The following is a 142,980-nucleotide window of genomic DNA, read 5'->3' on the forward strand; positions in this document are numbered from 1 at the left end:
ACCTGTCCAATCGTCTAACACTGAGCTCGCTGCACAGTCAGTAAGCACAATGCTGAAGGACCCTGTGCAACAGCGATGTGTGACAACCTGTCAAAGCTGTTGTTTAAAGCACAGCAATACTTAGTTAATGTTGTATCTCATAGTGACGTTAGCAGGTTTCAGCACTGTGCCGTGATCGAGGACAACCTTCCAACACATAATCAGTACACAGGACAAACACTGTGTTTTGCTATTGACCTGCATATGAAGAATTATGTAATTCTACAGGTTTCTGCACCAGCTGATACACGTCTTGTATCTGGACATACTCGTATGACCGTGTGCAGGTCTCAGCTTTGGTTAGCCTGAAGGTTGAACCACTAGCTTTGCAGGAACACTTTTAGATGCAGCATCTTACAGACTTCGCCTGAAGCACATTGAGGCCTTATCAGGCAGAAAGTTGACAGTTTAGCTCTCGAGCTCATTTTCTTCACTCCAAGAGGCTGAAATGAGGTTTGACTTCATCATGTTTTCTATTAAAAAAGTAAATGGGCTGCTTTCTAGGAGAACACGTTCTCTACACAGATTACCCCGATGATTGGATAGAAACTCCCTCTCTCAGATATCTTTCAATTATAATAGCCAGAGTGATAAAAACAGATGCTTCCATTCAATCTGCAGCTCAGCAGATGAGCAGAAAGATGGATAGACTGATGGGAGGGTGGGTGGTCTGGGCTTTCTTCAGGGGCTGTCCTTCATTATCCAATCAGCACGTTTCAAATCAGGACCCCAAAATGTTTCTTGAATTACAACTTGTATGATTAGATCTGAGAGAGCAGCTGAGGCCTGTCGCTGGCTGTAATGAGACTGTTTCTGAGAGGAGAGAGGAAGGCAAAGCAGAGCAGATCTGTTAGGATCGATAACAGACTGCAACACGGTGCAAACCAGCTTATATTCAGAGATCACTGCAACATTCACATCACAGTTAAAATAGTCTGAGTGGCTTTTAAAGAAATCAGATCTATTAAAGACCAAGAGACACTAGAAACAAGAAACTTTTCTTTCTCTGATCAGATAAGAAATTCATTCTCGTCTGAGTGGGAGCTTTTTTTCTTTCATTGCCTACAGTGTCTGTGGAAGTGCAGCGATGCGTCACACTTTTCACACTGATGATTGGAGGTTTCCTTTTCTTAATGCTGTGAGGAGTCATGCAGCTAAGGACGGCTGTGCATGAGGTGTTGAATCAGGAGAAAGACTCAGAGGTTAGCCTTTAGCTATCAGGATTAAATGTGATGGGGATACTGATCTTTATCATCACTGCAGTCGGGTCCATTCAAGTATCCACATGACGTCTGTAGCTGATACTGCAATCCCACTGTTCAGCAGAAGAGCGACTGAGATGTGTCAGGAGGCTGCAAACAGCATCATGGAGTCTGTTTGCTGCGTACAAACACTGAGATGCGTCTTTGCTTAAAAATGGAACAAATTTGCTCTTTAAAAACCAGCCGAGCCTGTTGTGCTGATAACGCCTGAGATTTTGTCCAAAGAGCAACAGTCCTTTGAATTCAGTCTGTTAGCTCAGCTGGTTAGAATCTGGTGCTAATAATGTGAAGGTCATGGGATCAGCTGTTATACTGGCCAGAGATGAACAAAGCTTTAAGTTTAACATAGTGAAAAATGTACAAATGGATCAACAAGAATGAGACTATTTAAACGGTCCATCACGCATCAGTTGTCAGTACCTGATCTAGTTTAGTTTATTACTTATTGGGAAAATGGTTGTAAAGATCAAACTAATTTGCTCAGATGGTTAAAGGTGCTAATAAACCAAAGTCATGTGATCAGCTGTCGGCCATCGTTGGGCAGAAATATCAAAGCCAGTCACGGCTGTGATGCTTCCAAGATTGTAAAATAAGTATTATAACTTATTTTAACATAAACGTTGTCACTTTAAACTCGTTGCAGGAAGTAGGTTTTAGACTTAACACTAATGTGGAGGGTCGACACCGCTGACATCAAGGCTTTCAGTCCAACCACTGTGTCCATTTTCACAGCTTGGTTAATTAAGGAAAAATGGGGTTTATAAGCAGTCAGACCAAAGGCCATTTAATTCACACGAGGAGCTACGAATACCAAGGGCACTGATTCAGACCTAGCTAGCTTTGAACAGACGTCGAAACCTGAAACACGTTAAATATACAGTAAATCATTTGCAGTTGTATGTGAAAAGTAACCTTTAAAAAATCCAGTGTTGTGTTGAAACATGAGTCAAAGCTGTCAGTGAACACAGGCTGTAACATAGATCGATGATAGTGGGCAGTTTACAACAGAGAACAGCGGTTTAAAAGTCTTTGGGGCTCAAATTTGCCTCCATCATTGAACACCAGCTGATTTGACCCTGAAATAGCAGGAAAATGATCAAAGTTTGTACGAAGGGTTGGATACACGCCAGTTAGCTGCAGAGATGGGCAGTAACGCGTAATCCGATTACTTTTTTCAAGTAACGAGTAAAGTAAGGGATTACTATTGCAAAAACGGTAATTAGATTACTGTTACTTTCCCGTAGGAACGCTGCGTTACTGCGTTACTAAAACCATGATTTTTTAGCGAGAATGTCTCATGACAGTGACGTAAGCGAGTGCGACGTTCGTGACAACAGCTGTGTGCAGATCAACAATGGATCATATATGGAGTGCAGAGAGAGTATGAGCGTGCAGCGTTTAAAGCGTGGAAGTACTGACCTTACTTTGAGTTTGATTCCATAAAAAGTGACAAAAACATTAGTGTCCGTTGTGCGTGGGAAGAAAACTTCTTTTTACAGCGAAAAAACCCCTAAACTTCCAAACAAGCACCGAGTAGCTACGACGTAATGGGAAACTCACAGAGAAACTCGCGGATTCTTCCACTGACCGCTGCACACCTGCACCAGGGTAACCCTCCGCCTACCCCACTCCTGCTTTACAGGTGAAAATAGAGCAACAGGACCGCTAGTCTTTGACTTTATTTATTTTCTGCTGTGTTTTACTTGCATCTATTTGAAAGACTGAGTGTAAACACACAAAATATTTTATTTTATGTGCTGGAATGTGCAGAAAATAGGTTTAAATGTTAAACTAATTTCTTCCAGTCAGAGAATGTTGCATATAATTAAATTTTTGCTTGATGCATAAAGTTAAAGATTAAAACTAATAAAACAAGTTTTAAAAAGAGACTTTTCCATTTGATTACATTTTGTATGATGATTATGTAGAAAAAGTAGAATTGGGCTGAAAGATCTATCACTTTATCACCTATTCAGGGTGTAAAGCGTGTTTTAAAAAAGTAACTAAGTAACTAAGTAATTAATTACTTATGAAAATAAGTAATCAGTAAAGTAACAGGATTACTTTTTGGAGGAAGTAATCAGTAATTAGTTACTGATTACTTTTTTCAAGTAACTTGACCAACACTGGTTAGCTGTAACACCAGTTCAGCGCCCATGCAGGCTAGTCTGGAGTAAGATTTAAATGACAGTGCAGCAGTGACGCCTCAAAGATACGCCGACTGAAGTCCATTCAGGGGCGTCTGCACTACAACACAGGTTTTAGGGTTAAGCGAGATATTCCTTCAGCATCACAAATAAAAACAGGAATAACTTTGCTGATCCTGGAGAGAAATCCGTATGTCTGACATCTCTCATTTGTATTTGAAAAGTGAGACGCCTGATGGCTTCTTAATCCTATTGATGATCTTTAGTGGGACATGCTGCAGGCCTACCTGAAGAACGTGATGTTCACAAGCTCAGTAAATACAAAATCAACTCAAGGTGAAGGATTATTAGCTTGATTGTAAAGGTAAATGAGTCTAAAGTATTATAAATCTTAATTTTCCCCAGCGAGCATCAGTGAGGGATAAACGTCCTTAAGAGCAACTTCATTTCTTCTTTATTGTTTTGGGGTTTTTCCTGTTGGCTGGTAACAATTTCAAAACAATTTTGCAGTAATATGAACTGATATTACTGGAAACCACTCAGGTTATTGTACTTAAAGTCCTAGAAACATGGTGTCTAACCAGATGCTTACTCTCGATGGCGTTACCTCCAGTAACACTGTGAGGAGCCATTTTGACCAGGATGCCCTTCAATGCACATAATAAACACATATGTAGGACTGCTTTCTTCCATTTGTGCAAACATGAGAAACACGTTTTATTACTCTGCATTATTGTCTTTACCTCACAATATTAAGTGACTTGATGCAGCTGTTATTGTGATTTGGCACATGTAAATAAAATGTAATTGAATGAATGATCCGATATGATCAAACTGAATATGAAGCTAAAGCCTCGTACTTTAGTTTAAAGCTATTTCCTGCTTTGCATTCAGTTTGTTTCAGTCGTGGATGGAGCTCTATTTGTTCTTTTTTTCTCGCATGTTTTCAAGGGGAAATGGGCGAGTTAGCTCCGACGGCCGTGGTGCAACACTAACAGCAAGGCCTCGAATCCTGTACTAACACTGAGAAGAACCTCAAGGCTTTGCTGGAACATTTAACAGACAGTAAAGAACGTTTAGTATTACACTGAAAGCTGTGCTTTAAAAACATTTTTAAAAGATGAGTCACAGCCGTCACTGAGCAGAAACTATAAACTGTTGTTCATGTGACAGACACTGAGACAGACGCTCGTTTCAAATCAGGATTAATGGTTTTAAAGTCTTTGAGTTTAAATCTTCTGTTCTCTTGTACTTTGATTTAACAGAAACAAGTTTTAGTGCCTGTTTGATTGAAGTTTGTCTACAGAAGCTGAAAACACAGGCTGGCCTGCGCGTGGTGCTAAGAATGCCAAGGTCAAAGGTCAGTCCACATACCGGCCAGCTGTAAATACACACATGAATGATAAACAGTTGTAGAACACGTCACACCTGTTAGTGCACTACAATACTACATCAGTCGTGTTTCAGAAGATGTCACACGACTCCTGTAAAAATGAGTCGTTGCTGTCACAAGAAGATTCAATTCTAATTTATCTTAAAGCACTTTTTCTACAAACATCTGGAACTTTTCAGACTTCAAACTTTGCTGTTAAAACAGAAAGTAGGAATGAAGGAGAAAAAGGTAAGAAGGTATTTTATCTAACAATGAATCAAAATACTGCAAAGCAGTAATTAAAGTGTGTATTTAAATGAGTAATGAAGTCAGAATCAGGCGTGGGGAGAACCAGGACCCTTCTGACTCCTTGGGCACACAGAAAAAGTAATATTGCAACTGTCACATTTAAATCACAGTTTGTAAGACCAACCGTGTCCACTGCCAATGAGGGAAAACTGTGAACATGGTTCAACCTCCTCCAACACGTATCCAAGCTCCGTGAGGCTCCGTCTGTCTCTCTGGAGTCGGCCCAGAGGTCGTATGGCTGCGTAGCGCCTGTGTTGACCTGCGTTGGCTCACGAACCTGAGGTAAAAAGAAAGTTTTGCACTGTGAGCTGCTTTGTTCATCTTTTTTTTTGGACACAAGTGTAACTGCAGACCAGACTGTCAGGAAAAGTGGCCTGACAGCATCAACACGTGGCACCATTACTTCAGCAGCACCCATGTGTTCTCACTTTGTGGCTGCAGGTGTCAGCCTGTGGCTGCCAGCTCATGAATTATTCAGTGAAAATATTAAAACGGCCAAGAGGAGTGATCGTGCGAGGAAATAGTGAGGTGAGCCTGGTTTCACTGACTTTGTTTGATGTCATTACTCCAGACGGGAACCAACATAAAGTAAAAACAGAAACATGTGTGCCAATGTCAGCTGATATTACCAAAACAATTTAGGTGTTACTTTTTCAAGAAAATGGAAAAACACTTGTCTGATACTGTGTTGCCCAAAGTCTTCACACGTGAACCTGAGTGAACTCTCAGTCACAGGGTCTCACCCTTTGCAGCTATAACAGCTTCAACTTCAGGAATGTGTTTATGTGACCATTCTTCCATCGCATTGTGAGGTCAGACACTGGTGTTGGATGAGAAGGCCTCGCTGGCGGTCTAATTCACCCCACAGGTGCTCCATCAGGTTGAGGTCAGGACTCTGTGCAGGCCAGTCAGGTTCTCACACACCAAACTCGCTCATCCACGTCTTTGTGGACATTACTTTGTGCACTGGTGTGCAGTCAAGTTTTAACAGGAAGGTCTATCCCCAAACTGTTCCCACAAAGTTGGCAGGATGAAATGACCCAAAATGTCTTGGTGTGCTGAACCATGAAGAGTTCTTCTCACTGGAAACTGAGCGGCCGAGGCTAACTCCTGAAAAACAAGCCTGTCCCCTCCACCAAGCTTTACACTTGCACAGTGCAGCCAGACGAGTACTGATCCAAACTTGTCCATCGAAGCACCAGACGGAGAAGCGTGACTTGTTACCAGAGATGGGCAGTAATGCGTTACTTGTAACGTGTTACTGTAATCTGATTACTTTTTTAAAGTAACGAGTAAAGTAAGGGATTACTATTGCAAAAACGGTAATTAGATTACCGTTACTTTCCCGTAGGAACGCTGCGTTACTGCGTTACTAAAACCGTGATTTTTTGCGAGAATGTCTCATGACAGTGACGTAAGCGAGTGCGACGTTCGTGACAACAGCTGTGTGCAGATCAACAATGGATCATATATCGAGTGCAGAGAGAGTATGAGCGTGCAGCGTTTAAAGCGTGGAAGTACTGACCTTACTTTGAGTTTGACTCCATAAAAAGTGACAAAAACATTAGTGTCCGTTGTGCGTGGGAAGAAAACTTCTTTTTACAGCGAAAAAACCCCTAAACTTCCAAACAAGCACCGAGTAGCTACGACGTAATGGGAAACTCACAGAGAAACTCGCGGATTCTTCCACTGACCGCTGCACACCTGCACCAGGGTAACCCTCCGCCTACCCCACTCCTGCTTTACAGGTGAAAATAGAGCAACAGGACCGCTAGTCTTTGACTTTATTTATTTTCTGCTGTGTTTTACTTGCATCTATTTGAAAGACTGAGTGTAAACACAAAAAATATTTTATTTTATGTGCTGGAATGTGCAGAAAATAGGTTTAAATGTTAAACTAATTTCTTCCAGTCAGAGAATGTTGCAGATAATTAAATGTTTGCTTGATGCATAAAGTTAAAAGATTAAAACTAATAAAACAAGTTTTAAAAAGAGACTTTTCCATTTGATTACATTTTGTATGATGATTATGCAGAAAAAGTAGAATTGGGCTGAAAGATCTATCACTTTATCACCTATTCAGGTTGTAAATCGTGTTTTTAAAAAGTAACCAAGTAACTAAGTAACTAAGTAATTAATTACTTATGAAAATAAGTAATCAGTAAAGTAACAGGATTACTTTTTGGGGGAAGTAATCAGTAATTAGTTACTGATTACTTTTTTCAAGTAACTTGACCAACACTGATCGTTACTTCCAGAGATTAATGCGACTAACGATACCTGGTCAGTGTTTTAGTTCAGAGTTGTTAAGAACACCAGCATTCCTGTGACTGTGCTGTGTTTGAGACACAAAAACATCCATTTTTTATACAAGTACTCTGACCTGTCTTTTCAAAAATTCTCAGCCAATCAGATTTTACAAAATTTGCTAAACTAGACTCAATAAAGTACATCTAAGCTGTCGTACTCAGTTATACTGAGTGGACATTAGAAACCTGCCAAGCTACAAATGAAACCTGACGGCTGAAATGCTTTAGGAAACATTTGTACATGTAGAACCTTCACTGTAGTGAGTGATGCACAGATTTCCTGTAACAGGCTTTGGGGGATTTGTAGGTGTGCAGAATATTTCGTGTGCTGACTGACAACAGATAACAGGTAATAATATTTGAACACTATCAAGAAAAAGACTTTTAAAAGATACGACAAAACTACGATTTGTAACTTTGTAACTATTTGTAACAGTATGAGGCAGCAGCTGCTGACCATGATGACATGAACCATAAAACAGAGCAACAAAATCAACAAACACATTCTAACACAGAAACAAAGTAAGTTGAAGGAAACAGTCCCAGCTACAGAGAGAGAAGATGGGCTTCATCTTATTTCTTTAAGCAGTGTTTCTGGATGTTTCTCTGCTGCTCTCACACACAACAGTATTTTTATTCTTGTCACCAGCTTGTGAGAAACAAACTGCAAACCAAACGTTCTTCTATGAATCAAACATATTTTCAGCTAACGAGGCACGCTAACAGGAGGCCACTGCTCCTCCACCTTTTTCCTCGCCATGACATCACCGTCTGTAACAAAGTCTTGATGAGCGAATCCAGCCGAGGCCGCGCTGTTAAACTCACCATTTCTCCTGACTCGCCGACTCCACACAGCTCTGTGGTGAAACAATAACAAATATAGTGCCAGTCAATTACACAGAGGTGGTGGGGGGGAGGGGGGGGGGTCTGGTTACAAATACAGCTGTGGAGTTTGTTTTGACTGCATTGCAACAGCGAGGCCCAGCTGGTTACCAGCTAACAACTGGCTGTACTGGGAGCTAACTCTCCCACCCCCAGCTGTTGTTGCTCTTCTCTCAGAAACAGGGAGACGCTGCAGAGCGTTTCTGTCTGTACAGATAGAGTCTGCACGGCCGTACCGCACAGATGGATCGATTCAGGGGTCTGCAGTTATGTTTCCTGTAGATTTTGCCATCACGAATGAAAACAAGCTGTTTGTGTCAGAATCTGAAACAAGACTTAGTTTTACTGCAAGAAGACAAACAAAGCATGTCCACCCTGCAGACGAGCTGCTGCATGAACACAGTGAGATGCAACTGTAAAATCAAATTAGTTCCCAGAACTTTAGACAAACCCGTTGCTTTAAAAATCTACGTAAAGCGTATATTAGATGATTACGTTTGGGCAACTCCCTGCTGTATCTTATTAAAGTATTATCCTTGTACTAATCAATATACTGTAGTATATAAACAGCTGTATCACAGGAGGAGGGAAACGAAGCACTAGATCTGAGCCTCGTAAGTCCAAGCTGTCAAGCGTTGTGCATTTTATTTTAGCCACATGATAAATACTCCAATACTTTATTACATTTTCATAAATTACATTTTAAATGAATTATGAATAATTTCATGGAATTCCAGTTCAAGACTTTCCATTTTGGTTTTCCAAACAGGAGAAATTTCTATAAAAAGAGCTTCACATTCACACAGTGTGTGTCTGTGCACTTCAGACAGACTTACCAATGGATTCGGGGAGGTGGGGTCGATCTACCCACCTTCCAACTGGTAGAAAACCTGCTCTACCACCTTTACGTCCCAGATGGACATTAATCCAACACTAACACAGGTGGGCGTTCAATAACCTGGTGGAGGCATCTCAAGCATTCAGACACCAACTGTAACCTGGTTGTGGGCACAGATATAAGATTTTAAGAGAAGTTCAGTCCCAGTTTATTTACTATTCGTTGCTCAAAGCTGAAAGTTGCAATAAATAGTTGGTATCAAAAACCATCTTTTATCTGATTGTCAGACTTTTTTGAAAGTTAATTTCGTGTCGTTACACAAGCTGCTCTCTGTCAGGTTAAAACCACAAACGAGTCCAAACGAGTTTAAAGGCTGAAACAGCAGGACTGAGGACAGCTCCCTCACTTCGTTTCACTCACACACTTGTGTTACTCGTGCCATAATAGCTCATGTCAGCTGTGCAAAAGAATAAATTGATCATAATATTTACAATGTGATCACCAGTACAAATACCCAGCTTTAACCAGCTGTTACCCTCTAACTAAAGTGTGGATGTCTCAGCTGACTGTAGGCTTCAACAGGTGAATTACTCTCATTTTATCATACAGCGCCACCCTGTGGTCACCTCCATGAATGCAGCTTACAGCATCAGTTTGCTTATGTCGCCATCTAGAGGTACTACACGTGTCTTACACATTTGTCCAACCAGCATCCAGCAGGTTTGCTGTGAAGACACGATGTGACATAGTGATAGGAGTCAGCCAGGAAGTGTGTGCAGGTGAATATGACTCCAAATATTTTTATATTAATTTCATTTTATCATATTTTATGCTCAGTTTTAAAGCATTTTACTGGACATGAAGATGTTGACTTCCAGTTAAATCCTGTCATAAATAAGTAAGCAGCCAACTTCCTTCCTGCTTCAGGCTGCATACTTCCTCTACCTCCTTCTCTAGCCTGATGTACAACCATGATTTCTGGAAACTGATGCTGTCAAATGAAGTTTGTTCCAAAGTGCTTCAAAAACTGTACGACAGCAAAACAACAAGCAGTCGTACGTTATGATCCACTGGTGTGATCGTTCCACACGTGCAGTTTTATGTGGCATTAAACTAAAAATGCTTCATCTGAGCAAATGATTTAGGGATAACAACAATAACTGTCTGCACATTACACGAGTCCTGATTCGTCACAGCAGCAAAACTCGAGTGCAAAAACACACAAAAACGTGTCTGTGTGTGCGTCTGTTGGGATTCTGTGTGCACGAGCTGGCCCTTTGTCGAACGTGCATGAAACGCTTTCATTTTTAAAAAGAAAAGGACTGAAGTGGGCTTTGGAGGCAGTTCCAGACATGATTTTTGCTTCAGTCGTTTCACGACGCAAAAACAGGAAGAACTCAAACACCTCACAGAGCTTTTAAACACGGCTCCCTGTGTCACATCTTAAATAACAGCGAATGAAGCTTTGAAAATAGAGAATTCAGCCTTCAGTTTTGTCCTTTAAAGGGCAATCAGCTGAACCACACATGCATGTGTGTGTGTGTGTGTGTGTGTGTGTGTGTGCGCACATGTGTGTTCTATTATGTAATACAGAAAGGGAAACAAGAGTTAGGCAGAAGGTGGAGGGCCTCCCCCAACAAGAGCCCACTGTGTCAGACAGTACTTAAGAATGTGTGTGTGTGTGTGTGTGTGTGTGTGTGTGTGTGTGTGTGGAAGGTTTGATGAGAGCAGATTGCGTAACCTGCTGAAGATGAAGAACATGTGGTTTTCATGTAAATCAGCAGAGAAGCAAGACTTTAAAACAACAGCAGCTGGACGCATGCTGCCAGGTGGGTGTGTGTGTGTGGGTGGGGGTGTGTGTGTTTGGGTGGGGGTGGGTGTGTGTGTTTGGGTGGGGGTGGGTGTGTGTGTGTGGGTGGGGGTGTGTGTGTGTGGGTGGGGGGCAATAATGACACGGCAGATTTAACTTTGGGTTTTGGACAAGATGGACACCAACAAATGTCTTTTAATGTTGCTCTTCAAACATTCGTCTGTTCCATCCTGTACACGAGACACATGTTTATCACAGCTGATGTCTCAATATTCTTCCAGAGCGCTTTGAGTGTGACGTCACATCTGGCAGTGGAAACAGCTCAGCTTTTTATTGGAGCAGCCAAAAATGGTCCACGATCTTCATATAATGATGCCTTCGTCTTCTTAGACACGATGGGCTGTTGTTGTTTTGTCATTATGTTGTTGTGCACACGGCTGCACGAGTGTTTACAGGAAGCGTCAGGAAGTAAAATCTAACAAACAGTTTGAATGTTTTTTTGTTTTAGTGAGGCTCCAAAGGGCAGAGCCCGCAAACCTTCGATATACAGTCGACGAAACTAGTTTGCATCCCTCATGTATGTTAGACATGCGGGATTCACAACAAATGCATGTTTGTAAGATTCTGCAAAGGGAAACTTTGAATAGTCGCAGCCATTGATGTTAATAAGCAGCCTGATGAAGGCTCCGAGTTCACACACACACACACACACACACACACACACACACACACACACACATACACACACACACACACACACACACACACACAGCTCTTCATTGTGTGCTTGAAGAAGGATGCTGCAGGGACAGGAATCTTCCCACGCAGCCTGCTTCACCTCCTCAGCTACAGTACAAAAGGTCAAAGTGCAAACAGGTTCATTGTTGACATCATGTTGTGTTTACATGCTGAGCTTTCATTAATAAAATGGTTTCACCAAACCTGACACAGCAGAGCTCCATCAGAGAGCTGCTGTCCGTCTCCGTGCTGGATGGAAACTTGGACGGAGCCCAGCTGATGTTTCTTTTCCGTAGAAAAGCTACGGACAGTAGCTGTCGTCTGTTTGTAGACGCTTCACTTTAATCCTTTCCTTTTTTTACATTTACCGCCACATATCAGCAGATAACACTCACAAGTGAAGGTTATTAATTTGCAGTAAAGCTGGGATGGGCTGTAGTCATGGAAACCTGCGACCTGCTCCAAACCTGCTCCCGGGCTGCAGTTGCTACAGAGACTCTACGAGGTGGTCTGGTCATGTGGGCGCGACGGCCTCTACCCAAACGCTGTGCAGGGTCACAGAGCGTCTTTACGTTTACTCCTAAAACGGCGCTAATCTGCCCACCCATCCCCCACCGCACCGGGCCGATTTAATTAAGAGCGTTTGGAAGAAGGCAGTTCGGCGGCTCACAGCAACAAGAGGTCAAACCTGCTGATTCCTCTCTGGTTGGGAATTCCAGACATGGATCTGGATGTAAGTGTGTCTCTGTCTCTGCCACAGAAGTTCTGCAGTGATTTTAGTGTTTTTGTTAACGTTGCATCAAATATGACGAGACTTGCATTACAGTCTTTAGTTTTCCATAAACATCAGAGGCGCTTTGGAGCTGGACGCAGGGATGTTTTGGAAGCATTGTGAGACGATGACATGTCAAATTGAAAAGAAAAATCATGAAATCTCCTGTTTATGTTCATTAATCCGTCTCCACGGTGTGGAGGGAATTTTCAGTCGTGTCGGATTAGTCTTGGACTGCTTGTGTTGGATGACCAGTTGGGAAAATTCACGGAATTTGGGGGGAATTACTTAATTTAAAGGCTGCTTTGCTGTTCTGCCAAACTCACCGTAGTAGATTTCAGTTAATGTTTTAGTGCAGATTAACTGTTCTGCCATAAAATCGTCTGAAACTATTTTAAGAAATCAAACCTAATAGATGTCAGTCTTCCTGTGCGGGTCCCCCGCCCCCACAGACCTCCGAGAAGCTCCCTGAATAGACTTCCAGGAACGGAGGCTGTTGCTGGCACTGCTGCGCTCTTTGGGACTCTGTTATCGAAACTGTGAGCGTTTAATGTTTGATCGTGTGGTACGATCAGAGGAGGCGATAACATCGATCAGTGCAACAGAGCGATTTCTGTCTGGGACATTTTATATCTGTGGTGCATTTACAATATCCTGCTCTTTGTTTTGTCAGCTTGAGCCGGTAAAAACTGCTCGGTTAGATGCAAACATCAGTAAATGTCAGTAATAAATAAAAAGCTCCAAATATCCTGTTGGTCAAAGTTCAGTGGGAGGATTTTCTGTCTTACAACCAAAAATAAGTAAAAATAACTAATATATAAATATAAATAAGAATCACTTTGGACTCATCTTGATAATCGTTTCGTTGTCATTTTAGATTCGTCCTGCATGACAGAAATGATGGTTTTCTCTGGTCGCCTTGAGAGGACAGCGTGTTAAAGCTTCATGTGTCCTGGTTCCCCCGTGTGTTCACATGGTACAGTCGTATGTTACTAACGTCCTGCTCCTCTGATGTTTAGAGAAGCTTCTTCCACCACGGTCGTGCAGCACCACACTGATACAGACGACTGCACCCGAACATTTGGCATCAGCCCACAGATTCCAGCCCAAGGCCCCTTCACCTTTATGTGGCTGATGTCACGTGTTTTCAAAGCAGCTCGTTCCAGTCTGAAACTGTATCATTGGTTTCCATGGAAGCATGATGATGAAACATTTTATTATTCCCAGTGTTTTATGGGATGTTTGCTTAGTTCCACAGAACATCTGCCAAGGACGTGCTCTCAGGTTAAACCTTTAATCAAACGTAGATCAGAATTCCTAGAAATGCTGGGAATAATGGAAAGTTTTCACTTCTCCAAGTGGATGTTGATGTCTGTGTGACAGCGACTGTATCTCATCAGAATCATCTATGATCTTTATTGTGGGCTATTAGAAATCACCGGGGTGCTTACAGGACAGAGAAAGTCAACACAACACAACACAACACAACACAACAGGGGGAATAAAGACACTATGGAAAACATTTAACTGCAAGCAGAATTCTGGGGAGACAGTTAACGTCTGTTTTAATAATCTCATAAAAGACGACGCTCACAGGTCTGTTGTAAAAAGTGTCACCTCCACCTGGGTCCAAGAAAATAATGAGTGAAGAAGAGTCGCAGATTTAACAGCTCAGGATTGGTCAGTTTATTGTTTTTAATGTGAAGGTTTACAAAGATAGCACAAGCACACGGTCACACGTTATGGTGCAGACGGGCAGCAAACACCGAGGGGAACCGAGCAGTCACGCAGGTTAACATGATGCATTAGTGTCTGCCGTTTACAAACATGTGGCTCTTTGCTGTATATTTTGGCATTAACACAATACAAAGATAATCTCACATCTGCTACTGAGTAAAGCAGACCTATGTTGTATTTCTCAGACTCCATTAGAGTAGCTTTGCATGATTCATAGTATAAAATAAGCCATATTTAGCTCACACTGGGCCTTGGTACAGCACAGATCATCTGTGTGAAACAAACCTTTCAAACCAACCTTCCCTCAGGAACTGAAGCGCTAACAGCAGTGGCTGCTGCGCTCACACATGACCATATTAGGGCCTTCCTGTTTCCCTAGCGTCACTGATTTGTCGTGAAAGTATTTACAGCATTGACTGACTGGTAATTCATGTTTTCACATGACACTCTTATATTAAAACCTTTTCATTATTGGGAGAAATGTCTCATTTACCATCATGTCTGTAAAGCCCACAGCGTGTCGTCGTTTATTTGAGAAAAGCTTTGAGAGAATGCTTCCTGTGAAAGGCTGAGAGCTTACACTGTAGCCTGGCAGACATCAGGACTCCTGAACATCTACTCAGTTTAATGTGTGAGATATTCTTCTATCACCGCCACGTAGAACAGCTCGTCTTCGTTCTTAGAGAAACACTTTTCTTGTGCTGGACCAGCTGCTGTAAACGTTACACCTCTAATAGCTGCTAACTACCTAAAAATGGCTAACATGCTAACATCTAATGTTATTTGAGCTTGTTTTGATGGGACATATTGATTTAGTAAAATCATAATAAAACATTATGATAAAGCATATACAATGATGATTGGGTTTGTCACGGTTGCAGCAACAGCAGGAAGATGCTGTTCCATCCTTCACAGCAGTCAGCAGAGTCGCACACAGTTAGAAACACAAAGCTTGTGAAGTGTTTCAGCACAGAGGGCTGAGCTGAGGGTCCACTGCAGAGTCACACTGTAAGGCAGAGCAGAGGCCTGTCGTCGCTGGCACATCTGTCTCGATTTTATGGGCACAGATAAATAATTTCATAATACACGTAGTGACACATTAATATCATAGAAAGGAAAGACAGGAAGTTAAGACAAGACTGATACAAGCACATGAGTGAAAACAACATCTCAGTTTGTAACAAGGCGAATGTGCAGATTCAGTCACATTTGATGTGCTCAACATAAGACGGGAGGGTCACAACAATGAAGCTGTAACATTGTTCATAAGAACGCTGAGAAACTGTAACATGTGATCGTGAGACGCTAAGGCTGCCGTCAAAGGTGCCAGAACTACAACAATACGTTCAAAGTGACTGCAGACTGTGTGCTCTCATGGGAGGGTCACCAGCATCACTTCATGGTCATCAGGCAACAAGGTCATATATACGAGCTCAAGAAGCGTCTTTATGAACATTTTCAGAGTGCACAATAGAAAATCCCTGAAAATTAAAAATGTATAAACTGATGATGTCTGTACAGTGCGCTGTTCTGTAGGGAAACCGTGGCTCCCAGCATCCGTGTGGGTATTATGTAGAGAAGCTAATCTATAATGGCAGAAGCAGGACACTAAACACGGAGCCTTTCACAGATCTGAATATCTGCACCCACAGGACCAAACACCTGCACACAGGCACCACAGGAAACCCCCACAGGTCCAGTTCCCACATCCCTGACGAGCCACAGCTGTCCGGTGGTGGGGAGGGGAGCTGCTCAACATTAGTTGGGTTTCCTGTTGATCAGTTTGGTTTTTAGTCGCTGTAACTGATTCAGCCCCATTTCCACAAAAAACACAGCAAAGTGCAAAGAATCATTTTTGTTCCACGACAGACAAAACGAGCTGCATCAGTGTGGACGATGACAGAGCTGTAACTCTCTGAGAGGTGCTATCAGCTGTGTCATCACTTCCTTCTCACAGCCTGGAGAACTTGGACCTGCAGTCCAACAGCACAGGAAACCTCCACAGGTCCATCATCTGTGTGACAGGTGATGACGGTAAAGAGCATTTATTCACTGATCTTCTCAAAGTGTCTCTATGGATGGAAACCAGCTGATGTGAGAGGCACGATGAGCTGCTGCAGGTTATTTGATGAACATTGCTAAACACGGTTACACCTCCAGGAAGTATAATGAAGTGTATCGACACTTTAAATCTGCTCAGACTGCAGTTCTGGTGGATATAGACTTCACGTTTTGAAACCAGACACAACTTACTACAGAAACAGGGGACACTGCACACTTATTACGTTTTAAGTTGTGATTAGGATGAACGAAGCAAAACACCGTTTACGTCTTTAAAGCCAACCTGAGGAGCGTACACCTGCTCAGGTTTAAGGTGCTGCTTTCTTTTTCAAGGTTCACTTCAATCAAGACCATCTTCCACATGTAGTCTGTGGTTGACAACCTAAACTGATAATCCCTAAAAAAAAAATCACAGCTGAAAAGTTTGTCGTTACAAAGAAAGAAAGCTACGTGTGCACAGTTTGTGAAATAGCTCAGTGTGACAGTACATAAAGGAGTCACAGCGAGGACGCTCACCAGACGCCGAGGTTAAACTTTGGACAGATCTCAATCCTGTGAACGAGCGCAGAACTGTTGCCTCAATGCAGCGGTGACTCATCAGTCATCAGCGTACACAGATCAAAGGAAAAGTTGAGTAATATTGTATCAACTCTTTAGGAAAACTGGTTAATTAGTAATTCAAGCAAAGACTGAAGCAAGACATTAAAATGGATCAAGGCCAGGACACTTCCTACATCCTTCCTTTCTTCCTTCCATCCTTCCGTCTTCTTATATTATGTCGGCGTCGACTGTTAAAGGACTGTGACGTAAAACATCATCTGTCCCACCCTTCACCTCACTTAGAGGTTAGATTGTATCCAGATGTGTAACGTAACAATCACATGTGTGTACAGATCCGGAGCGATACTGAAGGATGAGTCAGCAACGAGCTGATACGGCGACTCTGGGAGAGCGCTGTGAGACTCAAGTGGAAAAGGAAAAGCAATCCTGCTTCTTAAGCTTTTCCACCAAAAGGCCGGGCAGGGTGTGAAGACCATCTGAAGGGAGTTTAATGAAATCTGGGGTGTTTAGCAGACAGGAAGAGGCTGGAAGTGGATATCGCAGGAGGCTTTACCACATGTTTAGATCTGAACAGCGCACCGTGACATCAAACACACACCAGGTGCTCTCATGTAATCACATCTGGTTCAAATGTAGTGTGTGTCCAGGTCACCATGTTCAAGAACATCGTATCGTATGTCACTACATCAACACATAATCAGACGCAGATCTTAGTGGACCTGAGTCGGGGTGACAAAATCCCCCACTCACACTCTCAGTGCAGAACATGATATCAGCCTTGCTTCACACTGCTGGGAGTTGTAGACGAGCTAAGATGATGGAAGGTGGGTTCACATGCGTCTCCTCATGCCAGTAGCTTCTCTGGGTTCTTGCAGAGCGTCTGCAGCAGACTTCTTTGGAAGTTTTCTTCGGGTATTTCAGGAACCAGGAACTCCAGCAGCAGATCAAATATGCAGAACACCAGGTGTCTGAGGGAACACAGCACCAACAACAGAGACATGAAACAGCTGGCGTCACCAACCTGTTAGAGTATTGTGCGATTAGACACTGCTCTTTACTAACACGCATTTAGAAAGCTGTTTGGTGTGTTGGGATACAGCATCTGAGCTTATTATAGCGTTTAGCATACGTCACTCAGCTGATCCATTCTCCAGTTCGAAACACAACAACATCCTGATCCATCACATCTCTTTTAGGGAAGCATCAACAGCACATCGGTCTAAAGGCAGGAATACGTACCAGGGTCAGTGTTTGCAACAGTTTCATACCCAACTGCACACCGTGGTTAAAATGAGCTTAATAATGATGCTTCTGTAACTTTGTGTTGCACTTTTGGTAACAGTGTTGTCATCAGCTCAGGTAACTTCACTTCAGCTCCACACCTGTGTGCATCACCGCCCAAATGCACTGGAGCGTCAGTGTTGGTTTAATTATTCAGATTCAGCATTTGTCTCGTTGGTCCACAGAAGATTCTTGTCACGTTCAAAGTCACCGAGGTGCTTTCTTTTTGCCCAGTCTGAGGCTGAGATATGCGAGGCTTGCAGTCCTTTAGATTTAGTTTTGGATTCTTTTGTGAGCTCCTGGATGAGTCATGTAAATGGTAAATGGACTGGTTCTTATATAGCTACACTGAGCACTCTTCAAGCTTCACTTTTTTCTAACTGTGCTTATTTCACACACATTCATCCGATGGACGCATCGGAGAGCAACATGGGGTTAGTATCGTGCCCAAGGATATTTGGGATCAAACCGCCAACCTTCCGGTCAGTAGGTGACCTGCTCTACCACCTGAGCTACAGCCACACCAACATGTGCTCTTGGGAGTCATTGTGGTAGTCCAGCCACTCCAAGTTTTCTGTATTTGTGGATAACGGCCCCGTAGTTGGATGGAGTCCCAAAGCCTTAGGAATGACTTTGTAACCCTTTGCAGACAGACGGATATTAATTACTTGGTTTGTTAGCAGTTTCTTTAGATGGTGGCATGATGTGCTGCCTCCGTCTGAGCCCTACCATTGAACAGACCTGTCTGTTTCCCAGTGACAGCCATGATAGTTAAGATAATGGATGGAGAACGATGGCTATGACCAGAATAGGTTACATTAGTATATTTTTGAAAGGAGCTCAACACAGTAGTGATGGGTTTTCGGTATAGTTTGTGCAATCTTAACATACCTTAAAAAAAAGCCACATTTTCATTGTTTTCCTCACACTGACTCCTTGCAGTGGTCTAAGATCTCATGTTAACACACTGTGGTGGACACTTCTTCACTTCACGAGCAGCCTGACTCAAACTTTTCTTTAACACAACGACCCAAAACACTGCAGGTGCGGTGTCAGGTCCAATCAACCTGTGGCACAATGTTTGGAAATGATGGTAAACAGCTGGATGCAGATAATTAAAGAATTATGTGAATGCACCACAGAAATAAACAACAATAAACAAATGAGGAAGCAAAGCAGTGCTGCTGGGCACAGCGGGACAAGTTCAAAGTCCACATTAAGATTCAGACTGAAACAATTTATCCAGAGAAGCTTGGACTGATTATATTTCACTGTTCCCCCTTCAGCCTGTTAGAGCTGCTGCCAAATGTCATCTTTGAAAGAGTTAAAGTGCTCCTGCAAACATTATACGTTCAAGTGACCGCTCTATTAAGACAGCGACACTGCCTGTGAGACAGATTTCTCACACACACACACACACACACACACACACACACACACACACACACACACACACAAAGAATAGCTATAAAAGTTTTTACCTCCTTTAAAGAGGTAAAAACATCCCATGATGTGGACGCGACTGCTTCTTTGCACGTTTGTTTTTTAAACCCTTTTCGACCTGCAGTAAACTGTACAGCATCGTTCCAGGTGAGTCTGCCTCTGTGTGCAGCTGAGCACGTACACTCACTCCCACTTGATCAGATACACCTGTTTGTCTCTGGCGTGTCCATCAGAGAGCACCGAGTACTCAGGCAGAAGCCAGAGCTTTCTGTTGTTTATAAAAACGTATGGACCAGATTACATCATGGCTGTCTTAGTCTGCTGTTCCTCTGCTCTGCCAACACCAGGCAGGCTGAAGCCTGCTCTTACAGGCTCGACGCCTCCTTCCCACCAGGTTGTGTGGAGGTGGGGGTGAGCTTATTAGGGTTTATAGACTCTTACTGCTGGAAAAATATAAATAAACAATAATACACTTTTAAAAAGAAAAGAAAATGTTTTGATTTTGTCAGATTAGTTTCTGGTATTACTGGAATTTTCTTCTTGTCTCCGATTCAAAATCTCTCTGGACTTTATCAGCAGCAAAAACGATTAAATGTAATTATGAATTTACTTTTCTTTACCAAACAAACAAAACAAAGAATTGCAACCAGGTTGTGAAAACACATTTTTGGTGACTGGTCTCTGTGTGACTGACGCTCGCTTTTCAAAATGAATATCTATCACCCGCTCTGACTTTGACACAGCGGTGCTTTGAGATAAATGTTATCATAAGCATCCTATCATAACAATGCTAGCATAGCCACATTAGCACACAACATATTTACAAAGTACATCATCTCAGCTTGAAGTGTCAGATTGCCAGAGCTACAAGAGAAACTGGATGAAATGTCAGTTTATTTTGGTCAGAACTAGAGAAACGTCTGCTCGAGCACTGAGACACGTCCAGCTGTCAAACCTGCAGGGAGCTGAACAAAGTGAAGGTTTTAACGTTTCCTGGTAATCCATCTGAAAATATCACACCTCAATCTCATGCTGCTAGTTTGCTAAAGACTAAATAAGTGTTAACTAGTATGTCACACTTACTGTTTGTCCATTTCTATTTTTACTTAGCTAAATGGCAACACTAACAGGCACGAGTGTAAGTGAATCAAATTACAGCAAAGCCTCAAATGTCTGCGAGCAGCAGAGGTTAATAATATGAGACATGTGGATTAAAGTCCCAGGGGTCTTCCCATAACAATAAAATCTACCTGATTTAAATTTGGATGATTTCCCGACATGTCCAGATACCTTCCAGTATGAATGCTGTTTATGAGGCCGCTCCCTGCAGGCTCATAAACAGCATAAAAATATCAGCTTTCAATTTAAAGGTCCACTGATTCCACACCAAAACTGAAAGGTCGCTGTTCTGACTGGAACAATAAACGAGTTACCACCTGCTGTGAGTAAAGCTAACCCAGTCACGGTTATATAATCTTCATTTACAGATATGCCAGCTGGTTTGGTGACATATAAAAGAAGAGTCAGTGTGAGATATGGATTTGTTAGGAACAGTACACACTATGGCTGCCACAAATTATTATTCTGATAGTCGACTAATCAGATCATCATCCATCGGACGTAAAACAGCTGACTGCACCAGCAGCATCTGCTCTAACCATCATTAGCTTACAGCTGGAAGAGTTTAAGGTGCTCACTAACAATAAAAACAGATGATCGTTTATTAACTTTTAATGAAATTTGCAGATTGTTTCGGTGAAGTTTAATAAACTCCTTACTATGTAAAATATAACAGGACAGCGGAGTAAATTCTCGACCGTCTCACACTTCTGTTTAATCAGTTTTCTGCTTGATGTTTATTCAGCTGTGTGAAAACTTTAATCTCAGCCAAACCGATTTACTCAGGAACAAATAAAATACTGAAAAAGCCAAAAAATAACATGTTAAGTTATCTGAGTGACTTATATATCATGTTTAACCTGAGTAGCCAAAGAACACGAGGGGTTAGAAAATGATGTGCAGAGAGTTCGCTGTTCTCATCAGCTCTAGTGACCTTTGACCTCCCGGTCGGCTATAGAGCTGGTGGGTAACAGACGTCTATGAAAACGTCCGAGCACTTTGCAAACGTGATGTGTCGATAAACCGAGCAGATATTCAAAGTTTACACATTCTCAGCTGAAAATATCTTAAAGTTTATTTTGTGGCCCAGAAAGAGAAATAAGAGTGATATTAAGACTAAGTAGCTGCCGCCATTGCTGGAACTGGAATTGGCCCTGAAGGGCGGGGCTATACTAAAACTCATGAAGTCTTTATCACAACATGCTGACGATTAACCAGAACGAAAGAAAACTAAAGTCTTTGGCGTCTACACGCAGTACAAACTTGTGATTTTAAGATATGCAGAGTGTGATTTGACAAAACTTTATGGCAACATTGAGACGTCGTACGGCACTGCATTAAAAAAAAAAAGGTATTGTAGTTTTGTACTGATCTCTCCACAACCTCTCATGATATTTTATACTGGATATGTTTACTTGAAATTATTTTTCTATATCAACTTTAACCTTGTGGATAAGAGTGAAGGTCAAACACTTGACCATGCTCTCCAAGGCCGAGTATAATGCTGTGAAGCTGTGAAGTGATTCCCTGGTCAGGTCACTCAACAACTGCAACCACGCAACTGTGATAACTGGAGGGCACATTTCACAGCGCTGTGGAAATCTAAAATCAGGAATGGGGGCAAACTCTTTTTTACTCCACTCTAAAGTCTAAATCACCTCGAGCTGTTACTGGATCTACCTTCAGACAGAAGTTATATCTTGAAAACCGTGGACACTCGAATGCAAACAAATAGACCAAAAACTAAACGGAGCTGTTACAGGTTGTGCGGATTCTACCATTAGTTCATATGGCGTCCCACAGAAAATACTAGGGGTGGGGGAAAAAATGGATACTGTGTAGTATGGTGATATTTTGTTTCTAATAATGTATGGATACAGGGACAGCAGAAATCGATACTTTGTTACGAAAAGGTTTTTGTGCTCTGACTTCAGAGCATGTTGATCCTTTTTCTGAGCAAGAATCCTGACATTCCTTCACTGTCCAAATGTGTTTAATAAACATGACAGTTTACTTATTTTAATTTAAGACATGTTTTATTTTAATTAAGTTTAAAACTTTTTTATTTAATGTAAAATTATATTTTGTTTTAATTTACTTTCAAATTCTTCAGTTGCTGAAGGGGCTGCATAGTTTTCATAAACTGCATAGTTCAGAATAACTATAATTGTACCAGATGGTTGATTCAGTTAAGTTGGACTAGACTGTAATACAAACCGTTCAGTTTGTCAACAATAAAACTGAAATGAGAGAAAGACTGAGTGTGAGACTTTGATATTAGAGAAAATGAATATTGATAAAGTTTACCTTTATGTACAGAATCTGAATATCGCAAAATATTTTTAAAATTGCAATAATATCGTATCGTGCGTTAAGTATTGTGATAATATCGTATCGTGGGATGTATGGTGATTCCCACCTCTAGAAAATAGATACTAGATCATTTTGTTTATTAATTAAGGAAATCAAATAAAAACTGAGCATGACGACAGGAAGCAAAATCTGATGTAAGAACCATATTTTGTATAATTTTATGATGACTCATTTCTGAGAAGCAGAGGTGCGTCTGACAGCAGACAGGCCACCTAAAGGGCACAAAGTGGGTATACTGACCTGTTGATGTGGGGGTCCTGAAAAGAGTCCAGAGCAGTCTGCCAGCTGAGTCGGTACTTCTCTGAGCCCAACACATCTGAGACCAGATCTAGACAAAAAGATTGAGATGTAAAAACAACTCAAACTGACTGAATAAGAGCAAACACTGTAACAGGAATGGCGCCGATTCACGGATCATAACGAGCCTGAGACGTACCTGGTAAGAGTCTCATCAGACAGCGTAAAGCTTGTTGTTTGGTGTCATCCTTTTGCTGCTGGCTGCGTTCAAACACCGGGGCAGTTGGCAAAACTCCACCGGGCCACACCGCCTCCTGGATGACCTGCAGGTACACCACCCAGTACCTGGTGCATGTGAGGTTGGACACACTCACATCGAGCCATCTGAGATGAATAAAACACAAAGAGCTTTCAGTTAATAGAAACAGCGTGACAGTGTTCACTGTCCCCATGTTAGTGTGTTGGTTCTGAACTGGTGCAACATACAGGTTTGCAAACGCACGTCCACCACCTGCTGCCTCTCAGTGATTCAAGTAAAACACCTCATCTAATGGTTTTATTGTTACTACTTTCTACAGTGTAGATACAAACTGAAGACATCAAATATATGAGGATATATGGAGTTATGTGTTAATGGGGTTGGGACCATCAGGTTGGTGCACAGCTGACAGCCTCGGATACGTTCACCCGAGTCACCAGCCTCAGAAATCGTTAACAGCAGCTCAGATCAGAGCCCAGATAGATGCTGCACAGAGCTCCAGTATCATCTCTACATGTTCAGAGGAGACTGTGTGAATCAGGCCTTTATGGTCAAACAGCTGCTGAGAAACACGACTGAGGAAAAGCAACAAGAAGAGATTTGTTTGGACTAAGAAACACGAGGAGTGGACGTTAGACCATCTGTGCTTTGGTCTGATGGGTCCAAATCTGAGATCTTTGGCTCCACCTGTCGTGTCTTTGTGCAGAAAAGGTGAACGATGGTCTCTACATGCATGGTTCCCACTGTGAAGCCTGGAGGAGGTGTGATGGTGTGGGGGGGCTTTGCTGGTTTCACAGTTGGTGATTTATTCCAAACTGAAGGCACACTGAACCAGCATGGCCACCACAGCATCCTGCAGCCACATGCCGTCATTTATTTTCCAACAGCACAATGACCCCAAACACACCTCCAGGCTGTGTGAGGCCTCTGTGACCAAGAAGGAGAGTGATGGAGGCCTCCACAGCCACCTGACCTACACCCAGTGGAGATGGTTTGGGATGAGATGGAGCGCAGAGTGACGGCAAAAGGACCAACAAACGCTCAGCATCTCTGAACTCCTTCAAGACTGTTGGAAACCGTTTCAGGAGACGACCTCATGAAGCTCATGCAGAGAAGGCCAAGAGTGAGCGAAGCAGGAATCAAAGCAGAGGGCGGATATTACGAAGAATGTCAAATATCAAACATGTTTTCAGTTGTTTCACACTTTTGTGTTACTACATACTTCCATGTGTGTTCATTCATAGTTTTGATGCCTTCAGTGAGAATCTACAAAGAGTCATGAAATCAAGAAAAACCATTAAATGAGAAGCTGTGTCCAAACCTCTGACTGGTGCACGTGGAACCAGAGCAGCTGGAAATGTAGGCTTGGCTTTTTGTTTAAAGGTGTTTTAATTACTTTTACATTTCCCACATTGTCCCACAGGTGATAACGAACAACGACATGACTCTGGACAGGTTGCCAATCAGAGCCAGCCGTTTACATTCACACCTTTGGAGCCACTTAGACTCAGAAATAACCCTCAGATGGTAAAAGTCCTGAACTTTGCTGTGACTGTCCCACTGTGGTATCCCAAATCCCAGATTGATATATCAATGATGATTTTTAACATTTACTACATCAACATGCATCTAATTTCAAGGCCAAATACCAACAGTTGGTTAACCTCCTGACTTCATCAGTTCAATGTTTTGTGACCTCGTCTTCATGCCTGACCTCCCTAATGCTGAAGATCATATCCTCCAACCAGCCAATCCTTTTAAATATAACCAACGCCTAATTGCATTCCCACGCAGATTTGAAGCTCTTGAGGTCATCAGAACAGCCTGGCAGAGTCTTGCACTGACAGGTCTCAAACTGATCCCATTTCCCTAAAGCCTTTCACATCACGGCTGCATTTAAGGTCTTGTGATGATTAGATTCAACAGGCTGCGTTTAGCTGGAAGATTCTGACCTCTTTAAGACCAAGATTTACCATCAGAGGAGTGGAAACACCATCAGTCACCACCCAGACTGATGGAGAGGTTATTTAAAGCCAAAGTAAAAGCTAAACACAACATCACAGCGTAGGGCATATGCCACTATGTCCATGTGATGGCTGAAGTTTAATGAGGTTTAAGTCCTTCTTAAATTGCATTTCAGTTACTACTTCCAGGGAACTAAATGTTTGTCCATACAGACGCTGTTATGCAACATTTATTCTGAACCTCAGAGCTGTGGAAGAAAAGTTACCCAAGTTACCACATCGCAGCACAGAGACACAACGGACGCTGTGCCAGGCATCACTTTTGGTTTACAATGATTTACTCTAATGTCTCGCTGTTTTAAGCCACCAAAACACATCTCACCAATAACTGTAAAGGAAAAAAACAAGACTCAAGTTACGTCTGTAAGAACTTTAGTTAACTTTGACAGGCCATCAAGTTTCAAACAAAAATGCTAAAACTGCAAATAAATAAGTAAACTATATTTTGGTATTTTAGGAAATATGTTGTTTCAGTGTTTCTAAGAGTGAAGAACTTTAATTCACAGAAGCAACCCAAAGCACTTAATCTAAAGCACCACTGAGTCATATACGCTACCAGTGGGCAGGAAAGGCTGGTTAGAGGGACAGCACAGAGCCGAAGCACCAGATCTGCAGAGGCTGGAGTCCATCACAGCTGACAGCACCCAGGCTGCAGACTGTATAAAGCCTCGTGAGTTTAAACAGCACATAGTAGCAAGATAAACTGATGAAAGCTGTTACAGTACACACTGAGAGGCACAAGAGACTAGGAGAGTGCACAAGAGAGTGTACAACATGGATTAGAGGTCTCCAAGTTCTGATGGGGGACGCCACCAAAGTGGATGAGAACAACAGGGCTGAGGTCCTGTGGGACTCGTCCTGCTGGCCAACCAGCCAGACACAGTGGTGGACGATAGTTCGAATGGATGTGTCATTCCCAGAAGACAGTAACACCAGCAAGAAGGAGCACACATAAGAAGCACCAGGGGGTGAAGGAACAACTGGAGCAGATGTGGGAGGCAAAGTGGTAACAGAGCACTGTGAGCCGGACAGCTGGCTCCAGCAGATTCCAGGCTTTGTCCAGAAGACTATAATCCCAGGAGATGATGCTCCGAACCTTCAAACTCCCAGAGACCTGAGGCTCGAGGAACACCCCTCCCACCACCAGGGGGTGACATATTTTATATTCTTTATACACATCCCCCCCTTAATTGTATTAAGTCGAACATAATCAACATCTATCAGTGTCAAATTGTCTGTTTTAATACATTTTGAGAATAGCTGGCTGAAATCTGGAAGTCATGGACATCCCCACAGAGAGGCCTTTCTCCTCTGTGAAGCAAAACTGTGGCTGCAGATGCTTCCAGTTACCACTAGGGCTGCCACAAACGATTATTTTTGCGATTAGTCGACTAATCAGATCATCATCCATTGGACATAAAACGTACAGCTTATTGCACCAGCAGCATCTGCTCTTATATAACTATCATTAGCTTACAGCTTTAAGTGTTTAAGGTATGTGCTAACTAAAAATAAAGACAAGATGATAGTTTATTAAATTTTAATGAAATTTGCAGTTTGTTTCGGTGACGTTTAATAAACTCCTTGCTATCTAAAATATAACAGGACACCGGAGTAAATTCTGAGCATCTCACACTTCTGATAATCAGCTGTCTGCTTGACGTTTATTCAGCTGTGTGAAAACTATAACTTTAATCTCAGCCAAGCCGATTTACTCAGGAACAAATAAAATACTGAAAAAAGCCAAACAATAACATTTGTAAGTTATCTAAGTGACTTATATATCATGTTTAACCTGAGTAGCGAAAGACGGCGGTGGGTTTGAAAACGATTTGCGGGAGTCCGGTGTTCTCACGGCTCTAGTTAGCCTAGCCCCCGGCTAGCTATCGAGCTAGTGGGTAACAGACGTCTCCGAAAACGTCGGAGCGCTTTTGAAAATATGTGGTGTCTTGATAAACTGAGCAGATATTTGAGGTTTACACAGCTACATTCTCGCCTGAAAACATGTTAAACGTTTATTTTGTGACCCAGAAAGAATAATAAGAGTAATATTAAAACTAACTAGCTGCCGCCATTGTTGGAAACTGAGCTGGGCTGCGCTATGAATTCTGGGACACAGCTTCTTCTTCTTCTTCGGGGTTTAACGGCAGCTGGCATCCTTGTACATGCAGTGCTGCCATCTTCTGTTTCAGTCCGTTATTACGCTCTTAAATCCTACTACTTATTCCTGCGTCTTTTGTGATCTTACAAAGCTTCAAACGACGCGTCGACTATTAAATCAGTCGTCGATGATTTTGATAGTCGACGTAATCGTGACTAGTCGACTGATTGTGGCAGCCCCAGTTACCAGCAGCAGAATGAATCAGTGAATGGTGTTTTCCAAGGAACCACGAGGCTGAAAAGGTTTGGTTGTTGAAAAATGTGAATTTATTTCAAACACTTGGAATCCAGTGAACACTTTCAACTTACAGTGCAAAATTCAACACAGGTAATGTAAGCTTAGCCTGGTCCCCAATAACAGCAATGAATTCTTCTTGAGGCTGGTTAAAGCTCAGCTGATATTCACATAATTAAGACACAACTAGAATAAATCACACTTATGAATGCAAAGTGCTACAGTTCCTGACAAATAAATACAGGAACACCCTGAAGCGTGTAATTCATGCCATGATTTCCTGCTTTAGTGGTTACTGGACACTTGTAGGAGAAATGCATTTATCACTCCTTTAAGGGCCCGCCATGCTGAAGTGGACGAGCTACAGTAATTTACACATTTACAGTAACAGAGCTTTGCACTGACAGACTCCACATAAATGGAAGTTTTATAGCTCGTGCTGTCTGAGGTTTAAGAATAAACTGTATCCTCATATAAAAGTTTGAATTGCTGGTCGAGGAAAACTGACTTTGTGTTCTTTTTACAAACCAGCATTGAGCTGGAAACATGCTGGTTCTTATGTTTCTGTGACCTCACTCCACCAAAGAAAGTTCATCTGTTTAAATTGTGCTCAAATTCTTCCAGACTTTGAAGCAGCAAATAAAATGTGTCTTTTTCCAGTTTCAGATTTATCTAAAATCTCACCTTCTGATCTGCTACGGTTTATAACTTTTGTCCATTTTCTAGAACAAAAGAAACTAAATTCTGACTGAAGGTGGATTGCAGTGTTTACTGCAGCATACACATCACTGCATCCTGTAAGTTTACAGCTTCTTTGTGTACTTCAAACTGAACGGAGCGAACCACGCTGGAGCTCATACAGCTGACACATTACAGTGATTTTAACTGAGATGACAGAAGCATAAACACAGAGAAGACATTTACTGGCAGAGCTATGAGACTGAAGAAAGTGAGGATGTTAAACTCTCTGAGTACAAACAGCTCAGGTGTGAGACCTCTGACCTCTTTGTGTATGAAGTACACCTTCATCAATGGGGTAATGCATGTACAGGTGCATGGTAATAATACAGCACATGTAGCAGCTGTTGTTGTTTTTAGGGAAATGACTCCAAAGAAAAAAATCGTTGATTTTTTTCAGTGCTTTTGAAAACTGAGCATCAGATAGTAAAGGCAGTAAAATGACTCTGTGTTCAAACATCAGGTCATGCTAAAAGCATCCAGCTGCAGCAGCACTAAGGTCAGTACAACACGCTCACGGCCTGCTGCTTGTATTTGTATGAACTCAGCAGAAGTTGGGCCTCGCAGATACATGAAGCTACAGAGATGGACAGTGACGAGGGTTTGTTTAGCTTTGATGCCTTTGGTAAGCTTCCTCCAGCCAGAGTGAGAGGGGAGTTCACTTTCTACAGACACTGCAACACAAACACAATCGCTTACACCACATCCTTACTGGAACACAGCCCAGTCTAACCCACAGCTAGACTGGAAAAGCAAACAGAGCTGAGCCGTGAGGACAAGACGATGTTAATTTTGACAAGTGAAAGAGACGATGAACGACTCGTGTGCAGCTTCTTCTCAGACCTCAGCACACTGTTCTTCAGACCTAATCTTAAACACCTATTGGTATTTAATGAGTGTGTGTTGGCTGTGTTTAGGTTAGCATGTCTGATTTGTCCCAAACACAGTTAACAGCTACAACTGATATTTGATGAAGCTGAAACTCATTTTCAGTTCTCTGACACAGTTTCAGTTTTGTAGTCGAGCGTTACAAGGATCCACATTTACATCTTTCCAACTTTGAGCTCACCTAATTAAGAATTGTTATTTCTATAAACCAGGAAGTAGAATTGTATTCATATAGCACCAGATCACAACAGCAGCTGTCTCAACCCCAACAATCCAACGATACTCTGTGAGCAAGCACTTAGGCTACGTTCACTCTGCAGGTCTTGATGCTCAATTCAGATTTTTTGATCAAATCTGATTTTTTTTTTGTCTGCTCGTTCACACTACAAATAAAATGCGACAGCAAACGCGCTCTAGTGTGAACGCTCAAAGCGGCCGCATGCGCAAAAGAAGACGTCACACACAACGCGCTCTGTTTAGACCCAGACCAACAGTATTGTTTGACTGATGGACCTTAATATAAAGACTTCGGACTTTACGTTTCCCAATTTTTGCTTTAAGTTATTTTGTTATTGACATAATAATGTAAATAACCTAATAATGATCCTTATTGCTGTTTTAGAGGAGCGCTGCTTCAAAGGATAGTTGCAGATTTCTGTCAGAATCTGCAGATTATACAAATAAAATGTTCACGTTTCTCCAACGTTGTCTTCCCAACAGTTTCACTGGATGTCCAGGAAGCGTTCACGATGTCTTCTCCGGCGCTGATAATTGGCGTCTGTCTTGTGTCAGTGACGTAAAAGACGGATTTAATGCGACATGACCATCAAACAGCAGCTTTCTGAAACATCGGATATGTATCGGATTCAGCACCACATACGAAAGTGACCCAGATCGGATTTGTGCCGTTCACACTGTCACACCATGATCGGATAGATGAGTCGCAGAGGGTCAAAGAAGTCAGATTTGATGCGCTTTCGCCTGCAGTGTGAACGTAGCCTTAGTGACAGGAAGAAGGAAGAACTCCCTTTTAACAGGAAGAAACCAAATGAGAAGCAGACATCAGACTCAGGGAGGGCCAACCATGTTCTGGGTCTGAGGGAGGAGACGGGCTTTGGAGGAGCCGGAGTTGGAAACATAACTGTCACATTATTAAGTTACATTTGTCATTTTTGGACATTTTTATTTTACTCTTTCAAGCTTTAATTTACATTGAGAGTCAGTCACTACAGTTACTACTACATTATTACTGTGGTAAAAGGCTGATTCTGTTCATCTTCCAGCGTCATCATCAGGTGACCTCTTCAGTCTCAGCTGACTGCAGGTTTCCAACAAACAGGACATTTACACAATGACTGAAACTTCATTAATATGCAAACTGTCATGACCCCTGATCAATAACCATGGCTGTATCCCAATTCAGGGTCTGCAGCCTCAACGATCCTCAAGGGCCGTGTACTTAAAGACCGCTAAGGCCGGAAGTGCGAGGCTTGTGAAATGGGACGGTCTAGCCTCCGTCGCGCTGCCCAGGTTGCCTAGCAACCATGATACTACCAGCTGGAAACGTTTCATACAGCTTTGTTTGACAGAAATGAAGGAGAACATCTTTTGTTCATTTGTTTGTTTCTACCTGAGCTTTGATCATTCTCTGATTAAGCTCAGCTATTGAACGGCGTATATTTTAAAGTAAAGGCTTTAAAACCAAGTTAGTACAAACGTCACTAATGTCACATAACTTTGCCGACATGTGGCCAACAGGAATGTTTTAATGTTCTTCGTTATTAAACATTTGCACATAAATAAGTGACATAATATTCAGTTCTTAAAGTTTACTCTTCGGCGCCCCTCATCCGCAGTTTTTTTATTATCCACACCCACCGCCGCGCTATGCATTCTGGGATATGTTGGGCCACGAAGTCTACACCGCCACGTCCTTAAAATTCAGGGAAATGAAGGACGCATTTGAGGGACGCATTTCGAGCAGCCTTCGAATTGGGACAGCCTTCGTCGCGTCGCTGTGACGTAATCGGCCTTAAAATGCGGCCTTTAAGGCTGCGGACCCTGAATTGGGATACAGCCCATGAGTCCCATTCACAGAGAGGGGGGGGGAATGGCTGCAATCACAGCATTGTAAGGTGGTGACAGATGGAGCCTCGGGCCGCCTCCTCCATCGCTACGTGAACAGAATCGACCTTTTAGGATGTGGTGATGCATGTTTTCCAAAACTTTACACAGGATGTGACGACTTAATAATTAGACAACAAGCAAACAGGCTGGTAATATTAAAACTCCAGTAACTCCACCAGACAGCACGGTGCTGCAGAGATCAGCACTGTCGCCTCACAGTGAGACATTATTACCCATGAAGTTTTGAACCAAAACTGGAACCCACAGTGTCTACATAACACAGCGATTCATGAACATGTGTTCCTGCTCAGGCAAAGAGCATTAAACAAACATTAACCAGCATAAAAACAATAACAGGGCTGCCCTCACTTCTTAACAAGTCGTTTTCTATACGCAGCCTGTAGGACAGGTCTCAGAGGACCTTTGCCCAAACGAGGGCAAATAAAAATGGTGCAGTGTGTGAAACTTCAAAAACAGAGTGTCCTAGTTGGCATCACACTGTAGTTTGAATGAAGCTGCTGGCAGCGTTAGGTCCAGAAGCCAGTGTTAACTGCAGACACGTTGCGGATGACCTGCATAAAATACTCCAAGTTTCCAGCCTGCTAATCAAATACGATCAATACAATGACGAGACGATGTTTGAAGTGCTAGGAAAGAATAACTGGCAGCAGACTGTCGAGGCCAAGCCGAGAGTTTTATTACAATCGTGGTCGTCCTGCAAACGTGCAATAAAAGCACGAACAACAAGATCCCTGCTGTAACACTCGTACCTACAAAATGATAGCGCTCAGTCCAGCACACAGCTCAGAGTCTGCGGCTCGAGGGTTGAACAATCGCTGTGGCAGCAAGTCAGCCAGCTGCAGTGTAGGAGGCAGAGCAGGTCATCTATTCATCACCTGGCTGCTCCAGTCTGATGCATCCACTGGTGTGAATGTGTTTGAAGAAAGTGTTTGTAAGAACGAGGCGCACTGTGAGTGATCAGAGTAGGAAGTAAGAACAAATCTCTCCCTGTGAATGGACCGGGGCTTTTCTAGCTCACTCAATAGACCATTAAGAGCACAGAGAGGTGGTAAACATGTTTTTCAGTTTCCTGTTTTGTGCTGGAAATTGGTGGGAGCACAGAAATGACTCCAAAGGATCTCGTGACCCTAAAATTAACGGCACTAACATCACATGAGGTTTGACTTATAGTCTTAATGTTTTATTTTGCTTTGTCAGGCACTGACAGTGAATGTGAACAAAGACTGTACAAAGGCGTGAAAGCTGCTCTACATACAGACCGTCTGATCTCGCAGTCAGACGAAGCGTCAGTCATCGTTTGAGCCGGCATCCCTCTAAACTCTGAGCATTAAAGACAAACTTGTCAGGATTTACACAGGACAGACTCGTGGATTACCACAGACAGGATGTGGAGTCAGTAATACCAAATAGACACAATTTAAATGTCTGTGGTCGCAGTGAGTGCATCAGCACTCAGAGACAAAGCTGTTAGCTTAAATTAGCTCCACATGTCTTAGCTGCAGGCTAAAGTACAGTTCTCATAAAAGCCTAAACTTCTTTTCAGAGCTAAACTCATGGAAACATGAGATACTGAACAAGACAAACACAAACTACTTTGCTGCTCATACCAGCACTGAGTTGCACAACGCTATCGACATGCCAGGGGGCCGGGCTGTTTTGCAACGACATCAGATGTGATACATCTTGAACCAAAAGTGTTCTTTTAATTTTATATGAAATATGATTTACATAAACTCATTCCCAATTCATGTTTTCACTTTCCACTAACAGTCTGATAACCTGCTTATTTCTACTCAGAACTACTCTGAACTGAGAGATGGGGACACTGAGGTTGCCAGTCTGTCTCTGAGCTGACACTGCGGTTGGACCAACTTCAGAATTAGGGAGGATGGCACAGAGAAAGCCGACTATCCCTGTCATCTTCTGACGATCTTCTGTCCCCAGTGTCACTGAACCCAAGCTGAAACACAACTATTGTTGGGTAATAAACTCAAATTCTGCAACTTGTGTAGCTGGTGTTGGAGTTTGAAACACACAACCAGATCACAGGACTTGACAACAGTGGCAGGTATGCGTGACACTACACTGCCCCACCCGTTCCACAAGGTTTGAGTGTGTTTATGGGATTTTGGGCCATGCTTTTGGAAGATCAGACACTGATGTGTGATGAGAACACTGGCGCGCAGTCTTCGCTCTAATTCGTCCCAAAAGCGTTCGATCAGGTTGAGGTCAGGACTCTGTGCAAGCCACACCAAACTCACTGTTTTTATATAATAACATTTGTGAGCAGCTCAAATTCTCTTGCTACCGTACGTATGCAGATGATACAGTTCTATACTCCAGCGCCTTCGCTGGGTGAAGTATGCACAGACTGATTGTGTCAGATTGCTCTTCATCAGTCCTGAATGCTGGCAAAACCAACGTTATGTTGTCTGAAGCTCCGAACAGCGAAACGCTGGAAGGTGATACCATACAGGCTCCTGACTCATACAAATATCCTGGTATTTGATCTCGACTTTAAACATCATACTTGTCACGTTTCTCTGTTGCTTCTTGTAAGCGACTTGTATTAAGCTCGTTTTCGGTGATGCCATCCATCCATCGATATTTACCTTGCTGCCCTAAGTTATATAACACGCTTCATGACTCATCACTGCACATGAAACTGTCTAAAATATCTTGGTATGCTGAAGCACTAAGAGTTCCTTTGAACCAAGTTGCTGAGCCCAACTCCTGAAAACAAACGGCACCATGATCCTCCTCCACCAAACTTCACATTTGGCACAGTGCAGTCTTGTCTGACTGCACTGTGCCAAATGCCCTGTTCTCCTGGCAAACACCAAACCCAGACTCGTCCATCACACCATTGGACAGAGAAGTGTGATTCGTTGGTGCAAAGAACATGTCTCCACACTGCGTGCTCGACTCCACTGCTTTTTGTTTTGCATGGCACTTGGTGACATAAGACTTGGATGCAACTGTTCGCCCATGGAAACCCATTCGATGAAGCTCTCTAGGCTCTTGAGCTAATCTGAAGGCCACATGACGTTTGGAGGTCTGTAGCGATCGAGTCTGCAGAAAGACTGTGGAAAAAAGTTTCTAATCACTTCCACTTTATTCTAACACCACTAACAGCTGGATCTGGAATAATGAGGACATTTCCTGACTTGTTGCACAGCTGCTATCCCAGTACAACATCAGACTTTACCTTGGATGGCATTTTGTGTTTGGTGTTGTTGGCTACAAATCAAAGCTGGCCGGGCATGCTTCACATCTGTTCAGATACACGACCAAACTTACAGAACACGCAGCAAACCTGCTGATTTCGCAGTAGCCAGTATGACTTTGTAAACACCTTTATGCTACTATAGCCATAAACGCTGTGTATAAATAAAGATGTAGTATCACTTTTAGTCTCCACTTCTATCTATACCCATGACAGTTGTGAGCTGGCTGCGAACAGATAATTAACAGGTCATCGTCGTGAGTAACCTCTAATTTTACCTCAGCTTCTCAGTTTGCAGAGCGCCGGTTTAGGCGAGCACCTGGCTCTGACCTCGGAGCTCTGACTGTATTTTTACTACAAAGGAGTTCAGAGTAAAAGAAACAATGAAAACTTGTAAAGTTTTAAAGGCTCTATCATTGCTGTTGGAGATGCATATCAGGGCAGTTAAGTAAAAGGACATTATGTTGAATGTGATGGTAGAGCTCAGTCACCACATGATTTTCCTGCTTCGATGGGCCTCGAGGGAGCTTCCTGAGGAATATTAAACCCATTTGGACAGGATTCACTTGTGATTGTTTTTGAAAATGCACGAGTGTAACAGCAATTTTAATCCTGCTCTGAATGCACTGTGTGATAGACTTTCTTTATATTAATCCCAATGCCAAACATCTGAGCTTATTCAAATATTGTCAGGATACATGAGTTACACTTTTGTCTTGTGATATTCTGTAAAACGAGGTTACAGACATGCTGAGAGCCGCCCAGGTGTATTTTGTGATTTTGTTTGATTTGTGTGAAACAAAAGGGTGATAGATTTGCTTCATGTGTTAAATTTCAGTTGTGAACATCTGTTCCCTCTCATCGTGCTCACAAGCCAGTCAGTTTGTTATCAGTGCACACCGTCATGTCATTCAACTGCCTTGCGACTAGGGATGGGTACCGGTTCTGACATAAACGGTAGTAACCAGACCGAAAAGCAGCGCACATTTCGGTGCTTTTTTTTTCCTGAGCTGTGATACACTTTAGATTCTAGCCAATCATTTTACGTTTCCGAGCGTAGTAGGCGGGTCCAGGTACGTACGTTCTTTTAGAGCAGAGCTACAGATTAAAAGTGCCCAAGGCAAAGCGGTCACGTTATTACATTAATGCATGTAAGGTGAACTAGCAAACACCGTCATAGCTACATGCGGCTGTCTTCTTGTTTGATGGCAGATACTCCCTTCACCCTGGACAAAAAGGCTAAAATGACCAAAGAAAAAGTGGAAAACAGTTAAACATGAGAGGTTTTTGGACAAAGTTTGTGTTTTTTCCATTGTTTAAGCTGCTTCCAGCCAAGAGTGATACCATATATGCCCCATAGCTGCAGAAAAGGCTAACATTGTTATCTTTTTACAAAAAAACAGCTGAACATGAGAGGTTTTTGGACCAATTTTGTGTTCTCCATTCTTTAAGCACCGGTTTGAGCACCGGCACCGTTTCAAAAGTACCGGTTTGGTACTGGTATTGGATAAAACTTAAACAATACCCATCCCTAGTTGCGTCTCTTATCCTGCTGTCTCAAACTGCTTGTTCTCCTGTGGACGTCTTTAACCACATCACAGCTGTGCTGCTACAAATACAGTCGACCTGTCCTGGAAGCACTGATGGCTCCTCGTGTCACAGTTTACTGTCATGACTTTCCATAGCTATACTATACTGCACGTTTTATTACCATGTAGATATTTAACATGTAAACAAAGTGAATCATATTTCATTGAGCCTGAAAAGTGCACGTCTGTCCATTAAAGTATTCCTGCTTTTCTCAGTGCACTAATACCTCCAACAGTCAGTGAAACACTTTGTATTATGTCAGCAGCGTGCTGATGGACCCACTAGTAAAAAACATTATAAGTTCACTGTTAAAGGTGAAAACCCTGAGCTGGACTGCTTCAAGCAGAAGTAGAAGACACAACCCAGAAACCTGATCGCACACTTTTAGTCCTGCTCTCACTCTTCTACCACAGCTTCTGCTCTCACGAGACTGCTGCAGTGAAACTCTGTTTACCCTCTGCTCTTGGGTCATGCTCTTCTCTGCGTGACTGCTTTTCTGACCGGTCCACATCACGACCCTCCTTCTTTACTTAAATGATCTCATCTTTGGGGAAAGGGTTCACACGATGACCTCGTTCCATTTCTGCTCTTGAGGATGTTAACCTGTTTCTATCCACCGTGCTGATAGGTTTATGCTACAAACCTATTGGCTGGAACGTTAAGGACAATTCAACTACACAGCAAAAAGCATTAAACACCAAGTAGGCAAAGTTCTTCGTGTCACTCATGCATGAGGGAGAGAACCACGACAAACGCCGTTCCTTCGCTTGACCCCAGTCGCTCTCGTCCGCTCCCCCGTAACACTGCTCTTTATTGAGGTTACATGAATATACATAGGTTCATTAACATACGACGTCTACATACAAACAAAGAGTACCTTGCCTGTGCGTTGTGTAATTATGTGTGTGTGGCCCCATAAAGACGTCCCTAAACCTGCTGGTCTGGAAGTCCAGCAGTTCATCTAAACAAAAGGCACTTAGACTAAAACAGATATAGCCACGTTTATCCTGCCATAAAACAATAAGAGCAGGTACGACCTCTCCCACGCTCCCAGAGTTCTCTCTAATGCACACAAAGTTTGCAGACTATTAAGGATCAAACCTCTACCAATCTACAACTAATTATAAAACTCTAAGCATATATAAGTAGATATTTCTAAGCATAAATGACAATCAACAATACAAAACCTGACACATGCCATTCATGGTTATTGACAGGTTTTAGCTTCGGTTGTTATGGCGAATCCACTAAGCCAAAAAAGTGGATCGGACATCAGTTGTAGAAACGAGTCTTTATATGAGGCTTCAAAAGGGGGAATGTACAACAAATAAACTGCTCGACATCAAAGCAACATATAATGGCTTCCCGAAACTTTCTTTGCCAGCTAAAAAAAACCCAGAGTAACTTTCGTCTACCGCAAAGGATTCTGGGAAACGCAGTTTTCTAATGAAAATACCTGTTAAATGCTCCCCTTTAGCAGAAAATTAAATCTATAATTAACAGCTCTCACTAAACATGTGACTAACACTTAAATCACTTACAAAATAACCAAAATGCTGTTATCAAACAACAAACTGCAATAAAGTTACAACATCGGTTACCAAACGAAGAGTTTATTTGAAAGGTGACATTTAGTTTCAGAGCACTGTTATATTTAGCATGAGACAAAAACAAATCCTAGCTTTAGACTGACTCACACTGACGACCTTGTGACGTCCAGAGGTTACGCTGCACTAATCACCGTGGCCTCGCTCATTTCTGCTCGCCGACCTGGTGACACCTCTGGCCCAGAGCAGCCAGCTGTTTCACAGTAACTTTGTTGATAAGAAAACTCGAGAAGCAGCTTTCAGTGTCGTCTTTTATTTCACTGAATGGATTCAGAATTTCTGTGTGATGAACAGAATGTGAACTATGATTGAAGAACATTGGGCCATGACTATAAGACAAAACAATCAACAGGATCTGTATCCGTCGAGTACCACACAGCCACAGTGCACGCAGCCCGTCACACACTACTGCACCGTGTTCCCTGACGTGATGCGTCTGCACACATCCACTCGAGGCTCGTCACATCAACGCCTTCATTCGGGCCGCGGTGCTGACTTCCAGCCTTCGGCCCGGCAGTCTGCCTCAGCTTTTCTCTGAATGCCTGAGTGCGAGCGCACACATGCCAGGCTGCTTTTATTGGGACTGTTGTGGCGCCTCGGTCCCCACGTCTGGTCAAAACAAAGCCATGTAATATTACAGCCTGAGCCAGACTGTCATCACAGAGGCTCACACTTTCACACGTGTGTCACAGCAGCGCACACACCGGCGTGCGTGACACCAAGGACGAAACTGCAGGAGGCCAGTTAAAGGGTGCACACACACGTCAGGGTCCGTGTCCACGTTACAGCGAGCAAACTCCGCGTGTACTGTCATCACTGCTGCAGCTGCACGGCACCAGAGATGATACTTTTCCCTTTGGCACAGCGCGTTCGACCAGCGACGGCTAACAAACGCCAAGTAACTCTACACGAGCGACTGTGGTCGGGTAGAAACTTAGACACTACAGTGTTACTGCCACCATGAAAACCACCAGAGTTGTTTTCCAGCTCTGCTGTCAGACACATGTTTTCAGGAACATTAAGAGGAAAGTGCCCGAGCAAAGCTCTCTGCCACGAGGATTAATGTGGCTTCAATTACACAAAACATACTGCACAACCACATCAAATCACTGTGACACACGGCAGGATCTGCTCAGGAGGAATGTGCAATTATGTGCATGTAATCAGCCTCTTCCACCATCCTTCAAAGTTCATGCAGATATATACGTAGGTACAGGTTTGTTCAGGAGTGCAGATGATGTAGTAGCCTGTTGTGATGAAGAGAAAGCTGAGCATGAAGGTTTCAGCTGTCAGTTTAGTGGTTGATCTACACTCCCACCTGGAGCTGTGGGTACCCACTGAAAGAAGAAGAAGAGTCTGTGCTCAGCTCAGCTTCTCTGTTCGGTCATTATTGAGGAGCCTTGAGATGAAAGAGCGCCTTCACATTTGTTTAAATGTAGGGATGCAACGATACCAATTTTTTCAAACCGATACGATACCGATACTTGGATCTGAGTACTTGCCGATACAGAGTACAAAAAAACGATACTTCTACCACACACACACACACACACACACACACACAAATGCAATTAATTGGAAGACAGGTTTTATTATATTCTCTGCCGATAAAAAATAAAATCTTAATAAAAATGACCACAAAAAAATTTCAAGTGAAAAATAAGCACTTCTGTTAAATTATTGCAGAGTCTCCACATTGTAATTTTACAAAATATCACTGAACTATTGGCACTGTCTCGAGCTTTCAGAATAATAAATAAACACTTCTGTTTGGAATAAAATAAACTTTTAAATTATTGCAGAGTGTCCATATTGTAAACAAAGAAACAAAATAATTATTATAAAATAAATAATAAATAAAATAATAATTGGCCCCCTAGTGGCCAATCTAAAAAACTACAACAGAAATGACAAGCCACCCTCTGATTAATGAAATAAGTTGGTATCGGTTAACTTTTACGAGTATGAGTACACACACTCATACTTGGGGTGGCTGTAGCTCAGGTGGTAGAGCAGGTCATCTACTGATCGGAAGGTTGGTGGTTCGATTCCTGGCTTCCCCTAGTCTGCATGCCAAATATCCTTGGGCAAGATACTAACCCCAAATTGCTCTCCGATGCATCCATCGGAGTTTGAATGTGTGTGAATGTTATCTAGAAAGCACCTAGAGAAATGTGCTTGTGTGAATGGGTGAATGCACAAGTTGTGTAAAGCGCTTTGAGTGCTCAGAAGAGTAGAAAAGCGCTATATAAGAACCAGTCCATTTACCATTTACACACATTTTACAGTATCGGCCCCGATACCAGTATCGGTATCGGTGCATCCCTATTTAAATGTGATTGGGTGTAAAAACAGCTGTAATTCTTAAACTGCACCTTGAATTACAGCTGAAAGTGTGCACGTCAATCCCATATTGATAGTTTTATTTACAAGGCACTGTGGTGGCGTATAGAGGCAAACCTACAGACATGAGAGCACTGTACTAAACCAGCAATCGGCGACAATCAGGAGGAAAGCGAGATGCTCTGAAACCCCTGAGGGACAGGACCAAAACACCAGCTGAGCAGGCCGAGCAGCGCTGCACGGTAGGATTTGCTTTAGTAACCATTTAAGGTAAAGACAGAAACAACCAGGTCCTGTTTGAACTAAAAGAAGCTCGCAGACGTGTCCTTTCTCAAGTATGTCTCTGGACACAGAAGATCAACTGTGACTTTGGAGCCACATCTCAGGTGAGCGGTGAAAACATGACACCAGGGAAGTGAAGAGGCCAATGGGTCAGGACATGACTTCATCCTGCTCCTGTCCTTATTTAAGACATCTTTATTCTGCAAACATCCTGACAGCACTTAAACATGCACCTCTCGTCCTCCATCTAACTTTATCAAGAATGTGAACAACAAAGACTTATATTGACTTTTATTTCCTGCCAAACAAGGACTCGATGTCTCTACATGTTTCTAAACCCAGATAAGGACAAACAGACGAGGAGGACGGCGAGCTCTGACCGACGGCACGCTGGGGCTGTGATGTAGATATCTGATCTGTAGTGTCCCAGGGAGACGACTGCATAGCTCAGCAGGAATAGGAGCGTAACACAACACAATATTTGTCGAGAGGGAATAATGTCATGTTGGTGACATGATACAGAGAAAACTTCCAACTTAAACAGTTTCAGATAAAAACAACAGCTGATCTGATTTATCCTGTAACGGCCTGTTCATGGATGCCACACCAGAAGCTGACACAGCCTGAAACCCCGCCCCCTCACCTATACCAATATTCTGTCATGCATAGGGATGGGTACCGGTATGCACCGGTTCTGACATAAACGGTAGTAACCAGACTGAAAAGCTTAATATTATTATATCTTAATATTCCTGAGCTGTGATACACTTTCTTCTTCCTTACATTTGTATTGGCGGTTGGCAAACAACTGAAAGGTGCATTACCGCCACCAACTGGTATGGAATGATACACTTTAGATTCTAGCCAATCATTTTACGTTTCCGAGGATAGTAGGCGGGTCCAGGTACGTACGTTCTTTTAGAGCAGAGCTACAGATTAAAAATGCCCAAGACGAAGCGGTCAAAGTCTGTCTGTACTTCACAGCAAAAGATGCAAACTCAGCAGCTGCAACAAGTGCTTTAAGCTGATACTGTGATACTGTCAAAGGAGGTAACACCTCGAATCTGATGAAACACCTGGCGACGCATAGCGTTTTTTTTTAAAAGCCGAGAAATGCGCCGTATTTGATAGCTTGCTGCGAGACCTCACACCGAGCACATCTACTGCGGGTGTGGTGCCTGTTATCGACCCGGAGTTAGCAACATCCCCCAAAAACCCGAAGAGGAGAGTCCTGGCCCCTAGCCCTGCCAGTGTAGCAGAAATGATGAGGATGATGATGCAGCAGCAGCCGTTCTTCTCTGTGTGAGTAGCTTCATGTTGTTCGTGTGTAATTTACGTTGAGTAGGCTAACCACGTTATTACATTAATGCATGTAAGGTGAACTAGCAAACATCATCATAGCTACATGCGGCTGTCTTCTTGTTTGATGGCAGATACTCCCTTCACCCTGGCCAAAAAGGCTAAAATGACCAAAGAAAAAGTGGGAAACAGTTAAACATGAGAGGTTTTTGGATAAAGTTTGTGTTTTTTCCATTGTTTAAGCTGCTTCCAGCCAAGAGTGATACCATATATGCCCCATAGCTGCAGAAAAGGCTAACATTGTTATCTTTTTACAAAAAAACAGCTGAACATGAGAGGTTTTTGGACAAAGTTTGTGTTCTCCATTCTTTAAGCACCGTTTAAGCACCGGCACCGTTTCAAAAGTACCGGTTTGGCACCGGTATCGGATAAAACCTAAACGATACCCATCCCTACTCATGCTTGGCCCACCCCTCTGCCCACCTGCACTTTTTAGCCTGAGAGTGACCTCATCTTCTGTTCACGTCACACCTGCCCCGGGAACAGCGGACGACTCTGTGGAAACAACCAGCTGCGTCAAAGAGGCCAATCAGTGATTTAAACCCGCAGCCCTGTCAGACACAAGCATCTGGTCTTCATGCAGTAATAAAGCATGATGTCGTCTGTTATGATAAAATATGAACTCTGACACAGGCGCGGCGGCCAAAGTCCGAATGAATAAATGCTATCAATAACAACGTAGAGTCACAAGTGGAAGAGTGAAAATATCCTCGTCTCCAACACCTGACTCACGACTATTCTCTTACACTCATAATAACCTGGTCTAAATCTGTGCTAATGCATATTTTCACATGTAATAAGTTTAGATTAGAGCATCTGAACTGTTCAGCTTGCACAGTCTTTTTTTGCTCAGTGGCGACACTGCAGCAGATTAATGATGATGCGGGTAAACTACATTTGGATGTGCTCAACACGAGCAGCACGGAGCTCCAACGATAAGTGTTGTGTTTATGTGGAGCCACACACACGTCTGCTTTTCCAGCTGCAGCAAAAATAAAAAAGTTGTATTTTAAAATTAATAACTTTATAAAGCGCTTTCAAACAAACAAAGTGCTGTACAACTATTTGAAACTAAAAAGATAAAAATAATAATAATAAAAGCGATACATAGCAATACAGGTAAACGACACAATACAAGTTAAAAACAGTAAAAATTTAAAAACTAAAAGCCACAGAATTAAGACCTGTAAGATAAGGTGAACAAATGTGTCTTCAGCTTAGTTTTAAAAACCTCCACAGAGCAGCCTGCCGAACATCTTGAGGGAGGTTGTTCCACAGAAACGGGCACGAAAAGAAAAAGCTCTGCAACTGTCTGTTTTCTCTGAACCCAAATGATTTGTTTTATGTGCCTCTGGAAGCCAAACATTCAAAGATGCATCCATGATGCTAAACAAGTGAAAAATAAGGTGTTATGTAAATCAGTGGTCCCCAACCCCCACCGGTCCGCGAGTCGTTTGGTACCGGGCCGCGAGAGTTGAGGCTCAGGTGTGAAATGTATAGTTTTCAGGGTTTTTATTGGTTTTCAGCGTTATTTTGTTATCGTTTTTATCGTTTACTCGGTTTTCCTGGGTCTTTTCACGTGTGTTATGAATAAATCTTCTTTTTTTCTGTACCGGTACTAGTTTTATTTTGTTGTATTTATCCGCGACACCTTAAAGGCCGGTCCGTGAAAATATTGTCGGGCATAAACCGGTCCGTGGCGCAAAAAAGGTTGGAGACCGCTGATTTAGAACCACCGTCCTTTGTCTCCACAAGTCGGGTTAGGGACAAAGTCTTGGCTGGATGTAGAGAAGGGTTGGTAATTAAAATGGCCGGAAATGAGAAGGATCATGTTTCCCTATGTGGACTCTTTCCCTTTAAAATAAGGATCCATAACTTTAACTTTTAAAAGAAACTCTTCCCTCCTATAACCACCACCAAGGCAGCAAAGTAGTGGCATGCACTTTCCAGTCATTGGGTGGCCTAGCCGGTCTGCAGACCTCAGTCCTATAGAAAATACATGGAGGAAGCTGAAAGTTTGAGGTACAAAGCAGCAACAATGAAAATGAAAATATTGTCGGGCATAAACCGGTCTGTGGCGCAAAAAAGGTTGGAGACCACTGATGTAAATCATTCATTAATCAAATCAGTCGTGCATTTTTAACCTTTGAAACATCTGCAAGACAAGAACGACACATCTGCCTTTATTCCGCTGATGCTTTCTGCTCATCTTCCTACTTAAGCTGCTACATCAAACACACAGATTCATCCACACAAGCACCTTTCCTCACACACAGCTCAATATATCAAAACTTAGACTGGCACTAATCAAACACGAGGGTATGGACGCCCTCGAGTGTGGGCCCACACCAGGCTCTCTTCCTGTGCCACAAACAGAGGTCCTTCAACATCTGAGGGTGTTCCTCGTGAATGCTCTGAAGCACTCGGCCTGCTCAGAGCAGCCACACAGAGGATTACATCAAACAGACAGAAAAGCAGGATTTTCTTAGCATCAGAGTTCTGACAGCAGATTTACACTTCTGTCCCAATGCCACAGTGTGATCACGGGCTAAATACTGCAGCAGTCAGCGAGGCCAAACAACTCGTTCACTACGAGTGAAACCCAAGCAGAGCGCTGGATGTCAGAGTGGGATCTCTGGGTATTAATTAACAGCAGAATAACCAGAGCGAGCAAACGAAAAAGAGCGTTCGCCGTGACAGCCGCTGACGGGGCTTGAATCCTCCATCCTCACCTCCATCATCCAGCTGTCAGCGAGGTCTGGTGGTAATGTTTGAATTGTTTATGGAAGCATTAATGATGTTTTAGGGAGTAAAAATAAAGAATCGTTTGTATGACAGGTGCAACAGGAGGCCGAGGTGCCACGTGCAGTTTGGTGAAGCCAAACGTGTGGTGAGCATATAAGGACGTCCTTCAGACCAATGACAAAGGTCCTGAGAATCCTGGGCGTGTCCAGGAACAAGTACGAGGCTGCAGTGTGCAGACTAGAGTCACCTATACAAGAGCTAAAACTTAGTCCAACGGCTTTCTGAGAAAATCTCAGGCCCTTGTTGCATCAGTTTTCCTGTCACACAAACCCAACAGAACATGGACTACAGACGCCTGCAGACATCTGCACTCGCTGCTATATCACCAGCACATGTAGACACTAACAACAACCTGGCTGCAGCTGAGTTTTCCACCCAGACTGCCGTCTAACAGAAGGAGACGATACTCATTTTAAACCGTCCCACTTTCCAGTCCATAAAATCAGACATCTCCCAAACCAGAGTCTCGCCTTGGACCCCATTTATAGGAGAGACGGCTTTTCCAGCCAGACATGTCACACACAGACCCAGATTTGGCCCACTGGATCCTGGCTTCATCTCACTCACACTATCAACTCGTCTTTTCAAGCCTGGCTGACCTGTGACGAGGTGTCTGCTGCCTCCCACTAAAGCTATAAACATATATAAAAGCTCAGCAAGCTCCAGGTGCTTCTGCACCTGCACAGACGTTCATGGCAGCTCAGAGCCCTGCATGGTCTTACTGCACATTCATATGAACAGAGTGCAGTAGATGTAACAGCTGAATATTTCTGTCCCAGTCTCTCTCATTTTTAAACGTTGGCCAACAGTGAATAACTGAAAGACTGAGACAGAATCCCAAGCATGAGCTGCACAGGCGATGTAGTGATTGCAACTATAATTATGTGTACAATGAACCCAACGGTCTCCTGTTCTCTCTCTGCTCTTTGTTACTCTCTAACCTGTTCACTCTCCCAGTGAGCGCAGCAGAGCGGCGATGCTGTTCACGGCAGAGTAACACACGGTCACTGCAATGAGCAGACGTGCAACACGATCACATGCTGTAAGTTTCACACCCCTGCTCCTTCAGCCTGCATGCTAATGTGCACTTGAGCAAAGGACTCAAACAAGCCCCCGTGCAGCACTGAGTGTGATCTCAAAGCCACATTAAGGACAGAACAGGTGTGCGCATGCATGTTGAAGGTGGCCTGTAGTGAAAAGCATTAAGTGCTCATAGTAGACAAGCGTAATGTAGTTATACATCATTTAACCCTGATTATTTTAGCACTGCAGACTGATGCAGAAAAATGTGTCCCGCTGTTAATAACAGAAAAACACTTTTTACAAGTTTTACTTTGAAAATCCTTCTGGACTGTTGGAACTCTTCCTGCTGGTGAAGACATGAAAAATAAGCTGTTTCAGTTTTTGGTTTCACTCTAATTTATTATTCAGATTATAGTTAATCCTACACTAGTATCGCACTGGCTGAATATGATACTGACAGATTGGTCCATCTCTAAGTTTTAAAATGCAATATTAACGTAGAGTTCAACACAAACCAACGAGTGTGATGGTGGAGGAGGGCAGCAGAATATAAATATCATCCTCTCACAGATGCCTGTGTGAAGGTTTTTCAGCCCCGAGTGAAGCAGCAGAAAAACGAGCCTCTCACGGACAACGAGCTGCTTTAAACAAACGTACGAACGACCGAGGTGCTGAGGCTTCTGCTAACTATCACCAAATCCCCGTTTTAAAACACTTCTAACCATCATTCGCATCATTTTCCCTTTCAGCAGCAGGACTTTCACAGAAAGCTTTTATATAATTGTGCGCAGCTCTTCCAGGAATCATTATTTAATCTTGTGTTATGGTTTATAAGCCTGTTCATTTGTTTCAACGGCTGAAACTGCACAAGACGAGCGTTTCACATGTAGCGGTTCTACCGACAGCATCTCACCTGATCTGCACAGACAAACCTCTGTGAGAGGACAGAGCTGTCAGGGCGATGCTGACAGGCTGCTGCCTAATATAGACGAGGCCAAACAAAAGCACAAGGCCTTACATACTTGAAGGGCAGACCATCTTAAAATAGAGGACTCGGTATCAATATGAAGCTAGATATTCTGGTGCTAACACCCCGGGGAACGTGAGGTCACAGGACTGATGGCACAGACGCTACAACCCAAGAACACCGCCTCCCGTTTACTGGCAGTGGAGCTATACCCATCTGTGACAAATGTTTGGGGGGTTGGCGTCTGCATTCTCTTCATAGGCCGGGCAGTGCAGACATGCATGTCCACACAGACTCACATGAAAACACTGGGATTCAAAAAAGTGGGGCACTTTTCTTGAATTAGACTTTTATTTACTCATTTTTCACATGGATCGTCCTGAACCCTCGTCTGTAACGACTGCACAAACCCAGACTGCCTTCCAGCTCATAAACAGCCCTTTCCACGAGGAAACATGTGTCTTCGTGTCCTGACCTGGCTCCGTGCGGAGACTTTACGGCACGCAGACACTTTGCAGCTGAAAGCCTTGTAAAAAGCACCTCAGGTTGCAGCAGCATCGGCCAGATTCACTTGGAAAGTCACTCTGGGCTGTTTCTAAACGTTACTGTGAGTGAGAAATGAGCTCAGTGATGCTGCGGCACCAATGAAGTGTTGTAGCTGCACTAAGTAGCTCCCAGGTGCCAAAAGCACAACATGTGCAGCATCTGAGTGAGGTTTCGTCTCTGGAATGTTACACGAATAAACATCATTGTAATTAAGAAGATGAAGACATTCTGGTGCGCTGCCCAGGTCTGGTTTGGAGCGAGCTGGTTCGCTGAGAGGGGCTTTGGGGCTTGATCACATGCAGGGTGAGATGGACGAGGGGGCCAGAGACAGATCGGTGCAGTGATGACAACCATACTCAACGTGTACCAGACTGTAGGGTGAAGTCGTTCCAGAGCTCGCGTACGGTCATCAGCAAACCAAAGGGAAACTAAAGCAGACCTGGAAGGATGTGGATCCACGAGAAAGTGCTAGAACATCTGAGCTACGACATTTAACCCACCAATGCAAAGAAGAAAGACGGATTTAAAATGTAAAATAAATGCATATTATTGTGACATGTTCACAGCACAGTAATGAACTCCAGGTGTTCGTTCTTCCAACATTTTGACTGTTTTTACGCCCCTATTTTAATCATTAACACAATGAGTGGCTTATTTTTGTATACATTTAATATACATTTAAGTTATCAATAACTTACCTGAAGTCTGTCCAAATATATTTGCTCAAATGTATGCGGATGATGCAGTTATATATACGCAAGCAAATAGTGTCCAGCAGGTGGCAAAAGATCTTACAGCTGCTTTAGCATTAATGCATAGCTGGCTGGAGGACTCATGCCTAATGTTGAACACCTCAAAAACTGTCTGTATGTATTTTTCAAAACGCCCCTGAAACTTGAAGCAGTCAAACATATTCCTGGATGGAGGAGAGCTTGAATTAGCTCCAGAATTTAAATATCTTGGGGTCTTTCTAGACCCAACATTATCCTTCAAGAGTCACATAAATAAAGTGTCCCAGATACTTAAATTTAATAATCAAAATTTTAATCATATACGTAATAATTTAAATATGAATGTTGCAAAAACTTATTTTTACTCAATGATCATCTCTCATATGGACTATTATTTGACGTCCTGGTCACTTGCTTGTCCAACAACACTTAAAACTATTGAAAACATTTATAAAAGAAGTTTAAAACTACTTGACAAAAAACCGACTTCCCATCACCAAAAACATAAATTACTGAACTTCAATAACTTAGTGAAACTTAAAAGAGTGTGTTTAATATATAAAGTCTTACACTCCCTTGCTCCAACATCACTAAAGCAGTTCATTAGGCATAAAGAAAGCTCAGACAGGACCACTCGAGCTACAATCCGAGGAGACGTGTTTATACCCCACAGACGGACAGCGTTTGGGCAGAACGTCCTCTCTGTTAAGGGTGGCCATCTGTGGAACAGTCGTCCTCCATTAGAGATGCTCTACACTCAATTTGTTTAAGGCAAAGGTTAAAAACTGGTTTTGGACAAATCAAGTGTGTGATCATGTATGAGTTGTATAGTTTTAATGTTTTATTTGGGAACAGAATGGTGTGTATGTGTAAGTTTGGTGATGGAGTTTTTATTATGAATGAATGATGAATTTTTATGAATTATGTCTATTTTTTATGCTTAAGGACAACAGATGGAAATTAGCCCTTGGCTATAATCTGGTATGTTTACATTCATGTAATTTTTTTTTTTTACATTTATGTTCATTAACATGCACTGTCCTAAATAAATAAATAAACAATAAACAGCTAAAGCTGCTGTGTGATTTAACTCATCCTGTAATGGACTGTGACCTCTCCAGGATGTCTCCCACCTCCTGCTGAATGACAGCTCAGACTCCAAACCTCCAAACCATGAAACATGCAAGCGGTTAAAGTGGTTTGCTGTGAGACGACAGTGCTAACCACTGAGTCGCTGCGCTGCTGCCTCGTTATACTCTGTTAACATGAGAGTGGCTGTTTTGTTAAGTTACCTAAAGCCCCATCAGTAATGCAGACGCCAACCAGCATGAGGCTGAATGTGCAAGCGTCAACAGCATGTTATTAAAATGTTGTCGTTGCCGCTTGTAAACCGATTCTATCACAGTGTTCACAAAGGCTAACATCTCAGTGTACTCAGTCACTGCCGTGTACTGTCTGTGTGTGCTGCAGCTTCTCAGTAACTCCTCTGAAACGTATTAAATTTGGTATAATAAAAACTGAGTCGTGTAGGTAGGAACAGCCTGCAGCGCAGGGGTGGACAGCACAACTTTGCCAACCATTAACATGCTTTTATTCCTTTTATGCTAGAAAGAGAGAGCAGATTTCTCCTGTTTTGGCTTCCTGTTAAATCCAGAATTCAAAATCCTGCTCCTCACATACAAGGTCTTAAATAATCAGGCCCCATCTTATCTTAATGACCTTGTAGTACCATATCACCCTATTAGAGCACTTCGCTCTCGCTCTGCAGAACTACTTGTTGTTCCTAGAGTATTTAAAAGTAGAATGGGAGGGAGAGCCTTCAGTTTTCAGGCCCCTCTTCTGTGGAACCAGCTTCCAGTTTGGATTCAGGAGACAGACACTATCTCTACTTTTAAGATTAGGCTTCAAACTTTCCTTTTTGCTAAAGCATATAGTTAGGGCTGGACCAGGTGACCCTGAATCCTCCCTTAGTTATGCTGCAATAGATGTAGGCTGCCGGGGGATTCCCATGATGCATTGAGTTTTTCCTTTCCAGTCACCTTTCTCACTCACTATGTGTTAACAGACCTCTCTGTGTTGAATCATATCTGTTATTAATCTCTGTCTCTCTTCCACAGCATGTCTTTATCCTGTCTTCCTTCTCTAACCCCAACCAATCACAGCAGATGGCCCCGCCCCTCCCTGAGCCTGGTTCTGCTGGAGGTTTCTTCCTGTTAAAAGGGAGTTTTTCCTTCCCACTGTCGCCAAAGTGCTGCTCATAGGGGATCATATGATTGTTGGGTTTTTCTCTGTATCTATGAAGCGCCTTGAGGCGACTTTTGTTGTGATTTGGCGCTATATAAATAAAACTGAATTGAATGTAAATCCTCATCTTTGCATGTTGACTCTCACCACTGTTAAATAACTGCTCACCTGTTAATAAGGGTCCCAAACACGAGTCTGATGGTCTTCTGAATGTTCTCCATGCACAGCCAGCTCCACTGCTCCTTCATCAGTAAACACAGGATGTTCAGAGCCACCTCAGCCAGCGCCATCTCAGATCCAAAGCCTTTGAAAAAGGAACAAAGACATAAATGCATAAATACGTCCAACCACATTCGTACTGTGGTGCAGCTAAAGATCACGTCTACTATATAGTGTTAACTGAGCACGGCATGGAAAGACATACGTGTATAAACATAATACTGTTTCAGTGACACATTCGACATACAGACCTGTGCAAAAGTTTTGAGCCAGATTCTCATTTAAAGCAACAAAAGTACCGTCAGACTGATGCACCTGGTAATGCCACCTGGAAAGTGTCTGTCAGCCTGGACTGGCCCCCCAGAGTCTCTCTCTGTTCTCTGATTGTTCCTACTTGTGACTAAGGAGTCACAGGACAGCTTGTAAGAACGCAGGCAGTGCTGAAGGATAAATGTGGGCACACCCAATATTGACTTTCAAGCTCATTAGAATATTACAGAGTCTATTTTTCCTTATATACTGTATTTCCTTTAATGTTTGCTTCACTAAATCGCTGCATTTCACAGTTTCCAGCTAAATACAAAGAAACGAGGGCCGGCACGATACTTTTGTATAACTGATGCAGTGTCGATGTGAAGAGCATACCAATGCTCCTTCTCATGCGTTTATCAATAGTGCCCTCATGTGGCTGGACTCAAACGCGACCATGCCTCAGAAACAGGTTTCTCACTCAGCTTTGCCTCTAAATAATTTGTGAATCAAATGTTAAGTATCAGAGTAAAATGTGATTCAGACACAACAGAAGCTGACCTAAAGGTCAAACACATGCCTCAGTCTATATACTGGTAATGAAAACTACTGGACTCCATACCAGCTGCTGTAACTAACAACATGTTGGTAATACTGACAGAAAAGTCACGTCAACTACAACAACATTTACTGACTGTCACATCTATGAACCAGGAAGTCCAGAGTGAAGAACGCCAGCTGCAGTAATGGTAGTAACCAGTAGCCAGCACATGACAGCCTCCATCACTGACAGCAGAAGACGTGAGGTGGAGTGACAACAGGTGGGTTGCATGGAGAGGATAAAGCATGCACAGATAAGATTTGTCAAGTGTTTGTGTAGAACAGGATAAACTGAGCCATGAGCTGACGTAGGCTAACACCTTTCAGTGTCCAACGTTTGGTCCAAGCGGTCAGCTCTGTGGCGCTCAAGGAGACGAGGTCTTTGTTTTTGCAGCCATTCAGTCTCAGACGCCGTCTGATGGTTATGGGGCTGCAGTCGGCACCAGTAACGACCTTGCTGGTGCTGGTGGTTCCATAACCCTCAGGATCATTTAAGAAAAAATGGCCGTCTTACTGCGTCCCTGTGCAGCTGTGAGACACCCTGCTTATGCAGCTCAACAACCCGCCCACGTTCACAAAGGGAACGTTGTTTTGCCTTCAGAGCATCAGGACAGTGTGACTGCCTGACAGAAAATGACAGTGAATCCACATTTGTGCACAGATTTGGCCTTTTAAAGGCACGTGCTCCTAAACTTTGGATCAGCTGTAAAACAGCCTGTTTCAGTGTAAGTGTTGTTTTCATAAAGCTCAGAATAATGTTCGGCTCACTCCCATAAACCTTTGCTCAGGACTATAGTGTGTATTCAACTGTTTTACATTAAGTTGATGTTCAAATAAGCGTCTCTATACTTCATACTATGTATTTACCTGACACAAAGCAGGTCTCAGAATAACGTCCGTGATACAGATTAATGTGAAAGTGTAATACTGACATTTTTACATTAAAAACAACCCCTGTTCACCACACATGGACTCCACCTGTGTAAAGAAGCAGCTACATGTGAACGAGCCCAGGCAAACTGTCGTCTTCTCTGGAGTGACGCTCGTTTAAAATTACTGAAGCAACCTGAAAGAAAAGGTTTTGTGAATTTGAAATTCTGTTTGGAAAAAACAGACAAACACTACAGAGGCGAGCGGCCGTCCGTCCGCCATCGGCCCTTCATTTAAAAGCCTGCAGCCCAGACCTTTGACCAACTGAGAACATTTGGCATGAAAAATACAAAAAAGACGACCCAGGGCTGTTGAGCTGCTAGAATCTGACAAGATGTGAACAATATTCCCGAAACACAGCAACAACATGTTGCTGCAATCACATTCAAAATGACCTGGGGGGTCATTTTCTCAGTTTAAACATGTTTTCTATGTTCTGTGGTGAATAAAATATGGGTTTGCTAATCACTTCTTTTTATTTACATTTTCACAGTTTCCAAATTTTGGGGACACAGACACACACACAGAGACACACACAGACACACACGCGATGATAGTTGTGATGATGGTGATTCGAGATCCAACTCTGCCTTTTAACTTTTCCATTTAAGTTGATCCCTCTTACTGCAGTGACATCAGTCAAAAGCAACATGATGGTTTCTCCAGTAATTTAGACACAAACCATCAAAACCATCAGATTTCAGAACTGCTGGATCTGTGCTGCTGTGTCAGCTGTTGGGTGTGACTGAGGGTGATCATGGCCAGTTTTATTTTATTCAATAGTCTTACTGAGTGTTTACTTTATTGGTTTAAATTCACACGCAGCACTGAAACATTCATAAACCAATGTGAAGCCAATATTAGCCCGTGTCCTTACCGCGTCCCCGACTCTTCCTGTGATCCAGATGGCCTCCAAATTCTCTTAATCCTGCACAGGTCTCTGTCTCATCCTTCATGCTCTGTTTCTCCTGTTCATTGATAAAGGCTTGCAGATATCCCAGAGACATCCCATTAAACATCTGGAATCACAGAACAGAGTTTTTTAATAGTTATTTAACCTTTAATCAGCTTGGTACGGTCCTCTATGATACAGTTAAAAAGAAAAGGTTTGCACTTAATAACATTCAGTGAAAGTAAAGCAGCTGGATCCCATTTTCCCTCAGAGCCGTCTCAGTTCTTCAGCAGTTTGACAGAAACTCTGCTCAGAGATTGGTCCATGCTGACATGATGGTCACATAGTGGTTGCAGCTATTCAATTCAATGTTATTTACACAGCGCCAAATCACAACAACAGTCACCTCAAGGCGCTTTATATTGTAAGGTAGACCCTACATTATTACATACAGAGAAAACCCAACAATCATATGACCCCCTATGAGCAGCACTTTGGCGACAGTGGGAAGGAAAAACTCCCTTTTAACAGGAAGAAACCTCCAGCAGAACCAGGCTGAGGGAGGGGCTACAGGTGTAAATCTCCTGTTCCTCCACATCCCAAAGGTGCCTTACTGAATGTAAATCTGGAGACTGTGACAGTGAACTCACTGTCGTGTTAAGGACTTTGAGATGATTTGAGCTTTGCAATCTTGTATTAGCCTGCTGGGGCCAGCCACAGACCCGCTGTCATCATACAGGCACAGACAGGGTCAGCTCAGCTGGCAGTAAGAGGCCCAACGTATGCCTCTACAAAAAGAAGCCCAACCATTAAACCACCATATGAATTATGCTCCCTCAGCTGACAGGAGTGGCCCCCCTTCGGTCTGCTGCTGCCATGTGCCTCGAGGCAGAAAGCTGCAAACAGTTGTCCTTTGGAAAGAAAAGCGACCAGACTTCATTGAGTTTCTTGGTCTGCTACACAATATTCTGCACATCAGCAAACAGAAGGTCTGCATTTACAAAACACTTACATTCATATTTTAATTCATTGTTAACTTAGTCTGGTTGATTCACTCATAAAGAAGCTTTTGCATCATTTAAAAAGCGTGCGCCCGAGCTGCTTACTGTGCTGGCCTCCTCCATACTGAACAGAACCGGAGGTCTCACGTCTGAGCCGTTCATACAGGGAACGTTTTTACTGGAGAACTTCAGACGAGATCTGGAACAAACAGAACAAACAAACATGACTGAAAGCAACTCAAGCAATTATTGAGCCTGACTTAAAACAAGCCTGGTTGTTATTACACAGTAATAACTGTACGAAATCATCCCCACTACAAAGACAAGTGTTAAACCAGTAAAGATCCACGCTACTGCACGGGCGTCTCACTCTGCTTTGAAGCCTCTTCAGTGTTCCCAGCTTAAGTCTGGGTTGACTTCATCGTCGGGAACAACAGCTCTGCATCAGTAAATGTTCAGTAAGAACTGCAGTCAGATTTATGAATGCACCAGTGACGCACACACAGTGCACTCAGATCATAACTGTGGCGCCAAACACATTTTGCTTTTCCGAGATCTCCAAAACTCCTCTTGTTCAGGGTTGATCTGTTTGTTTCTCCATTTCTATTGCTGTTATTTCAGTTTGCAGTATGCAGGTGGTATACAGTATGACAATGTCTAAGGCAGGACAGGTTGGGAAAGACGTAATAAAAGTACAAATAGAAATGCTAAATGTAGGGATGCAACGATACCAATTTTTTCAAACCGATACGATACCGATACTTGCATCTGAGTACTTGCCGATACAGAGTACAAAAAATGATACTTCTACCACACACACACACACACACACACACACACACACATATACAATTAATTGGAAGACAGGTTTTTATTATATTCCCTGTCGATAAAAAATAAAATCTTAATAAAAATGACCACAAAAAATTTTCAAGTGAAAAATAAGCACTTCTGTTAAATTATTGTAGAGTCTCCACATTGTAATTTTACAAAATATCACTGAACTATTGGCACTGTCTCGAGCTTTCAGAATAATAAATAAACACTTCTGTTTGGAATAAAATAAACTTTTAAATTATTGCAGAGTGTCCATATTGTAAACAAACAAACAAAATAAAATAAAACAAATTATTATTATTCAATAAATAATACATAAAATAATAATTGGCCCCCTAGTGACCAATCTAAAAAACTACAACAAAAGTCACAAGCCACCCTCTGATTAATGAAGTTGGTATCGGTTCATGGTATCGGTTAACTGTTACGAGTATGAGTACACACATTTTACAGTATCAGCACCGATACCAGTATCGGTATCGGTGCATCCTACTAAATGTTGCATCTGTAAGAAAAACAAACATTCAGCACCTGGAGCACAAAAATTAAAAAAATACGTTTAACTTGTGAGATCTAACCCGACTCAAACTGCTGACCTTCTGACTCGTGGACGCTCAAACTCTTGTGCAGCAGCTACTCCAAAAAACACAAAGGTGAGCCGTCACAGCGTCTTAGCTAGCTCTGAGGGTGAGATGATGCAGGAAGGAGCGTGCGTCACTGAGCCTGCATGTGTTTCTTACCTGCTCTTCTTATCGGCACCTATTTTGCCTCCATCCACCTCAGTCTCATTATCCTCTGTGGGGCTCTGAGGCTCTGAGCGAGGAAACGCCGTCTTCAAGGTGTCGACGATGGCGTTCACCACAATCTGCACGAGTAAACACACATGAGCTGTATTAATTCCATTTATTCAGGTTTATTGATCGAGCGCCAACAGCAGCTGCCACATCACAAACTGAAACCAGAGCAGGTTATTTCTTCCACATCAGCGCTGCGTCTCAGCAAACGAAGCACAAACACTCATGTGTCACTCGTGTTAGAATATTCACCTTGTCTATGCGTGACACGATGAAAGGTTTCTTGACAAAGGCGATCCTGGCGTCTGTGTTGAGAGCGAGAAATTCCTGCATCTCCTCGCTGTTGGCTATTTCAGGGATGGCGCACAGTTGCTGAAAAGGTTGAGACAAAAAGAAGCCAGAAATGTAGCAGCAGGCCAACAAACACCATGAGGGCACTGCAGAAAGGTTTTCCACCAACCTTTAGAAAGGTCTCCAGGAGGCCCTTCCTGGCTTCTATCTTATCACTGTCCATGTTTCCAAACGGCATGTCGGGAAATATTTTCTTTGGACCTTTCACGCCTGGAAAAAGATCAGATGAGTCAGACTGGAACAAACAAACTCTCTGAGGTTCTCAAAGGTCTAATGCAACACTCCTTTCAAACGTCGAGCACAATATAAAACTTCTGTACCTTTGACGAGTTTCCTCAGTTCTGTTTTTTCTTCCAGTCGTGTCTGCAGGTTGAGGAACTCGCTGTAGCGTCTGTTGACCGTGTGATAGGCTACAGACTGAGCAGAAGATGGATTCTCACAGCCCGTCTGTACAGTTTCTGCATCCTCAAAGCCGGCCTGGATGCTTCCCGGGTTCTCACAAGCCATTGCTGTCTCATACTGTAAAGATAAAGAACTAACTGTTCACTGATATCCCAGTGAACGCAAGAATGCACCAGGCCAAACGTTTGTGACTGTATTCCCATCAGTCAGTGCAGGAAAACATGAAGTTTGTGACCCCATTTTTTATTGTTATTTATTTTATTTTATCTTCAGTTGTTACAGATGGGACAGACATGGCTGGGGATCAGAAAGGGAGAAAGAAAGATGAAGGAAAAGAAAAACAGAGGGGAAGAGGGACAGTGAGAGAGGAAACTTAAAAAGAAAACAAATCTCTTGGATCATCTTTTGAGAGAGAAAAAAGAAAAAAGGGAGAACAAGCAAAAAAAAGAGCAATATAATAAACACAGCACCACCACATTAATGGCTAACAGTAAATAACAGTAAATACTAAATACTGAATGCTGTTGTGCGGCACGCAGGACCTACAGCGCACAATGTGCTGTGAGGTAGCAGCAAGAAAGGTGTAGTTTGTGTCTGTGCACACCTGTGTGCATCAGCACGCTTGTACTCAAAAGGTTTCCCCATGTAACGATCTACTAGGGAGTGCGGGGAGCCATAGCCCCGCCCCCAGGGCATGAAGCAGGTATGGAGGAGATCCAGGCCCCAGAGTGTGAGAGCCCAAGGAGGACCATCGCAGGGACATCTGTGCCACCCTCCTGGGAAGAGCTGAGGAGAGCCCCAGACGAGGGGTCACCCAGCAGCCACGGAGCAGAGGCCAGAGGGGGTTGCAGTGGCGTGCCGTGGGCTCTGCGGGCAGCCAGCTGTGCCAGAGTGAACCGAGCCCCAGGCCCAGAGGCCTGAGGGCCCCCCACACCCCAGAAAAGGCCTGACCGAGCCAAGCAGCCACTGTGAGTGAGCCGGTACATACCTGACCGCCCAGCGCCGCGCACCAAGAACCACCAACGCCATCAGCCACTGGCAGGTAGTGTGGTGGGGGGAGAAAGGCCTCCACACTTTGGAGGGCCTAGAATGTTCCCAGAGGGGCGGAGTCTAAGACCCAACCTGACATATAGACACAGACGAACAGGCGCACAGACACAACCTGCATTCCCACCCCCATATACACAAACAAATACTCGGCACTCACCCAACGTAAAGACAGACAAATAGACACTGGACACACAATCACACTCCTAAACATATTTATACCCCAGGTCCAGGTCCCCTCACCCCCAGAGGGGAAACGGCACCTAGATGCTACCCTTTGTGTTAAGTGTTACTGTGTTAACGTCTAAAACTGATATTAATTATCTGAAATTAATTTTGCTTTTATTTCATGTCCACATGAGAGAACAAAGTTTCCAAATAGACCCCTCCCTCAGCCACTGCTAAAGCTCGGCCCCAGCCCTCTTCGGGTCTCATCAGCGCGGGGACAAACTGCATCACTCTGAATACTGAGTAACTGAGTTTTTTTTCCTCTTAATAAAGAACATCCTTCATTTAGAAACTGTGTTTTGTGTTTAGTTGTGTTATCTTTGTCTAATATTTACTTTTGTCCGATGGATTAACCTTGCTAACCAAACGTCCGAGCACTGATGGTGATTTATTTAAAAACTTTCTCCCAGTGCAGAACATCAGACATCAGAACGAGTCCTGTTTCTGTGTATTTTAGGGTTTTAAACTCTTAGTTATTAAATAAAACTGAAAGTTAAATATGTTGAAATATTAAAATTACTGCCTTTTATCATCATTATATTTGTCAGTGCTAAAAACTGCACAAATGCAGCAAAGCTCATTATCATGGCCTGATAGAGGACGCTCCTGAGAGCAGTGCTGTAGCACTCTCTGGGTGTTTTTCTGTAGGTCATCGATCAGCCCAGTAAACACCAACCAACAACGTAGCAAAGTCACATGGTCCTTACTTTGATGGTGTAAAGTGTGTAGGGGTGCGAGCCGGTGCCTCGGTACTCCTTAGCCGTGATGGTTCCAGTGATGCGCAGGTTTTGGATGATGACGGGTCCCTCGGGGCTGCTGAGGGGCTCAAAGCTGAACGTGGGGACAGAGGAACAGCACTGCAGTGTACTGACAACACTCAGCTCATTAGGATTCATTACCCCAGTCTGCTCTGCGCCTATAAGAAGGCCTCTGTTGGCGATTATAGACGGGGAACTGCCTTCTCTCTCCAAGGAACAAATCGTGCTGGAGTCCCTCTCTGCTGTGCTGAGCGATGATGAGCAGCCATTACTCTGCTCCTCCGATTCTGAACTCAGCAGGAACTTGGTTTGGTCATCCACTGGACTGTGGCAGACATCCTCCAGATCCAACCCGTAGTTGGTCTCGACAGATGCGGCGCAATCTTTCCTGCTGTCGTCCAGACCATCATCTTGTCCGATCATGACCAAAGAATCGCTGGAGCTGCGTTTAAAATCAGCCAGAGGAGAATCCGGGTCGGAGTCGTTTTCCTGGTAAAATGGGTTTGACTTGCTTCCTCTTGTGTAGCGCCTTAAAAAGGGTCGAACGGTTTCATCTTCTTCGGCGTTGTGATGTGGAAAGTCTGCCTCCGCGGAGTCGGGCACGTCATAGGCAGCGGGCGTGGCGGTCTCTGTGTGATTGATCTTCTCAGCCTCCGCTCTCTGCGCAGGAACGTCGCTGTTCTCTTGAGGAACGTGTGCTGCCTGCGATGCTGGAGCGACCTCTGGGTCATTAGGTGGAGAGGGTAGGAGCGGGCATGAATTTGGTGATTCTGTTGTTTCTGGCGGTTGGCTGACAAATATTTTAAGTATGAGGAGGTTTAACCAGTCAGGGTCCGACAGTTTGGCAACGAGAGGCAGCAGGACGTTACAGGTTATCAGCTCTCCAACCACAAACCGTCCAGTGCGCGTTTCCAAGTGAGGTGAAGGCACTAAAACGTGCAGCAGCAAGTCTGCGACTGCTCTCACGTAGTTGACTTCCACTATTTCGCTGGTCATGGCGAGGTGAGGGGTGCTGATGCTGGAGTAAGCCTTCCACAGCTGCTCGTTCTCGCTGCTCTCATCTGCTCTCAGAGACACCTGCTGCTCGGTCACCAGCTGCTTGGCTTTCATGTAGTCCTGTAGATGGCAGCCGAACAGATCGAGGACCCTCTGGGTCAGTTCCTGCAGAATTCACACATTTACACGACCCGTTAGAGAAATTCTCTGATTCTCTCCATTTTTAATTCTGCATGTTAATTTAGTTTCTTTACAAGCAAAGAAATCTTGTAATAATTCCTGTGAATGTTGCCGTTAATGGTCAAATATACGGTAACATACACTAATAATGGTGTGACCCTTTGTGCAGCAAATACTACTGATCATCTTGTAAGATGGCACAAGTAAATAGTCTGTTCTGTTTTATGCTGGATGTAAGAAAAATGACTAAAGTGACACCGACAAAGATCGAATAGGCAGAAGAGGTTAGAGCATCTCTGTGGTGAATACTAGGGCTGCCACGATTAGTCGACTAGTCACGATTACGTCGACTATCAAAATCATCGACGACTGATTTAATAGTCGACTTGTCGTTTGAAGCTTTGTAAGATCCCAAAAGACGCAGGAATAAGTAGTAGGATTTAAGAGTGTAATACCGGACTGAAACAGAAGATGGCAGCACTGCATGTACAAGGATGCCAGCTGCCGTTAAACCCCGAAGAAGAAGCTGTGTCCCAGAATTCATAGCGCAGCCCAGCTCAGTTTCCAACAATGGCGGCAGCTAGTTAGTTTAATATTACTCTTATTATTCTTTCTGGGTCACAAAATAAACGTTTAACATATTTTCAGGCGAGAATGTAGCTGTGTAAACCTCAAATATCTGCTCAGTTTATCAAGACACCACATATTTTCAAAAGCGCTCCGACGTTTTCGGAGACGTCTGTTAGCCACTAGCTCGATAGCTAGCCGGGGGCTAGGCTCACTAGAGCTGTGAGAACACCGGACTCCCGCAAATCGTTTTCAAACCCACCGCCGTCTTTCACTACTCAGGTTAAACATGATATATAAGTCACTTAGATAACTTAAAATGTTATTGTTTGGCTTTTTTTAGTATTTTATTTGTTCCTGAGTAAATCGGTTTGGCTGAGATTAAAGTTATAGTTTTTACACAGCTGAATAAACGTCAAGCAGACAGCTGATTATCAGAAGTGTGAGATGCTCAGAATTTCCTCCGGTGTCCTGTTATATTTTAGATAGCAAGGAGTTTATTAAACTTCACCGAAACAATCTGCAAATTTCATTAAAATGTAATAAACTATCATCTTGTCTTTATTTTTAGTTAGCACATACCTTAAACACTTCAAGCTGTAAGCTAATGATAGTTATATAAGAGCAGATGCTGCTGGTGCAATAAGCTGTACGTTTTACGTCCAATGGATGATGATCTGATTAGTCGACTAATTGCAAAAATAATCGGTGACTAGTCGACTATCAAAATAATGGTTTGTGGCAGCCCTAGTGAATACCATAGACCGGTGCTGAGCTGTTAGTGGATGTGCTGAAAAACTTCATATGAGGATTTGAACTCACAGGACCTGCTGCTAATGTGTCACCTACCATACAGTGCTTCTTATAGAGCTCATGGTTCTCAGAGTCTGAGCTGGTACATAAAGGGAACTACTGTGGTTTCTCTTATTTTCTGTCATATACATTTTGTTACAACAATGCACTATCAATCAGTCAGCGACTGTTAAATAATCCCTCTAAGTCAAAAGTCCAGTGTTCAATGGGCTACAGCAACGCTAATAAAAGGTAATAATCATGCAGAGTTAACCTTAAACCTGGACCGTCAGCAGGACACTGGGTCCTAACAGGTCCTGGTTTAAACCTCAGAGGTCTGTGCATTTCTGGTTCCTGAAAAAACCTACCTGAGCCCATCTTTAACCTCCTGAGACCTGAACTCTTCCACGACATGCATTTTTAATTTCTCGTTGATATTTGGGCTGACTGGGGTCTGATGAATGTAAAAACAAAGAATTACCAGGGGTTTTTTTCAACCTTATTTTTGTTTTTAAGAAAAATCAGAGCCACATATGAGGATATTCATTTAATATTTTGATAGCACAGTAGCAGCATAATGTCCTCGTAAGTGGATACCAGGCCCATGTAGAGCAGAATTGAGTATTTTAGTCTAAATAACCCAAAATGTGATGTCCACGTGTGTGGACGCAGGTCCTAGGAGGTTAAAGAACTCCTCAACAGTCACATGACCTGTGGTAATGGGTCACACCTTTCCTAATATTTACCCAGCTACAGTCCTGACTTGTTTACTAACACTTATCAACACTGGTGGAGCAATTACTGTATACATTATTTTAATAGATGGTTTTAACCATCCCAGACTTTTGGAAATCTCTTTACAGATTTTAATGCACATTTACAAGTGCTCCTCATCCATAACAACAACAACTGTAAGCAGGTTAACACAAACACTTGTTCTTCAAGTGCTTGTAGTGTGCCTGGCCTTCACATTAACTACAGAAAATTATTGCAAGCACATTGTTAGACCTTGTGAAAGCTCCCTGCTCCTTCAAAGCTCAGTACCTTCCTGTCAGCTGTTCTTGCTCGCAGTTTCAGCCTCATGGCCATGGAGATCATGGCTTCTTCAATCTCTGTTTCAAAAGCACTCTCAGAGGACACAGTGGAGTACCAGGAGGTGACAAAGTCTCTGATGATTTTCTTCACTGTGTTGTGGATCTCCTGGTCCAGATCATTTTCATCCTCCTCAGACTTTGGAATCTGAAAATTAGTAATACCATAATGAGGGAGAATGAGTGGAGTCTGGTTAACTTAGCCCAAACTGTTTATAATCACATCCATATATTGTAAAACATCAACATCATTAATTATAGACTTACTTGCTCCCAGGTGATAAACCTCTCCAGGTGAATCACACTGTTGGACTCGAGAACAGTCTGCGAACCGAGCCAGCCCCAGAGCACCAAGAGCAGGCTGGTGAAGACACACAGCAGCCAGATGTTGACCAGCAGGTGGAACAGCAGCAGCCAGGCCACCACCACGCCGACGCCCAGCAAGCTCCTCTGTCCCCACACCTCAGCCATGATGCTGCAGGGTTTGCTTTCTCACTGACCTCAGCTGGAGAAGTGAAGATCAGGCGTGCCGGGTACCATCACTCTTTAAAGAACCAAAACGATAACACCTGAGTGTAACATCGGAAACAGGGCGGGAAACTGAGTGCCAGCAGAGTGGGGTTAAGTTGAAGTAAAGGGGATGAATGTGTAACACAAACGTATCATCCACGCTGCTTCTCACGTACAGCAAATAGAAGAAGTGTTATAAAATTCACTGACCTCAGGTTCGATGTGTCTCGCGGGCACGTATTTGCTGAGCCAGCGCGTGCACGCTAGAAGCTAACGCTGGTTTACCGCGCTTCGGGAGTAAATAACGTTTACATGCTTCACTAGCTAACCCGGTGTAGCTATGCTACGCTCGTTTATGTCCGCTAACGGTGGTACTAGCGTTAGCCCAAAGGCATTAACTGTCGTGCTGCGACCGAACTCCGCTCAGAAATGTTTCATGACGGTGTACGTCCGACAGGCAGCAGCTAAGCAAGATGTCCAGATTAATGTCTGCCCTTTAGCTGCTTCCTGCGTCAGTAACAGCAGCAGAGACGAGAGGTAGCTGGGAATATGAGCGGCATCGTTGCTTCTTTGTAAAGATGCTGAAATGAAGATAACGCGCTGTATTTGTCAGAGAGCTGCAGCACGCACATACACACCTTACAGTGCTGAACCAAAGTCACGTCACTCCAGGAGCGCGCGACGCCTGCTCATAACGCATACAACAAACTACAGCGCGAGCTCAGACAGACACACACCCTGCACGAGCCGTCCAGCACTCAACGACAGGTCTCGTGAGCTTCTCGGCGTCAACTCCTCGGTCTGGTTTGTTTACTTCCTGTATTGCGAGCTATGACGTATCGATTGGGGCAGGCTCCAAGGCTTCGGAGGCAACTGACTTCCGGTATTTGCCAAAAAGTGATCGCCCGTATTTAAACTGCTGTAAATGTCCTGTTGGCCTATAATATGTGAAATATATTTCAAATGTGTCCCTCACGAATGATATCAAGTCATCGTGAGACACAAACAGCATTCCCGTCACAACGAAATCAGTTTACGGCAAAGCGACTTTTATATATCTTTGATTATCCAGTTAAAAATCCCTCTTTGTAAGTCCTGTCCACTAGAGTCTATTCACCAATATAAGGAAAGACATTACACATAAAAAAAACACACATGGAGACATTGGAAATCAGTCTGTAATTTGCATTTTTACAAATCCCGAAATACCAATTAAATATTAGTTTGCTATTTTGTGTACACACTTTTACACTCATCAACTTGCATAATGGATTTATCATCAGATCACAATAAAATCTGAAGTCTCCATCTTTCTAACTCTGCCTCCATGGGAGGCGATGCTTGTCACTACCCGATCCGTACCGGAAACCCGATCGGTACCCCGCATGCGCAAATCTTACGTCACTTCCTCTCTTTGCCAACATTGCGACATTCAATATATTTGAATGATACGGTTAGCGCCCAGTTAGCTCCTAGCATTTCTCAACAGCTCTGCCTCCTTTTCGACTGCCCGGGACATTTAAACAATGGATAATCCGTATACAAACAAATTCATGCTTTTCTCCTCAACAGAGAGCGTTCCCCGATTGAACAACAGCGCCGTAAAATAAGAAGAATGGCGCCTAATTACAGACTTAATAATATTGATTTAGCAATGTGTCACATGAAGATTCATCAGCCAGATTAAGTGTTTACTGACAATTGACAGTGATAGCGGACATCATCATCACTATTCCAGTCAATCCTCTCCTCACAGACAAGCATAAACACACTCGACTATCACTAAATCAAATTTAACACACGTTTGTAATGACGCCAATTCATTTTACAATGGGGTTCATTCGCTCGGTCAGCAGGTGGCAGTATCCTCGTACACTGGGGGGTACACTGCCATTAAAATAACAGAAGAAGAAGAAAACATCTGCACATGCGCGGTACGGATCGGGTAGACCCGATTTGTACGGTCCGACTTTGCACATGCGCAGTAAGGATCGGGAGTCCCGATCCGTAACTATCTTTTTATTTTTCGTTTTTGTCTACATTGTACTGAAATGCTTCATTATTACAAACATTTTAAGATATACTTATTATTCTTAACATCTTAACCGATACTCTGACCCATAACTATCGTAAAACGCTACGACCGGAAGTAGACACCTTTCGCGCATGCGGGGTACCGATCGGGTTTCCGGTACGGATCGGGTAGCGACATCGCTGTCAGTCTGTCAGCCTGTGTGCTTGCACTGAAAACGTTTACTTTACGATACGATTGTGGCGGGGCGTGGTCTGCGGGGCGTGGTCTGCGGTGCAGTGCAGGGATGCCGGACGCACCGCAGACCACGCCTCGCAGACCACGTCGACTTAAAATCTGGGTCCTATCATGTCGTTGTTGTGTGTGTGTGTGTGTGTGTGTGTGTGTGTGTGTGTGTGTGTGTGTGTTTCTGAACAGCAACCGTGAATAAAATATTATGAAAGCACTAACCCGTGGATATATTTCCACGATTTAAAAAAAAATATCTGTACTCTGTAAATTTTCTGATATTCATTTATTTATTCACTCATTCACTGTGGTCGGTCACATCGATGGAAGGGCTGTCACAGTTGAATCTTGAAGCTGATGTGAATATCTGAGTACGGATGAGACTGAACGGACTCGAAAACTGAGTTAAATCCATGTTAAAGTGAACATGTTGAAATCTGTTCACAGATTCAGTCATTAAATCGGATAGATACGGTCTATTGAAAAATCACCAAAGGAGTCTGAGTGGATCCACGACGAATGTCTAATGTCTCAGTATAGCCCACTGTGTCCTGGTCACAGATAAGACTCGTGGATTCAGATTTCATCGAGCTCAGATCCAGTTTGGCTCCAGTCGTTTCCCAGCTCATCCCATTCAGATCTCTTCACGATGGTTTAACTTTTCCCGACACGATGTGTGTTCTTTATTCAAAATGGTTCATCCTCCCAAAACTACTGAGATTTTTTTTTAAAACGACTTACTCTCAGTCTTTAAAATACACTGCCAGGACCACAGAATCTAAACAGGAAGTTAATTGGTGAGCAGAAGAAGTGCTGATGAATACCTCACCACTCACGATTAAAATGTTCTTTTCTTCACATGACTTGGAAACAATCTCAAAATGTTAAAAAGAAAGAGAGCAGACAAGAAGCGCAGGTTCAACTGAAGTATTTCTTTAAATCAACAGCAGCTGGATTTTAGTTTAGTTCAAAAGAACGAACTCTCCGAGCCTTGAGTGGTACTTTCCCCCCAAACATACATTGAGTAGATGTATTGAGTTGAGCTTCTCTCAGGGTGCAGGCTGAGCTCTACCTTTCACATTATACATTAACATGGCTGACTTAACTCCCAAAGCCTCATTAGTTCATCAGCCTTGGAGTTTTTCCATACACTGACCCATGACTAACAATGCTGTGCTCAGCTATACATCAATGTAGATACTGTTAAATTCACAGCCCGTGAGTGTGAGCTATAAAAATCAGTACGTCTTTACTGATTTTCTTGCTGTAGAATCCAGCTTTTACGCTGGAAACAGACATTTTTCTTTAAAGGTAATTAAATACTTCCTCGGTTATTTCCTTTGTTTATAAAATTATCTCGGGAGTGTCAGATTCCCTTCAGTTATTTCATTTCAGAAATGAAAGCTGAGGACATAAAAGTCAGAAAATGAAACTTAACCCATGTCACTTTGGTTTCAGTTTCCACATCATATAAATGCCTTCCATGTGTTATTATGTCCCGGACACAGAAGGAGCTGAGAGGTGAGTGTTTGCACATCCTGTGGTCTTTACTGTATAGACAGTTATAGTAAACTTAATAAAAGTACAGATGTTGTTATGAGTGTGATGTCTGTGAAGGTTCTCAGTCATCCAGGTCATCGTAGTCTTCACTTTTGCTTTTCAAGCGACTTAAAGACGTCCAGATGCTTTTCTTTCCAAGCTCCTTAGATTATGAATGTGATGTAATGCAGCTTCAGGTCTGACGGGCATTTTTTTGGCCACCACTAAATGAGCCTTTTCAGGTCAGATATGAAAACGAGTGAAGACGGAGTAAAACGAGGTATGCTGATGACTAGTATAACCTCGCTAATCTGATTTGTTCAGTGTGGTTGACTCTGGAGCCAGTGTGGGAAAATATTTCTGGAAGACCTGAGGGAGCCACACAGTCGCTCATTAAAATGACCTTGTGTGCAATTTCACACATGCCATGCGTCCGGGTTTTTCAGAAAGCCTTATTTCATACGGTGAGTCACAGGGTTGATAGGTTAGCTCTGTGAGGGTCTGTGGGTCATTCCTCCTCAGCCATGAATAGGCTCATGACGACTTACGAGACACTACCTTTGACAGAGGTGAGTGAAACACGGCCCTGCACTCTGAATTTATTAACTGAGATCACTACTGGTGCGTTTGGGAGATTTAATGTGTTGTATATTGTTTCCAGCATATTTTTAAAAAGACAATTTTAGGCTTTTCTTTGTTCGTAACTGTTCTGCCTGAGCCTCGCCAACTTAATTTAGAGCTTGTGTCCGTTAGGTTTCCATTTCCTCTCACGGTGTGAAAGAAAAGCCCAGACTGTGGAGTTCCATCGTCGAGATGACGTCTCACATGGCACTGTGCAAACTCTGTGAGTGCAAAACAATCTGCTGTGAAGTCACTCTCATGAAAAACACTAACTGGGAAAATCTTCTTGTCATTTCTTCTCTGTTTATAAAGTTCGCAGTAAAGGAAGGAAACTGGGACTTTGTGGTTACTTGGCAACCCCTTGGGGGATTTTTTATGAGCCACAGTTTGACTTCATCGGCTGAGTTAACATCTTTTCTGTCACCATCAGTTCCTCTGGTTCTGGTGGCGGCTGTGGTGCTCACTGTGAACGGGATAATAGGAGATCCCCTGTTTGAATGCCTCCAAGACACAGACTACAGCGAGCTTCTTGACATCGTGAAGAAAGGTCTTCCTGCTACAAAGACGCCTCGACACGTAGCAATCGTCGGCGGGGGCATCGCCGGACTGACAGCTGCCAAGTTTCTAGAAGATGCTGGACATAAGGTAATTTACAGTCAGGGAAAAACATTTAAACTACACTCGCTCTGGGAGTAATTTTCTGAGTCATTACTGTTGGTACTAAAAGTGCATATGCTTTTCGTCGCTGTGTGTCCCCTTGGACATCAAAGGTGACCATAATCGAGGCCAGTAATCGTATCGGAGGACGTGTGGAGACCTTCAGGAACAGGAGAGAGGGCTGGTATGCAGAACTGGGGGCCATGAGGATCCCAAGCTTTCATAAGTGAGTAAAGAGATGCACATGCCATAGTGGGACTGTGACATTTTGGCAAATAGACACCCCCTTATTTAATCAAGGAAAATATCCTGCTGGAAGTAAGAACTGAATGATGCCAGAGGAAATGTACGAGCCTGTAGAGTTTTCTGTAGATTTCAGAACCCTTATTTCTGAGCCTCTAAGTAACTGGGAAGAGTCTAACAAACCACTAAAGATCTTCTAGCCAAATGGTTAAAATACCGTATATATTCATACAGGATAACTAATGTGCTTATGTCACAGGATTTTGCTTTCCTTTGCGTCCAAATTACAAATACCTATGAACCGCTTCATCCAAGATGACATCAACACCTACTACTTAGTAAATGGAGAGCTACATAAAACCTACACCGTTGAAAACAACCCCAGCGTGCTCAACTACAGCTTGTCTGACAGGGAGAGGGGGAAAACGGCCGCTCAGCTCTTCAGCCAGGCGCTGTGGAAGGTTTGTTCATGTGCTGCTTTGTTGCACATGTCAGTGTGAATCTTGTCTTGTAAATGTTGTGATTTTCACACAGGTGAGAGATGATGTGAAGGCAATCGGCTGTAGTGCCACATTGGATAAATATGACTCCTACACAGTGAAGGTAACGGTTTAATCACCTTGACACTTGATGTCATACAGATCACAGCTGTAATCTGTTGGGGGGGGATGTCCTCACAGGAGTATCTGGTGAAGGAGGGCAATCTGAGTCGTGGAGCCCTGAGGATGATCGGGGACATCCTGAATGAAAACAGCCTCTTCTACACGTCGCTGATCGAGATGATGTACATGCAGACTGACATCAGTGACAACGTCGAGTAAGAAATATAAATATAACTGTCACAGTGGGATGTTAAGAAGCCAGGGAACAGCAGCTAAGATATGCTTCTGATCCTGAGTGGTTGGGCTTCCATAGTGCCACCATTGTTAGACTGTTCTCCAAAAGGGCAAAATAGTTGCTTAAACTTTGTAGAGCTGAGGGAACAGATTTATGTGGCACTTCTCCTTTGTTTCGTCATTATATGTTATATGGGGCGATCGTGGCTCAAGAGTTGGGAGTTCGTCTTGTAATCAGAAGGTTGCCAGTTCGAGCCCGGTCGTTGTGTCCTTGGGCAAGACGCTTCACCCGTTGCCTACTGGTGGTGGTCAGAGGGCCCGGTGGCGCCAGTGTCCGGCAGCCTCGCCTCTGTCAGTGCGCCCCAGGGTGGCTGTGGCTACAATGTAGCTGCCATCACCAGTGTGTGAATGACTGAATGTGTAAAGTGCTTTGGGGCCCTTAGGGACTAGTAAAGCGCTGTACAAATACAGGCCATTATATGTGTAATTTTTCTTATTACTTGTTGTATACACCTATCAGGCATAACACTCTCTCTCTCACTTCTCTCACCCCAACCAATCACAGCAGATGGCCCCGCCCCTCCCTGAGCCTGGTTCTGCTGGAGGTTTCTTCCTGTTAAAAGGGAGTTTTTCCTTCCCACTGTCGCCAAAGTGCTGCTCATAGGGGGTCATATGATTGTTGGGTTTTTCTCTGTATCTATGAAGCGCCTTGAGGCGACTTTTGTTGTGATTTGGCGCTATATAAATAAAATTGAATTGAATTGAATTGAACACTGTGACCACTGACAGGTGAAGTGAAGAACACTGATTCTCTCCTCATCATGGCACCTATTAGTTGGTGAGATATATTAAGGAGCAAGTAAACATTTTGTCCTCAAAGTTGACGTTAGAAGCAGGAAAAATGTACAAACCTAACGATAAGCTGGGTCACAGCATCTCCAAGCAACAGTAACCAGCAACAGCGTCGTGGACAGTGAAGACTCAATGATGCACGTGGGCAATAAAGACTGGCCCATGTGGTCCGATCCAACAGACGAAGATCAAACAGCTGAAAAAGGTTCAAGCTGACTGTGATAGAAAAGTGTCAGAATTCACAGTTTGGTTGCTGTGTAGCTGCAGACCAGTCAGGGTGCCTGTGCTGACCACCACCAACACCACCAATGATCAGAACTGGACCACGGAGCAATGGAAGAAGGTGGCCTCGTCTGGTGAGTCACATTTTGTCGCTGACCCAGGCAACACCTGGCACCAGGATGCATTGTGGGTAGAATGTGAGTCAGCAGAGGCAGTGTGATGCTTTGGGCGATGTTCTGCTGGGAAACCTTGGGTCCTACCATCCATGTGGTTGATACTTTGACACGTAGCACCTACCTGAGCATCGCTGCAGACCATGGACACTATTATACACTCCACGGAGGCCACACCTCGCCACTTACAGGATCAATGATCTGTCGCTAACTTGGTGCCAGATGCCACAGCACACCTTAGGGGTCTGGGGGAGTCCAGGCCTCAATGGGGCGGATCTTCCGTGGCAGTAAAGGGGCACATAATGGTCACAATGTTATGGCTGATTGGCATAATTCAAATTTTATAGAAAATAAATGATTAGTTCAGCTTTAGCGGAGGATTGTGTATTAAGGGATGTTTTCTTGAATTTCTTTCAGGTACTTTGAGGTGACTGATGGCTTTGAACACCTCCCCAGAGCTTTCTATCAGGTCTTAAACGCCACCATCCTCCTCAACTCCAAGGTCAAGCTCATAAACCAGACAGGTGGTAGAAATGTGACCGTCACCTATCAGGACCAGCACAACTCGGGTTCCCTGACCAACCTAACGGTGGACTACACCCTGGTCACTGCCACAGCCAAGGCCACCCTGTTCATTGACTTTCAGCCGCCTCTCTCTGGGGACAAGATGGAGGCCCTGCGCTCAGTCCATTACACCAGCTCCACAAAGGTGGTGCTTAGTTTCAAGGAGCGCTTCTGGGATAAAGAGGGCATCAGAGGAGGGAAGAGCATCACAGACCGTCCCGCTCGCTTCATCTACTACCCCAGCCACAGCTTCCCCGGGACATCCGCAGGTGCACTGCTGGCATCCTACACCTGCTCTGACGACTCCGCCCTCTTCCAGGGCATGAATGATGGGGAGCTGATGGCTGTGGTCCTGGAGGACTTGGTGAAGATCCATGGAGAGTACATCAGGCCTTTGTGGACAGGGGGGCTGGTGAAGAAGTGGGGCTTGGATCCTTACAGTCTGGGAGCCTTTGTGCTGTTCACGCCTTACCAGCAGGGGCACTACGCCAGAGAACTGTTCCAGAGTGAGGGGCGGGTACACTTTGCAGGGGAGCACACAGCCACACCTCACGGATGGATCGAAACGTCCATCAAGTCTGCACTCAGGGCAGCTAAAAATGTCAACAGTCTCACACTGTAGTGTTTCACGCAGCAAACATTTATTCCATGTTCACTCCTTTAGGGTTTGTCTGATATCATGAACACTGTTCAGCTCAGTTCTGTTGCTCCTGGAGCCCCCAAGCTAACCGAAAAGCCTCTGAGACCTAACTTTGGTGGCCCTGAGAGGGATAACAGGCAGTAGTATTAGTAGTAGTCACTCCAGTGTGATGTATATTTTCTGTTACGAATGTACTGTTGATGTACATCTATTAATTGATAGACAAAAGGTTTGTCTGTTACAGGCACTTTGATCAGATTTGCAGGGCTTCGCTCTTAAAGTTGCTCCTGTGTCTAAATACCAAGTTTCAGTCGGATTAAGTGCAGAAATCTTTATATTTGTGAGATTCTTTGTTACATTACGTTGAAACTTGTTTGCAGAAAAAGTGGATTAACAATGGACAGAGCCCTGTGATTCATTCATTCATGTTTTATTTCATTTTAGCTACATGGTACTTCAGTGACTTCAGTTTGCACGTATGTTGAACCACAAAGTAAATCTCTGGATTTTCCCTGTCAGCGTGTGACTCGAAGTAAAATGATGTAAGCATGAAAAAACGGCTGTTTAATGTGGTGGAACACTAACAGACAGAAAAATCTGCCTGTTTGCAGGCACATTACTGTGATGGGCTCTTTGCAGTTAGCTTTTTAACATGTGCATGGAGCTGCAGGTCACTCAACATATAATTAATGCAAACATTGAATTTTTGGTGCTTAAGTGAACAACTCCATTACGTTTACGCAGCTGTTGTTTGGATAAAAAAGGTTTGAATTCTTCCTAACTCCAGACTGCTCCTCTGAGCCCACCTTCCTTCCAACGCCTGCCCCTTATGATGACATTTATTTTCACCTGAGTGGAGCTTTCGAGTGTTGAAATGACCTCATTATTGATATCCTCTCTCTTTGACATAAAACTCCAGGAGTAGAGAAAGTATTTAAAGCAGACCGAGTGGAATCAGAATCCTCTGCGATATGCACCGACAGAATAACAATTATAATTCTGTATCATTTCCCTCGTCTATTATTGATCAGGACATAACGACGGAGAAGATCAAGAGAAAGCAGAAGGTGCCGAGCGAGGAGCTGTCCAGCCTTTGCTTTCAGCTCATAGATGTCGTTCAGGAAAGTAAATAATAATCTTGAAGTTTCAGATCGATGAAAGGGGGAAAAAAAAATCAGGCAACGTTTGAGTCTTCAGGTGAAACATTTAAGATTTATTATTACCGGACTTCTCCAGGCTTGCAGATTCCCTCTCCCTTCCTTCCTCCAGTTTGATCACATGACTGCACCCCTCCCTCCATAAGAGTCCCCATCATCTCTCAAACTCCGGCTGTTACACCCACGTACACAAAGTCTTCTTCGTGTCATCTCCCATCACATTAGGAATAAAAAAACATAATACAGTCCGACTGCGGTGCGTTATCACTGAGTGCCTTTCTGCACCATCTGTGTGAAGCGGTTGGTGATGCTGAGGGTGGTGTCAATGAATCGCTCCACGCAGCTCACCAGGCACGTCTCGGTCCTGTAGTCCAGCTTTGAGCCGGGAGTGTCCACACATTTATCCCAGCAGACGTCGGTGAAGCTGTGCACCTGCAAACCACATGAAGCAGACGGGAACTGATTCAGCTCAGTGTTACTTATATAATGTCGAAGTGTCGCGGCTGATGCCAGTTTATGTTTATTAAAAAAGAAAAGGCTGAAATCTGATCACTGAACACATGTAACCAAGATTCATGCCGGACTCTAGAAGACAGCATGTTTCTGTGTACAGGAAACTATTTAATCACAGAACTGATGTGCATGGAGTTAAAAACAGGTCTTCACAGCTCAGGATGTGGATCTAGAGGATATATTAACTCTATGTTCTTCAAGCGCGGCAACACCTGGACAAGGAGCAGATGTTCTTCCAGCTGTGTGATGACCAGTTCTAATACAAACTGGTCTCTTGTACAGAGACATTAATGGTCAACTAAGCACGTGTAAGACGTCAGATCACGTCGTACAATGAGCTACATCTGTCGGAGGACAGTCAGCCCCCGTCCTCTTACCTGAGCCTGGAACTGCGCTTTCTGCTGCTCGACAGCGATCATGCGCTGCAGCTCCGTCGCCTCTGCCTTCTCCGACGCGCTCAAGTTATCAAAGCCGTCCATGTCTTCTGACCGTCGGCTGCACAGAAGCTCCGAGCACTGCTCAAGCACAGAGGTGACCTTCTCTTCCACCGGCGCGGTTTGGGAAACAGCGCTAATCACACGGTGCCCTGCAGACGGCGGCGCTTCCTGTTTGCGTTGTTTGACGCGCTAAATGCGACGCAACAAATGACAAAGATGTTTCACGTTGAGCAGCAAACCCCCCAAACACGGACAGGTACGGTTATTAGCTTACAGACGCATGTTTCACATCCAGCTGTAAAGACGTGTTTTATAGAAGGAATGGCTTAATGAAGGATTACAGAGAATTCACAGTTTATTTTCACATAAAGAAGTCAAAGTACAGAAAATAAAATAACAACAAACAAAACACTGGTGCTGTTTATTTACCTTTTAATTATGAAAGTGTGTAGGAATGAATTATACCGGTGGGGTCAACGTAGTAAAAACACATTTATGTCTTCTTTACCTGATCACAAACATGCATGTGTCTCTACAGATGTTTCTCAGAGTGTATCCTGGTGGCATTTAGTTCTAATTGTATGCGTCCGATGATGTTCCACGAGTATGGAAGACTAAAACAGTCAATCAGCAAATCATTGTTTTAACAAAATAAAAGGTTGACATTGAAGAAGTACTGCAGATGGTTCTACAATAATTAAGAAATTAATTAAGAAAAATAATTAGTGATTTATTGCTCCCCATAAATTTTTTATATCATTTGCTGCAATTCGATCAATCGATATTTATTGTCAGACTTTATGTCCATAGTAAAAACAAAAAAACACAAAATATAAAGCTTAATAAAAAAAGAAAATATCTGTAAACATATAAAACCATAATATAAATAAAACGTATTAATTATTTTAGATTAATTTATTTCTTGTGTTGTACTATTATTATTTATTGGTATTTATTTAAAATACAATAATAAGTAGGTGATCATCTCGAACACCCACAATCTTTGTGACGCCACGACGACAGGATTACATCCGGGTTACTGTCGTGACCTTGGTTGGTTGTTCATCATGGCGGCCGTCGTCAGGTTGAGTTCTGTGTGCCGCAGAGGAATTAAACGTGAGTAGCGCTGCTTCTCTCCGGGGTTTATGACTGCTCTAAGTATGTGTGCTTACTTTAGTGCCGCAGTTCGACAGCAGGCCGATTTGACGGAAGTGAAGTCGAGTGTTGGCTGTAGACGAACAAACGACGCCAGCTGCAGATCACAGTTTTCAAGTTCACGGCTTCACTGAAGCATTCTGGTGTCAGCATCAGCCGCTTTATTGCTACCTGTCAGTGGCCAGCGCCAGCTAGGAGCTCAGAAGGTGTGATGAGTAGTGCCAAAGGGCGCTTTGCTAGCATGGTGACATCGCTGTCGGACCGCGGCGTTATCGCTCACGACTGTCCACCAAAGACTATTCAGAAGTTGGAGAATTATTAGTTTGAAGGAAAAAGGAGGCAAAAGACCTGAATTACAAGATTTGTAGTCAATGACAGGCCTCTTAAAGAAATAAAATAAAAATCGGCTCCCTTCCTTTGACATTTTAAAGAGCACAGTAAAGTTTGCGTTAGGGTAAGGCTGCTCTCGTTTGGCTGCTTGTGTGGATGATTTCCAGCTGTAATCGCACTATTACTTACCCTTCATATGTTCATAACAAATACAAGAAAATATAAATGTTGTTATAAAGAATTATATACAGTGTGTGATATTTATAATTACGCTTACTCTGTCTGATTAAATTCCGCTGGTGTTCATTGTGAAACTTAAAATGCTTGATCTTGACTGTGAGCTAACACAGAAGCACCTATTGTGAACTTCCAGACCTACGCCACTTCTGTCTATTCGTGTTGTTGTCATCCCCCATTGTGCCAGGAAAAAAACATCTATTATTTAATTTAATTAAAAACACAAAGCTTTCTTTCAGTTCCTCATTTATTCATTTATATTTTTCAGTTCAGACATGACGTGACAGCAGATCATTAACACAGTGCTGCTGTGCACAAAGGGAAACGCTCCAATGCTTATGGAGCTCGAAGGGGACAGAGTCTCGTAGAGTAAAGACACCACTAATTATTTTAACTTAGTTGTGTGTGATGTATCGCAGTTTAAAACTCGTTGTGTGAATGTACAGTATTGAAATGGAGTCCATGTAGGAAGCACTGCAACAAAGAGTGGCTAATGAAAGCAATGTTGGAAACTTATTTACTCATTGTAAATAACTCTGTTTAACCTCCTGAGACCTGAACTCTTCCATGGCAGCATTTTTAATTTCTCTTTGCTATTTGGGCTTATTGGGACTGGATGAATGTAAAAACAAAGAATTACCAGTTTTATTTATTTTATTTTATTTTTACCAGTTTTTTATTTATGAGAAACATGAGATCCACATATGAGGACATTTGTTTTAAATTTTAATAGAAGAGTGGCAGTATAATGTCCTCGTAAGTGGATATCAGGCCCGTGTAGAGCAGGATTTAGTATTTTGGTCTAGACAAGAGAACATGTGATGTCCACATGTGTGGACGCCAGGTCCTAGGAGGTTAAAAAATACATTTGGCATAAAAAGTAAGGAAATTTGGTTTGGGTCATTATTTCTTTTTAAAAGTGCTTCTTGGCACTGAAGATGTTGGAAGGCCAGTTATTTCACCTTTAATAGTACCATATTTGTAAGGAAAATACATTTTTGTGTTTAGCAGTAGAGTTGAGCAAGGAACGCTTGCAATGACGATCAGATGCCTGATTAGCAGCACCTGCGAGCATGGACACTGCTCTGTGTGGTTTCTGCTCCAACCACACCACGTTTAAGTGATCTGTGTAGGGTCCATGCCATAGGGCAATTTTTATACTGATGTTTGCAAAACTAAGATGCAGTGTTATCTGCAGTGAGCCCTGGTACCGCTGAAGGCCATGTTCCATCTATTGACACCACAAAAATAGTTTCCTCACACCGTAAGCACTTAGGCTGCGTTCACACTGCAGGTCTTGATGCTCAATTCAGATTTTTTGATCAAATGCGATTTTTTTTTGTCTGCTCGTTCACACTACAAATAAAATGCGACAGCAAACGCGCTCTAGTGTGACGCTCAAAGCGGCCGCATGCGCAAAAGAAGACGTCACACACAACGCGCTCTGTTTAGACCCAGAGCAACAGTATTGTTTGACTGATGACCTTAATATAAAGACTTCGGACTTCACGTTTCCCAATTTTGCTTTAAGTTATTTTGTTATTGACATAATAATGTAAATAAGCTAATAATGATCCTTATTGCTGTTTTAGAGGAGCGCTGCTTCAAAGGATAGTTGCAGATTTCTGTCAGAATCTGCAGATTATACAGAACAAATAAAATGTTCACGTTTCTCCAACGTTGTTCCCAACAGTTTCACTAGATGGTCAGGAAGCGTTCGCGATGTCTTCTCCCGCGCTGATAATTGGCGTCTGTCTTGTGTCAGTGACGTAAAAGACGGATTTAATACGACATGACCATCAAACAGCAGCTTTCTAAAACATCAGATATGTATCGGATTCAGCACCACATACAAAAGTGACCCAGATCGGATTTGAAAATATCGGATTTGTGCCGTTCACACTGTCACACCATGATCGGATAGATGGGTCGCATTAGAGGTGGGAATCACCATACATCCCACGATACGATATTATCACAATACTTAACGCACGATACGATATTATTGCAATTTTTAAAAATATTTTGCGATATTCAGATTCTGTACATAAAGGTAAACTTTATCAATATTCATTTTCTCTAATATCAAAGTCTCACACTCAGTCTTTCTCTCATTTCAGTTTGATTGTTGACAAACTGAACGGTTTGTATTACAGTCTAGTCCAACTTAACTGAATCAACCATCTGGTACAATTATAGCTATTCTGAACTATGCAGTTTATGAAAACTATGCAGCCCCTTCAGCAACTGAAGAATTTGAAAGTAAATGAAAACAAAATATAATTTTACATTAAATAAAAAAGTTTTAAACTTAATTAAAATAAAACATGTCTTAAATTAAAATAAGTAAACTGTCATGTTTATTGCTGCAAAAACAAGTTAAACACATTTGGACAGTGAAGGAATGTCAGGATTCTTGCTCAGAAAAAGGATCAACATGCTCTGAAGTCAGAGCACAAAAACCTTTTTGTAACAAAATATCGATTTCTGCTGTCCCTGTATCCATACATTATTAGCAAACAAAATATCACCATGCTACACAGTATCCATTTTTTCCCCACCCCTAGGTCGCATAGGGTCAAAAAAGTCAGATTTGATGCGCTTTCGCCTGCAGTGTGAACGTAGCCTTGGAAACCGTAGGCAGTCTGTGAAAGATTTACAGTCAAGGTTTGCAGGACGATTTGCCTGTTGGCTCTCTACACACACCATCAAGAACAAACTGCTAACAGCCCATCTCCAGTCACATAGGGCAGCAGAATAAGCTGTTTGGAGTGAGCAGAGAAGATTATGCATTTTGTTTACAAATGTGGGATTGTTCAGGAAATAAACAGGTTGGAAGTTTGAGTAAAGGAAAAGCTTCTTGGAAAAGATGGGAGTTTAAAAATAATTAGGTTAAAAGAGCGACGTCATACACTTGAAAACATGTCAACACACTGCCTGGTGAAACACCGCCCCCTTGTGGTGAAATTCAGCATTGTGCAAATCCAGAAAGTACCTGTTTTAAATTTAGAAACTGAACACATACAAAACATACACAACATTATGAGGAAAGGAAAAGTAAAGCAGCAGGTGCCAGATCTGTTCGTGACTTTCTGTTTTCTCTCCTCAGCTCTGTTCTATCAAAGCGCGTTGCTGGTCAGGCCGCTGGCCGTACCCCACAAACACCTGGAGCGGCCGAACCTGCTGACGGCGAGGATTCATTCGTCACAGAATCTGCAGGGTCAGTGTTGACGAGCAGAAGTAGGCACGAGAAAGTGTAGCGCCCTGTGTGCAGGTGCTGTCGTAGAATATTTAAATACACAACCTCAGAAACCTCTGTGGCAGTCATCAGCTCTGACACACTTACATCAGCTTTCTAAGCTGCACATGTTCTACTTTTGTGTGACACACATTACATTTCAACACCAGTGGAGGTCCAGTGGGGCAGTCCTGGCATCTGAGGAGCTGGTTAACTTTCCAAAAGCAGAAAATGGCGAGTTCAGACATGTTCTGCATTCACTGTAATCTTAATGGAGGGTGAGAGAGAAGCAGAATGGAGCGTTACACCCCGAGGGCGAAAGGAGGAGCCATTGCAGGCCGATTGTGTCACACGCAGTCATCACTGAGCCTGGAACAACCCTGATGCGATCGTGGTCACAGTCGGGCGTGGTCAGCGTCACAAACCTGGCAACCGCTCAGCAGGTACAGGTGTCTGAAGTGGAGCAGGATCGCTTTGCTTCCTGTTTTGGACCTTCATGGTTTCGCCCTCACGTGTACACGCAGCGTTTTTTCCACATGAACACAGGTGGTGACATGTTTGGTGACATGTTTGGAGGTCATGTGGTTTACCCACGATGTGGGTCCAGAATGAAGGCGCCTTCTTCCTGTTTTTGCTCAAATGTAAAAATACGTTCATAATGAGCCAGAATATGATTGACCTTTTCTTACTTTAGTGACTAATAGTCCTTCTTATTTTTGTCTGTTTTTCTTTGGACTTTCGCTCTTTTGTCACTGCAGTCCTCATATCTGATCAGTTCACATTTGTAAAGCTGCGTAACGCCAACCGTGAGTCAACAAAGGCACTTAATACGTGCAAAGCGAGATAAAGAAAATAAATCCTTGTCCAACATATCACAATTTCAGGTGTTTAAATTGCCCTTAAATTCTACATCGGTTGTAACAATGTGGATTTCCAGCTTATCTTATTATAACAGAAAGGTTTCCATCTTTGTTATAGTGAAGAAACAGTTTTCCTGTGAGAGAAATGTGCCCGCTTCAGCTACATTAGAGGCTTTTGAGCATTAATGATGACTTTATTATTTTTAACCATAAAATCATCATTTAAAACTGCATTTACTTGCTTGTCCATACAAGGACAGTGTCACAGCTGCACGTCTGCTTTGTGCAGCTTAAACAAACTGAACCTGTGAGATCAGAGCTGCAGACGTCGTCACCCTCAGACACTCAGATTGGTGCCAATTTCACTGGTTGGACGCTGATGGATTACTGAACATACTTGTTACAATTTGTGCAACATTAGATACAAAAAACATTGTTCGGCCTTCTGATGGTTTCTCTTGCTTCACAGCGAGTTCACACTCCAAAGCGGCGTCTCTGCACTGGACGGCAGAGCGAGTGCTGAGCGTGCTGCTGCTGGCCATGGGCCCTGTCGCTTATTTCAACCCTGGTCCTGTCATCGATTACTCTCTGGCTGCTGCCCTGACCCTTCACGGACACTGGTAAGACGAGCAGCTGATCCCTGGTTTCACTTCTAAAATGTTGTTGCAAATATTCGCAAGCCTCAGGTAAAATATTCCTGACGCCTGTGTTTTATTTGAACAGTGACGCTAAGCTGTCCTTTTTTAGAGCTTTCACTTCCTGAAAGCTCTAAAAGGTCTCGCCAGTCTGTCACAACAGACCACTGTCCAGGCTGCATTTATGACTAAGAGAGAAACAATATTTCCTCCTTCAGCTCTCATAGAGCTGGTTTATTAGGTGATTGTGTATTATTGACACGAACAATGTTTCTATGCTTATTGACCATCATGCAGCTTTTTATCAATGTACATTTAAATGGTATACTGACCCTGGAGGTCACAGAAGTATTACAGCAGAAAATATAAGTTGTTTTATGCAAATTGGAGACACTTATGCTCAGTTAGTTTGGTTAATTAGAGCCTGAATGACTCAAACATAAGACGAGCTGTTACTGTGACTCACTGGATGAAGATTTTGCAGCTCAGAAATCATATTTTATAATGTGGACCTCAAATCTCTAAAAAGAATTAAAGGTTTGGACAACTGCTGCAGCGTTTTAGTCCCAGCTGGTATTTCCAGTATTAGTGTGTCAGGCTGCAGAGTGAGAACAGAGCGAGCACGTGACGGCTGAGGCTCCTGGCTGTCATCACGTGTTTAGAAACAGTTTAGAACATTTTCCATCTATGCTGTGCAGTCATTTAGAGCGCTTCAGTGTAACCCTGCTGAAGCAAAGCCTTCTGTCTCCACTGGCTGCTCATGTTTTCCTCTGCTGTGTTGTTGCAGGGGTCTCGGGCAGGTGTTGACAGACTACGTTCACGGGGACGCAAAGATCAAGATGGCCAACGCGGCTCTCTTCCTCCTGTCCACGATCACCTTCACTGGTCTCTGCTACTTCAACTACAACGACGTGGGCATATGCAAAGCTGTCGCCCTGCTCTGGAGCAAGTGAATATGACTGTGGACGCTCAGGAAGACCCAAACACTGGTCCTGGCTGCGTGTTTAACAAAAGAAATCAGTGTGTTCTCTGTAAATATCATTTTGACAATATTTCATTGATTCGAAAGTGTTTGTGTTCATTGGGCTGTTCCTGAGTAACCGTGGAACAAATTTAAGCTACAAACATGTTTTAACGACACAGCCATGACTTGATCAAGTCTGATGGAATACAGCCGTCTGAGCTCTCGTTCATTCTTTCTCATTTGCGTCCTTTGTGTGGCTGATCTCTTAAACATGTTTACTTCCAGTGTGTGCACATGCTGCCTCTTCTCTTACACCTATCAGCAGCAGCACACACTAACCCCACCTAGTGTTTTAGTGCCATTGCGACCAGGCTGTCGCTGCAACGCTGCAGCTGTGCAGAGAGCCGTGGGCTCTGCTGTAGGAGCAGACAGCGTGTGCTTATGAAGCTTTATTAATGCTCTGCTTCAAGGTTAATAAAGGTCAGACTGGCTAAATCGTATTTTAACCTTCGAGGCAGGAACAGGACACGACTGCGTCTCTATGGGGTCATGTTATACTTTGTATGTGGATCAGTTTCTGCTGCAATCTGCAAATTTCAAAGAAACAAAAAGGCTTTAAAATAAATGTTTATTTGAATCCTAAATCAGTAAAATAAGACTTAATATGGCAGTCCATTACATTATAATCCTGGAACATGCACTTATACACAGTACACACATACAGTCTTTGCATGCAGCTTCCACACCAGCACTTCTTTGTGTTTGGCTGGAGTGAGTGTGATGTCACAACACCTGTGCAGTAAACATGTTTTATTCCAGCTTCCACATTTGGCGTCACTCTGTTCTTTCCATCAAGGCTCAGCTGGGGTGTACTACAGAGCAGTGGATGGGTTAGCAGGTTACGTTGAGCTTATAGAGTACACATGTCGACCCCGAGTGCGTACGTGCCACGGCTCCATTTGAACCTTTTTACACTGGCCGAATATTAATAATGTTCCATCACAAAAGTTCATCTCACATTAGCCTCGACTACTTTACAGCGCTGGTGTTGCCTTTTATTTTTATAGGATTTACAGATTTCCTCTGACGTGTTTGTCGTCTTACCCGTCTGACGGGGATTAGTCGAGCTAGCTCGTGCTAACAGAGCCTGGCCGTTTTCAACTTTCTTTGAAGTACACCACTCATGACAAAACAAGAAACACAATGAAAGAAGTACAAAGCCTTTATTCTTATGTACAAATGCTAATAGCTAGATTGTTGTGTGAGCTTATAGTTCTAATTTTGGGTTCAATCTGAGGTTACACTGGCCCAAACCAAACATGCATGGGTCCAACCTCACAATATCCAATGATTAACTGAATACTAACAAAATCTCAAATGAGATAAAACTCATTTCAAAGCTGCCTTTAACTAAAGATTTATGGATGGACACATTTTAATCTTAGAATGATACAACAGGGAGCACGTTGAGGTTGCAAATGGTTTGAGATCAGATTTGTTCCATTTAAATCACAGACTCTGAGTTATGACTTTAAGAAGTTGTTACATCGGATATCTGCATTCAGTCAAGTCAGATGACTTTTTTTTTCATCATTTAGATAACTTGCACTCAAACTCAACTCTCGTATCAACCTTATCACCTTCAGAAAGCAGGGTCAGTTTATAACAACTGTTTTCATCCACAACTCCAAGAACTTTGCTGGAATCTACTGAGAACACAAACTTATACTTGTTAGTTCCAGGAAGTTCCGTCTGGTAGAACAAAGCCTCGTGATTCGTTCCAGGGATGTCTGTGGGGAGCGTCTATGGACAGACATAAGGAGAAAAAGAGTAACAATCCCTGTTTCATCCTGATGCACAGCAGATCAAGTATAGTGGACCTTTCACACGTGGAGATTAAACTGTTGTTTTCTTTTGAAGTTTTTACTGTATCAAATGTTCAGTCTGTGTTCAAGGCTCGCAAAATTTCAAAATCCCTGGTAGGCCTTCGGGCAGGGACTCTTCAGTTTTTGGTAGCCCAAAATAAATTTAAGTAGCCCGAATAAAAAAGAGCATGTTGATGTTTTGTTTCTTGTTTTGTTTCCGTTACAATATTATACATTAAATTATAATATTGTAACGGAAACAAAACATTAATCAAAAAATAGTTGAAACACAAATTACAACATTGTATAAAAATTACAATCATCAACTCAAATACTTGGTTCTAATTGGACAGAAATTTCTATGAACTTGTAAGAACTGTGAACATGAATCAGTCTGTGTCAGATCCTGAATTTGAAATTTCCACTGAAGTCACAGGTAAGAGGCAAGTGGAACCAAGATCGAGGCCGTTTGCTTTTTGAAGTTTGCAAAGACTGCTACATTGTGCCAGTGGTAGTTCACTCTTTGCAACATAGTAGCTGTTCTAAACAGATTTTCAGGTTTATTTTTAGTTTGTTATTTGCAATTGGTGTTTGTTCTGGGAAAGATATTGCAGACTGAGCAATAATGCATCTCTTGCATTTCTCATGGGTTCTAATGGGGGCCTTTCTTAAAATGACTGGTCCCAGTAACAAAGGCGCTTGTTGACTCAGAAATCGAGGGAAAACCAACAACACACCCGGCAGAACATTATGTTATTTACACGGGTGCACATAAGTGGTCCGCATGTGCGCATTCGCTGTCAAAATAAAAGACGCGCACCAGATAAGAAGTTGCAGCGCGCGTTTGCGTCCATATAAAAGGCTGTTTTTGTCCTAGAGCGGGATTTTCACAGCACATTCTGCACCACATCTCTGTGTGTTCATGATTTGTTTGAAGCCAGCTCACCTCCTGCAACCACTTTTCCGAGAATACGCGCTTCTTTTGTGGTTCGGACTCCTGACATTTCTTTGGAGGTGGAGGAACATCACAGTAATTGCTTAAAGGAGCTTCTTCGACATCTTTAAGAGTTCTAAACAAATGTCTGTCCTCCTCCAGAAAATCTTATGTATGCAAACACGCGTTGCAACTTCTTATCTTGTGCACGTTTTTTATTTTGACAGCGAATGCGCACCTGCGGACCACTTATGTGCAGCCCTGGTTATTTAGCTCGTCATATTGCAGCCACAGAAATTCTTTTGTCCATGAAACCATAAAGCTGCACTTTCTTTTTGCCTTATAGTCTGATTTGTCATAACTTTTCCGTTTTGTGGTAAGCTTTTCTTTGGCTGTCACTTCTTCACCCTGACCCGTCTTATTTGGCTCAGCAGAACTAAAATATATATCCTGCTGCTTTTACACACACACTCACATAACGCTCAGCGATTCTCTGCACGATCAACCTCTCACATGTTTAAGCTGCAGGAGATTTCACTTGTCATGTTTGCATAGTAAGCTAACGATTGATAAGATGATGTCAGAGGAATTGGTGCAAATTATCATCACTCACCAATCAGTGCTGTCGCTCTCTATACACAGTTCACGCGATTGCAAAGTGAAAGCAAAAAACAAGCGCAAATTCAAACGATTTAAATATGTCACATATTGACAGTGGCTCTCTGATGCCAATGACATAATTACCCAGCTACATTTCCGAAAGAATGCAAAAGCATTGACATATATTTTCCTATGATAGCCCGACGGGCAGGGCAGAGACAGATTTTGGTAGCCCAACTGGAAAAATCGCTAGCCCTGGGACGTCGGGCAAGCGATTTTGCGAGCCCTGGTGTTTGTCACTTAATATCAGTTTGGTTGATCCTGATCAACTTACACATGAAACATGATTATAAAGTATAATGTACACCATACTTGAGTGACATCCCATTCTTAAGGGGCTGCATCCTTCAGAGGCGGCATTTGAAGGCCGATTATGTCACAGCCAGGCGACGAAGGCTGCTCCAAGTGCGGCCAACAAATGCGTCCGTCACCTCCTAAAATTTGAAGGATGGGTCGGGTGTATCCTTCGTGGCCAAACCTATCCCAGAATTTCATCTTGATGCATGCTCAATCATCCGGGAAAGTAAATCTCCAAAAGTTGATTCTGTTCATCTGGACGTAGCGTTTTGTGGGAGAAACGTTTCATCATCATCAGGTGACGTCTTCAGTCTCAGCTGACTGCAGGTTTCAATCTTATAAACAGGACATTTGCATAAATACTGAAACCAGCCCACTGAAGGAACAATGGGCTGGGAGGTCAGTTCCTTAATCATAATTATGCAAATTCTCATGACCATTGATCAACGACCACTGATCAAAGCCCACTGATCAACAACCATGAGTACCATTCACAGAGAGTTGGGGAATGGCTGCAATCACAGCATTGTAAGATGGTGACAGATGTACCCTTAGGCCCCTCCTCGATTCAGAGATGGTCTTTCCCTTTTCACGTAAATGGCCTCCTTGACTCAGCGCTCAAACCAGCGTTCCTCCCTGTCCAGGATGTGTACATCCTCATCATTGAAAGATGATTGCAGCCATTCCCCAACATTCCCCAACTCTCTGTGAATGGTACATGGTACGGCCAATTTCTCAGCCTCGCACTGTCTTCGAAGGACGTGGCCTATGAATTGACACATACCTTTAATCCATAGGTTTCAAAATGATGTCAGCTAACTCTTTGCAGCTATAGCAGCTACCCCCAAGATTAAGGTGGGAATTGTTTTTTGTTTTGTTTGTTTTTTCATCCCCTGATCACTGCTGTGTGCATTTAAGCCCTGTGTGTTCTCCTGCCTGTTGCTGGTTCTGTCCCCCTCCCCGTTCGGTTATCATTTCAGGTTTGCTTTTTAGTTTTCCCAGTTTAGGTTACTCTGTTTTGTTTCTCGCCTTGTGTATTTGTTCCACCTCCTTCAATAAAGCCTCCTCACTTCTGAGGTGCCTGCGTTTTGGGTCCTTAAATAACTCCACACGACTGCTGCCCCAGCCGTGACAGTTTGGGAGATCAGCACACAACAGAACGTCAAAGTGGATCTTTATGCTGAATTTAAAACATCCAGTAATTCAAAAGAATGAAATGAGTCAAGCGTAAACTGAACTCATGTTACTCTGTTCTTCAAAGCAAGGAGCAGAGAGAGAGATGGGGAAATCAGGTGGACTGAAAGATGTTTTTCCAGCATCTAACAGCAACACTTGTTCCTGTAATCACCATTAAACTGTTACTGGGGAAAGCCTTGTTCAAACCACGTGTTCAACAAGTTCCAGTATGAAGAGAAGGTAATTTTGTAGCTGCCAGTCAGTGTTTAACACAGTGAAAACCATCAGTAACTTTACAGCAGCTAAAATGAAAGCAGACGGTTGACTTTGTGTGATGCAATATTTAAATCAGGCAGCTTGCTGAAGGCTGCCTGCAGCCATCGCATTTTATATACCTGCAACGAGCAGAGGTGAATCTAAAGGGGGGCATGGAGTGTAGTAGATTGGTAACATTGTTTTGGAATAAAAATCAACTTTATTAATTAAACTGTATTCGTTTTTAAAAATATAAAAATAAAAGGTTTTTGTGGGCCAGTAAAATCACACAGTTACTGATATACTGGATTCTTATTATTATCTAAACCATCAGACTGCCCAGTTTTCTGCAGCACAGGCCAAACCTCAGAGATACACATAGAGTATACTGCTGATTAACTTTGAATGTCAGCTTTGAGCAAAATGCTTCCAGTACAGATGTTATCTTTTTGTTTTTAATGTGAAATGAGATGAATATCAGAATAACTGCGAGTGCACTAAAACCAACTCGGGATTTTTTTGTACTTACCATTGGTACAGCTTGAATTTTCTGCTCCTTATAACATACCACCATTGTCTGGTCATTCTTTTTGGCATAGATCATGACTGGCAACTTTTCCTTATTGGTTCGAGTAGAGCTCCAATAGGACCAGATGCAGAGTTTCTTCTCTGAAGAGGAAACAAGGACAAGCAAGAGCAGCATGTCATTCAGCTATGTCTTGTTTTAAAGCACAAAGGTGATGATATACTGCTGTTCTGTTCATCTGTATGTGTCTGTGTTTGTTCTGTGTGCAAAACAGGACAGGCCAAACTGCAGCTCCACAAACTTTTTGTTTGTGGAAATGCTAAATTAAAACCACAAAGTTTTTTTTGAATACTTTATTGATATTGATTATTGGGCACCTGGGGAGCAGTGTGTAGGGACAGTACCTTTGCTCAGGGGTATCGAACCCCTGCCCCTGTGATCATGGGGCCACCACTCTACCTACTGAGCCCTGCCAAGTTCAACCAACCATCAGTAACCATAACAACAAGAAGAACTCTGTCTTACCACAGCAGGTCTCGAACACGAATGTGTCTTCTTGGTTTAAAATCAGGTATCTGTTCGTGCTCTCAATGGACCAATAATTGGGCTCTTTTGCCTTTCTGAAATCATCCTCCTCCAAATCTGTATTTTTGAGAGAACAACACAACAATGACCTTCACATCACGCCTCACAATACTACTCTCCTATCATATTCTAAAATGAAATTAAATAAGAGAAATATTAAAATCCTTTTACCCTGTGGAACCACTTTTAGATTTTCAGAGGACGCGTTCACATTTTGAAGAAAAGACAATAGAAATAAAATTTAAATAATTGTATAATTAACCTATAATAATGACATTATTAAATGTACAGACTGGGCAACTACTGAGAAAGTATAAAATGCCTTTTACCTCCAAAGTAGAAGGAATCCTCAACTGTATCCAAAAACTCAACATTGATGCAGCTGTTGGACGCCATCAGGCAGACTAACACAAACACAGAGTCCTTTGTTGGTTAATGAATACGGTGCACAGTAAATCCTAGTTAAACACATTTATAACCAAAGCCACTTGTGCTGAACACATAGTGTACAGCTGTCTACACACAAGAACCAAACATCCATACACATTACTTCAGTGGACCTCGCTCTTATTTTGAAAATCCATTCAATAACCAGCTGGCGCTCTGGCTCTACAAAGCTCTGCATCATGTTTACATGTTTTAATAAAAATGTTGGTTGCTCTTCTATCTTAGCTGCACAAAAGTAAAGGAAAGTGTTAAAAACGATGAAAACTGTCCACTGTCATCTGTCAAGGTCTCTCTGCTGACTGTGGTTAACACTGCTCTTGCTCTGGGTAGTTTTTCAACCAATCAGCATCCTGTCTACACACAGTATCATAACCTGTCAGGATATGGGCAGCAGACACCAAGGGGGGGTCTCATGAATTTCCTTTTGTGGCAACTTTCAAACATGATATGTGCTGTGATGTGTTGCATGCTTTAATCTCTTGATCGCTTTCTGCTGCACACGTCTTTGAAGATGTTGAAGTCAAAGTTCTTTGACTGCAAAATGTTCACATGCAGCTAGTGTAACTGTATCTAGCAGCATGCAGGGAAAAGGATGTTATAAACTGACCATGGATATCAGAAAGATAAAGCTGATAAAGAAAGTCCTTAAAGTGCATAGAATAACTGTACAGGTAAATGTGACCTGTGGCCTAAAATTCATTAAGAGTAGGAAGGAGCTCTGCCATGCTTCATTCAGTGCTTTTAGTAATGCACGAGGAACCAGCTCGCACTTTTAAAATGCACTCCCCAACAATGGAAATAAAAAAGAATCTACATTGTACTTTAAAAATACTTGAAATGTAAGAAGCAGTGAAACGTGGCACCTGGAGACAAGTTTAAACAAAAAATCTGAACATGACCTGGTTATGTGGTCAGAGTATGTTACCATGGTAATACAGCCAGGTAAAAATAGAGATACATCACCCCTCTAGAGGACAGGAACTACAAACCTCACTCTGGGGAATGTCACTTCTTCTCATCGCAACCAAACACACACAGAGCACGATACAGATAAGCAACAAGAAAAAAACCAAAAACAAAGTCCTAGTAAGGTGCACAACCTTAGCATTTATTTTCCAAGTTTCCTGAACTCTTCTGGACACGTGAACAGCATTCCTTCAAAAGGTATTTGCTACTTTATTAGTAACAGTGATGAGGTCTAATGCATCAGGCCACAGGATGAGCAGGTGTTAAGTTGTGTCATTAATGTGCATTAGCGTAAGGCTGGGTAGGGCTGAGGTAGGGCTGGGCGATATGGCCTAAAATCCATATTGCGATATAATTTGAAACACATGCGGTAACGATATATATCACAATATATTCTTTTCTTCTGTATAACGTATTTTCCACACTATAAGGCACACTTACAATTCTTTAATTTTCTCAAAAATCGAGAGTGTGCCTTATGTATGAATTCTGGTTGTGCTTACTGACCTCAAACCGATTTTGGCTGCAGAAATCTGTTAAAAAATGTTTTAGTACAACTTTGGTAAGCCGCACTGCTTGATGGATTGTCAGAGCATTACAGCTGCCGTAGTGAGGAGCTTCAGGAGTAATCTGGGTCCTAAACTTCCTCCGCTTCAGGTCCCAAAGTCAAACGAACACTGAGAGTTAAAAAAAGGTCTAAATTCTTTCATCTTTAATTAAATCATCAGCGTTGCTGCTTTACCAGGTGTAACAATTAAGTTTTACATCCATGAAAACAGAATTTATTAAATTTAACGGAGTTACAAGTTAACAGGAAGTTAGCTCGCTAGTTTCCAGCTAAACATTTCATACCATGTTCTGACTGAGAGATTTTTGAAACAAATTCAAACGTACAGCTCTGCTACCACTTCCAACATAAATGAAGACAGAAACTAAACAGCAGTGACGTTTGCAGGGTTACTGAAGTTGGACTAGCTGGTAAATAATCTTGTGCTACGTGATTGCTAGCGACACAGCTATGTTAGCATAACATTAGCACAGTGAAGCTGGAGGATGAACGCTAACTTTTTTCCCACTCGATAAAAGTTAATGTGAAGGATTCTGGTGGTCAGGGACAAATGCAATCGCATAGCAGGATGCTGTAAACGGGCCAAACTTCAGTCAGGAGAACAACTGAGATCATTCACCCACAATACGAGGTTAGTCATTAATATACTGCAACAACATGGGAACAGAGCAGCCGCGAGAGAATTCAACATTAATGAATCAATGTTACGGAAGTGCAGGAAACACAGTTTTTGGCTTTCCCAATATTTCAAAAGTGCTTCATCTCTTTGCTATGACTGTCGCCCGGCATAATTTGCAGTTGATAATGGTTGTAGCCGCGGTGCGATGCTTTCGACCAAAACAGGCGCAGCTTGATGACATCATCAACATGCCCTATCGTGATAGAGCGATATAGTCAAAATCTCTATCGTTGGCCAAATTTATATCGTTTCTATCTTAAATCGTTTATATCGCCCACCCCTACATTAGCGGTCACCTTGATAGAATAAATCAGCCGTGCTGTAAAGGCCAGGTCAGTGCAGGATAGACTAAAGTATTTTGTATCAATTGTAAGAAATGGAAGTGGCATCAGAGAGCCTTCACAAAGTTCAAACACTTAGTGGTTTTATTCAGACAATGAGGCACGCCTGTCCTCTTATTATCCTGAATTTCAAGTCCATTCCAAGTTAGCCTTGGCGATGCCAAAATAAAGAACTGTAGGGGTCTAATCCACTGGTACAGAGAGTCAAACAGAGACGGAAGAAAGCAATAAAACACCATCCCCAAAAGGTTGATTCTGTTCTCTGGATGCTTTCAGCGGGAGAAACGTTTCGTCACTCATCCAGGTGACCTCTTCAGGTTTCCCCAACCTTATAAACAGGACACTTACATAATGACTAAAACCAGCCCACTGACTAACAATGTGCTGTGAGGTAACTAGTTTCAGTATTTATACAAATGGGCTGTTTAAAAATTGGGGAAACCTGCAGTCAGCTGAGACTAAAGGAGAATAAGTATAATAAAATATATTAATTTAAAAAAGAAAAAAATGCTAAATTAAAAGGCTTGAGTAGTGTGGTTAACAGTCAATATCTACAGGGGATTAAACGCTAGTTAAACATATTACATTCAGTTATTCTCATAGATGCTAATCTGAGCAGCTGCTCAACCTGCCTGGTTTTTAGACCAGACATGGTCAGAGCTGCCGTCTTCTCAGAAGGAATACGCACACAAATTTGGCTGGATTTGTACAAAATGAAAGGGCTGGTAATGGACCGATGCAAGGATACTGATGTTTAAACCCTCGTGTAATAAAGAAGATGCCTGTTGTATCACAAGATGGATCAATTTGTTTCACTAACTCATCTATACAAGGCATTTTGTCTTGGAACAACTGTGATCTCCACATTTTGACTTTTTTCTTGAAATAAACTTACAACTTTATTCACAAAACGATCGATAATATGTGTTCTAAATGTGGCCCTAAATTCCTTTGTTGCATTCATGTGTATCTGTTTAGATTTGACAGGGCGAGTACTGTTTGCTCTGCTGACGAAACACCTCTGTTCTAACCGCTGCCAAATAAGACCACACTGAGAAGAGAAATATATTTTATCACCTTATCATGTTTTCCATCTGAGTATATTCAAGCCCACTTCCTTGCGCAGGGGCCATGCTAATCTTCTCTGTATCGTATCCGATTTAGCGCGCTTGCCAAAGTCCACTTCCACTCCATATCTACTTCTGCCAGTGCCAACCCACAGTGGTCAAGCCCACCTCTGCCCTCAGGCATCATCTTTTATTAAGACCAGTCCCCAAGTCAGCACTGTTGGCTCAAGGCAGCATCTTTGCCTCTTTGAAAAGTGAGAGCGCTGCAGTCATCAGACGCCCGGTGTTACAGCTGTATAACACAACAAAATCAGGTGATTCCTCAGGCTGGTTGTTCACGCGTGTCGTAGCATCACAGGAGATAAAGTTAATAAGCCTGTTATACCGAGCCCGATGACCCATAATGCCACACAAAAGTTCACCCATAAAGTCAGCTTTCAGCAAACTTCAGTCTGTTTAGGATTCGTTCACTTTGGGTCAGTGTTATAACCCTCCGCCCCTCCAAAAATGCTTTTTTATTCGACATGTGTCTGAATGTTTCGTGGTCCGTCATTAACCTCAGCTAATAGTCCGAATTTAGACAGCGAAAGGTTCGTGACGTTCCCGTTTATCGGTCACGGAGCTCGGAGTAAAAACACACTAATAGCATGCATATTTAAGTTTCGCCACGACTGTGACCGGACGCCTTCCAGTCACGTTTGCAGCTTCAACCATAAATATAACCATCACATACCTTTGGAGATGCTTTGAAAACCTGCAGAAGTTGTCTTTGTCCTCGGAAGGTCTGCACTTACTTCCCTTTGAATGGCAGAGAAATGAGCCCGTTTGTAGGAGGAGAAAACTGCACCTCACCCCTTTACTGTGCCTTCATATGTCACTTTCCCTCAACGCGTTACAGCGTCACACTTTCTCTGTGTGTGAGAGACGGACAGCAGGGCGGGGCTTTCAAGTCTAAGGGCGGAAGTAAAAAAGGAAGGAATCGAGATTAAGTGAAACAAAAATCCTATTTCTTGCTTCATTTTCTCTGGTCTCAAGCCAGTTCACGTCGAATTGTAACTTGACTGAATTTATGTACTGCTTACTGCCTCTAAATATAGTGCAAAAGTCTTAAGTGGAGTCTTTATGTTTCGCTTCAAATGAGTCACAAACTTTCTTATAATTTTTAAAGTGGTCCTGGCAAGTAGTTGTCCAGGCTTTCTGAAAGTCACTCAGAGTTTACCGGTTTTTAACTCACTGTCAGCCCAGAAGCTGACCACTTCCACGGTGTCACGCCCCCTCCTCTCGCTTTCTCTCTCTGACGTGTCTGTGTAAATGAAGTGGTGGTCGTGGTCTCTTCTATCAGGAATCAATGCAGTATTTAAACTGATATCTACCACCACATTCCTTGCCAGAGAGCAGCAGAGTGGTTTTTAGTATATATGAAATGAGAGACGCTCGCTGGTGGATTCAGGACCAAGTGCAAACTCATTCACTCATGTGCAGTGATTTAACAGCACCATTGTTCACTATCTAGTAGGACCGCTGCAGGTCCATATATCAAACGATCACTATGGCATTACTGAGAGTTGAAAAACTGTCTAAAGTCTTTCATCTTTAATAAAATGATCAGCGTTCTGCTCTACCAGGTGTAACAATTGAGTTTAACATCCAGGCATCCATGAAAACGGAATTTATGGCATTTAACGGAGTTAGAAGTTAGCAGGAAGTTAGCTCGCTAGCTTCTATCTAAATACAATATAGCATGTCCTGACTGCGGGGTTTTGGAAACAAATTAAAACGTACAGATCTGTTATCATTCCAACATAAATGAAGACAGAAAACTAAACAGCAGTGACGTTTGTAGGGTTACTGAAGTTTGGCTAGCTGGTATATAATGATGTGCTACGTGACCGCTAGCGACACAGCTATGTTAGCATAATATAAACAAGCGAACTTGTTTTCCACTCGATAAAAGTTAACGTGAGTGTTCTCGGTGGTCAGGAACAAATGTAATCGCATGGCAGGATGCTGTAAAAGGACCAAATTTCAGTAGGAGAACAACTGAGATAATCCATCCACAATACGAGGTTAGTCATTCATATACTGCTGCATGGGCTGGGCTGTAGTTACATCCAGGGGCGATTCTAGGATCAGAGCTTTGGGGGTGCTGAGCACCCAGAGAGCTGCCCAGCCAGGCAAGATAAACTTTACACATCACTGTAGAATGACCACTCAGTAGCTTTCTTATGATACTGCTTTATTGAACGTGTATCCAGCATGGGTTATAACAGCACAACAACGGGTGTGGCAGCTAAGAGAAGAACTGCACATAGACAGTCCTGCCGCAAAGCATGTCATGTTGGCGTAAAGCCTCAACACCACCCGCTCGACCCTCTTTTCATGTTATTTCCAATAACAAACCCCAAATAGAACAGCAACGACACAATGATAACATGTGACACTATAATAGCCTCTGGTCGGTTCTCTTAAGGACCGGGCACAATTGGCTTACTGTCGGCCTGAAGGGCAGTGTCCACAAAACAGGACTTATTAAACATGGTAAACCTTTAAGGTAATTAACTCAACCAGGTAACAGCAGTATTGGTTGCAGCTCAAACCATAAGTGCAAAACAGCAACAATACAACATTCCCACTCCCCAGTCCTTCCTTCTCTCCCATTACCCCAGTGTCTACAGATCCAGCCTCTTGACTGGCTTGCATCCCCGGCCGCACCTCGTGCGTAACTGATCCGGTACGTCGGCGTGAGTGGGTGCAAGCGTTGGGGCCAGACTAGGGGCCAAAGGTGGGGTCTCTGGAGTGGACACACCAGCGCACTGAGATGGCAGCTCCTCAGTGTCCACAGTGGGTGTTGGAAGGGGTTGTGGCATAGCTCATGGAGATGGTTCGAGGCGGAGATGGCGGCGGTTCCATCGCAGCACCGCACCTTGGGGTGTGGCAACGAGATAGGACCTCGGAGTGACGCTGTCCTTGGAGATGATGGCCGGTGTTGCCCAAGCCTTCTCCTGGTCCAGCTTAGTTAGGACAGCATCCCCTGGATGGAGTGGAGGTAGGGGCTTAGTACCATGGCGGTGGTCGTAGTAGAACGCCTGCTTGGCCTTCTGACCAGCATCCCTTCGTTTAACCTCTCTTTTGTTGGGCCATTTAGGTTGAAGATTCTTCTCCAAGGTAGAGAGGGTTGTCCTGATCTTCCTCCCCATAATAAGTTCCGTTGGGCTGAAGCCTGTAGTGGTACAGGGAGTAGACCTATAGCACATTAGTGCTATCACTGGGTCATTGTGCCGGAGGATTTTCTTTGCAGTCTGTACTGCCTTCTCCGCGTGACCATTTCCCTGTGGGTGGTAGGGACTAGACGTTATGTGGGCAAAATCCATCTCTCTCGCGAAGGCCTGGAACTCAGAGCTGGAGAACTGAGGGCCATTGTCACTCACCACCTCGTCAGGGATCTCAAACCTAGCAAAGGTCGACTTCAGTTTCTGAACAACCTGGTCACTGGTCGTGGATGGTAGGTGCAGTATTTCCAGAAAACGTGAGTAGTAGTCCGACACAACAAGGTAATTATTCCGGTTGTGTTCACAGAGATCCAGTGCTATCCTTTGCCATGGACGATCCGGCAAAGGTGTGGAGATGAGCGGCTCCCTTGTCTGTGTTGGCCTCTGTGCCAGACATGTGTGGCACTGCAGCACTGCATTCTTTAGCTCAGTGGAGAGCCCCGGCCACCACACAGATGAATTAGCCCTATCCCTGCACTTGGTGAGGCCTTGGTGCCCTTCATGTAGTTTGTGTAGGATGGCTGTTCTCTGTGACTTTGGAATGACAATTCTGCAGCCTCGTATAACCAGGCCGCCAGCCTCGATAGCTCGTTTTTCACTTTCATGTACGCTTTAATGTTCAATGGCACACTAGCTCCGTATGCAGGCCAACCCCTGCGTATGTATGTGATGACAGTCTGTAGTTCAACATCCGTTGCAGTGGCTGCTTTAATGCTTTCCATTCGGCTTGGGGACGCTGGAATGCCCTGTAACACGGTGGCTATGTAGCAGTCCACTTCACTGTGAGTGCTAGTGTCATCCTCAGCCCGAGTCTGTGGACTCCGTGACAACGTATCGGCGATGACAAGCGTTTTGCCAGGGACATAAACTGCCTCCGGCTTGTACCTCATGAGCCTCATCAGGAGGCGTTGACACCTCAATGGAACATTGTCAAGGTCCCGGCTATTGACCAGGGGCACCAAAGGTCTATGGTCGGTCTCAAGCCTGAAGCGATCTAAGCCACATAGATACTTATCAAACTTCTCACAGGCCCAAACACTTGCCAAACACTCCTTTTCGATTTGTGCGTAGCGTGTTTCAGCCTCTGTGAGGCGTCTAGAGCAGTAGGCAACAGGTTTCCACTCTGCGCCATGAAGCTGAAGCAGCACAGCCCCAAGCCCGTAGCTACTGGCGTCTGCAGATACGGCTGTGAGTCTGTTGACGTCATAGAAGGCAAGAACAGGTGCTGATGTGAGCGCACTCTTAATGTTCTCGAAGGCTGCCTGCTGTAGGTGGCCCCAGGTCCAACTGTTTTTGCTTTTAAGCAACTCGTACAATGGCTGGCATACTGTGGCAAGAGCGGGAATATATCTGCCCAGGTAATTAACCATTCCTAGGATCCGTTTAAGCTCTTGCACATTTTCTGGTGACAGCAGCTGAAGAATGGCGTTCACTTTCTCAGGGTCTGGCCTGACCCCAGAATAGTCGATCAGGTGCCCTAGGAAGCGAAGCTGGCTCTGTCTGAAGGAGCACTTCTCTCGGTTGAGCTTCAATCCGGCTAACTCAATGCGCTGCAGCACCTTCTCAAGTCGGGTGTCGTGTTGTTCCACAGTGGCCCCATACACCAGGATGTCATCCATAAAGACCTCCACACCTTCGAGCCCCTCTAAGATCTCCAACATCTTTCGCTGAAAGATCTCTGGTGCACTTGTTATCCCAAAGGGCAGCCTCTTAAAGCAATACCTGCCAAATGGCGTGATGAATGTTGTTAGTTTGCAACTCTCGTGATGCAATGGGATCTGCCAAAATCCACTGGCTGCATCCAGCGAGGAGAAGACCGTTGCCCCACTCAACCTGGACATGGTTTCCTCAGGGGTAGGCAAGATATAGCGCTCTCTTTTGACAGACTTATTCAGTTTTGTCAGATCGACGCAGATCCTGGCCCTTGCTGTGTTCTTCTTCAAGACAGGCACCATTGGGGCACACCATTCGGTAGGTTGGGTCACCCTCTCAATGACACCATGGTTCTCCATTCTTTGTAGTTCCTTCTTCACTTTCTGCAGCATGGGGAAAGGCACACGGCGTGCCGTATGCACCGCGTATGGCACAGCATCGTCCCTTAACTGAATTTTGACTGGCTCAGTCTTTAGTGTTCTGTGTTCACCGTAAAGCGGTTGGTTCCTGGTGGCAGTGATCGTTGCTTCATCAATTCTTCTCACCAGGTTAATCTGCACTGACAAGGAGCGGCTGAGAAGGTTGCGAACTCTGCGTCCACGAACCACATACACCTTGGATAGGTAGTCTTTGCCTTTATAACTTACGTTATAGTTTACCACACCAACTCTCTGCCATCTATAATCCAGTTTTGAGTTCCCTCCCCAGACGCTTTAACGCCCACTGACATCCTGGGCCATCTGACCTCAGGAATTCGCATGATAAGGTGGGGCCAGGTTTCACAATGAACTCACCCGAAACTCTGGCTGATTGGGACCCACACCCAGTTTCACACCTTGGCTCAGGCGATTAGAGGATCATCAGGGGGTCCTTTGTCCCTCTTTGGGGGGAAACTCCCACTAGAATTACATCTGGGACTCTCCACCATTTGACCTTAGAACTGAAGAAGCTTCTCGGATGAGAGGTGAAACGTCTTCAAGCAACTTAAAGAAGTCCAGACGCTTTTCTTTGCAAGCTCCTTTGACTACGAGGACCTGGATGACTGAGAACCTTCACAGACAACAGAGCTGTACGTTTTAATTTGTTTCCAAAACCCCGCAGTCTGGACATGCTATATTGTATTTAGATAGAAGCTACATAATGTGTTCAATGACTTTGTTACTTTTGATGATTGGAAAGCACCCTCTTCAGTTCACTACGGTCAAGTGAGCCCTCACTTACGAAGTCACAGTCAAGATAGCCGCACCGCCAGCCGCACCGAAAATGTGGTTGCACTACTCTTACGCATATTACAGTTGAATGAAGACCGGCTTAGAAACGCAGTCTTTTGTGTCCTGACACTATTTTACTTTTCCCCCTGTGATCCACAGCCCAAATTACTGTATGATTCAGAGAAAATTAACAATAAAATTTACCCAATATACAGTACTGTACTTTTAATATCCTCATCTTTGAGCTCAGATTACAGGAAAACTGTAAGAGGTGACGCAGATATTTCACTGGATTCTGACTCTAGGCCATCTCCACTCTGCACCCTGTGATCCACAGCCAAAATTACTGTACGGTTTTCCTGAAAATTGATAGTAAACTTTGCACAATTTACTGTACTGTACTCTATATATTCTCATCTTTGAGCTCAGATTACAGGAAAACTATAAGAGGTGACGCAGATATTTCACTGGATTCTGACTCTGGGTGACCCCCACTCTGCACCCTGTTATCCACAGCCAATATTACTGTACGGTTTTCTGATAAAATTAAATCCTAATCCATTACCGAACAAAATGAGTTCATTGAAGTATTTGCTTAACTACAAGAAATTTTTTTCCACACAAAATTTAAATTTTTCAAAACGTCATTCACACACCACCTCAAGTAGCAACTTTAGTTTTAGACATTATTAATTCAGTGCTTAATCACAACAATAGTCACCTTAAGGCACTTTACATAATAAGTTAAACCTTACAATAATACATACAGAGAAACACCCAACAATCACATGACCCCCTATGAGCAGCACTTTGGCAACAGTGGGAAGGAAAAACTCCCTTTTAACAGGAAGAAACCTCCGGCAGAACCAGGCTCAGGGAGGGGCAGGGCCATCTGCTGCGACCGGTCAGGGTGAGACATTACATTTCTCAGATTACTGATTTCTCATATTATTACTACACAGTTTAGATATATTGTTATTCATTATCTGTCATCACACAAATCAACCCAAAAAATCAAAAAGGAAATACTTAAAGTACGTGCACAAAGCAAGAATGTTATACACATTGTGTTTTACACATGTGTTCCTCAAAACACCAATAACAACTATAAGCAGATGATTCAAGTAGCTTTCACTGCAGGTGGAATCAGGTTACACAAAGCACACACTTCCAGTCTGTCTTCTGAGCACTGCTGAGCTGTTCATTTGTCATGTCCAGGCATTCAGAATGGAACCAGCGGTTATCACACTGGATCTGTAAACAAAAAAACATATGAACTTTCATAAACACATGAAGTAAATAATTCTATGTTTTAATCAATTACAATCCTTAAAGACACAGAGTCAAATACTTTGTTGTAGATAACATAAAACTATTTTTTAAAAACACTATACCCAGTCAGTGATGGAGGGTCCTGGATTAGGTGGTTTCGCCGTTGCACACATGGCACAGTTGTTGTCACTGTCAAATACTAAAACATAATATATATATTATATGTTAGTGTTCATCAGTTTGACACAAAAAATATGTCCATTTGAAGAAGATATTACACACCGGAGGCCTCAAGTATTGTCTGTGCAAATGTCCTTCGTGCCTGGGCCATCTCTTTTTTTGTTGTCAAAAATGTCATTTCTGGTTTATTTGGGAATTCTTCCATTACTTCTTTGGCCATCATCAAACAAAAAATAAAATTTAATTGAAAACATCTGCAAATGTTACACGTCCTGTTTACACAATTTAACCTTTTAAGATTATTTTAACTTCCCCCACCTCTCACCCCAACTTCTTATCTAATTTTACAGAAAAATATTATTGCGTTAATGTGGTACCATACCATGATGACCATTACCCCGCAGCTAGAACCATCCTGTTGAAAAGGATGTGTCAGTACTCCTCCTCGAAGTCTCACATTCACCCAGTCTGTTTTGTTGTAGCATGTCCTCCTCATTTTGAAGTATTCACTGTGTGAACATAACGTACATGACATTTATATACAAATGAAAGATAAAAGTCACGCAGAAAAAGAACATTCTGTACTTTTCCATAAATCACATAGACACATATAATACATATCACTGTGTCAGAAAGCCCGGTGCTCTAGATTATGTTACATGAAGTATCAAAAATAATAACATGTTCTTTTAAATCTACAAATGTTAACTGTCTCAAATGTCTCACTGCTTAAACACTGTCAGGGTTTTTTTTATTATTTAAAATTACATATGCGTGTAATTAAGTATTTTAAATATTTAGTATTTAAGTATTTTTAAAAATTCTTTAAAGAACTGATAACCACAGATTTTATTAAACTTTCATCTACAACCATATGTTCACCTTTAGAAAAAAGACCTCCTAAGTCCTCCTGTCACTTTTCTAATATTTTATGTTATTATACACATGTAATAACGCATAATTACTGGAATCTTTTGGCTGCACGGTCGGACTCTTCCTGCTCCAAAGAGTTTCTTGAAGGATCGACCAAATACAGACAGCTGTCATCTGCATTTATGTACTTGATAGATATATAAATTTAAAAAGTACATAAATTATGAAGAATGTGTTATTGAAACAAACTGTTTTCACAGAAATGCTGCTCGTACTAACCAGAAACTTCCAGTGTACATTTCCAATGTTCACAAAGGATAAAATGGCTCTGTAGTTGTCAAAGCTGTGACATATTAGAAATTAATTACAAATTTGCAACAATACTTTTTCTATTTATCTCGAGACATTAATAAGATTTTAAAAAATTAATTCTAGAATATATTTTAAAAAATTTACCTTGGACAAGCTTTGTCTCCTGATTAGTTCTCTCTCCACAGAGGATCACACCGCTCGTGTAGTGGTTCATAATGTAGATATTATTCCCCAGATTCAGCCGAATGGCCCAGTGGTGCAGGAGACTTTCAATGACCTGAGCAGTATAATAAATAACCTTTTATTACTTTGTAAACATGATAACGTTTTGGAATACAAAGGTTAATAAAGATGTTTTTACTTACGTATACTCAGTATTCAGTCATGAGGATATGCCTGGAATGTCGATCTAAAGCAGTACTTACTGAAAGTGTAGGAACAACTGATGTTCTGCCCGAGCTTTAACGTTAACCTTATGCAGTACTTTTTTTTAAATAACTGATTACATACCTCTCCAACAAGCCAGCTGTGTGGTCTAAGCGTCAGGAACTCACTGTGACGTATGACAACGTTGTCATGACAACTTCCGTTTCCTGTTGTTTCCACAAATATGCGACCTGTGTTTCAACAAGATAATAGTAACTAAATTCAAATAATTCTTCTTATGAGAACATTCATTGTAATCGATTACAATGGTTTTAAATCTAATTTTTAAAAGTATTTTATGTACCTAACGCAACAACACGAAAACATCTCCAAATTTGACATAGATTTTAATGTAATTTATTTGAGATGTTAAACTACATTAAGAAATTAAAAATGAGTCAGTTACTGTTGCTTTTGTAATATTAAGGCCAGTAACATGTAAAAGTTACATTTATTGTTGGACTGACATTTGTCATTTTTCTGTGGTCTGTACTTTTCATTCATCAACACATACATATAATAAAATCTAATATATCATTACAAAAATATGTACAAACAAACTTGGTTTTTCAAACACATGACATAGTTATTGAATTGATTGTGAATGAGTTTGTTTGTGAAACCTGTGATGCAGTGTCCTTTGTCAGACCTGTTGTGTTTGTCCTTTCCAGTGTAGATGGAGAATCCTCTGGCCCCTTGATTTATGGGTTGAATTTAAAAGAAAATATTTGTTACTGCTGTGATCATTTTAAGTCATTTTTTTATTAAGGAAAAAAATGCATTAACTTTTGCATGAATTACATGTTATTAATGCTGATATATTTCACATAATACTCACTAAGTGCTGTGATTACAAAATCATAACAAATGAAGAAGAACAAAGCCTGAATGTATTTAATGACTGCTACTGTGTGGTCACATGTGACATATGTAGCAACTGGAAGAGGAGAAGCACCTTTGGATGGGTTTCTGACAACCAACTCATACACATAGTAAGGTGGCCTTCCAGCACTTTCTTTTCTTATTATACTTCCAGTGGCATCAAAGTACACAATGTCTTCTTTGCATCTTTGATGAAAAACTGACAAGGTTTTCTTAGACCACAGCATTATGCCCTTTGGATGCATCAGAATCTTCTGCAGTACGTCCTTTTCAGTGTCCTGATACTGTTGAATTATCTTTTGTAAGCTAATCAACTCGTTGGGATCTGCTCTACTGGCTTTTCTTTCAGACCATGCAATGTTTTTCAACACTTCTTTTATTGGAGCATCATCCCTGTTGCCAGATTGGATCACCTTTTGTGGCACTTTCTGTAAAGACTCCAAGTACAAGCTCCTTGGTAATTTGTTTTTGAGGAGTTCTCCAGCACTTTGATGTGATTGTGCACGCACAGGCCGCCTTTTCAGCTCCTTGTTATTATGGCAGACCTCACCTCCTTTGAAAACGACTTCTGCTTTCAGTGTCTCTCCGTCATAAACCACCACAGCCACAGTGACAGGGCAGTCCTGAAATCTGCAGTACCCCATACACCTGAAAACTGGCGCCTTTGATCTTGAGGAGAGTTTTTTCACACTGTGTCTCCGAAATCCAAAAGTGCAGAACCGATTAAGGGTTCTGATTATATTTGTCCACTGCAGTCCTTTAAATACTCTTCCTGACTGATGTTGCCGTAACTCCTTCCATTCATTCTCATTTATGAAGAAGAAACTTTTCTGCTGTGGCAAACCAGATGTGAAATCTTTCTTCTGAAGTGCTACGGTCTGTGTTGACTTTAGCTGATTCATCTGATCCATTCCTCTGCAACATACAGATATACATTTAAAAAAAAAAAAAAATATATATATATATATATATATATATATATAAACACTTTCAATGTTTGTCACTACAGTGTCTCTATGAAAATCCAACAGCATCATTATGTTACAATTTCACTAACGAACCCATAGGACAAGTTTGCCATTATCTTAGTAAATTTGTCTTAGTAAGTGAATATGACTAAGAAATATTTATTTTACCTCGAAAGATCATCACGGAAAGATTTTAACTTTAAATTTAAACTTTGGATTACTGTTCAAAACACTTGAAATTTTTAATATAATAATTACATGATAGTGTTTAACAAACATATAAACTCTGTGTTTTCTTTCTCTATTGTGTACTAAAAACAGCAAAAGTTATAAAATTACCTTAGCATTTGCATTTGAAGACGAAGATTTAGAGTCACTCTCGAGGGATTGTGTGTCTGGGGTATGGATGCCGCTCTCTGCAGTTTTTTGAAGTGCATCCTGGGAAGAGAAAGCGTTTTCGTTTCTTTACAAATTAATGTTTTTCCAAAGCATCACAATGTAATACTGAATAAAATACAAATAATTACCTCTTTTCTTGAAGGTAAAGGTACATTTCCTACAGATTGTGGAGACTTTGGCGCAACAACGTCTTCCTCATTCTAACGAATCACAAATTAATTACAACATAACAATTAGACTGAAATTTCTGTATGTCTTTGTTAACACACATTGTTACAAAATATTTTGAAAAGAATCACTATGTAATGACGGTTTTATAAGGGAAAAATATTCAGCAAAGGAATCTAGTACTATAATTATTGTAAATGACAAAGTAATATTCTGATTCAGATTTTGGAAGTTGATTGGGCAATAACAAGATCAAATGGAGAAATTAGAAGAGTGGAAGACATGGAGTGAAAAGTTAGTCAGCAGCAGAAGGATGAGTTGGTTACTCCTTTAAAATGGGGTCAGATGTGACACTCAGGTCTTTGTGTGGCTCTCCTGTGGGTGCTCCACACCTCATGGTTTGGTGGCTTGCTTTCATATGTGTTTACCTGCTGTGAAATCTATTGTAATCTACTTTCTTGCTCCCCATATGACTCATTATTACTCTGTTTCAAGATTTAAATTATTTTCAAGATGACATTTTGGAGTTAATTTGTTTTATTTGTATCTAAAAAGCAGGATAACTACAATGGCTGGATAAGGTTGTCATGATGGCTTTAAATTTTTAAATCTGACAGTAAGTGTATGACACATTTCTTACAATGGAAGGAACATCATCTCCAAGTGTTGTCTCTGCAGTAGGAAAATCAGTCTGTAGCAAGGGACCCTCTACCCCTGATGTGGTCTGTAAAAATATTTGATTTTTGCATAATAATTTTTATTACAGGAAGTTCTACCAAAGAAAGATCTGTTCTTTTTTTTAAATATTTTTTTAAATGGACTAAATATAAATACTAAAAAAACATTGCTTACCTTTTCATACTGCAGGACAGCCTTGAGATTTTTTTCCTATTAAGACATGTATTAGGCACTCCCAAATCTCTTGAGACATTTTCCCAAAAGCCATGCACTTTGAGAACACTGTAGGTCTTTAGACTGGTCCCAGGTTCAGCTTACTTGTGAATGACCTCTAATATATTTGGCAGGGATTTTGAAATTGTCCGTGCCTTTTAATGTAAAAGAGAACAGTGACATTAACACATCATACCTTTATTGTGCTGTAAGTGTATATTATTATCACATTATTGTTTGTTAAATTATTTGCCTTTCCAAAAACTGAGAAAGTGCAGGTCCTGAAATTTTGAGACAAATTAAAATTAATACAGAGAAAAACAAACCATATGAACATATCTGTTATCTGAGATCAACCTTGCAATACTGATCAACAATAACATATGAAATGTGAACTCTTCATTTAAGTTTAATAGACTTCAGAAAACATTTTGGGGCACTCCAAGTACCCACACTCTAGTGATGTCCAAAACGCAAGATGCGAAAAAATCTTTTTGGTGACTTTTTCTATGCCAACAACATAACAGGTAGCATTTAGATTTTTGGACATACAAGCGCTAACTAACACAGTCCTTGTTAATGGTCATTTGCTAAGAAACTATCTCTAAGTTCTAAATTTTAAATTTACAGTGCAAATTACTGTAATTAACACTATAGTTAAAAAACACAAGCACTAATTCACTGTGTGTAATACACATTCCCTAATTGATTTATTAATATTAATAATGTTATACTATGTTACACATGTTATATACATTTTGAGTGGCTCCTCAACCACAACAACAAGCTGTTAAAGACCGTTGCTCTGAACGGACTTTACAATCATTATCACAATCACAACGACTTGAAAGAGTCATTGTGTCAAGCCAATGAAAGATTAAATTCTGGTACCCAGTGCAAACCGTTGCTTAAAAGAGAATTTATGACCTTATGTGACAAAAACACTTTTGTAAGATGAGTTATTTATCATGGTGAACAGTGTTACTTACTATGGTTGTTTTACAAGTAATGCAACCAAACATTGATTTTGTTTTAACGTATTTGTTCGTACTACAAAATGTTACGTATTTTTCAATTATCTCAATGTGTTATCACTTCTTTTTCTTAATGAATATAAATATTTAAGAAAAGATACAACATCAAAAGTCAAACGACTGAACAGTTTTCACTACGCTTAACTGGAGGGTGTTACTTTTAAATGTACGCCTAAGAGTACAAAATCTAATCTTAGGTATATGTTATATTTCTATATATATGCTCTCCATTGGTTACTATATCAATATTATTGAAGTTTTCAAATTCTAAAAATTATGATTTTAGACACATTTCTGGACGAAGACTATATACAAAGCAAATCTAAAACAATTTTCTCTAATTAGACTGAGGAAAATAACTGGCATTAAGCGCTTTGGGGTCCTTAAGGACTAGAAAAGCGCTATACAAATGCAGGCCATTTACCATTTTACCATTTAAATGGCTAGAATGTTCTCGTTTCTTGTTAATAGTCCCATTTTTAGTGTTAATTACTCACCTTTCCATTTTATTGTTGGTGGGTAAACCAAAAACTTTGTCCACGTAGGCCTCGAAGTATAAAATATAATCAAAATAGTATTGGCAGAAATATTTCTACGAGTTACAGTATGAAAAAAAAATATTATGAAACCTGTAATCAAAAGGCAAGATATTGTATAGGTAATTCAGAATATTAATGTTAAAGACAATGCGTGTCAGAGAAAAAGACAAAAGCATATTGCTTAAAATATATTGTAAAAGATGTGATTAAAGACTTTCATATAAATTCTGAGAATTTAAAATTGTTTTTATACTTCTAAGACTACTATTACTTAGAGTAACTTGAAAATTAACGAACAAAAAGGAAAATATTATTTTCTATTGAACAAGTGAGTTGAATTAGATTTTCAATGTTTTTGCAGTTAACATATTTACTGAGACAATCAAAAATGAGCTTGGAACAACATCTGTTACATGCCCTGGTACCCAGCTCTTTGTTTTCTCTTACTCTTGTCTTTCAGGTGTCAAGCGTCATTCTATTGTCCAATACAAAGGGAATTGGCACGTCTCTATTGGCTGATCTGGGGAACAGTAGACCAATCGCTTGCCTGGGATAATTTCAAAAAACCAGCTCCCAGGCCAGCAGGTTGGCTTCTGACTGTCTGAACTTTTGTTAGTAGGTGTCTGTGTATGTGGATAGAGTGTTTGGGTGTGAGGCTGGACAGATAAGATTGGGTACCCCAAACACATCAACTGAGCTTTAATTGTTAAAAACACTAGGTTAGGCAGGTGATGACACTTTTGTATCCTCTGACTGACCTTATGTGTCAAGCAGGTACACAGGCCTTTTGTTTTGCATATTATTTTATTTCCACTTTAGGGAAGCTGTTGGCGTCTTTTTGTTGTAGTAATGTCTTTGATCTGGCTCAGCCGCTCGGTTCTCGTCCCCAACATTTTTCTTTTGTTAAGCTTACTGTTATCAGGCATGGTAAATGAACAGTAAACCTTGCCTGATGACTAATCTTCCCGTTTCCCTCATTGATTTATTTGGGTTGTCATGGCAGAAGTGTTAAACAATGCATTTTATTAGAACATAAGCATTTAAACACAATAATTGTATTTGAATTAGTTAAATATGATCGGGCAACTCTGGCAATGACAAGACTGCATTTGCTCTAAGAAATTAATAAAAAATTTAGACATTGTTGTCATTATTTTTACTCTTCAATTTGATGTTTTTTCTTTAAGATGGTATCAGAAGTTGCTCCTCCACCATGAAAAAAACATCTGCATGTATTCTTTTACTACATCCATGATTCTCCTCTGTGGTCTTCCTCATCCATCCTGTTTGGAGCTTAATGTTCAACATCCTTAATCTATTAAAATTACAGAAGTAGAAGAAAGTAATCATCAGAGCAGGAATCATGATAAATGATAAATAGATTACCAGTACATAAAAACATAACATTTGCATAATTTCTCTGATAACGCTGCATTGGATGGGTTTATTAACGGTGGGCTGAAATTGTACTACAGTCTGCTGATGAACTTTTTTGAGTGTTGAATTAAATGTCCTCCACAATCTGTATATGAACTGTCATTAAAACCATAGAGATTCTTACTTATAAAAGGACAGAAAAGTGGGACAATGCCCATCAACATATAGTGTATATTTTTTTGAAACATTACAAAGATACATGCACTTCTGGGTTCACCTGAATTACAGATTAGACTGGTGGACAAACAGAGATGTTGACAGCATCAGTGACAGGGATGCCAAAAGGAAGAACAAATTAATCAGCAAGGCTGGAAGCAGAATTAGGAGGCGTCAGAGTCAGCGAGGGTCAGAGATCAATGAACAAATTGCCCACCTTCATGGATAATGCATCACCCTCAAAAGGATTCAAAATCTGGGCCATGAAGAACAGTTCAGGAAACCTATTTTATTGTTTCGTCTGTGAAACTGTATAAATGAAATGTAAATTATGTTAAAGGCAAACACATTTGTAAGCCATAAGAAACATGCTTTGCATTATGCCTTTAAACATCTGTATAGACTTGATACAATACTTATTAACTGAATTTGCTAACATGTCTTACATAGTATTTCTTTTACTGATGATATTTCAATGATATGTATTTTCTATGACTAAATAATGCTCTATCGAACACATGGCAATAACAGCAGATGTGGCAATTTTGTAATTTGTTGTTTAAATGTGATATTATTTTAGGCAGTATATTTTCTTAGCCTTTGTCATACTCTGTTAACACAGCAATCTCAGAAACCGTACAGTATATTCGGCTGTGGATCACAGGGTGAAGAGTGGCGATGGCCTAGATTCACAATCCAGTGAAATATCTGCGTCACCTCTTAGAGTTTTCCTGTAATGTATAAAAAAGTGGAGATGAACCAAAACAGGGAGTGGATTGTGAAGTAAAATAGTATCAGGACACAAAAGACTGCGTTTCTAAGCCAGGCACCCATACCGTAATATGCGTAAGAGTAGTGCAACCACATTTTAGGTGCGGCTAGCTTGACTGTGACTTCGTAAGTGACGGCTCACTTGACTGCAGTCTTCAGTTCGCACATGAAAACTTTAGACTCCGTTCGATTGCTCACACGGCATGCCCACGTGACTTTACTTCGCATGCTCACCGGAAAAATCAATGCGCAATTACGTGGCTCTAATATTAGAACCGCGGTGAGTTTGTGCGTAAGTGCTGCATATAATACAGTATGTTCAATGGGAGAAACTTAGTTATTTAACTCTACAGCCGAGTAATTATCCCAAGAGCCTTAAGCGGGATTAACAGACTGTCAAACCATGAAGGCATAGTGCAACACCGAGTTGCAATATCAGTAAACTCATCTGAATTAGATCGTGACAGATGTTCTGAATTTTCAGCTTTTGATGTCCACCCTGATAAGCACGCATGTGCCTTTTTAAACGCATGTATAGTTGTATCTACAATACCAGGATTTAGTAATACAGTGGGGTATACAAAGAGCCAAATGAGACTGTTAAGCTATCAGTAAACCCAACACTGCAGACTGAAAGACAAACTCCATGAACTGAAAACTGACCTTAAATATGAGTGCGGCAAATCCACAGTGACGAGAGATAATGATATTGATTATTTTAAAAAGTTCCAAGAATCCAAAACTAGCGCACAGGAAGCCACAAGGTAGACAAACAAAGTGTACAACTTGAAACAGAACAACAGAGTGAAGAGCTGAGGAAAGCTGAGGGCTTAAATACTTGTGCAAGTTGATTAGGGAGAGAGGACGCAGCTGGGAGACACAAGACACAGGTGAGTTGAATCAAACAAGTATGACCAGTGGAAGCAAAAGCAAGTGCACAAAAGATTAGACGTCAACAATATAAAGCAGTAACCAACTAAAGATAGGACGCAGAAATGCAGACTTTGCACTAGGAACACAGAATGGCAGGAGAACAGCCTCAACGAGTAAACAAATGAATAAAGAACAGTATATGCAGAAAATAAAGTTAAAAGACAGCGTGGTCTTCAAGAACCCAGAGTACGACACAAAAATGTCCTCAAGTGAACAAAACAATGTAGACCATGTTCATTTTGTTAATAAGTTGGAAAAAAATAAAAACTAATGACAGCATTTAAAATAAACAAAGATGAATAACATAGATGGGAACATTTGATAATGGAATTGTAACATTATCAAAACTGATTTTTCAGATATGCAGAGTAGAAGATGCGGAGATTCAAATTTTTAACTTGGGTGTGTGTTTGAAATATGAAAATATTGGTTGACATCGCTGACATACTGTTATTAAAGATAGGAATATGTATGAAACGTAGATTCAAAAGCTCTATTAACAGAACTATAACCTGTTAGAATCTGACATTTATTTCAGATGTATTCTGTAACTGTTCACAGTGATGACCAGTGTTGGTCAAGTTACTTGAAAAAAGTAATCAGTAACTAATTACTGATTACTTCCCCAACAAAGTAAACTTTACTTTACTGTTACTTTACTGATTACTTATTTTCAAAAGTAATTAATTACTTAGTTACTTAGTTACTTTTTAAAAGCACAATTTACAACCTGAATAGGTGATAAAGTGATAGATCTTTCAGCCCAATTCTACTTTTTTTGCATAATCCATCATACAAAATGTAATCAAATGGAAAAGTCTCTTTTTAAAACTTGTTTTATTAGTTTTAATCTTTTAACTTTATGCATCAAGTAAAAATTAAATTATATGCAACATTCTCTGACTGGAAGAAATTAGTTTAACATTTAAACCTATTTTCTGCACATTCCAGCTCATAAAATAAAATTTTTTGTGTGTTTACACTCAGTCTTTCAAATAGATGCAAGTAAAACACAGCAGAAAATAAATAAAGTCAAAGACTAGCGGTCCTGTTGCTCTATTTTCACCTGTAAAGCAGGAGTGGGGTAGGCGGAGGTTTACCCTGGTGCAGGTGTGCAGCGGTCAGTGGAAGAATCCGCGAGTTTCTCTGTGAGTTTCCCATTACGTCGTAGCTACTCGGTGCTTGTTTGGAAGTTTAGGGGGTTTTTTCGCTGTAAAAAGAAGTTTTCTTCCCACGCACAACGGACACTAATGTTTTTGTCACTTTTTATGGAATCAAACTCAAAGTAAGGTCAGTACTTCCACGCTTTAAACGCTGCACGCTCATACTCTCTCTGCACTCGATATATGATCCATTGTTGATCTGCACACAGCTGTTGTCACGAACGTCGCACTCGCTTACGTCACTGTCATGAGACATTCTCGCAAAAAAAAATCACGGTTTTAGTAACGCAGTAACGCAGCGTTCCTACGGGAAAGTAACGGTAATCTAATTAGCGTTTTTGCAATAGTAATCCCTTACTTTACTTGTTACTTGAAAAAAGTAATCGGATTACAGTAACACGTTACGCGTTACTGCCCATCTCTGGTGATGACAGAGTGTTTCCAAAAGTGCTCAGTGTCATGATCCTGGGTCCTTTTGACCCAGTTTTCTATTAGTGTGATTTTGGTTCTGTTCCTCCTGTTTAGTGTTATTCTGTTCTGCCATCTATTCCTGTGTTAAGTCCGCGTTTCCTAGTCTGTGTCTTTGCGTGTGTGTTTCCTGTTTTATTGTGAAGGTCTGCGTCTTATGTGAGTGAGTTTGCCTCCCTAGTCTCGTCATGTTAATCACTCCCAGCTGTGTCCCCCACCTGTGTGTAATCTCCCTGTGTTCTCTAAGTGTTTTTAAGTCGGGTCTTCTGTCTTAGTCGTTGCTGGTTCGTCTGTGTCATTTCCCCTCCGTTTTCCTGTGTGTTCTGGCCGCATCCTTCTCCCTGCAAGGTACCTTCGTTCGTGTTCTGGCTTTGTGTTTAGTTTTAGTTTTCCCAGTTTAGAGTTTTTACAGTTCTGTTTTTCGGCACCCTTTTTGTTGTACTTCACCTGTTGTTAATAAAGCTCACCCTCCACTTAAGCAGTCTGCATCTTGGGTCCGTTACTAATCCACACACCCCGTGACACTCAGTCACAATTTTCAGAAGACTAACATGGATTTTTTGATTTATTTAAATATATAAACCTGTTGAAAGTAATAATTTAAACTTTTGTCTTTGTAGGATCACAGTAATGTATAGATTTCTAGTACAGTCCAAGTTTGTCTATGAAAAAACACGAGCAAGCAGGGTCTGTCCTACAACTATCGTATCACTGTGAATGACTAAGACTATAATCGAACTCTCTTCCTTAAACAACGAGAAACATGACGTGCACTCAGGAGCAGATTCGAGCACAACTTCAGAGTGAAGTTAACAGAAAACATTCTTCACATCATCATCATCATCATCATTTATTTATATAGCACTTTAAAAACACACCTGGTAGACCAAAGTGCTGTACAATAGAAATATAAATATAGTAATAAAATAGAAAAAACAGACAAGTATGTGTATGTGATGCAAAAGGCAAAATTAAAAACAAGGCTAGAATGCGTGAATGTTAACTTTGAGTTCTACAACCAGGAGCAAAATGCTCTGAACATGGACGACGGTAGTTCATACTCGAGGGAACAGTAACATGATCTGTGGCCGCCGGAGCTCGGCAAGTGGAACAGTGGTGTGAGAGTTGATGGTGGAGCGGCACTGTGCGACCCATTTTTGTGTTGTTACCTTACGTGTGCCGCTACGGGTCACCTTTTGTGTTTTTACGTATGGCGTGTTTATGGAAATGTATTTAAGATAAACGTAACTCAAGCCAGGTGTTTTTGGTCAGAACAAGCAAACAGTTTGTAAACTCTGCGCTGTTATGATAAATGACGTTGGATAAAGAGAAGCAAATAAAACTGATGAATACAAAAACAATCTTAACCGTAAAACACAAGTATAGCTTGAGTTGTTACAAGTTTAATTCATAACAGTTACATTGCCTCACCCCTGCCATCAAACACTTCAGTGGCTTCAAGTGTAGGCATGGCCTCTACAGGGACTGCAACAGAGGGAGAGCAGAGTCAGGAGGGTCTTGGAAGAAGTTCAGAAAAGACCCAAATAGGCAGTCTGAACAGTCTTACTTGTTTGCAGGTGGAGTGATGCATGAATGGATAAAAAAGAGTGAGAGGTTATCAGCTGTTTAGGAGCAAATGGAGATCCGTGTCCAGGGGAGTGAGGCTATTGCGAGTGTGAAAGGTTGTCCAGGAAGTAACTAAGAAGACATGAACAGAGAGGTAAGTACTAGAGCAACGTGAGACCAATAACTAACATAGGCTAACAGATAATATGGCAAAGACTGGTTGTGAACGGTGGTCTTAAATACAGCTGGCTTGATTTGTCTCAGGTGGTGATCCTCAGAGGAGCGATGAAGTAGAGCAGCCAGCACCCAGAGTAGAGCAGGCACTGTGGAAAAATAGTTGTGACTCAACCAGACCATCACAAAGTATGGCCTGGAGGATTTTCAAGAACATTCTTAATGACTGTACACGGCGGCTGCTGATGGACGATGTTGGGCCAGATGTGCTACAGTTAGCGTTAAGGAGGTATGATCAAAGCAAGATCAAAAACATTTAACATTTAAACTTGCATAAAATGTTTAAGGGGAATATGGCCTGAAAATTTAACATGAATTAAGAAGTAATTTTTTGATATCTTTGAGGTTGGAGACAATGCAGAGAAGCCTTCGGTGGGCAAGAGGAAGACTGATCAGTGTAACTGCAGCAGATCAACTTCTGCGTGACTTGGCTGAATCGATTCAGGAGGTCGAGCTGTCTACTCAGCATGGCCAACAAGGTAAGCACATATTGTGTCCTTGACTCATCAAAAGTGTGAAATAAATCCTGACTCTGTCTTAACCTATTTTCCAAATACACCAAACGCTGATATATTTTCAGGCTGTTTTGGATACCAGGCACCAGTGGTTTTCCACAGAGAGGTCGATCCCTTTACCTTATCACTCGGGAACAGCTTTCATTCCTGAAGTCATGTGGATTCACTGCACCTCAGATGGCTGATATTTTGAATGTTTCACTTCGTACAATTCGAAGACGTCTGCGGTCAGTGACTTTTGAAACCAGTGTGACTTTCAGTTCTTTGTGACGCACACTCACTGTTTATTCAAATTAAATGGTATTGTGAAATTGTAAAAATTAGTATATTTGAATGTGCACCACTAGTCAAGTAATGAAGCGTGTTGTTATGGCAGTGATAAAATACTCTGATTTCAGACAGTATCATTTCACCCGTGCATCAATGTATGCGGAACTGACCGACAGTGCCTTGGATGAACATGTGCAGGACATTGTCAATGAACAAATTGGTCCTGAGGCTGTCAGAGCCTCTCTGCGAGTACGTGGACTACGTGTACAGCGAAGGAGGGTTCGAGCAAACATGTTACGGATAAATCCTGGAGCAGCTGCCCTTAGAGCAGTTTTGCGGAGACCAGAACGAAGAACATAGTTGCAGGTCCAAACTCATTGTGGCACATTGATGGAAATCACAAGCTGATACGGTAACCAACCACACTGATTTGTTGAACACCTATTTTGACCAAAGTGAAATTCAGCATTACATCAAATATAATTGTTGAACAGTAAGACACATAGAGCCAGGCCCTGGGATGGGCAGCCCTCTAACACAACTGGTTATGTTTAAAGGGGAAGATCAGAGAACACAGACAGCGCAAGCAACATACAGAGATTCAAACTTGACATGTAAATCAATTAAGAGTGTGTTTTCCATTGTTTCAATAACAAAGCAGAAATAATATTTTTCTTCTTATGGACCACGGTTTTAGGTGGAGGATAGTCATTCATGGGGCTATTGATAGATACAGTCGTCTTGTGGTCTTCCTTCATGCCTCAAACAACAACCGTAGCAGTACTGTTTTATCAAGTTATCAAGGAGTACCCATAATCAGAGAATTGAGAGGCTCTGGGTGATCTGTGGCGAGGAATGACCAATGTCTACTGTGATTTATTTCACCACCTGGAGGAGGAAGGCATCATTGACATTGACAATGAAATGCAGCTTTGGGCTCTCCATTACATCTATCTCCCAAGGATCAACAGAGATTTGAAAGACTTCACTCAACAGTGGAACAATCATGGCTTGCGGACAGAGAGACACTTGAGCCCATTACAGATTTTTGTCCGAGGCAGCCTCCAGCAACAGGGCCGAGCCTCAACTGCCATGCAGGACATCTTTCAGACCAGAGCAGCTGCTGCTGATGGGACTATTGGTGGGACAGCTGATGGTAGTGTGACAGCCACTGCTGCTCAGGGCTTAAGTACTGATTCTGGTGGTGGTGCTCATGGTACAGATGAGCTGGGATTGCTGGTCGACTGGCCTGAGAGGATTACTGTGCCAGACATTGAATTTACTCTGGACGGACCGATGATGGAGCAAGTGGTAGAACTATTTAATCCACTAAGTGGCACCAGAGAGAGTCATGGTATTGAACTCATCACTGGCTTAATATACTTTCTGGACTCCACATATCACTGAGACACTTCAATTAATGACTGAAACATAATAGCAGCAAGTGGAAAGACTTCAAAATATCTAGGTGACTGGATACATATAATGTGAAAAGTTATAATACGTGTTTACTATGAACCATTGAGTAGTGGAGATACAAGAACGAGCTGTGTGACACTGACAATAAAAAATGTTGAGTGATTTTTAAAGTGTAAGATGGAAGTTGTGAAGTGGAAAGTTTACAACTGAAACAATCTCGATAAGGTCAACTTGATTAATCTAAAAGTTACAGCTGTTGATATTGATAAATACAACTATAAAGCAGTGACAGTAAATAATTAACAAATAAAAAACTGTATAGAAGGTCTTGAAGTGGCTCAGTGCAGTAGATATAAAGTGGTTTAGCGTGTGTTTGATGTTGTGACAGTTCACAGCGAGCAGATTATGCTTTGTACAAACATAGTTCTACATACATATTTTAAAAGTAACAGGTCATGATTTTAAAAGAGCATCTTAGAGAAGCAGAGTTGCTCTGGAGGAAATATGGGCAGAGGTTGATCAATCTGCAAAAATCTCCATTAACAAATTGTGCAACAATTTCAGAATAATGTTCCCAAGTGTAAAGTTGTAAAAACTTAAAATATTCCATCCTCTAGAGGCATAAAAATATATTTTATCAAAAGATTCAGTGACTGGGGAAATCTCTTTGCAGAAACAATGAGGCTAAAAGCCATGATGTCAGTGATCTTCAAACGCTCACAGGAACGTTATCATCATGGAGCATTAAACAGACATGATTCTGTCATGGAAATCAGTGCGTTTCCTGTATCCTTTGGGGCAACAGACCTGAGTCACACTTTTAGAGAAGTACCTGGTGAGGTGGATTGAGAGGAATATCCATGATGCATGGCAGTTTGTTCACTCACTTCCTCTCCACCACAGCTTCCGAAGTGCAGCCAATCACAGAGCTTGCTCTCCTGATCCAAGAAGAACACATCAAAGTGCGCACACAAGCTTGCTCACAAAAAACAGCCTGCCCATCCACTGCTCGTGTACAGCTTCTGTTTTGATCTTCCAGTTCAGCAAATGTATATATGTGGGTGTCCAGGTATTTGTGCTCCTCCACCACATCGTATCAGCGGGTTCAGTATCTTATACTTTTGTCAAGATAATGCACACTGCAGCCGACAGTTATCAGAAAGAAGCCATAACCAAGTTACATGGATTCTTTTTTTTTTTATAACTTCATGTCATACAGGTAAACTAGTTATGTTATATTCAACGCTGTCATGTGCCACTCTTTGGTTTTATGTTTCAAATTCATGTAAGACATCCAGAGTACTCTGATGACATTGACAAGGACATCTCCAGTTTACATGGGAAAGTCCAGCGAGACATGATTAAAGTCCCCTGATATTAGAAGAAGAGCTCTCGGAGATTGCGTTTGCAGTCTGCGGACCACAGAGAGTCACAGGCTGCCTCCACGGATGCTAACGGCTAATAGCTCAATGTCTGTGTTGCAGAGTTGTTCTTTCACAGCGATGTGCCCAGGGATACCACAACTGTCTTTAACAAACACAGCCCCCCTCCTTTCCTCTCACCGCTGTCTCTCGTCTTGTCCGCCCGCAGCAGCTGGAAGCCGGGCAGCCTACTCACAGAGGGAGTACCGGGCAGTGCCGGTGTCGTGCCAAATTAGGTATCCCCGACAGAATTTGTTTCCCCTGCGTCGGGAGCACACGCTGGACTGTCCAAATCACGGACAAATAGTATCCCACATTGTTGATTTTTAGTTTACAAACACTTCTTATTATGACTAACTACTCCTGACATTTTTGAGATGTTAGCTCTTTATACAACGAAGTTATAGTGGGATACAAATAATATCAGGCTGATCCTGCCACAATTTGTCCCCCCCTGTGTGAATCACGGACAAACAGTATCCCACATTGCTGATTTTTCGTTCACAAACACTTCTTATTATGACGCATTACTCCTGAAACTTTGGAGGATTTAGCTCTTTATATAGTAAAGTTATAGGAGAATAAAAATATAAAAATAGTTATCAGCCAAAACGTTAATGGTTTGTTAGAAATAATCCCATCTGATACCCCGTGAGCAATAAATATATAATTTTCTGTTGTAACCCTCAAACTGAATGGTAATGTAACGATACTAATTTTTCACTTTTTCACAAAATGAAAACATCAGTACTTCTTGGTGCTCCCAGCACAGGGGAAACAAATTCTGTCGGGGATACCTACTTTGGCACAACACCGGGATACTGCCACTGTGACCGGGTTAGCGTCATTAGCTCCTCAATCATATCAGGGAGCGATCTCACATTTACAGTGATTACAGGAAGGAGAGATGGTGTGTGAGGTGTCCTTCTCAGAAGACATCACCCCCGTTTCTTCCCTCACTGGGGATGTAGGGTCTGTCTGCCGGTAGCGCAGCTGCAGGGCACAGCGCTAACAGCTGATCCCTAATGTAAACAAAGGAGCCATGCGCCGAGTGTCCAAATACGGGTGAAAAAAGTGGAGACAAAAGAAGAGAAAAGTCAACATAACTAGCACAAAGCGATAATGCAAGATGGCAGAATCTGATTGCTAAGACATAAGTTAAAGGTTAAGAGAAGTAAAGAGGAAAATAAGAAAGAAGCTCAGCTTGCTCTGCTCATTACCTGTTAGCTGCCATAACAGGTAACAGAGTTAAGGTTTCAGAAAAAATATTCTGTCGTTTGTTTGCTTGATTATGCCTTAAACACATCAAAATGCACAGTGCTTTTGTTGGAACCAGCTTCCAGTTTGGATTCAGGAGACAGACACTATCTCTACTTTCAAGATTAGGCTTCAAACTTTCCTTTTTGCTAAAGCATATAGTTAGGGCTGGACCAGGTGACCCTGAATCCTCCCTTAGTTATGCTGCAATAGATGTAGGCTGCCGGGGGATTCCCATGATGCATTGAGTTTTTCCTTTCCAGTCACCTTTCTCACTCACTATGTGTTAACAGACCTCTCTGCATTGAATCATATCTGTTATTAATCTCTGTCTCTCTTCCACAGCATGTCTTTATCCTGTCTTCCTTCTCTCTCCCCAACCAATCACAGCAGATGGCCCCGCCCCTCCCTGAGCCTGGTTCTGTTGGAGGTTTCTTCCTGTTAAAAGGGAGTTTTTCCTTCCCACTGTCGCTAAAGTGCTGCTCATAGGGGGTCATATGATTGTTGGGTTTTTCTCTGTACCTATGAAGCGCCTTAAGGCGACTTTTGTTGTGATTTGGCGCTATATAAATAAAGTTGAATTGAATTGAAATTGAATTCATCTTCTTTCCACCAAACACAGCTAGCGCATTCAAAAACTTTACTGGTCCGTGCTCTTGTGATCATTCTAACTTTTCAGTGTTTCTTCTAATAAGAAAATTAGATATTATGTAGGTCTGTAAGGACGACGCGAGAGCTCGTCACATTTTACTCCAACTTTAATCTCAGTTTAGATTAGGTCTGCCACAATATTATGATAAGAATCCTGCTTGAGAGGAAGTAAAGCTCTCAAAACAAAACTCTAAATTTCACAGTAATGCTAACTTAAACTGACGTCAACCCCACCTACTGATCATGAAAGAGAATTAAAGACAAACTACATCAGAAAATATTCAGAATCACTAAAGTAAGAAAAGGTCAATCATATTCTGGCTCAATATGAACGTATTTTTACATTTGAGCAAAAACAGGAAGAAGGCGCCTTCATTCTGGACCCACATCGTGGGTAAACCACATGACCTCCAAACATGTCACCACCTGTGTTCATGTGGAAAAAAACGTTGTGTGTACACGTGAGGGCGAAACCATGAAGGTCCAAAACGATCCTGCTCCACTTCAGACACCTGTACCTGCTGAGCGGTTGCCAGGTTTGTGACGCTGACCACGCCCGACTGTGACCGCGATCGCATCAGGGTTGTTCCAGGCTCAGTGATGACTGCGTGTGACACAATCGGCCTGCAATGGCTCCTCCTTTCGCCCTCGGGGTGTAACGCTCCATTCTGCTTCTCTCTCACCCTCCATTAAGATTACAGTGAATGCAGAACATGTCTGAACTCGCCATTTTCTGCTTTTGGAAAGTTAACCAGCTCCTCAGATGCCAGGACTGCCCCACTGGACCTCCACTGGTGTTGAAATGTAATGTGTGTCACACAAAAGTAGAACATGTGCAGCTTAGAAAGCTGATGTTGATGTAAGTGTGTCAGAGCTGATGACTGCCACAGAGGTTTCTGAGGTTGTGGTATTTAAATATTCTACGTGTCTCGCACACGTGGGTTAAACAAGGAAGTTAAACAAAATAATTTAAGAATTTAATTGAAGAATAAATATAAGCAATACATATTTGATTAGTATAAAAATGGAAGAGATTAATTAAATAATATATAATTAATGTTATCTGCTGATTCACATGAGTATATAGCTGTGCTATTGTATAGAATGAGATCTTAATATCTTGACAATATGAGAGAATGTATGTGTGGTGTATATATAGAAGAAATTGCAGGTAAACTTAGGAGCAGGGCTTTCTGCTCTCCTGCGAACACCTTTGTTTTTACTTACTTTACTTTTTGTTCCTAAATCAGTAAAATAAGACTTAATATGGCAGTCCATTACATTATAATCCTGGAACATGCACTTATACACAGTACACACATACAGTCTTTGCATGCAGCTTCCACACCAGCACTTCTTTGTGTTTGGCTGGAGTGAGTGTGATGTCACAACACCTGTGCAGTAAACATGTTTTATTCCAGCTTCCACATTTGGCGTCACTCTGTTCTTTCCATCAAGGCTGAGCTGGGGTGTACTACAGAGCAGTGGATGGGTTAGCAGGTTACGTTGAGCTTATAGAGTACACATGTCGACCCCGAGTGCGTACGTGCCACGGCTCCATTTGAACCTTTTTACACTGGCCAAATATTAATAATGTTTCATCAGAAAAATTCATCTCACATTAGCCTCGACTACTTTACAGCGCTGGTGTTGCCTTTTATTTTTATAGGATTTACAGATTTCCTCTGACGTGTTTGTCGTCTTACCCGTCATCTCTGACGGGGATTAGTCGAGCTAGCTCGTGCTAACAGAGCCTGGCCGTTTTCAACTTTGAAGTACACCACTCATGACAAAACAAGAAACACAATGAAAGAAGTACAAAGCCTTTATTCTTATGTACAAATGCTAATAGCTAGATTGTTGTGTGAGCTTATAGTTCTAATTTTGGGTTCAATCTGAGGTTACACTGGCCCAAACCAAACATGCATGGGTCCAACCTCACAATATCCAATGATTAACTGAATACTAACAAAATCTCAAATGAGATAAAACTCATTTCAAAGCTGCCTTTAACTAAAGATTTATGGATGGACACATTTTAACCTTAGAATGATACAACAGGGAGCACGTTGAGGTTCCAAATGGTTTGAGATCAGATTTGTTCCATTTAAATCACAAAGTGACTCTGAGTTATGACTTTAAGAAGTTGTTACATCGGATATCTGCATTCAGTCAAGTCAGATGACTTTTTTTTTATTATTTAGACGACTTCTTTAATTATTTGCGCTCAAACTCAACTCTCGTATCAACCTCATCCTTCTCTTCAGGGTCAGGAAGCAGGGTCAGTTTATAACGACTGTTTTCATCCACAACTCCAAGAACTTTGCTGGAATCTACTGAGAACACAAACTTAAACCTGTTAGTTCCAGGAAGTTGCGTCTGGTAGAACAAAGCCTCGTGAGCCGTTCCAGGGATGTCTGTGGGGAGCGTCTATGGACAGACATAAGGAGAAAAAGAGTAACAATCCCTGTATCATCCTGATGCACTGCAGATCAAGTATAGTGGACCTTTCACACGTGGAGATTAAACTGTTGTTTTCTTTTGAAGTTTTTACTGTATCAAATGTTCAGTCTGTGTTTGTCACTTAATATCAGTTTGGTTGATCTTGCTGGCGAAGAAATTTAGAATATTTTTGCAGTCAAGATGTGGAGACATGGAAAGCAGACTAAGTGGAATAAAGGAGTCTAGTGATGGTGTCAAACAGGAACGATGACAATCAATGTTAACTAAACTAGCAGAATGAGATGGTTTTTCTCATTTTAAGAGCTGGTTCAAATTTATTAATTAAACTGTATTCATTTTTAAAAACATAAAAAATAAAAGCTCTTTTGTGGGCCAGTAAAAATACACAGTTACTGATATACTGGTTTCTTATTAATATCTAAACCAGTGGTCCCCAACCCACGGGCCGCGGACCGGTACCGGTCCATGAGTCATTTGGTACTGGACTGCGAGAGCTGAAGCTCGGATGGTTTTCAGGGTTTTTTGTTGTTTTTATCATTAACGTGGATTCCCTGGGTCTTTTCCTGTGTGTTATGAATAAATCTTCTTTTTGGTACTGGTTTTATTTTGTTGTATTCATCTGCAACACCTTAAAGGCCGGTCCGTGAAAATATTGTTGGACATAAACTGGTCTGTGGCACAAAAAAGGTTGGGGACCGCTGCACTAAAACCAACTCTGAATGACTTTTTTTGTACTTACCATTGGTACAGCTTGAATTTTGTGCTCCTTATAACATACCACCATTGTCTGGTCATTCTTTTGGGCATAGATCATGACTGGCAACTTTTCCTTATCGTTTACAGTAGAGCTCTGATAGGACCTGATGCAGAGTTCCTTCTCTGAAGAGGAAACAAGGACAAGCAAGAGCAGCATGTCATTCAGCTATGTCTTGTTTTAAAGAACAAAGGTGATGATATACTGCTGTTCTGTTCATCTATATGTGTCTGTGTTTGTTCTGTCTGCAAAACAGGACAGGCCAAACTGCAGCTTCACAAACTTATTTGTTCAGCTTTTAATGGACCGACCAATTTAAAATTCTGGGGTCAGGTTTTGACAGGCAGCAGCTGTAGTGACTACAGATTTGGACATATGATGTTATTATATCTATTATATTTGGGACTCACATTAACACTAAACTTAGCTACATGTTAAATTGCTGGCTGTCTGAGTGGTGTCCCAGAAATGATGTGGGCTTCATAGATAATTGGCAAACCTTCTGGAGGAAACCTGGTCTTGTTAGGAGAGACGGCATCCATCCCACTTTGGATGGAGCAGCTCTCATTTCTAGAAATATGGACAAATTTATTAAACCCCTCAAAATATGACTATCCAGAGTTGGGACCAGGAAGCAGAGTTGCAGTCTTACACGCCTCTCTGCAGCTTCTCTCCTCCTGCTACCCCCCCAAAAACCCATCTCCATAGAGACTGTGTCAGCTTCCAAACAGACAAAAAACAAACTATAAACCAGCAACAAACAACTTAAACATAAACAATTACAAAGAAAGAACAATACAGTATCCACATCTGAACCAAAGAGTAAAACAGTGAAATGTGGATTATTAAATATTAGGTCTCTCTCCTCCAAGTCTCTGTTAGTACATGACTTAATAATTGATCAACAAATTGATTTACTCTGCCTTACAGAAACCTGGTTGCAGCAGGATGATTATGTTAGTTTAAATGAATCAACACCCCCGAGTCATTCTAACTACCAGAAATCTCGAAGCACAGGCCGAGGGGGCGGTGTGGCAGCAATTTTTCCCACCAGCCTATTAATCAACCAAATACCAAGACAGACTTTTAATTCATTTGAAAGCCTGATGCTTAACATTGTCCACCCCAGCTGTGAAACTCAGAAACCAGTCTTACTTGTTATCATCTATCGTCCACCTGGGCCTTACACAGAGTTTCTGTCTGATTTCTCAGACTTTTTATCTGATTTAGTTCTGAGCTCAGATAAAATAATTATTGTGGGTGATTTTAACATCCATGTTGATGCTAAAAATGACAGCCTCAACATGGCATTTAATCTGTTGTTAGACTCAATTGGCTTCTCTCAGAATGTAAAAGAACCCACCCACCACTTTAATCACACTCTAGATCTTGTTTTAACATATGGCATAGAAACTGAACATTTAACAGTGTTTCCTGAAAACCCTCTCCTGTCTGATCATTTCTTGATAACATTTACATTTACAATAATTGATTACGCAGCAGTGGAGAGTGGACTTTATCAAAGTAGATGTCTTTCTGAAAGCGCTGTAACTAAGTTTAAGAATATAATCCAGCCACTGTTATCATCGTCAATGCCCTGTACCAACACAGAGCAGAGCAGCTATCTGAACGCTACCCCAACAGAGGTCGATTATCTTGTTAATAATTTCACCTCCTCACTACGTACGACTCTGGATACTGTAGCTCCAGTGAAAACTAAGGTCTCTAATCAGAAGTACCTGACCCCGTGGTATAATTCTCAAACACGTACCCTAAAGCAGATGACTCGTAATCTGGAGAGGAAATGGCGTGTCACAAATTTAGAGGATCATCATTTAGCCTGGAGAAATAGTTTGTTGCTTTATAAGAAAGCCCTCCGCAAAGCCAGAACATCTTACTATTCGTCACTGATTGAAGAAAATAAGAACAAACCCAGGTTTCTCTTCAGCACTGTAGCCAGGCTGACAAAAAGTCAGAGCTCTTTTGAGCCAACCATCCCTTTAACGTTAACTAGTGATGACTTCATGAACTTCTTCACAAATAAAATTTTTATCATTAGAGAAAAAATTACCAATAATCATCCCACAGATGTAATATTATCTACAGCTACTCTTAGTTCCATTGATGTTAAGTTAGACTCTTTTTCTCCAATCGATCTTTCTGAGTTAACTTCAATAATTACTTCCTCCAAACCATCAACGTGTCTTTTAGACCCCATTCCTACAAAACTGCTCAAAGAAGTCCTGCCATTGATTAATTCTTCGATCTTATATATGATCAACCTATCTCTAATAATCGGCTATGTACCACAGGCCTTCAAGGTGGCTGTAGTTAAACCTTTACTCAAAAAGCATCTCTAGACCCAGCAGTCTTAGCTAATTATAGGCCAATCTCCAACCTTCCTTTCATATCAAACATCCTTGAAAGAGTAGTTGTCAAACAGCTAACAGATCATCTGCAGAGGAATGGCTTATTTGAAGAGTTTCAGTCAGGTTTCAGAGTTCATCACAGCACAGAAACAGCTTTAGTGAAGGTTACAAATGATCTTCTTATGGCCTCTGACAGTGGACTCATCTCTGCGCTTGTCCTGCTAGACCTTAGTGCAGCGTTCGATACTGTTGACCATAATATTCTATTAGAGCGATTAGAACATGCTGTAGGTATTACAGGTACTGTGCTGCAGTGGTTTGTATCATATCTATCTAATAGACTCCAGTTTGTGCATGTAAATGGAGAGTCCTCTTCACACACTGAGGTTAATTATGGAGTTCCACAGGGTTCAGTGCTAGGACCAATTCTGTTTACATTATACATGCTTCCCTTAGGCAGCATCATTAGAAGACATAGCATACATTTACACTGCTATGCAGATGACACCCAGCTCTATCTGTCCATGAAGCCAGATAACACACACCAATGAGTTAAACTGCAGGAATATCTTAAAGACATAAAGACCTGGATGGCCGCTAACTTTCTGCTTCTTAATTCAGATAAAACTGAGGTCATTGTACTCGGCGCTGAAAAGCTTAGAAATATGGTATCTAAGCAGATTCTTACTCTGGATGGCATTACCTTGGCCTTCAGTAACACTGTGAGGAACCTTGGAGTCATTTTTGACCAGGATATATCCTTCAAAGCACATATTAAACAAATATGTAAGACTGCGTTCTTCCATTTGCGCAACATCTCTAAAATTAGAAATATCCTGTCTCAGAGTGACGCTGAAAAACTAGTTCATGCATTTATTACTTCCAGGCTGGACGACTGTAATTCATTATTATCAGGAAGTCCAAAAAACTCACTGAAAAGCCTTCAGTTAATCCAAAATGCTGCAGCAAGAGTCCTGACAGGGACTAGAAAGAGAGCAGATTTCTCCTGTTTTGGCTTCCTGTTAAATCCAGAATTCAAAATCCTGCTCCTCACATACAAGGTCTTAAATAATCAGGCCCCATCTTATCTTAATGACCTTGTAGTACCATATCACCCTATTAGAGCACTTCGCTCTCGCTCTGCAGGCCTACTTGTTGTTCCTAGAGTATTTAAAAGTAGAATGGGAGGCAGAGCCTTCAGTTTTCAGGCCCCTCTTCTGTGGAACCAGCTTCCAGTTTGGATTCAGGAGACAGACACTATCTCTACTTTCAAGATTAGGCTTCAAACTTTCCTTTTTACTAAAGCATATGTCACACAGTGGAAAATTGTGATTTTATATTTTGTTTTGGGATTAGACTGTGTGTTGGTACATAGTGTCGATTTTATTTGCATGTTTTTATTGTAATAGTGATATTGCATGTTTTTTTATTGATATTCCTATTGCATGATTTTATCCCCATATTTATAGTGTGTGTTTGGTGTTGTTGTGTAGTATTTTTATTCCACTGTGTATTAAGCGGACAATTGTAGGCACCTGTGAGGTGGGGGCGTTCCCCGAGGTGGCCTATCAGCCGCCAAACGGACTTAAGGGAGATAATTAGCACAAAGACGAGAGAGGAGAGACACACGAGAAGCGAGGAGCAGGAAACAAAACGTGTGCAGCCCAGCACCTGCAAAGAAAGACCGGCCTGCCTGTGGGACGTCACGAGATATCCGACGATCGGCCAGCATAACCCGGCGATCCAGTCCAGACGGACAAAATAGCAACAGTGGGAGGCGATGCGTGAAATCCACAGTAGGGCAGGGGGACGCCTCTGCCTGCATTTGTGAGTATCGCTTTCCCACTGTTGGGCGCTAGGCGTAGCTTTGCCGGGGGAGGATAACAGCGGCTGCGCCGACAATGTTGCTGGCCCGTGTCTGTTGTTTCAGGGCGGGGCTGCGAGGGAGGCCGTGTGCAGGTGCGGCGAGTGGCTGGACTGCACGGCCGCGTACCGTCAGGCGGAGATAGGAGCCTCCTCCCTGGTCTGCTGCTGGCGAGTTTTACCATCCCGGAAGAGGAGTTCCTCTCCTGTCCCTTCTCCAGCTAAGGAACATTTGCCCGCATGTGTGTGGCTGGACAAGAGGGAATATAGGACTTTGGGGGGGGGAAGTTTTTTTCATACAAAAAAAACATTCATTTAGTTTTGGTTTTTAGTGTATAGTTATTGCTGCCGGCAGGGCTTTTAGCGGGTTGCGAACATTATTTTTATTGTGTAGCGGGGATTTTAGCCTGTATTTGGGGGTTCTGACTGTGTTTTACCCTAAAAATAAATGGTGTGTTTAAAGCTGGCTTAGCTTCTGTTCTCCGAGTGTTGACCCACTCACTCCCTTTCCGCTTGTATATATACGGACGTGGTGGTTAAGATTTAGGTCCACCAGTTTAGCGGCTACACATATAGTTAGGGCTGGATCAGGTGACCCTGAATCCTCCCTTAGTTATGCTGCAATAGATGTAGGCTGCCGGGGATTCCCATGATGCATTGAGTTTTTCCTTTCCAGTCACCTTTCTCACTCACTATGTGTTAACAGACCTCTCTGCATTGAATCATATCTGTTATTAACCTCTGTCTCTCTTCCACAGCATGTCTTTTATCCTGTCTTCCTTCTCTCACTCCAACCAATCACAGCAGATGGCCCCGCCCCTCCCTGAGCCTGGTTCTGCTGGAGGTTTCTTCCTGTTAAAAGGGAGTTTTTCCTTCCCGCTGTCGCCAAAGTGCTTGCTCATAGGGGGTCATATGATTGTTGGGCTTTTCTCTGTATCTATGAAGCGCCTTGAGGCGACTGTTGTTGTGATTTGGCGCTATATAAATAAAACTGAATTGAATTGAATTGAATTTTTAGCTGTGGTTAGCTGGATGTCAGTCTTATGTTACAGCAGCTTTGTCGAGCTCGAGCTGCGAGTCATATTTTCGGCGCTACGTTGTAGTGAGATAAGTTTGTGGGTGTTTTGTGCAGCTTCGGCTGTCTTTTTAACTGCTCGCTGGTTAGCTAGCGTGAGCTATAAGCTTACAGCTAGCCTGGTTAATGACGCTAGAGTTCCACGCACATGCAAACAGCTCGTCTCTACTGCTTTAACTGTTAAAACAGAAAGCAATACTGCGGCTGACAGGGTTTATTATGTGAAACAGCAGCTTGTTTAGTTTAAACAGTCTGCATTAAGCTGGGCAAACACTGCGATTTTTTTCAGTCACGTTATTCAGCTCCTGCTCAAACTGTACGATTGAATCTCAGGGGTTAGAAGTTCATAGGTCACGATGCAGGTCTCACACTATACGGTCTGATGCTCTGATGCGACCTGAGTGCTCAAACTGTGCGTCCATAACATGAAGCTTATCATATAAAATCTGTCCCTCGCTCTCCCTCTCTGTCTTTCACTTACACAGACACACACACCGTCAACTTTGCTAAATTACTAATGAAAAACATTGAGCAGCAAAGTCCATCCAACTCTTTTCATGGTTGTTGAAAAGCCTCGGATACAGAAGCGTAGAGCTGCCACCCAGGCAAAAGAAAAACAGAAACGTGAAAAGTTTATTGTTTTAACAATATACCTTTTCACGTTTGAACAATATAATATCACGTTATTACAATATACAGAATTATCATGTTGGTACAATATAAATATTATAGAGGCTACATCGCAGCTACATCGCAGCTCCAGTCACGCTTCCATCACCGTCTTTCTCGTCTTTTCCCAGAGTAACAGCCAAACAGGAGGATCTATTGGCGAGCTCTGCTTAGCCTTGCACGCGTTCTTATTTTAAACTTAATCTGGAATTCATTGCAAACTGTTTGTGCGGGATATGAATTTTGTTTTTCTACAAGAGTTATTAAAAACATCTCCAGTGTGATCAAATCTTCTTGCCAAACATCTGCAGCTTTGCAGTGTATACAGCACTATAATGACCAGACCTAATTCTTTTGAAAACCTTACATCTTTCCACAGGTCTCCACTTCATCAGACATCACCTAGACTCAGAGCTGGATGAGGCAGCACAAACAGCAGCCTAACCGATGAAGATGATGGATCCATGGGGTCAGGAAAGCCAGAAGCAGGGCTGGAGAGGAACCTTTCATGTCCGTTCACTGGAGGTGTGGATCTATTGCATGGCGTTCCTCACATCAAGAAGCTGTTGATCAAAGTCAGTACAGCTCTTCCTGCATCTGGAGCTTGTGAAGGACTTCTTAGTCATGCAGGACTCCTGTTCACTGCTGAACAGTTACAGCTTCACAGAAAGAACCTTGAGAGCAAACTGCTGCTGAAGCTGAACCATCACCTCACTGAGTGAAGAAATGGCACATTTTTGCTAAATATGCAGAAATAGATGCACACCCATACAACTCATGGTAAACTGAGCTGCCTGTATGAACATATGATGAAGATGCCTCGTTCTGTTTTCTCTGAGGCTGCTGTGCCATTTGGAGCAAAGATAAAGTTCACAGCACATCTTGTCACTGGAAATTGTTTGTTTATATATTTATATTATTTACTGCAGGTTTTGGTGAAAATAGCTTTATGTTGTGAAAAACTGAAATTTGGGAATTAGAATTGTTGTGTCTTATTTTGTTGATGTTTTTACATATATTCCTTTTGAAAATACTAAAATTTGTATATTTATTTATTTTTGTTTGTCTGATAGCATTTATTTCTAAAATAAATTGGACACTTCAAACAATTACTCGCTACTTGAGTAGTCTTGTCACCAAGTACTTTTTTACTCTTACTTGAGTAACTTTTTTGACGACTACTTTTCAGTTTTACTTGAGTAATAATATTTTAATGTAATGCTACTCTTACTTGAGTACAATTTTTGGATACTCGACCCACCTCTGGTCTTACCACAGCAGGTCTCGAGCACGAATGTGTCTTCTTGGTTTAAAATCAGGTATCCAGCACCGGTCTTGCTCTCAATGGACCAATGATAGTCTTCTGACTTTTGGAAATCATCCTCCTCCAAATCTGTATTTTTGAGAGAACAACACGACAATGACCTTCACATCACGCCTCACAATACTACTCTTCTATCATATTCTAAAATGAAATTAAATAAGAGAAATATTAAAATCCTTTACCCGGTGGAACCACTTTTAGATTTTCAGAGGACGCGTTCACATTTTGAAAAAAAGACAATAGAAATAAAATTTAAATAATTGTATAATTAACCTATAATAATGACATTAAATTAAATGTACAGACTGGGCAACTACTGAGAAAGTATAAAATGCCTTTTACCTCCAAAGTAGAAGGAATCCTCAACTGTATCCAAAAACTCAACATTGATGCAGCTGTTGGACGCCATCAGGTAGACTAACACAAACACAGAGTCCTTTGTTGGTTAATGAATACGGTGCACAGTAAATCCTAGTTAAACACATTTATAACCAAAGCCACTTGTGCTGAACGCAGTGTACAGCTGTCTACACACAAGAACCGAATATCCATACACATTACTTCAGTGGACCTCGCTCTTATTTTGAAAATTCATTCAATAACCAGCTAGTGCTCTGGCTCTGGACTGCAACTGTAGAAGTGTCGTTTTCTGGATCTCACAGATGAGCTGGAGGGACACTCTGTCCAAAACCTGCAGCAGGTGGAGAACTGCTTCATCTGCTGCTATGCTGAGCTTATTAAGTAGCCAAGCAGAACAGGGTGTGCTGTGATCAGCTGCAGTCCAAAAACAACGAAAGCTGTCCACTGCAGTCTGTCAGGGTTTCTCTGCTGGGAACACATTCAGGTGATTCCTCAGGCTCCTCGGGGTTCGTTCACGCGTGTCGTGAACGAACCCCGAGGAGAAGATAAAGGCATGTTAACAAGCCTGTTATACCGAGCCCGATGACCCATAATGCCACACAAAAGTTCACCCATAAAGTCAGCTTTCAGCAAACTTCAGTCTGTTTAGGATTCGTTCACTTTGGGTCAGTGTTATAACCCTCCGCCCCCAAAAAATGCTTTTTTATTCGACATGTGTCTGCATGTTTCGTGGTCCGCCATTAACCTCAGCTAATAGTCCGAATTTAGACAGCGAAAGGTTCGTGACGTCCCTGTTTATCGGTCACGGAGCTCGGAGTAAAAAAACACTAATAGCATGCATATTTAAGTTTCGCCACGACTGTGACCGGACGCCTTCCAGTCACGTTTGCAGCTTCAACCATAAATATAACCATCACATACCTTTGGAGATGCTTTGAAAACCTGCAGAAGTTGTCTTTGTCCTCGGAAGGTCTGCACTTACTTCCCTTTGAATGGCAGAGAAATGAGCCCGTTTGTAGGAGGAGAAAACTGCACCTCACCCCTTTACTGTGCCTTCATATGTCACTTTCCCTCAACGCGTTACAGCGTCACACTTTCTCTCTCTCTCTCTCTCTCTGTGTGATTCCTCCCATACGATATTTATGTTCTACTCTCGATTCTCATATTAAAATATCCATATTTTGGTAATTTGGGGTAAATTTGTAGTTTATGATTAACAGGAACACAGGGGAAAGTCACTATATTATCCAAACAGTTCGTAGGAACTGCTACCCCTCCGGCTGTAATACTGATATAAATGAGCCACGGCTCACTGAATTAACAATAAAGACGTGTGGAGCTATTGCAGCTTGCAAAACAGCCAAGACGAGGTTAGGTTTTTGTGTCAGGGTTTAAACAGGAATTGCCCACACCCTTAAAACTATGGAGTCCGTCTTTTTCAAAGGTGGTTAACCGTGAAATAAACACAGCTGAACGAGTTTAGCTTGGAGTAAAATGCTTGTCCCCGAGATGACGTCAGGCCTAGATATAGTCAGGTAAGGTTGTAGAGAGCACTCAAAGCTGATATATAGGCTGAGTATCAACTTATAACAGTGTGAATGTTATCTATATGCAGTAAAACTGCCATTACATGTTTTACAAAATAAAAATCCAACTCAAAAATATTTCTCTATTTTTTTTTTTTCAATCTGTCACATTTGTTTTGATTGTTAATTGAATATTTTAAAATGGAGTTATTGACTTTTCAGGTTTTAATTTCTTGTGTGATTATTCTTCATAAGTAAACAAGAACAAGTAGTCTGATGTGTTGTATTCGTTATGAAGATATACAAAACACTGATATCGGATCAGTATTGTCCATACCAGGGGGAATTTTACTTGATATCGGATCCGAGTGAAAATCAGCGGTATCGCAGATCATTAGTGTGCATGTGTGTGTGGCAGTGAGATGGGGACTTTCAAGTCAGGCGGAAGAAAAAAAGGAAACAGTCAAACCCGACTTAATTAACTACAAACCCTGTTTTCTCTAAAATATAAATGTTTTAATTTTCTCAAGCTAGACAGATAAAGTTAACATAGTTATGAGCTAATGTAATTGCTGGATAGTTTGTGTGGACACAGACTGAATGAACAGTACTGTGAAAAGTCTGGGGTCACCCCGTGTTTCTGTATGTTTCGCTAACAAGAAGCCAGAGTTTCTTGTGGACCAGTTCTCCAGGCTTCCTGAAGGTCACTCAGAGGTCACCTTTCCTTTAAATATCTGGTGCCTTTTCACTCATTGTCAGTCCAGTACCTGACTAGGGATGGGTACCGATATCCGGTGCCATTATGGCCAGACCGAAAAGCAGCGCACATTTTTTTTTCCCTGAGCTGTGATACACTTTGGATTCTAGCCAATCATTTTACGTTTCCAAGGATAGTAGGCGGGCCCAGGTACGTACGTTCTTTTAGAGCAGAGCTACAGATTAAAAATGCCCAAGGCGAAGCGGTCAAAGTCTGTCTGTACTTCACAGCAAAAGATGCAAACTCAGCAGCTGTAACAAGTGCTTTAAGCTGATACTGTGATACTGTCAAAGGAGGTAACACCTCAAATCTGATGAAACACCTGGCGACGCATAGCGTTTTTTTTAAAAGCTGAGAAATGCACCGTATTTGATAGCTTGCTGCGAGACCTCACACCGAGCACATCTACTGCGGATGTGGTAAATCTCCATCAGCGAGTTAGTGCGGATCACCCCATGCGTGGGGCTGGACGGTGCTTATCATTTTGCAGAAAAAAAGAGACTGCTAAAAATAAATACATGAGAGGTTTTTGGACAAAGTTTGTGTTCTCCATTCTTTATGCACCGGTTCGAGCAGCGTTTAAGCACCGGCACAGTTTCAACCTGACCACCTCCACACTTCATGCTTTCTCCTGTTCTCTCTCCTATCTGTGGGAATGAGGATGTGAATGGAGATAAACCGGTCTCTTGGGGGTGGTCTTACTAAATCCTTGCTTGGTGCATCTGTTTTCTATGAGTAATCAATGCAATAGTTAAACTAGTCTCTAGCACCATTCCTTGACACATTGTTGTCAAACACTTGCTGGCTACCTCATACACCACAGCCACTCACTTACCTGCTCCAGAGACTTTTATATTGAAAACCTAAATCCTGTGGAGGTGATCTTCTTACCTAAAGAATACCTGTGCTCCTAACCTCCATCTGCTTTTTTATCCATATCATAGAGACTGACCTAAATTAGCATCTGAGTTGAACCTTGTTTCACCATTTTACATCTTTTGTTGTCATCCTTCAGCATATTGTTCTTTAAACCTTACAGTTTTCAGATGAACCTTGACGGAGGGTTTTTTCTTTTATGGTACATGTCTTAGTAGCTGCATAGTGTACTGGTTTATACGTTTGATCCCAGGAGGAAACACAAACAAAATTAGTTTTGTTTGTAGGAACCTGGTATCTGGAAGTCCCAGAGGAAGATTTCCAGGCAACACTCAGCACAGATTTTCCTCCATATATACTATACCAGCCCCTTGGTTATTGCTTTGCATGAATGCCCTGCTTGCTAGCGTCTTGCGCCCCGGTGATATCTGTTGAATTGTCTCAGGGGCATCTTTACAGAGTCTGCACCTCTAAAACCTACACTGAACAAAAATATAAATGCAACACCTTTGTTTTTGCTCCCATTCTTCAACTCAACTCAAAGATCTGAAACATTTTCTGCATACACAAGACCCATCACTCTCCAATATTGTATACAAATCTGTCTAAATCTGTGTTAGTGAGCACTTCTCCTTTGCCGAGATAATCCATCCCACCTCACAGGTGTGGCATTTCGAGGTCCTGATTAGACAACATGAATATTGCACAGGTGTGCCTTAGACTGCCCACAATAAAAGGCCACTCCGAAATATGCAGTTTGATCACACAGCACAATGCCAGAGATGTCGCAACTTTTGAGGGAGCCTGCAATTGGATGCTGACTGCATGAATGTCTACCGGAGCTGTTGTCCATGAAATAAATGTTAATTTCTCTACCATAAGCCGTCACCAAAAGTGTTTCAGATAATTTGGCAGTACATCCAACTGGCCTCAAAACCGCAGACCATGTGTAACCACACCAGCCCAGGTCCTCCACCTCGTAACACATGAACATTCACTATAGTGCCACAAACCTGCACCCACTAATAAAAGTACTGTTTTTGTTAGCTCTGCCTATAATCATCATTAGCATATAACTGATAAATTATGGGTTAAAAAATACAATGTGAACGCAGAAATTGCTTTTTCAGATAAAGACAGAGATCACTGGGGAATCTTCATAAATCAATAATGAATTACATTTTTATTCTTTTCTGCTTTCACACTGAAGCTTTAAACCAGGGGTCCCCAATCCCAGTCCACGAGTCCCTGCAGGTTTTAGATGTGTCCTTGATCCATCACAGCTGATTTAAATGGATAAATTACCTTCTCAACGGCTGTATCCCAATTCAGGGTCTGCAGCCTTAAAGGCTGCATTTTAAGGCCGATTACGTCACAGTCGCGCGCCGAAGGCTGTCCCAATTCAAAGGCTGCTCGAAATGCTCCCTCAAATGTGTCCTTCATTTCCCTGAATTTTGAGGCTGTGGCAGTGTAGACTTCGTGGTCCCATATATCCCACAATTCATAGCGCGGCAGTCGGTGTGGATAATTCTGCCGCAGACGACAGAAGCGGAGCGGCCGAAGAGTAAACTGTGAAAAGTAAGCACTGAATATTATGTCACTTATTTATGTGCGAATGTTTAATAATGAGGAACATTAAAACATTACTGTTGGCCACATGTCGGCAAAGTTATGTGACATTAGCGATGTTTGTACGTTCAGCTTTTACTTGCTTTTAAAGCCTTTAAAATATAATAATACAATAGTCGACCTTAATCTTACAGAGAATGTGATGATTTTGTGGATAATTAAAGTCAGTCATATATCCACAAACACAACAAGCTGAAAGTCAGTGATGCTGCTCGGTTTGCAGTCCTGAATATCACGGCACAAGCAGGATTCACTGCACTGTTAATGTTAGCTCTGTTATATTGCTGCCTCTGTTCGGTGGTGTCGAGCCAAACGGACTTTAACGTGTGTTTGAACGAGCTGACGGTTCACTCGTTACGCTGAGAGAAAGATGCTTTAATCACAGCAGTCACACATGTGTCCACTGTACCATCTAGGAACTCTTCTTGTTCAGCACTCGTAATAACACAAACACTAAATCCTCCTGTTTGTAGCAGTGTGTACACCTGAGACTGTCACCTGTGTGTCTGTCCTGCACTCTGTCTCTGTTTCTTTCTCTCTGATTGTGGAATAAAAGTATGAACATGTGTTTATAAGTTACACTTGTGTTTGAATCCTGCAGCTTATCACACATTTGATTTCCATGTGTGACGACTGCAAGTGTCCATAGTGAGGACAAACTGAGGGACTCACTGCTGCACATCATCTGTGAGGCTTTGCACCCCTGATGATCCACCAGGACAAACTCAGCACTGTGTGAGGAAGAGGAGGAGGAAGAGCCAGCAGCAGCTGACAGATGGAGAGAATAGACAGACTGTTCCCTGTTTGTGAAGGACTGTTAGAAAAGTTTAACATAACTAACTGTCTGTCCTGAATCAGTCTTATTAGGTAATGTTCAAATAATTTTATCATCCAGTGTTGTCAGTGTGGGAGAAGTACTCAGGGCCTTCAAGTTACACACTATGAAAGGCAGCAACAAGTTTAATGTTCAGAAACCTAAAGTATGTATCAGCAGCAGAATGGAGCTAAAAATAAATGTTTGTTTCAGTTCTATGAAGCTTTGAGTATTTTGGATTAGTAGCACTGCTGTGTTTGTTGCATCATATTGCTGTAATTGTTTATATGCTTTATATATTCTGAGGTAAGTTGATCTATAGTGTTACATCATATTCTATAAGGATGTTATGTGTTTGTAGACTTTCTGCCCAGTTTGACCCATTTAGCAGAAGTCAGCCTGTTTAAGGCTCTGATATCTATTCTGTATGACTTAAAGCAGTTAATGATAGGTTTGTAGCTTGAACCTATTCGCTGGAACGTTGAAGACAATATAATTACACAGCAAAGCAAGACACGAAGTAGGCAAAGTTCTTCATGTTTCTCGTGCACGGGAGAGAACCGGACAAACGCCGTTCCTTCGCTTGACCCCAGTTGCTCTCGTCCGCTCCCCCGTAACACTGCTCTTTTATTGAGGTTACATGAATATGCATAGGTGCATTAACATACGACGCCTATATACAAACAAAGAGTACCTTGCCTGTGCGGTGTGTGTGTGTGTGTGTGTGTGTGTGTGGGGGGGGGGGGGGGGTCAGAGTGTGACCCCATAAATGACTTCCCTAAACCTGCTGGTCTGGAAGTCCAGTAGTTCATCTAAACAAAAGGCACTTAGCCTAAAACAGATATAGCCACGTTTATCCTACCATAAAACAATAAGAGAAGGTACGACCTCTTCCCATGCTCCCAGAGTGTGGGTGTGGATGCCAGAACACTCTGAATGCACACCAAGCCTTTGCAGCCTGCTAAAGATCACACATCCTATCACTACACAATTAATTATACACCTCTAAGCATATATGGTTAAATATTTCTAAGCATAAATGACAATCAACATTACAAAACCTAACATTCCCCCCTTTTTGACCTTTATGCTAGAAAAGTTCCCAGTTATGATCACCTCATGTCTGACAGTTTCAATGCAAACATTTTTATACACAGCATATGTCAATCACCATAAATTACTGTAAAAGTACACAGTTTAACAAATGTATTAGCAGTTATCCCATTCCTCATTGATCTCATCCAATGGCAAACTGCATCCTACGAGCAAACAAATGAAGTGTTAATTTAATAGTTAAAATAAGAAAGTAAGATTTTCAAAAACATCCCAGCTCTGCGGTGATCACCCATCATCTCTGCAGAGTGGTTTAAGTTCTGCAGGGATGTCATGAATGTCTCTTCCAGTTGTTTCCATCACTGTCCATAGGACCAGAGTCCAAATGTATGTAGAATAGAAATTCAAACATACCAGTTAGTTTTGTTGTTTGTCAACATGGGTCTCAGTTATCTCCAAAGCTGCAGACCTCTTCAGCACTCTAGTTTTATGGCCTCTACCAACCCCCATCACCTCACTTCAGGCCTTCGTCCTGCGAGGGGGATACTTATGACTCTTCTACTGTCCATCCTCTGCAGAAAAACCCCTCTGTGGAAAGGGTGCTGGGTCCAGTTATCTTACTGCTGTTATGATCCCAGCAGTCTTCAGAGTGTCATCATATGCACAATACAGTGACACAGCATTAGGTGATGTTCATAGGAAACTGCTGTCATCACCACCATAGCTTCTGGTTCCTGTGCTTTTCACAGAATCATGATGCCATCCTCGGACTCCCTCTGCGCTGTCGATGGAGCTTGGCATGCTCCCCTCATCCTTCAGGTGCCCGTCTGTTGTCCACAATCTCCTCTGTTGGCCTCTGGAAAGCCCCCTTGGCACAGTTCTCATTCCAACGCAGCTTCGTGGTCCTTGCTGTGGCTCCAAAGTCTGATCTCATGATGGGCCCCAAACAGCTCGACCTTTGACCTCAACCACTGCCTGGACTGTCAGCCATGCCCGGAATGGTTCTTGTTTCTCACTGGGCCTCTGGAGATTCCTTCCAGCAATACTCTGACTGCTGCACCTGTATTTTCTTGCTAGGAGGAAAAACTTCTATTTGGAGAGCATGTCAACAATCATCAAACCACATTCTTTAGTTCAGTGAACTTCACTTATAGGCCATCAAAGCCTCATCTGAACATGAATGCAACACTTGCATAGGTTTAATACCTGTAAATGAACTGTTAATCACACAAATCACTGCAACAATAATAGAAAACATTGTTTCATGTTAATCCTGGACCCCTCCTCTTGACGCATGGACACTCCCATGAGTCAACTCATCAAACCTAGATTCCTGTCTTAAAGAAAAAGGTTAGCTAGATCATGTCCCAGGCAACATCAGGGTGTCTCCTCCGGAGTAGCTCCGTAACCCTGCAATAAAAGATGTTAGTGTGTTTTGCATATTAAGTTTGCTTAACACCTGGCTCTGCCAGGAGCCTGCATACACACCATCATGGCCTGGAAAACAAGATCTGGAAGTGAAATCAAACTTCACACTTATAAACAATTATATCATAAGAGTAATAAAGCATTCAACATCAGCAAGACAAGTGTCATGTGCAGGTTTTCTCAAATCAGTAAACTACAATTATTTCCATAATTTGCCTCAGACATGGATCATCCCATGTACTCAGTTAACATTAATGTAATCGGTGACTTATCTTAAGCAAAGTCACTCCACTCATGTATCACTAGGAGCCCAAAAGTGGCCAGCTAATGAGCCCCATATTCAACTATTCCATAAACACTGCATCTCTTATTTGTTTTTCTCATGTCACTTGTCCGCTTCTGCTGAATCCACTACATGTACTCTTAGAAAAACAAACATTAGTAACACACATGGACAATCCCGGTGGTCAGGCGCAGGTCGACAGGTTCCAGAGGTGCTGTAAAAAGACCATAAAGTTAGCCATCCATAGCTGTGGAAAGAATGTTATTCACATCATCAAAGTAACCTTCACATTTTCCCAAATACACAGTGTAACAGCATCACCACTCATAACCTGTAAACACAGTTTTCTTCACACATAAACCCAGAAATCCTATAGTAGGAAAAAACATCAACCAGCTGTCCTGGTATAAATCACATGATCAATTCACATGAAGAACTGTAATGCTGTAGAAAAGAAAATGCAAATGTTAGCGCTGCGCAGATGTATACACTCTTTCTCACAGTTTCCTCTGTGAGCAACACAAGGTAGTGAATAACACCCCTGGTAGATGCACAGACACAGAAAATGGCATTTAAAAGGTTAAACCATCACGCAACCTCGAATGTTGCTGTCATCATTCTGCTCCTGTAAAAAGAAGCACACATAGATTCATCCACCCCTTTGTCCTGTCTAGGTGGAGGTTAACCTTGAGTAGTGGTCAAGTCTCGTTAGCTTTTACTCGTTAGCTTTTTCTCTTTCACTCATTCATTCATGCATGCATTCATTCTTTCTTTCTTTGCTGATAGTGGAACCTATCGTCGCATTTAGTTTCCACTCTCAGCAAAATGACGTCATTTCAAAAAGAAAAAGGAGAACTTTAGATCGGATTACCTCGCTGAATCCTTTTTGGACAGGAACTTACTCTCTAATTGTCCCAGATAAGTGACTTTCTCCCAAGCCCATTTTAATGTGGAGAAACTCACTTGTAACAATTTTCTTGACGACGTGTCGTACAGCGCTTTCTGTTCTAATCGTGCAGATCTGCTCAAACAGAGATTATCGAACAAAACTTTCAGTGCACTGTGAAAGTAACAAAATAAAAAGGCCTTGTTACGTCATGACACAAGCTCCTCATCTCAGGAGGGTAAATCATACCATTAGCATGGTTTATCATACCATTATACTAATTGAAGTGATATGTTTTTATTGATTAGCATTCAAATATCTCAGTGAAGACAGAACAAAGATTTACCACAAAGCAAGAAAGCATGAGACAAGGCTAATCAAAAGGTATTGGCTGAAGCATTTGCTTATTACGCCAACCCTTTTAACAAAAGATCTTTTAGCATGCAGCTCCTGTACACAGGGCTCGAAGCAAATAATAAAATTCAATTCAATTCAATTTCATTTATATAGCGCCAAATCACAACAAATGTCGCCTCAAGGCGCTTCATAGATACAGAGAAAAGCCCAACAATCATATGACAATTGGCAGGCTCAACTTCACAACAAAAGAAAAATCATCAGCTAGATTCACTCCAAACCAACCATCAGCTGCACAACACACAACATAAGCCTAATGTCTTATTAGATATGAGTTTAATCCCCAGGTCTGTGCTTTTCACTCATTTAGGCCACACACACCCATTTTATTCAGTTTTCCTTTTTCCCTTCATCATAAAACATGTGACATGTTGTCATGCACTTCACAAAAGAAGTTTGTTCTGACGTATTCAGAGTTGTGTATCTAGGTACAGGATTCACTCGCACATCAAAACAGGAAACTCAGTGTTTTAGAGTCTCCACTCAACACACAACAAACTCCAACACATCCCATTCACTCGTGCTAGAATTCAGTCACCTTTCCTTAATCTAAGAACGATCAACTAATTTGCATATCAGCTATTAACCCACTAAGATGACAGGACAACAGAAATGCATGTTCAAAATGTTATCACAAAAATAGAATTTCCCTCATACAGTAAATTATTTGTGCTGCATCAATCAAGCAGGAAGCATCTCCCAATTCACTATATTAACAACTAAATTTATTATCTGATCATTGGTTGGTCAAACCAGAATCTTTTTTTTCCCACAAAAATTAAACTGTTGTCCTGCAACCTAGAGAGTCAATTGTCAGCATTTGATAACAAGTGTCTGTTATATTGACACTATTTTAACACTGATGAGAGACAACACGCTGATCTTCATTGCATGTGTGTTTGTGTTATTAGGCAGGTTTAATGCATGTCTGTGGAGCTGCATCTCCAGCAGGGCATGTTCTTAAAGCTGCCTTTCCTACACACTTCTCTGCTATTATTTGATCATTTTGTAACTGATGTGCTATGAGTCCACTGGTCTTTGCATCACTTCTCATCACACTAAGTGACTTGGACAAGATGGTAAACAGACTCACATGCTTAAGATGTTGTCTAATCTTCATGAGCTCTCTTGTGTTTGTGTTAGTAGGGTTAATGCATGTTCTGCTTGTGTGTGTGATTTTGTATATGTTTCTTTTTTTTGCAGTGTTTTAGACTCCTTCTCAATTTTCCAACTTAAGCAGTCAGTTTTGTTTTTCCCAGGTTTGCTAACCCAAATTTTGATTTCCCATATTAAAAACAAAATTCCTATGTGTTCTCACCACTGCTCTCACTCTGTTGTCCTCTCCCACTTCAACAGTCCAACAGCCGGCAGTTCTCCTTCGGTTTTGTCCTGTGTTTCACTGTCTCTTCTTGCCATTTTCTCCAAAGGTGGCAAATGTCAAACTCCAACAGTCTCCTCAGTTCTCCTCAAATGTTCTTTTCACATGCACAGTGAAGTTGCAGCTTGTTGGAAACACAGTGCCATTCATCCAATCAGGCAGGATGATGGATTTGCTCTTCTTCTCTGATGCTGTTTGTCCACACTGCTGCTGCTTGCTGGGACTCTTTGCTCAGGACTCTGCTGCTGTCTCTTTATCTGCCATGTTATTGCTCTTTGGAGCTGCATTCCTTGTCTTCAGGGAGGAGTGAGAGCTCGCTTGTGAGTTTGAGAGACACATGGTGCTGTAAATAAGTTAGCCAGAAACTTGGCCTGAATGTTTCTAATGATGTTAAACTATAACTTTCTTCCGACCGCTGCATGTGGAAAATTGATTCAGGTCTGCTTGTCACCTGAAAGTGACAAACTAAGACATTTTCATTATTATTATCACTGCTTAATCAACACACATCTCTCTCTCTCTGTTTTTGTGAACAGTCCTTTAAACAGAAAATGAGATTGTAGTTGTTCTTGGCTGATCAACACAAAACCTTTTTCCTAAGATTATTTTTCATCTACAATGTAAATTTTGTCTCTTTTTTACTCCTTTTTTTCCCCCTTTACAATAGCTGGTGACCTGCAGAATCACCGCTCTCACAATCAGAGGCAATTACTTTTACACAGCGCACAAAAACACTGTGACATCAGACACATTCACACTCACTTTTTTCATCTGCATAAATAAATCATTTGGCCAATGGCATGTGCCATGGTGATCCATAAATATGATCACAAGTTTATTTAATTATTTTCAACCCAACAAAACAAATAAACAGAAACATAATGCAAGATGCAGAAAAACTGCTCACGGAAACTCTGCACACTCCAGTTATCACAGTTATCATAGTTTCGTTTCCCTCTCTTTGATGAGTTCTCAGACAGCTCTCGATCTGATAATGTGTAGCTTGCTCATCAGCTCAGAAGAGACCATAACGCAACCTCACACAGTGGTTGCGTGCTTTTCCCCACACAGTGGCAAAGACTTGCACTTTCATATTCAGCTTCTCCATCAAGTAGTTTTAGCTGTTTCATACAGGGTTCAGCATATTAGTTGTTTTCACAGGTGTGCTCTATATCTCAACCATGGCTCATATTAAGATGACAGTTTTACCAAACAGGTCAAGTGCCTCTATGCACATCATTAGTTAAAATATTTGCCTATTTTACTTCATCTCATATGTCATTGTACTTAATTTGAACAACCCTAAGCTTAATGCAGATTCTTTTAACAATTATCCACCTCAATTAAATCTATGGTCTGGAGCACAGGCTGTTGTCGATCAGGGCAAGCTAAAGAATAAACATTTTGTGTCAGCAAGGGGTGGGGGAAAGCCATTCACCAGAGCATATCTTAAGTGCTGCTGATGTGGGCTGGCCTTCTCCACACGCTCTTCAAGGCTGGTGTGTTTTCTGAAAACTTCTAACATTTGAATCTCTTCCATTTATAAGCCTGCGATTAACTGCACGGCTCAGGTCCGCGTGAAACCCGCACGACCGTGCTCGCGTGAACCCGTGCAGCTAAGGAGCCGTCGCTCTCTTTTATTTAAATACTTTGCGCTGCCAGGAGCAAAGTCCAGCATAAACGTCTGTCACCCTCTGATGCACTCTTGGTTGCTTTGGAACCCATGATAACAACAACAGCCGGTGTCACAGACCACGTGTTCTGCTCCACACCCACTCACACAAACACACTCAAACACAACAACAACAACAACACAAAATAGGCCTATTCCGGACTCACACCGGACCGCTCGGGACCCTAACCATGTCTTTCGGGACCCTAACCCAGTTGTGGGACACTAACCCAGTCGCGCGACAAAACCCAATGAAGGGACGCTCGGGACACAAACCCAGGGCGATTTCAAAACCGGACACTCACCGGACGCTTGGGCCCTTGTGCGATTTTACCAAAACCTCTTTTTTCGGGACACTAACCCAGTTCTGGGACCCTAACCCAGTTCTGCGGTTATAGAGTCGCTCTCTCAACTTACTCGGCGTTGCTTAGCGTGTAATGTAGCCTCAAATCCCGCCGATCGTCATTCATCGAGGAGAAAAGACAGACAGCCAATCCACCTGCCCGATGACAATTTCTCACGTCTCGGGACTTTACTACAGGAACTTCCTGGTTGACGTCAGTCTTTCAGCGTGTCTCTTCTCCCCTCTGTGAATGTCGACTCCAGGGCTCCGGCTCTCGAAGGACCAATTAATGATAGGTTTGTAGCTTGAACCTATTCGCTGGAACGTTGAAGACAATATAATTACACAGCAAAGCAAGACACGAAGTAGGCAAAGTTCTTCATGTTTCTCGTGCACGGGAGAGAACCGGACAAATGCCGTTCCTTCGCTTGACCCCAGTTGCTCTCGTCCGCTCCCCCGTAACACTGCTCTTTTATTGAGGTTACATGAATATGCATAGGTTCATTAACATACGACGCCTATATACAAACAAAGAGTACCTTGCCTGTGCGGTGTGTGTGTGTGTGTGTGTGTGTGTGTGTGTGTGTGTGGGGTCAGAGTGTGACCCCATAAATGACTTCCCTAAACCTGCTGGTCTGGAAGTCCAGTAGTTCATCTAAACAAAAGGCACTTAGCCTAAAACAGATATAGCTACGTTTATCCTACCATAAAACAATAAGAGAAGGTACGACCTCTCCCATGCTCCCAGAGTGTGGGTGTGGATGCCAGAACACTCTGGAATGCGCACAAAGCCTTTGCAGACTATTAAGGATCACACATCCTATAACTACACAATTAATTATACACCTCTAAGCATATATGGTTAAATATTTCTAAGCATAAATGACAATCAACATTACAAAACCTAACAGTTATGACATGGTCTGATTTTCTCACCCAATAAAGGAATATTTCATATATCAGTCTACTCTTCATTTTATCAGACACAGTTATCACAGCTCGTACATTTGCTTTTTACACATATATATAAGCATTGAGCCAAATGTAATAATGCCAACACACGAACAATATTTGTCTCTTATATATGATACATCTATATATGCACTGTCAAAGATACTCGTCTTTGAGTGAAGATTTAAGGTGATAGGAAATATAAATAACTGCAACTTGAATCTTTACTGAAGCTCAGCATTTGACAGAGTTCAAGCTCACTGCTGTAATATATCATAATAATCTGACAATAACTATAATATTGGCCATATTATATTTACATTACCACAGTGAAATGATTTTAG

The 142,980-nt window shown here is 42.1% G+C and overlaps 7 protein-coding genes, 3 long non-coding RNA genes and 1 other non-coding gene across 22 annotated transcripts; 4 read left to right on the forward strand and 7 right to left on the reverse strand.

Annotated features, from left to right (window-relative positions):
- Nucleotides 1-13,339: 13,339 nt before the first annotated feature.
- On the reverse strand, nt 13,340-63,726 carry snx19b (sorting nexin 19b). Of its 6 annotated transcripts, none has more exons than XR_014877930.1 (15): nt 63,635-63,726; nt 62,667-62,932; nt 62,353-62,547; nt 58,723-59,934; nt 56,659-56,857; nt 56,448-56,548; nt 56,240-56,359; nt 55,934-56,058; nt 54,462-54,555; nt 53,341-53,482; nt 50,634-50,769; nt 23,490-23,674; nt 23,294-23,381; nt 16,370-17,805; nt 14,141-16,326 (listed from the first exon to the last, which is right to left on the reverse strand). XR_014877930.1 is itself a non-coding variant. In XM_085184699.1 (13 exons), the coding sequence occupies exons 1-13, from the start codon at nt 62,868-62,870 to the stop codon at nt 13,825-13,827; spliced, it is 2,847 nt and encodes a 948-aa protein (XP_085040825.1). In that variant the 5' UTR covers nt 62,871-63,662; the 3' UTR covers nt 13,340-13,824. The 6 variants fall into 6 exon arrangements, 3 of the variants coding, with proteins under 3 accessions (XP_085040825.1, XP_085040823.1, XP_085040824.1); XR_014877929.1 differs by having other exon boundaries at nt 14,141-16,158; nt 16,189-16,326; nt 62,667-63,661; XR_014877928.1 differs by having other exon boundaries at nt 62,667-63,661.
- Nucleotides 63,727-65,279: 1,553 nt separating this feature from the next.
- Nucleotides 65,280-72,679, forward strand: il4i1 (interleukin 4 induced 1). Of its 3 annotated transcripts, none has more exons than XM_085184703.1 (8): nt 65,280-67,277; nt 67,462-67,552; nt 67,760-67,974; nt 68,100-68,212; nt 68,489-68,690; nt 68,764-68,832; nt 68,910-69,046; nt 70,730-72,679. In XM_085184703.1, the coding sequence occupies exons 1-8, from the start codon at nt 67,233-67,235 to the stop codon at nt 71,496-71,498; spliced, it is 1,641 nt and encodes a 546-aa protein (XP_085040829.1). In that variant the 5' UTR covers nt 65,280-67,232; the 3' UTR covers nt 71,499-72,679. The 3 variants fall into 3 exon arrangements, with proteins under 3 accessions (XP_085040829.1, XP_085040830.1, XP_085040828.1); XM_085184704.1 differs by having other exon boundaries at nt 65,280-66,690; XM_085184702.1 differs by lacking the exons at nt 65,280-67,277; nt 67,462-67,552 and having other exon boundaries at nt 67,559-67,974.
- Nucleotides 72,680-72,714: 35 nt separating this feature from the next.
- timm8b (translocase of inner mitochondrial membrane 8 homolog B (yeast)) lies at nt 72,715-73,811 on the reverse strand. The gene is made up of 2 exons (XM_085184733.1): nt 73,564-73,811; nt 72,715-73,105 (listed from the first exon to the last, which is right to left on the reverse strand). The coding sequence occupies exons 1-2, from the start codon at nt 73,663-73,665 to the stop codon at nt 72,938-72,940; spliced, it is 270 nt and encodes an 89-aa protein (XP_085040859.1). The 5' UTR covers nt 73,666-73,811; the 3' UTR covers nt 72,715-72,937.
- An 802-nt stretch (nt 73,812-74,613) lies between these two features.
- Nucleotides 74,614-81,867, forward strand: sdhdb (succinate dehydrogenase complex, subunit D, integral membrane protein b). The gene is made up of 4 exons (XM_085184723.1): nt 74,614-74,739; nt 78,455-78,565; nt 79,913-80,063; nt 80,866-81,867. Exons 1-4 carry the CDS (start codon nt 74,691-74,693, stop codon nt 81,029-81,031), a joined length of 477 nt encoding a protein of 158 aa, XP_085040849.1. The 5' UTR covers nt 74,614-74,690; the 3' UTR covers nt 81,032-81,867.
- Nucleotides 80,316-87,744, reverse strand: LOC146504551 (uncharacterized). The gene is made up of 5 exons (XM_085131079.1): nt 87,642-87,744; nt 87,512-87,523; nt 87,281-87,429; nt 86,759-86,898; nt 80,316-82,845 (listed from the first exon to the last, which is right to left on the reverse strand). Exons 1-5 carry the CDS (start codon nt 87,734-87,736, stop codon nt 82,633-82,635), a joined length of 609 nt encoding a protein of 202 aa, XP_084987205.1. The 5' UTR covers nt 87,737-87,744; the 3' UTR covers nt 80,316-82,632.
- A 3,278-nt stretch (nt 87,745-91,022) lies between these two features.
- LOC146504552 (uncharacterized) lies at nt 91,023-99,312 on the reverse strand. Its single transcript, XR_014877937.1, has 4 exons — nt 99,096-99,312; nt 98,936-99,012; nt 97,055-98,795; nt 91,023-91,039 (listed from the first exon to the last, which is right to left on the reverse strand). It is a non-coding gene; the product is annotated as an uncharacterized LOC146504552 (long non-coding RNA).
- On the reverse strand, nt 91,421-91,524 carry LOC146504553 (U6 spliceosomal RNA). The gene has a single exon (XR_014868913.1). It is a non-coding gene; the product is annotated as a U6 spliceosomal RNA (small nuclear RNA).
- Nucleotides 99,313-100,220: 908 nt separating the features above from the next.
- On the reverse strand, nt 100,221-104,130 carry LOC146504554 (uncharacterized). 3 transcript variants are annotated; one of them, XR_014877932.1, is made up of 6 exons: nt 103,874-104,130; nt 103,662-103,745; nt 102,982-103,053; nt 102,794-102,892; nt 101,228-102,401; nt 100,221-100,795 (listed from the first exon to the last, which is right to left on the reverse strand). XR_014877932.1 is itself a non-coding variant. In XM_085184718.1 (5 exons), the coding sequence occupies exons 3-5, from the start codon at nt 103,005-103,007 to the stop codon at nt 101,402-101,404; spliced, it is 1,125 nt and encodes a 374-aa protein (XP_085040844.1). In that variant the 5' UTR covers nt 103,008-103,053; nt 103,662-103,745; nt 103,874-104,130; the 3' UTR covers nt 101,023-101,401. The 3 variants fall into 3 exon arrangements, 1 of the variants encoding a protein (XP_085040844.1); XR_014877933.1 differs by lacking the exon at nt 103,874-104,130 and having other exon boundaries at nt 103,662-103,834; XM_085184718.1 differs by lacking the exon at nt 100,221-100,795 and having other exon boundaries at nt 101,023-102,401.
- A 6,457-nt stretch (nt 104,131-110,587) lies between these two features.
- Nucleotides 110,588-113,827, forward strand: LOC146504555 (uncharacterized). Of its 2 annotated transcripts, XR_014877942.1 has the most exons (4): nt 110,588-112,133; nt 112,244-112,442; nt 112,559-112,955; nt 113,127-113,827. It is a non-coding gene; the product is annotated as an uncharacterized LOC146504555 (long non-coding RNA). The 2 variants fall into 2 exon arrangements; XR_014877941.1 differs by having other exon boundaries at nt 110,588-112,442.
- Nucleotides 113,828-119,553: 5,726 nt separating this feature from the next.
- LOC146504556 (uncharacterized) lies at nt 119,554-130,441 on the reverse strand. Of its 2 annotated transcripts, none has more exons than XM_085184721.1 (6): nt 129,545-130,441; nt 128,606-128,680; nt 128,446-128,457; nt 128,201-128,332; nt 120,949-121,088; nt 119,554-120,176 (listed from the first exon to the last, which is right to left on the reverse strand). In XM_085184721.1, exons 2-6 carry the CDS (start codon nt 128,670-128,672, stop codon nt 119,964-119,966), a joined length of 564 nt encoding a protein of 187 aa, XP_085040847.1. In that variant the 5' UTR covers nt 128,673-128,680; nt 129,545-130,441; the 3' UTR covers nt 119,554-119,963. The 2 variants fall into 2 exon arrangements, with proteins under 2 accessions (XP_085040847.1, XP_085040848.1); XM_085184722.1 differs by having other exon boundaries at nt 128,213-128,332; nt 129,545-130,431.
- A 5,172-nt stretch (nt 130,442-135,613) lies between these two features.
- On the forward strand, nt 135,614-142,515 carry LOC146504557 (uncharacterized). The gene is made up of 2 exons (XR_014877945.1): nt 135,614-138,134; nt 138,465-142,515. It is a non-coding gene; the product is annotated as an uncharacterized LOC146504557 (long non-coding RNA).
- The last annotated feature ends 465 nt before the right edge of the window (nt 142,516-142,980 follow it).

Source organism: Neolamprologus multifasciatus, chromosome 14 (genome assembly GCF_963576455.1).
Source record: "Neolamprologus multifasciatus chromosome 14, fNeoMul1.2, whole genome shotgun sequence".
NCBI classification, from domain to species: Eukaryota; Metazoa; Chordata; class Actinopteri; order Cichliformes; family Cichlidae; genus Neolamprologus; species Neolamprologus multifasciatus.

Excerpts from the sequence above, each read along its gene's own strand:
- timm8b (XM_085184733.1), bottom strand. The coding sequence starts at position 73,665 with ATGGACGGCTTTGATAACTTGAGCGCGTCGGAGAAGGCAGAGGCGACG. Across the intron at positions 73,106-73,563 it reads AAGCGCAGTTCCAGGCTCAG|GTGCACAGCTTCACCGACGT; the intron begins GTAAGAGGACGG and ends TGTGGTTTGCAG.
- snx19b (XM_085184697.1), bottom strand. The coding sequence starts at position 62,870 with ATGGCTGAGGTGTGGGGACAGAGGAGCTTGCTGGGCGTCGGCGTGGTG. Across the intron at positions 59,935-62,352 it reads CAAGAACAGCTGACAGGAAG|GAACTGACCCAGAGGGTCCT; the intron begins GTACTGAGCTTT and ends TGAATTCTGCAG. Across the intron at positions 56,549-56,658 it reads ACTGAGGAAACTCGTCAAAG|GCGTGAAAGGTCCAAAGAAA; the intron begins GTACAGAAGTTT and ends ATCTTTTTCCAG.
- il4i1 (XM_085184702.1), top strand. The coding sequence starts at position 67,588 with ATGAAAAACACTAACTGGGAAAATCTTCTTGTCATTTCTTCTCTGTTT. Across the intron at positions 67,975-68,099 it reads TAGAAGATGCTGGACATAAG|GTGACCATAATCGAGGCCAG; the intron begins GTAATTTACAGT and ends TGGACATCAAAG. Across the intron at positions 68,691-68,763 it reads TCAGCCAGGCGCTGTGGAAG|GTGAGAGATGATGTGAAGGC; the intron begins GTTTGTTCATGT and ends ATTTTCACACAG.
- LOC146504556 (XM_085184721.1), bottom strand. The coding sequence starts at position 128,672 with ATGGCGTCCAACAGCTGCATCAATGTTGAGTTTTTGGATACAGTTGAG. Across the intron at positions 121,089-128,200 it reads CTGCTGTGGTAAGACCAGAG|AGAAGGAACTCTGCATCAGG; the intron begins GTGGGTCGAGTA and ends TTTCCTCTTCAG. Across the intron at positions 120,177-120,948 it reads AAATTCAAGCTGTACCAATG|ACGCTCCCCACAGACATCCC; the intron begins GTAAGTACAAAA and ends GTCTGTCCATAG.
- LOC146504554 (XM_085184718.1), bottom strand. The coding sequence starts at position 103,007 with ATGTACCTTTACCTTCAAGAAAAGAG. Across the intron at positions 102,893-102,981 it reads CTTTACCTTCAAGAAAAGAG|GATGCACTTCAAAAAACTGC; the intron begins GTAATTATTTGT and ends TTCTCTTCCCAG. Across the intron at positions 102,402-102,793 it reads CTTCAAATGCAAATGCTAAG|AGGAATGGATCAGATGAATC; the intron begins GTAATTTTATAA and ends TGTATGTTGCAG.
- sdhdb (XM_085184723.1), top strand. The coding sequence starts at position 74,691 with ATGGCGGCCGTCGTCAGGTTGAGTTCTGTGTGCCGCAGAGGAATTAAA. Across the intron at positions 74,740-78,454 it reads GTGCCGCAGAGGAATTAAAC|CTCTGTTCTATCAAAGCGCG; the intron begins GTGAGTAGCGCT and ends TTCTCTCCTCAG. Across the intron at positions 80,064-80,865 it reads CTGACCCTTCACGGACACTG|GGGTCTCGGGCAGGTGTTGA; the intron begins GTAAGACGAGCA and ends GTGTTGTTGCAG.
- LOC146504551 (XM_085131079.1), bottom strand. The coding sequence starts at position 87,736 with ATGGCGTCCAACAGCTGCATCAATGTTGAGTTTTTGGATACAGTTGAG. Across the intron at positions 86,899-87,280 it reads CGTGTTCGAGACCTGCTGTG|AGAAGAAACTCTGCATCTGG; the intron begins GTAAGACAGAGT and ends TTTCCTCTTCAG. Across the intron at positions 82,846-86,758 it reads AAATTCAAGCTGTACCAATG|ACGCTCCCCACAGACATCCC; the intron begins GTAAGTACAAAA and ends GTCTGTCCATAG.